Source organism: Lepisosteus platostomus, chromosome 5, assembly GCF_059453375.1.
Source record: "Lepisosteus platostomus isolate fLepPlt1 chromosome 5, fLepPlt1.hap1, whole genome shotgun sequence".
Taxonomy (NCBI): Eukaryota; Metazoa; Chordata; class Actinopteri; order Semionotiformes; family Lepisosteidae; genus Lepisosteus; species Lepisosteus platostomus.
Window position 1 is genome coordinate 11,481,821 of NC_142615.1, and position 142,359 is coordinate 11,624,179.

The following is a 142,359-nucleotide window of genomic DNA, read 5'->3' on the forward strand; positions in this document are numbered from 1 at the left end:
TCTGTAACGCGCAGATGAGAAACTAACCTCTACTTCTTCATTATATACACAGTGAGCTATATATGCGAGCTTACTGCCTCCTACGGGCTCTGTATTTGATTGCGGTACAAGACCGGCCGTGGAGATAAAGTGAGACGGGTGTGTACATTAAAAGGCTCATAGTGTCCCTGGGAGGGCTCAAACCACCACCCTTTTGGTTAACAACCGAACCACAAAGACTCATGTACAGCTTAACACTTCTCGGTCTCAGTGAAAGTGATACACTCCGTAAAATTTCCAGAGATTCATTTATTTTTAAAGGAAAATCACCAACAGCGGCCGAGATCTACTGGAGTTTTTTCATTCTATACTGCGATTTCTGAAGGGTACTCTGTGAAAATACGAGTTTTGACGAGAAGGGATGGACATATAAGGTCAAAAGGCTTGGGGAATTGAACTTTAAGGTGAAGACTGCGGGTTCAGTAGCAGCAGAACCTGATCAGTATCAGTTGACTCCGATATACTTTGAAAATGAACTTGGGGATTTAGAGTCAGACGTGCTACCGTTGCACCATGGGGTACTTAATTAAAAAAAAAATAGAAAAAAAATCAGTGTTCCTGGATCTGTAATTGAGAACAACACCTGCACAAGAGCTGCGCAGGAAGAATTAAATGTGGTCTGGGATGAAGAGACTCTCTTCGGAAGAGCGGCGCTCTTCACAGGAGATTTTTTTTTGTGAAGTTGATTTGTCTCCTTTGGGAAATTCAAAGGTGCTGATAGCCGTGGCGCAAAGGTAGCATATCTGACTCCAGATCAGAAGGCTGCATGTTCAAATCACATTGAGGTCTGCTTTTCGTTTTTCAGGTTCTGCTCGTCCTAAACACGGAATTCACACCATGTAGTTGAGTTCTATCTGTACACCACATAGATAATCTAAACAAAATAGAGCCCTACTGGACATACAGTTAGGATCTCACACAGCGAATACCCTTGAACACAAGAGAGAAGGCACAGTTCACATCTGCGAAACATCACATCCGTCTTAAGAGAGAGCTACATCAGAGAATGGAATCCCGGAAGTTTCAAATAACTTCTTTTAATACAGGTTCAAGCAAACCTGAAAGTTAGGGAGTTTCCGGACACTTTTGTTTTATTAAAAAGTGTCTGAAGCCTGAAAATGTAATTTGAAAAAAAAACCGCTATTGGACATTAGCAGGTACTTTTTGTAACGATTTGCTATTTCATGCTGGAAAACAAAGGAAACAGACCCAATGTTTGCTTTTAGGTGCGGTTCATTACATAATAGACATCTATTACTGAGGAGCTTGAATAAAATTTACACGAGCCAGGTAGAAGTCGAACCTACAATCTTATGATTCAAAATCAGATGCGTTATTTATTAAACTGCTGGTATTTCACATAACCGGGATTCCCCCATAGTGTGCTCAGCGTCGCTACTAGTAATATACCGCCCCGTCTAAAATTTCAAAGTGAGAAACATGTGTTTTCCGATTTTTTATGATTTTTAAAATATTATTTCTTTAAATCAGACAAAGGGTTTATGTTTCGCACTGGAATTCCGATTGATTGAGAATTCAAAGAAAGACTGTTTTCTTCCACAACACCGTATAATTATTACATCCACCAGACTCTCCAACTTCTCCAGACTTTGGTGGGTGAGCATTTACTCCGATAAATTAGGTCACGTATCATGTTAAATCACCTCTTCTCAACACAACATTTCCTGGTGCACGTTTTCTCTATGAAAAAAAAGACATTTTTCCCTTGCACGATTTCTCGTTTTTTTATCAAAGCGTACAGAAATAAAAAAGAAGAAGAAATAGTGTTGCAAAAGAACTCTGTCGCCCTTGGGAGATGTCAAACGCATTGGACATGAAAAATGCCGGATAAAAGCCAGTTCTCTTCGTTTCTCAGTGTCGGGGCTGCTACTGTATGTAAAAGAGGCAATTTGCTCTGAGAGCAGGTACAGCGCTTTCTGAACGCAGATGTCTCAGAGCGGTGTGTCCAAGCGGCTGTAAAAGGTGAAGGTTGTCCTGTCACCGTAGCCTAGTTGGTTAAAGTGCATCTTTATTAAAGAAAAGAACTGCGGTTTGAATCCCAGCCGTGTATTTCTTCCTATCTTGTAGTACAGAACGTATCATTTCGGGCAATCACAAAGGGCTTGATTTCGTTAAAAGCATGTGTTCATTTCCTTTCTGGAAAACTTGTTTTTGATGAAATTCACACAGCTTGTGAAACATGAAATTCAGTTCTTGGTTATCAGTGCAGAAGAAATATTACCGGCTGGCAAAATAAACGGTAAGAGATTTTTTTTTTTGATTCGAGAAGAGACTCCACCAGTCAGTCTCTGTGGCGCAATCAGTTAGCGTGTTTAGCTATTAACCGAAAGGTTGGTGGTTCAAGTCCACCCAGGGATGGGTTTCTTCTGTGATGTAAACATTGTTTTCACATAGGTCGATTGGATTTCTCAGCTAAACCATAGCCATTTTAATATTTGTAGGAAATGTGACTGTTCAACACTTGTCAAAAATGTCCAATAATGCCCAACATCGCAACTCCCCAGAAAACCATATTCACCCAAGAAAAATGATCGTTGAATCGTCATTTATACTCCCGTCACATCCTCTGCTGAAATATTTTAAAAATACAATGCAGATTTGTTTGAGAACTTGACAAGCATTGTTTTGTTAGCACTGTGCAGTTGGATTTTGATATTTGGACATATTTACCTTAATTTTAAACTGTAAATACTGTACAATCTATTTTAATTGTGTTGTAATATTAAAATATGTTAGCTGAGGATGCAAAGGGGTGAAAGGGAAAGGTCAAAGGGTATAGTAACAACAAGGTTAGGATTGGTGGAGGTGGTAGGGGTGTTGATGGTTTTTCTCTGTAGAGGATGATTGAGTTTTTTATCCTTCTCTGAAGTGAGAAACTGGAAGAGTGCAGTTGAGAGATCTGATGAGGTTAGTTATAAAAGGAAGTTGATGTGGAGCTGTTAGCCGTAAGAATTCCTTAATGTCTTTGATGTTGTCATCAAAAATAAACTGCAGTAAGCAAAGATAAAAAGAAAATTATCTGTGCATACTGCCCTGTCTTTCTAACACCTGAAGAAGGCTCCATGGCCAACACGTCGTGTTTCCTTTCTTCTCTTTTCAGCATGGAATAACCCTTTACTTGTTCCTTTGCAGCCTACGCATGCTGACGCAGCTACTCACCTGATATTTAACATTCCTATAATCACAACTATGAATGTCCACTGTGGGTATTTTTTCCATGATTATTTATTCTATCATTGAAGCATATTTTATGTCATACCGAAGTGTCATAATCACCGAATTTTTTTTTCATTTAGAAAGTCAGAAAATGATAAATCACTATGAATTGCATTAAGCCTGTTCTGATCTAGAGTTTCTACATACTTTAACATGCCATGTTCACAATGTCACAACTCAGAAATGCAACAGTGAAGTGTTGTAATTACCAATGTACATAGTGTTGGAACATTGAGATGTTTTGGTAATGAGGAAGGAGGGACATGCCATGTTCACAGGGTCATATTTGAAAAATTTCCTAAAGTTCAGGATTTTGATAGTCTGTTCCATTGTCTCTCACACCTCAGTGTCAGAATTTTTAGATGTTTTTATAACCAGGGGGTAGGTTTATAGCAAGAAGCAGGAAGTGCCATCACCCGTTGCTCATCCTCGGTTAACCATATATTCTCATATGCCATGTTCTAAATGTCCCATTTATATTAAAAAGTTCTTGTAAAATGCAAGATTTTAAGACTTTTTATGATCAGAAGGCAAGGTCGTGGTAAATATGCAGAAAGTGCCTGTGAACTTATGTTTTGCCTTTGTCTTATTTACTTATTGTATTTGTGTTATTGTGAGTTTTGAAAATTGGTTTACAATTTTCTGAAATGTGTTTCACACAAAAATGTTATTTGGATAGTCACTACTTACATATTCCCATTTACTGAGGATAAATACAGTAATCCATCCTGATTAGTACTTTTAAAAATTACTGTAAAGAGCCATCTACAGGCGAAAGGCGGCATAACAACACAGCAGCAGCATTAAAGGCAGAAGAAGAAGCTGGCGAATAAGAAGCCAGCTTCAGCCTCGTTAATGCAATACCATTGGGTGAGGTGGAAAAATATTTCTTGCTCTGAATCCTAACATTTTTATAGGAGGTGTTCTAGTACTTCTTGCCTCAGATAAAATTGCCAATACACTTAATTTCTACTCCATCAATATCAGCAGCGTTATCGGTACTGAGTCCTAAATGTACGTCCTGTCATCATATAAAATGTCAAAAGATTCGACTGCATTCAACTGATCAAATTTCTCTTCGATGACAGTTATAATTTTATCCAAAATACATCCGAAACAAATTTGCACTGTTTTTTTTTAATCCAGAAGAGCATCATCATGACTCAAAACATACCTGTTTTTTCTTCTTTCCAGGAGGAAGGATTGTTCAGATTCAAACATTGGTCCAAAATCAATGTACTCTCCTATCGCTGTTGCTTCTTTAAATCATTCATTTGAACGTCGATATTGAGGGATGATATCGTACAAATTGTGGTTTTCTTTTAAAGCAAATTATATTAAAATATGAGCCTCTGTTATAGTTGTCTTGGAAGTTTCGGAAGGTATAATAGACCCCCTTGTGCCCTCAGCTAAAATATGATAAAATACAACAAAATGTATTTACATAGAACAGCATTTATGGTTACATGTATATTACAATTAAGATAAATATACAAAAGTATTAAAATACAAATGTACAGTCCTAGCATAATCATGCTGTCCAACTGTCTTTTTTGCTTGTCAAGTTCTCCAACAAATCTGTGTCGTAATTTTAAATATTCTAACTAAGGATGCATCGAGAGCATAAATGAATTCTTCTGCTAGCCGTTCGAAGGTCAAAGTCCTTGGCTGAATATGATGTCCTTGAATGTTGGTCATTATTGGCCATTCCCAGTGATATTGACTTACATACTTAATTGTTTAACAAAAACATTCACATTTCTTGCAAATATCAAGTGGGTTAAGGTTTTGCTAAGAAATCCGAATAAGTAGAGATGAGGTTTACATTGCAATAATGAGAAGTGCATTTCTGGGTGGGCTCAAACCACTTACCTTTTAATTAACAGAGACTCACGTGTGTCCTTTTCTCCATTTGCAAGCTTAAAAAAAAGAAAATAATGCTTTTTTCTTACCAGCCTGCGATATACAAGGCAAGATTTGTATTTCATCTTTAACAAGCTGTATGAATTTCATGAAAAGCAAGTTGTTCCAGAAAGAAAATGAAAACTTGCGTTAAACAAAATCAAGCTGTACGTAATCATCCATAGTGATACATTTTGTAAGACAAGACAGGAAGAAAAGCACTGCTGGGATTTAAGCATCTCCTGTTTAAGAGGAAAGCATGTTAACCAAATCAGCCAAAGTGCCCTCAGTGTATCAACACCATGTCTGAGTCAGTGATTGCAGCTGACTGTCACTGGAGGACAGTTCATCGTGAACAAGTCAGCCTGCATAATGAGGGGGAAGAGACTGACTTCTGTGATGCAGTATCGACAGATACTAACCTTCTGTCCAACTGTTCTCTGCTGCATTCTGGAGTAGCAGGTAAATATTGGTTTCCATGCGTGTGTAGGGGTTTTGTGTATTTACTGGGACAATTATTTATTGTAGCAGTAAGTCACAAAATGATTCTTTGATGGCTATTAGAAAACCGACTTTGCGGGTTAACTCATTAACGCTCACACACAGATACTAATACACTTATTAATACATAAAATGTGCATATAAACATAACATATCTTAAGAGTGTGGGTTAGCAGAATACAAAAGGTATATATTAAATCATGAAGAGTTCCAAACCAAGAGGGACATACATTCAGTATACCATTCATTTAGACTGTTTCGTAAATGAACTGGGATTACAACTTCTACACTAGATACTCAAAAGCAAGTACATCACTCAAAGGTATTAGATTGATATCAATTGTGGTTGAGGTAACAATTGAATTCTCGAGCTGTAATGCAGAATGTTGAATACTCATCCGATCTGTGTGGATTCAGATCTCCCGCAGACACAAAGAAGCAGTGGCAGGCTGTTGTTGTGTGCAATCGGCACTCTCTGGCTCGGTGCCAGGCAGTGGCCGGTGCGGCTGGTGAGAAGGAGAGGAGGGAGAGATTCCTGCTGCGATGCGCTGCTGATGCTCTTTGAAGACCGGCTAGTTAGTGTTGGCTGAAACTAGCAGAGCTTGTGCACATGGAAAGTGACTACGGGTCCAAGCCAATCACACTCTTTAGATGGGAAGAAGACTAGTTCGTTCCCGATGTAGCGCTAGTCCTGAATCCTGAGATTCAGCTGTCGACAGTTCCAACCGTAGTTCACTCGTTGATCAGGCGAGCTTTGAAGGTGGAGTACCCGTGGTTCACGGGGCTTGCTGCTGGGCTAACCTCGGGCGGATCCTTTGGTTATGCGTGGGCAACCTCCGTTCTCGACTCTTAAAACAAAGTTAAGTCCTGGCACTCGGACACACTGGCCGTCACGTGATTGTCCGAGCTGAGTCTGAGAACGTCCTGGAGGGGCACCTTCTGGGCATCGTGCTGCCTGTTTTATCTGGAGGAACTACGGTAGTTCAGTGGCTTAAAGTTCCGCGGGCATTCGAGACCCACGTGGGGTTACCCTGCCCTACCAGTTCCTGATTGGCTGATTGAGGTGGAGGATGAGTAACAGTGACCTCTGACCTTAGGGTTGTAAAACTTGGGATGAACCTCTCCCATGGAATCTCCCAGACAGTAAGGCGCCAGAGATGACCACTTATTAGGGTGGCTGGTGAATCTCAGCCTTGGGAGCTGTTCCTTATCAGGAAACTCTATCAGCTAGAAAAACACCTTAAATGTGAACCAGATGGAATGGCCTCTCTGTATCCAGCTGCACTGAGATGAGGGAGAGAGGGACTGGCAAGGGAGCAGCAAACTTAATTCCTGTATTTTAAATATGCCTTGCCGCTACAGAAGTGTCCTTAGAAGAAAAACATCTTCTATGATAGTGGTACAGTCCATCACACCCCTCCTATAGCCTTTCAAAGAGAAAAAAAACTGACAACAAAGTATGTCTATGTGTGGTAATCAACCAGGTCTTACAAACATTCTTAAACCCTTCCACCTCCTTTCATCGCAAATGATTTGTACATGTTAGAAGGTTAATTTTGGCTTCTGATATTATGGTGGATTAAGAGTCCTGAAATCTTTGTAGAAGTACAAAGATGAAAGAAAGGGCAGTGTAATCATGGCCAAGAGAAGGCAAATGTTGGACTATCTGCTTGGATTGAATGGAGCAAAACGTAGGCAACTCCTTGAGCAGAACCTGCTTCATCCTTCAGACTGGGGTTTCTGAAGATCTGTACATTTGAACTTTCAAAGTGACTAAAGTAAAGGAGTTTTCCCTTTTTACCACATAATTCCCACAGATCAACACTAACAGAGAGCCTAATTCCAGACAGGATTCAATCACTGTCTCTCAGGCATCCCAGCAGTGGATTTCATGACTTCAGAAAGCCATCTTCACCAGTGGAGAACTCAATGCTCTGAGGTTTACTGGCAGAGTCTCACACTGGGTAATGTTAGATGTTGATAAATAATGTCCTATGGAATTCTACTATTGATAAATTCTACTATGGAACTGCGATGTGTCTTGAAAAAAATCTTCTATGATAGTGGTACAGTCCAGCACAGCCTTTAAAAGAGAAAAAAAAACAAGGTAAGTCTGTGGTGTAATCAACTAGGTCTTGCAAACATACTTAACCTCTTCCAGCTACCAACATTACAAATGCTGTTTACACATTAGATGGTTATTTTTGGCTTCTGATATTATGGTGGATAAAGAGCCCTGGAATCTTTGTAGAAGGACAAAAGAAGGAAAGAAAGGGCAGTGTAACCATGGCCAAGAGAAGGGAAATGTTGGGGAGAGCCTTTTTCACTTTTTATCATTGTTTTTCCAGCCCAACAAAGATCAACATATATGAGCAGGCGTCCTGTGCCAAATCCAATCTGCCTTCCTTCCAATCATACAGGAATGTGAGTGAATTAAATATTGACATATGAAAATACACAAAAATATGCAATCACACTGTAGTGTGCTTTCTGAAGGCACCAGTTCTGTAGGGTTTGGGCATTTACTGGGACAATTATTAATTGTAGCAGTAAATCACAAAATTGATTCTTTTGATGGCTTTAGAATCCAACCATGCGACATAACTCAAACAACGCACACACACAGGTACTAATACACGAGGATACATTTATTAATACATAGAATATGCATATAAACCTAACAGATCTTATCGAGAGGGTTATCAGAATACAAAAGGTATATATTCAATCAGTTACAAAGTGTTACACATATCAAAAGGACATACGTTCAATATATCATTCATTTAGACCGTTTCGTAAATGAACTTGGTTATAACTTCTACATTAGATACTCAAAACAAGTACATAACTCTTAGGAATTAAATTGATATCAACTGGTTGGGATAACAATTGAATTCTCGAGCAGTAATGCAGTGAAGTTGAATACTCATCCAATCTCTGGGGATTCAGATATCCTGCGGACTCAAAGAAACAGTTGCAGGCTGTTGCTGTCCAATCCGCGCTCTCTGGCTCGGTGCCAGGCTGTGCTGTGCGGCTTGCGACGGTGCGCTGCTGATGCTCACTGACCGGCTAGTTAGTGTTGGCTTTAACTAGCAAAGTTTGCGCACAGGAGAAAAGATGACTGTGGGTCCCAGCAAGTCAGGAAGAAGACCAGTTCGTTCCTGATGAAGCGCTAGTTCTGAATAGTGATTCAGCTGTCCACAGTTCCAACCTGTTCACGAGGCCTGCTACTGGTGCTAACCTTGGGTGGATCCTCTGGTTACTCTCTGGCAACCTCCGCTCTAGACTCTTAGAACAAAGGAAAGTTCTGGCACTCGGACACACTGGCCGTTCCGTGGTTGTCTGGGCTGAGTCTCAGGATGGTCAGGAGGCGCTCTGTGAGAATGTCCTGCCCTTGGGAGCCTTCTGCTCCTGGGCCGTCCTGCCCTGGAATTCTCCTTTGAATTCCCTTTAGAAAAGTCCACAGAATTCTCCTGAATCTTACTACAGGCTCTCTGTGTTTCTTGTTTTTACCTGGAGGAACTTCAGCTCGTTGATTGGTGAAAGTTCCATGGGCATCAGAGTCCCACGTGGGTTACTTGGCCCTACCAGTCCCTGATTGGTTGATCAAGGTGAGATATGAGTCATTTACTCCTGACACCTAGGAATGCAGTCCAGATGTCCATCTGGCACTCCCTAGACAGATAGGCGCCAATGGATGACCATTGATCATGATAGCCAGGCTTAGCTAAGTGCATCCCCCTTTGGGAGCTGTCCCTTATCAAAGGAAACCTTAAATCAGCCTGCATGAATAGTTTCTCTGTGGCTGCACCACAGAGATGAACAGAGATGGGGCCTCATTTGGGAAGGCTCAGAACACTTAATTCTTTCTTATTAATAAGCCTCGCTGCTACAACACATATGCAGTTTGAGCAAACATAAGACAATAACCAAGTACCACAAACTACCAGGCATCTAGTATCATTAGCAGTTCAGGTGGGGAGCTGCATCACCATGTGTAGGCTGCAAAGGAACAAGTAATAGGTCTATTCCATGCTTAAAAGAAAAGAAAGAAAACACAACATTTCAGCCGTGGAGCCCTCACACCTGAAGAAGGCTCCACAGCTGAAACGTTGTGTTTTCTTTCTTCTCTTTTCATCTAGTGTCATTAGCCTTTTAACAGTTCCTGTCAAAATAAAATAGAAATGGATAACATTCTAGAGAGAGTTTGAAATACCAAGGTACAATTTAAAACATATCTCTTCCACTACAACCACAATATTTTGGAGAGATCGTTGAACCTCACTGTTCTGACATGTCCGTTAGCCTCCGTCCTGCTTCAGCAATGAATGTGGCGGGGCACATTCTGAGGGAGATGAGGTCAATCATGTGGCAGGAAAACCACGCTATGCTTTTTTTTGAGATCCTGAAAAGGACAGAAGGGCCATGTATATGTGTGCAGCTGGATATGTAATTACAGGTGGCGTAGCAGATTCTGCTGAAGCCCCACTGCGTGGTGTGGACGGTAGCTGTGTATATTGCAGCAGAATTGTGCATGTGAGATCAAGGGGGCATGTCATGTGTTTCAGCACTTCACTCCCTTCAGTAGCACATGATTCCCTGAGTTCGTTGGATGACCTGTGGACCGATCTTTCACGATGAAGAATTCCTTAAGAAGAATAGATCTCGGCCCACCATCCCAATGCCTCCGTCTCAAAACAGCAACCTCCCACTGCCCTTAGTCTGCAATGCAGTCCTTTCAAATGCGATGACAACGCCTAGACCTTCGTTGCCTTTTGTACGAGCTGAACTTTTGTGCTCATCAATTCAACGCTCTTTCCATCAACTCATCTTGTCTTTTGACGCTTCGTGTTTTGCGCTCCTTTGACTATTGGCATATCGGGTGACTGCAAACACTGAAGTTCTTGCTTACGGAGTGTGGAAAATTGTTTTCAAGTGATCGCTGTTCTGTCATGTTGACGCCGAGTGAATCTTTCTTTGGCAACATGGGCAGGCTGACAGCAGTGCGAGCGAAAGAAATGGCAAATTTCTTGACTTATTTCTGAATGTGAATGTTCTTTAGAAAAGGGATGTGGCGTTGCTTATCGCCCGTGTAAAAGTCACGCATTCCAGACGTGGTTATGAGCGAACAGTTGCCGCAAGTGTTTGAAAAGAGCAAGAGAGGAAGCAGCCCTGCCCCGTGTGAGGATCAAACTCAGGCCCTTCAGATGACGAGACTGACGCACTACCAATTACGCCAACAAACCCAGCTGCAGGACACACACCGGAAAGTTTGCCTCACATGGATTTCAGTCGCCCGTTCCCTAATCTTTAGACGCCCTCTGCTGAATGTTGCATTTGCCTTTTGATCTCACCGATACATTTTGGGTCTGTTTCTGTTGTGAGTCCGTCTTTCAGATCTCACCTAGCACAAGTCTCTCTGGCTGAAGTGGCCTCTCTGCTTCAGCATCGTGCCCTCACTCAGCCATTAAAATTGTCACTCGGACTTCTGACAAGCTGACATGAAATGTCAAGAGAGAGTGGCGGAGACGCTTAAGCCAGAGAGAAGATGAAAAGGGGGCGTGGCTGCGAAACGCTTGACAGCTGCACGATGCTCTCCATGCAAGGCGTGACCACAGGCTAAAGGACACCTTTTGGCACATCAAGCTCTAAGCATACAAACCAACCTCCCTCGCTGGGGCTTATGCCTCGGTGTCACCTAGTGCCGCTTGTTCCCCTCTTACCGGGCACAGTTCACTGCCCTTTGTCTACAAGGCAGTCGTGTATTTGCGGCTTTCTTGACTTATTGATGAAGGTCTGACTGGACGAGCGAATGACGCCTCTCCCCCATCCTCAAGCTCGCTGACAGATTGAAATGGAAAGTGCTGCTGTGGCTCGTTGGTCTAGTGGTATGATTCTCGCTTCGGGTGCGAGAGGTCCCGGGTTCAACTCCCGGACGAGCCCTTGTGTGCTCTTTTCCTCCTCTTCCACAAGACTGGGAACTGATATCCACATCACTTCGCAGCGTCTGCTTATGGCAAACGATGGAATGTGACTAATGACTGAACGAGCCTGGTGAATTCTCATCACGTGGCACAATGAGAGCGTGCAGTCAGCTGTCCGAGGCGGCAACCTCATTGCTCGTTCAAAAGAACACGTACTGAAAACTCATCACCACTATGTCGTAGATGAGCACCGCGATCGCTTGTTGTCATGCGTCCTTACTTGGGAAATGCAGAAGCAAAAACTGCCCTCTCTCAGCCACCGAAACGTGTGCGGCTCGCCTTGCGCTCTCTGCGCCTCGCATATTTGTGGAGCTGTCTGCTCTTCTTTCTGTTGAAGTAATCAAGTTACGGGGCGTCCTGCAGCCTATGATGTTCTCACTGAGAGCTTTCAAGATTTGAAGGAAAACTACGAGCTTGATTGCTCAAGTCGAACGAATGTGATTGTTAAGCAATCGATGATCAAAAGCACGTCTTCTAACAATTCCTGAGAGTATTATCAGCACTGTTTTCACTCGGATATACTTTTCACTTGCTAAGCTGACAAATAGGACGAGAAAATGCCGGAGACGCACTCAGTGCAGACTGAGGTTGGGAAGGAGGTGTGGCCCTTCAACGCTTGACAATTGAAGGACATTCTCTCCGCAACGGAGGAGCACCTGTCAGAAGTCACAGAGGCTAAATGAGAGCACCAGGCTCCTGGAGCTCTAAACTCAGACCTGGAGGATGCGGGCATCAATCCTGCTACCTCTCGCATGCTAAGCGAGCGCTCTACCATTTAAGCTCATCCCCCTCAATTCATGCTTCTTGGCATCATGTCTTACCGCCTCTGCCCCTCTTACCGGGCACCGCCCACTGCCCTTGGTCTGCAAGGCAGTCCTTTCAAGTGCGATGACGACGCTGGGACCTTCGTTGCCTATTGTACGAGCTGAACTTTTGTGCTCATCAATTCAACGCTCTTTCCATCAACTCATCTTGTCTTTTGACGCTTCGTGTTTTGCGCTCCTTTGACTATCGGCATATCGGGTGACTGCAAATACTGAAGTTCTTGCTTATGGAGTGTGGAACATTGTTTTCAAGTGATCGCTGTTCTGTCATGTTGACGCCGAGTGAATCTTTCTTTGGCAACATGGGCAGGCTGACAGAAGTGCGAGCGAAAGTAATGGCAAATTTCTTGACTTATTTCTGAATGTGAATGTTCTTTAGAAAAGGGATGCGGCGTTGCTTCTCGCCCGTGTAAAGGTCACGCATTCCAGACGTGGTTATGAGCGAACAGTTGCCGCAAGTGTTTGAAAAGAGCAAGAGAGGAAGCAGCCCTGCCCCGTGTGAGGATCAAACTCAGGCCCTTCAGATGACGAGACTGACGCACTACCAATTACGCCAACAAACCCAGCTGCAGGACACACACCGGAAAGTTTGCCTCACATGGATTTCAGTCGCCCGTTCCCTAATCTTTAGACGCCCTCTGCTGAATGTTGCATTTGCCTTTTGATCTCACCCATACATTTTTGGTCTGTTTCTGTTGTGAGTCCGTCTTTCAGATCTCACCTAGCACAAGTCTCTCTGGCTGAAGTGGCCTCTCTGCTTCAGCATCGTGCCCTCACTCAGCCATTAAAATTGTCACTCGGACTTCTGACAAGCTGACATGAAATGTCAAGAGAGAGTGGCGGAGACGCTTAAGCCAGAGAGAAGATGAAAAGGGGGCGTGGCTGCGAAACGCTTGACAGCTGCACGATGCTCTCCCTGCAAGGCGTGACCACAGGCTAAAGGACACCTTTTGGCACATCAAGCTCTAAGCACACACCTGGAGGATGCGGGAATTGATCCTGCTACCTCCCACATAAAAAGCAAACGCTGTACCATACAAACCAACCCCCCTCGCTGGGGCTTATGCCTCGGCGTCACCTAGTGCCGCTTGTTCCCCTCTTACCGGGCACAGTTCACTGCCCTTCGTCTACAAGGCAGTCCTGTAATTGCGGCTTTCTTGACTTATTGATGAAGGTCTGACTGGACGAGCGAATGACGCCTCTCCCCCATCCTCAAGCTCGCGACAGATTGAAATGGAAAGTGCTGCTGTGGCTCGTTGGTCTAGTGGTATGATTCTCGCTTCGGGTGCGAGAGGTCCCGGGTTCAACTCCCGGACGAGCCCTTGTGTGCTCTTTTCCTCCTCTTCCACAAGACTGGGAACTGATATCCACATCACTTCGCAGCGTCTGCTTATGGCAAACGATGGAATGTGACTAATGACTGAACGAGCCTGGTGAATTCTCATCACGTGGCACAATGAGAGCGTGCAGTCAGCTGTCCGAGGCGGCAACCTCATTGCTCGTTCAAAAGAACACGTACTGAAAACTCATCACCACTATGTCGTAGATGAGCACCGCGATCGCTTGTTGTCATGCGTCCTTACTTGGGAAATGCAGAAGCAAAAACTGCCCTCTCTCAGCCACCGAAACGTGTGCGGCTCGCCTTGCGCTCTCTGCGCCTCGCATATTTGTGGAGCTGTCTGCTCTTCTTTCTGTTGAAGTAATCAAGTTACGGGGCGTCCTGCAGCCTATGATGTTCTCACTGAGAGCTTTCAAGATTTGAAGGAAAACTACGAGCTTGATTGCTCAAGTCGAACGAATGTGATTCTTAAGCAATCGATGATCAAAAGCACGTCTTCTAACAATTCCTGAGAGTATTATCAGCACTGTTTTCACTCGGATATACTTTTCACTTGCTAAGCTGACAAATTGGACGAGAAAATGCCGGAGACGCACTCAGTGCAGACTGAGGTTGGGAAGGAGGTGTGGCCCTTCAACGCTTGACAATTGAAGGACATTCTCTCCGCAACGGAGGAGCACCTGTCAGAAGTCACAGAGGCTAAATGAGAGCACCAGGCTCCTGGAGCTCTAAACTCAGACCTGGAGGATGCGGGCATCAATTCCGCTACCTCTGGCATGCTAAGCGAGCGCTCTACCATTTGAGCTCATCCTCCTCGCTTCATGCTTTTCGGCATCATGTCTTACCGCCTCTGCCCCTCTTACCGGGCACCGCCCACTGCCCTTGGTCTGCAAGGCAGTCCTTTCAAGTGCGATGACGACGCTGGGACCTTCGTTGCCTATTGTACGAGCTGAACTTCTGTGCTCATCAATTCAACGCTCTTTCCATCAACTCATCTTGTCTTTTGACGCTTCATGTCTTGCGCTCCTTTGACTATCGCCATATCGGGTGACTGCAAACACTGAAGTTCTTGCTTACGGAGTGTGGAACATTGTTTTCAAGTGATCGCTGTTCTGTCATGTTGACGCCGAGTGAATCTTTCTTTGGCAACATGGGCAGGCTGACAGCAGTGCGAGCGAAAGAAATGGCAAATTTCTTGACTTATTTCTGAATGTGAATGTTCTTTAGAAAAGGGATGTGGCGTTGCTTATCGCCCGTGTAAAGGTCACGCATTCCAGACGTGGTTATGAGCGAACAGTTGCCGCAAGTGTTTGAAAAGAGCAAGAGAGGAAGCAGCCCTGCCCCGTGTGAGGATCAAACTCAGGCCCTTCAGATGACGAGACTGACGCACTACCAATTACGCCAACAAACCCAGCTGCAGGACACACACCGGAAAGTTTGCCTCACATGGATTTCAGTCGCCCGTTCCCTAATCTTTAGACGCCCTCTGCTGAATGTTGCATTTGCCTTTTGATCTCACCGATACATTTTGGGTCTGTTTCTGTTGTGAGTCCGTCTTTCAGATCTCACCTAGCACAAGTCTCTCTGGCTGAAGTGGCCTCTCTGCTTCAGCATCGTGCCCTCACTCAGCCATTAAAATTGTCACTTGGACTTCTGACAAGCTGACATGAAATGTCAAGAGAGAGTGGCGGAGACGCTTAAGCCAGAGAGAAGATGAAAAGGGGGCGTGGCTGCGAAACGCTTGACAGCTGCACGATGCTCTCCCTGCAAGGCGTGACCACAGGCTAAAGGACACCTTTTGGCACATCAAGCTCTAAGCACACACCTGGAGGATGCGGGAATTGATCCTGCTACCTCCCACATAAAAAGCAAACGCTGTACCATACAAACCAACCCCCCTCGCTGGGGCTTATGCCTCGGCGTCACCTAGTGCCGCTTGTTCCCCTCTTACCGGGCACAGTTCACTGCCCTTCGTCTACAAGGCAGTCGTGTAATTGCGGCTTTCTTGACTTATTGATGAAGGTCTGACTGGACGAGCGAATGACGCCTCTCCCCCATCCTCAAGCTCGCGACAGATTGAAATGGAAAGTGCTGCTGTGGCTCGTTGGTCTAGTGGTATGATTCTCGCTTCGGGTGCGAGAGGTCCCGGGTTCAACTCCCGGACGAGCCCTTGTGTGCTCTTTTCCTCCTCTTCCACAAGACTGGGAACTGATATCCACATCACTTCGCAGCGTCTGCTTATGGCAAACGATGGAATGTGACTAATGACTGAACGAGCCTGGTGAATTCTCATCACGTGGCACAATGAGAGCGTGCAGTCAGCTGTCCGAGGCGGCAACCTCATTGCTCGTTCAAAAGAACACGTACTGAAAACTCATCACCACTATGTCGTAGATGAGCACCGCGATCGCTTGTTGTCATGCGTCCTTACTTGGGAAATGCAGAAGCAAAAACTGCCCTCTCTCAGCCACCGAAACGTGTGCGGCTCGCCTTGCGCTCTCTGCGCCTCGCATATTTGTGGAGCTGTCTGCTCTTCTTTCTGTTGAAGTAATCAAGTTACGGGGCGTCCTGCAGCCTATGATGTTCTCACTGAGAGCTTTCAAGATTTGAAGGAAAACTACGAGCTTGATTGCTCAAGTCGAACGAATGTGATTGTTAAGCAATCGATGATCAAAAGCACGTCTTCTAACAATTCCTGAGAGTATTATCAGCACTGTTTTCACTCGGATATACTTTTCACTTGCTAAGCTGACAAATAGGACGAGAAAATGCCGGAGACGCACTCAGTGCAGACTGAGGTTGGGAAGGAGGTGTGGCCCTTCAACGCTTGACAATTGAAGGACATTCTCTCCGCAACGGAGGAGCACCTGTCAGAAGTCACAGAGGCTAAATGAGAGCACCAGGCTCCTGGAGCTCTAAACTCAGACCTGGAGGATGCAGGCATCAATCCCGCTACCTCTGGCATGCTAAGCGAGCGCTCTACCATTTGAGCTCATCCTCCTCGCTTCATGCTTCTCGGCATCATGTCTTACCGCCTCTGCCCCTCTTACCGGGCACCGCCCACTGCCCTTGGTCTGCAAGGCAGTCCTTTCAAGTGCGATGACGACGCTGGGACCTTCGTTGCCTATTGTACGAGCTGAACTTTTGTGCTCATCAATTCAACGCTCTTTCCATCAACTCATCTTGTCTTTTGACGCTTCGTGTTTTGCGCTCCTTTGACTATCGGCATATCGGGTGACTGCAAACACTGAAGTTCTTGCTTACGGAGTGTGGAACATTGTTTTCAAGTGATCGCTGTTCTGTCATGTTGACGCCGAGTGAATCTTTCTTTGGTCAACATGGGCAGGCTGACAGCATTGCGAGCGAAAGTAATGGCAAATTTCTTGACTTATTTCTGAATGTAAATGTTCTTTAGAAAAGGGATGCGGCGTTGCTTCTCGCCCGTGTAAAGGTCACGCATTCCAGACGTGGTTATGAGCGAACAGTTGCCGCAAGTGTTTGAAAAGAGCAAGAGAGGAAGCAGCCCTGCCCCGTGTGAGGATCAAACTCAGGCCCTTCAGATGACGAGACTGACGCACTACCAATTACGCCAACAAACCCAGCTGCAGGACACACACCGGAAAGTTTGCCTCACATGGATTTCAGTCGCCCGTTCCCTAATCTTTAGACGCCCTCTGCTGAATGTTGTATTTGCCTTTTGATCTCACCCATACATTTTTGGTCTGTTTCTGTTGTGAGTCCGTCTTTCAGATCTCACCTAGCACAAGTCTCTCTGGCTGAAGTGGCCTCTCTGCTTCAGCATCGTGCCCTCACTCAGCCATTAAAATTGTCACTCGGACTTCTGACAAGCTGACATGAAATGTCAAGAGAGAGTGGCGGAGACGCTTAAGCCAGAGAGAAGATGAAAAGGGGGCGTGGCTGCGAAACGCTTGACAGCTGCACGATGCTCTCCCTGCAAGGCGTGACCACAGGCTAAAGGACACCTTTTGGCACATCAAGCTCTAAGCACACACCTGGAGGATGCGGGAATTGATCCTGCTACCTCCCACATAAAAAGCAAACGCTGTACCATACAAACCAACCCCCCTCGCTGGGGCTTATGCCTCGGCGTCACCTAGTGCCGCTTGTTCCCCTCTTACCGGGCACAGTTCACTGCCCTTCGTCTACAAGGCAGTCGTGTAATTGCGGCTTTCTTGACTTATTGATGAAGGTCTGACTGGACGAGCGAATGACGCCTCTCCCCCATCCTCAAGCTCGCGACAGATTGAAATGGAAAGTGTTGCTGTGGCTCGTTGGTCTAGTGGTATGATTCTCGCTTCGGGTGCGAGAGGTCCCGGGTTCAACTCCCGGACGAGCCCTTGTGTGCTCTTTTCCTCCTCTTCCACAAGACTGGGAACTGATATCCACATCACTTCGCAGCGTCTGCTTATGGCAAACGATGAAATGTGACTAATGACTGAACGAGCCTGGTGAATTCTCATCACGTGGCACAATGAGAGCGTGCAGTCAGCTGTCCGAGGCGGCAACTTCATTGCTCGTTCAAAAGAACACGTACTGAAAACTCATCACCACTATGTCGTAGATGAGCACCGCGATCGCTTGTTGTCATGCGTCCTTACTTGGGAAATGCAGAAGCAAAAACTGCCCTCTCTCAGCCACCGAAACGTGTGCGGCTCGCCTTGCGCTCTCTGCGCCTCGCATATTTGTGGAGCTGTCTGCTCTTCTTTCTGTTGAAGTAATCAAGTTACGGGGCGTCCTGCAGCCTATGATGTTCTCACTGAGAGCTTTCAAGATTTGAAGGAAAACTACGAGCTTGATTGCTCAAGTCGAACGAATGTGATTGTTAAGCAATCGATGATCAAAAGCACGTCTTCTAACAATTCCTGAGAGTATTATCAGCACTGTTTTCACTCGGATATACTTTTCACTTGCTAAGCTGACAAATTGGACGAGAAAATGCCGGAGACGCACTCAGTGCAGACTGAGGTTGGGAAGGAGGTGTGGCCCTTCAACGCTTGACAATTGAAGGACATTCTCTCCGCAACGGAGGAGCACCTGTCAGAAGTCACAGAGGCTAAATGAGAGCACCAGGCTCCTGGAGCTCTAAACTCAGACCTGGAGGATGCGGGCATCAATTCCGCTACCTCTGGCATGCTAAGCGAGCGCTCTACCATTTGAGCTCATCCTCCTCGCTTCATGCTTTTCGGCATCATGTCTTACCGCCTCTGCCCCTCTTACCGGGCACCGCCCACTGCCCTTGGTCTGCAAGGCAGTCCTTTCAAGTGCGATGACGACGCTGGGACCTTCGTTGCCTATTGTACGAGCTGAACTTCTGTGCTCATCAATTCAACGCTCTTTCCATCAACTCATCTTGTCTTTTGACGCTTCATGTCTTGCGCTCCTTTGACTATCGCCATATCGGGTGACTGCAAACACTGAAGTTCTTGCTTACGGAGTGTGGAACATTGTTTTCAAGTGATCGCTGTTCTGTCATGTTGACGCCGAGTGAATCTTTCTTTGGCAACATGGGCAGGCTGACAGCAGTGCGAGCGAAAGAAATGGCAAATTTCTTGACTTATTTCTGAATGTGAATGTTCTTTAGAAAAGGGATGTGGCGTTGCTTATCGCCCGTGTAAAGGTCACGCATTCCAGACGTGGTTATGAGCGAACAGTTGCCGCAAGTGTTTGAAAAGAGCAAGAGAGGAAGCAGCCCTGCCCCGTGTGAGGATCAAACTCAGGCCCTTCAGATGACAAGACTGACGCACTACCAATTACGCCAACAAACCCAGCTGCAGGACACACACCGGAAAGTTTGCCTCACATGGATTTCAGTCGCCCGTTCCCTAATCTTTAGACGCCCTCTGCTGAATGTTGCATTTGCCTTTTGATCTCACCCATACATTTTTGGTCTGTTTCTGTTGTGAGTCCGTCTTTCAGATCTCACCTAGCACAAGTCTCTCTGGCTGAAGTGGCCTCTCTGCTTCAGCATCGTGCCCTCACTCAGCCATTAAAATTGTCACTCGGACTTCTGACAAGCTGACATGAAATGTCAAGAGAGAGTGGCGGAGACGCTTAAGCCAGAGAGAAGATGAAAAGGGGGCGTGGCTGCGAAACGCTTGACAGCTGCACGATGCTCTCCCTGCAAGGCGTGACCACAGGCTAAAGGACACCTTTTGGCACATCAAGCTCTAAGCACACACCTGGAGGATGCGGGAATTGATCCTGCTACCTCCCACATAAAAAGCAAACGCTGTACCATACAAACCAACCCCCCTCGCTGGGGCTTATGCCTCGGCGTCACCTAGTGCCGCTTGTTCCCCTCTTACCGGGCACAGTTCACTGCCCTTCGTCTACAAGGCAGTCGTGTAATTGCGGCTTTCTTGACTTATTGATGAAGGTCTGACTGGACGAGCGAATGACGCCTCTCCCCCATCCTCAAGCTCGCGACAGATTGAAATGGAAAGTGCTGCTGTGGCTCGTTGGTCTAGTGGTATGATTCTCGCTTCGGGTGCGAGAGGTCCCGGGTTCAACTCCCGGACGAGCCCTTGTGTGCTCTTTTCCTCCTCTTCCACAAGACTGGGAACTGATATCCACATCACTTCGCAGCGTCTGCTTATGGCAAACGATGAAATGTGACTAATGACTGAACGAGCCTGGTGAATTCTCATCACGTGGCACAATGAGAGCGTGCAGTCAGCTGTCCGAGGCGGCAACCTCATTGCTCGTTCAAAAGAACACGTACTGAAAACTCATCACCACTATGTCGTAGATGAGCACCGCGATCGCTTGTTGTCATGCGTCCTTACTTGGGAAATGCAGAAGCAAAAACTGCCCTCTCTCAGCCACCGAAACGTGTGTGGCTCGCCTTGCGCTCTCTGCGCCTCGCATATTTGTGGAGCTGTCTGCTCTTCTTTCTCTTGAAGTAATCAAGTTACGGGGCGTCCTGCAGCCTATGATGTTCTCACTGAGAGCTTTCAAGATTTGAAGGAAAACTACGAGCTTGATTGCTCAAGTCGAACGAATGTGATTGTTAAGCAATCGATGATCAAAAGCACGTCTTCTAACAATTCCTGAGAGTATTATCAGCACTGTTTTCACTCGGATATACTTTTCACTTGCTAAGCTGACAAATTGGACGAGAAAATGCCGGAGACGCACTCAGTGCAGACTGAGGTTGGGAAGGAGGTGTGGCCCTTCAACGCTTGACAATTGAAGGACATTCTCTCTGCAACGGAGGAGCACCTGTCAGAAGTCACAGAGGCTAAATGAGAGCACCAGGCTCCTGGAGCTCTAAACTCAGACCTGGAGGATGCGGGCATCAATCCGCTACCTCTCGCATGCTAAGCGAGCGCTCTACCATTTAAGCTCATCCCCCTCAATTCATGCTTCTTGGCATCATGTCTTACCGCCTCTGCCCCTCTTACCGGGCACCGCCCACTGCCCTTGGTCTGCAAGGCAGTCCTTTCAAGTGCGATGACGACGCTGGGACCTTCGTTGCCTATTGTACGAGCTGAACTTTTGTGCTCATCAATTCAACGCTCTTTCCATCAACTCATCTTGTCTTTTGACGCTTCGTGTTTTGCGCTCCTTTGACTATCGGCATATCGGGTGACTGCAAACACTGAAGTTCTTGCTTACGGAGTGTGGAACATTGTTTTCAAGTGATCGCTGTTCTGTCATGTTGACGCCGAGTGAATCTTTCTTTGGCAACATGGGCAGGCTGACAGCAGTGCGAGCGAAAGTAATGGCAAATTTCTTGACTTATTTCTGAATGTGAATGTTCTTTAGAAAAGGGATGCGGTGTTGCTTCTCGCCCGTGTAAAGGTCACGCATTCCAGACGTGGTTATGAGCGAACAGTTACCGCAAGTGTTTGAAAAGAGCAAGAGAGGAAGCAGCCCTGCCCCGTGTGAGGATCAAACTCAAGCCCTTCAGATGACGAGACTGACGCACTACCAATTACGCCAACAAACCCAGCTGCAGGACACACACCGGAAAGTTTGCCTCACATGGATTTCAGTCGCCCGTTCCCTAATCTTTAGACGCCCTCTGCTGAATGTTGCATTTGCCTTTTGATCTCACCCATACATTTTTGGTCTGTTTCTGTTGTGAGTCCGTCTTTCAGATCTCACCTAGCACAAGTCTCTCTGGCTGAAGTGGCCTCTCTGCTTCAGCATCGTGCCCTCACTCAGCCATTAAAATTGTCACTCGGACTTCTGACAAGCTGACATGAAATGTCAAGAGAGAGTGGCGGAGACGCTTAAGCCAGAGAGAAGATGAAAAGGGGGCGTGGCTGCGAAACGCTTGACAGCTGCACGATGCTCTCCATGCAAGGCGTGACCACAGGCTAAAGGACACCTTTTGGCACATCAAGCTCTAACCACACACCTGGAGGATGCGAGAATTGATCCTGCTACCTCCCACATGCAAAGCAAGCGCTGTACCATACAAACCAACCCCCCTCGCTGGGGCTTATGCCTCGGCGTCACCTAGTGCCGCTTGTTCCCCTCTTACCGGGCACAGTTCACTGCCCTTCGTCTACAAGGCAGTCGTGTAATTGCGGCTTTCTTGACTTATTGATGAAGGTCTGACTGGACGAGCGAATGACGCCTCTCCCCCATCCTCAAGCTCGCGACAGATTGAAATGGAAAGTGTTGCTGTGGCTCGTTGGTCTAGTGGTATGATTCTCGCTTCGGGTGCGAGAGGTCCCGGGTTCAACTCCCGGACGAGCCCTTGTGTGCTCTTTTCCTCCTCTTCCACAAGACTGGGAACTGATATCCACATCACTTCGCAGCGTCTGCTTATGGCAAACGATGGAATGTGACTAATGACTGAACGAGCCTGGTGAATTCTCATCACGTGGCACAATGAGAGCGTGCAGTCAGCTGTCCGAGGCGGCAACCTCATTGCTCGTTCAAAAGAACACGTACTGAAAACTCATCACCACTATGTCGTAGATGAGCACCGCGATCGCTTGTTGTCATGCGTCCTTACTTGGGAAATGCAGAAGCAAAAACTGCCCTCTCTCAGCCACCGAAACGTGTGCGGCTCGCCTTGCGCTCTCTGCGCCTCGCATATTTGTGGAGCTGTCTGCTCTTCTTTCTGTTGAAGTAATCAAGTTACTGGGCGTCCTGCAGCCTATGATGTTCTCACTGAGAGCTTTCAAGATTTGAAGGAAAACTACGAGCTTGATTGCTCAAGTCGAACGAATGTGATTGTTAAGCAATCGATGATCAAAAGCACGTCTTCTAACAATTCCTGAGAGTATTATCAGCACTGTTTTCACTCGGATATACTTTTCACTTGCTAAGCTGACAAATAGGACGAGAAAATGCCGGAGACGCACTCAGTGCAGACTGAGGTTGGGAAGGAGGTGTGGCCCTTCAACGCTTGACAATTGAAGGACATTCTCTCCGCAACGGAGGAGCACCTGTCAGAAGTCACAGAGGCTAAATGAGAGCACCAGGCTCCTGGAGCTCTAAACTCAGACCTGGAGGATGCAGGCATCAATCCCGCTACCTCTGGCATGCTAAGCGAGCGCTCTACCATTTGAGCTCATCCTCCTCGCTTCATGCTTCTCGGCATCATGTCTTACCGCCTCTGCCCCTCTTACCGGGCACCGCCCACTGCCCTTGGTCTGCAAGGCAGTCCTTTCAAGTGCGATGACGACGCTGGGACCTTCGTTGCCTATTGTACGAGCTGAACTTTTGTGCTCATCAATTCAACGCTCTTTCCATCAACTCATCTTGTCTTTTGACGCTTCGTGTTTTGCGCTCCTTTGACTATCGGCATATCGGGTGACTGCAAACACTGAAGTTCTTGCTTACGGAGTGTGGAACATTGTTTTCAAGTGATCGCTGTTCTGTCATGTTGACGCCGAGTGAATCTTTCTTTGGTCAACATGGGCAGGCTGACAGCATTGCGAGCGAAAGTAATGGCAAATTTCTTGACTTATTTCTGAATGTAAATGTTCTTTAGAAAAGGGATGCGGCGTTGCTTCTCGCCCGTGTAAAGGTCACGCATTCCAGACGTGGTTATGAGCGAACAGTTGCCGCAAGTGTTTGAAAAGAGCAAGAGAGGAAGCAGCCCTGCCCCGTGTGAGGATCAAACTCAGGCCCTTCAGATGACGAGACTGACGCACTACCAATTACGCCAACAAACCCAGCTGCAGGACACACACCGGAAAGTTTGCCTCACATGGATTTCAGTCGCCCGTTCCCTAATCTTTAGACGCCCTCTGCTGAATGTTGCATTTGCCTTTTGATCTCACCCATACATTTTTGGTCTGTTTCTGTTGTGAGTCCGTCTTTCAGATCTCACCTAGCACAAGTCTCTCTGGCTGAAGTGGCCTCTCTGCTTCAGCATCGTGCCCTCACTCAGCCATTAAAATTGTCACTCGGACTTCTGACAAGCTGACATGAAATGTCAAGAGAGAGTGGCGGAGACGCTTAAGCCAGAGAGAAGATGAAAAGGGGGCGTGGCTGCGAAACGCTTGACAGCTGCACGATGCTCTCCCTGCAAGGCGTGACCACAGGCTAAAGGACACCTTTTGGCACATCAAGCTCTAAGCACACACCTGGAGGATGCGGGAATTGATCCTGCTACCTCCCACATAAAAAGCAAACGCTGTACCATACAAACCAACCCCCCTCGCTGGGGCTTATGCCTCGGCGTCACCTAGTGCCGCTTGTTCCCCTCTTACCGGGCACAGTTCACTGCCCTTCGTCTACAAGGCAGTCGTGTAATTGCGGCTTTCTTGACTTATTGATGAAGGTCTGACTGGACGAGCGAATGACGCCTCTCCCCCATCCTCAAGCTCGCGACAGATTGAAATGGAAAGTGCTGCTGTGGCTCGTTGGTCTAGTGGTATGATTCTCGCTTCGGGTGCGAGAGGTCCCGGGTTCAACTCCCGGACGAGCCCTTGTGTGCTCTTTTCCTCCTCTTCCACAAGACTGGGAACTGATATCCACATCACTTCGCAGCGTCTGCTTATGGCAAACGATGGAATGTGACTAATGACTGAACGAGCCTGGTGAATTCTCATCACGTGGCACAATGAGAGCGTGCAGTCAGCTGTCCGAGGCGGCAACCTCATTGCTCGTTCAAAAGAACACGTACTGAAAACTCATCACCACTATGTCGTAGATGAGCACCGCGATCGCTTGTTGTCATGCGTCCTTACTTGGGAAATGCAGAAGCAAAAACTGCCCTCTCTCAGCCACCGAAACGTGTGCGGCTCGCCTTGCGCTCTCTGCGCCTCGCATATTTGTGGAGCTGTCTGCTCTTCTTTCTGTTGAAGTAATCAAGTTACGGGGCGTCCTGCAGCCTATGATGTTCTCACTGAGAGCTTTCAAGATTTGAAGGAAAACTACGAGCTTGATTGCTCAAGTCGAACGAATGTGATTGTTAAGCAATCGATGATCAAAAGCACGTCTTCTAACAATTCCTGAGAGTATTATCAGCACTGTTTTCACTCGGATATACTTTTCACTTGCTAAGCTGACAAATAGGACGAGAAAATGCCGGAGACGCACTCAGTGCAGACTGAGGTTGGGAAGGAGGTGTGGCCCTTCAACGCTTGACAATTGAAGGACATTCTCTCCGCAACGGAGGAGCACCTGTCAGAAGTCACAGAGGCTAAATGAGAGCACCAGGCTCCTAGAGCTCTAAACTCAGACCTGGAGGATGCGGGCATCAATCCCGCTACCTCTGGCATGCTAAGCGAGCGCTCTACCATTTAAGCTCATCCTCCTCTCTTCATGCTTTTCGGCATCATGTCTTACCGCCTCTGCCCCTCTTACCGGGCACCGCCCACTGCCCTTGGTCTGCAAGGCAGTCCTTTCAAGTGCGATGACGACGCTGGGACCTTCGTTGCCTATTGTACGAGCTGAACTTCTGTGCTCATCAATTCAACGCTCTTTCCATCAACTCATCTTGTCTTTTGACGCTTCATGTCTTGCGCTCCTTTGACTATCGCCATATCGGGTGACTGCAAACACTGAAGTTCTTGCTTACGGAGTGTGGAACATTGTTTTCAAGTGATCGCTGTTCTGTCATGTTGACGCCGAGTGAATCTTTCTTTGGCAACATGGGCAGGCTGACAGCAGTGCGAGCGAAAGAAATGGCAAATTTCTTGACTTATTTCTGAATGTGAATGTTCTTTAGAAAAGGGATGTGGCGTTGCTTATCGCCCGTGTAAAGGTCACGCATTCCAGACGTGGTTATGAGCGAACAGTTGCCGCAAGTGTTTGAAAAGAGCAAGAGAGGAAGCAGCCCTGCCCCGTGTGAGGATCAAACTCAGGCCCTTCAGATGACGAGACTGACGCACTACCAATTACGCCAACAAACCCAGCTGCAGGACACACACCGGAAAGTTTGCCTCACATGGATTTCAGTCGCCCGTTCCCTAATCTTTAGACGCCCTCTGCTGAATGTTGCATTTGCCTTTTGATCTCACCGATACATTTTGGGTCTGTTTCTGTTGTGAGTCCGTCTTTCAGATCTCACCTAGCACAAGTCTCTCTGGCTGAAGTGGCCTCTCTGCTTCAGCATCGTGCCCTCACTCAGCCATTAAAATTGTCACTCGGACTTCTGACAAGCTGACATGAAATGTCGAGAGTGGCGGAGACGCTTAAGCCAGAGAGAAGATGAAAAGGGGGCGTGGCTGCGAAACGCTTGACAGCTGCACGATGCTCTCCCTGCAAGGCGTGACCACAGGCTAAAGGACACCTTTTGGCACATCAAGCTCTAAGCACACACCTGGAGGATGCGGGAATTGATCCTGCTACCTCCCACATAAAAAGCAAACGCTGTACCATACAAACCAACCCCCCTCGCTGGGGCTTATGCCTCGGCGTCACCTAGTGCCGCTTGTTCCCCTCTTACCGGGCACAGTTCACTGCCCTTCGTCTACAAGGCAGTCGTGTAATTGCGGCTTTCTTGACTTATTGATGAAGGTCTGACTGGACGAGCGAATGACGCCTCTCCCCCATCCTCAAGCTCGCGACAGATTGAAATGGAAAGTGCTGCTGTGGCTCGTTGGTCTAGTGGTATGATTCTCGCTTCGGGTGCGAGAGGTCCCGGGTTCAACTCCCGGACGAGCCCTTGTGTGCTCTTTTCCTCCTCTTCCACAAGACTGGGAACTGATATCCACATCACTTCGCAGCGTCTGCTTATGGCAAACGATGGAATGTGACTAATGACTGAACGAGCCTGGTGAATTCTCATCACGTGGCACAATGAGAGCGTGCAGTCAGCTGTCCGAGGCGGCAACCTCATTGCTCGTTCAAAAGAACACGTACTGAAAACTCATCACCACTATGTCGTAGATGAGCACCGCGATCGCTTGTTGTCATGCGTCCTTACTTGGGAAATGCAGAAGCAAAAACTGCCCTCTCTCAGCCACCGAAACGTGTGCGGCTCGCCTTGCGCTCTCTGCGCCTCGCATATTTGTGGAGCTGTCTGCTCTTCTTTCTGTTGAAGTAATCAAGTTACGGGGCGTCCTGCAGCCTATGATGTTCTCACTGAGAGCTTTCAAGATTTGAAGGAAAACTACGAGCTTGATTGCTCAAGTCGAACGAATGTGATTGTTAAGCAATCGATGATCAAAAGCACGTCTTCTAACAATTCCTGAGAGTATTATCAGCACTGTTTTCACTCGGATATACTTTTCACTTGCTAAGCTGACAAATAGGACGAGAAAATGCCGGAGACGCACTCAGTGCAGACTGAGGTTGGGAAGGAGGTGTGGCCCTTCAACGCTTGACAATTGAAGGACATTCTCTCCGCAACGGAGGAGCACCTGTCAGAAGTCACAGAGGCTAAATGAGAGCACCAGGCTCCTAGAGCTCTAAACTCAGACCTGGAGGATGCGGGCATCAATCCCGCTACCTCTGGCATGCTAAGCGAGCGCTCTACCATTTAAGCTCATCCTCCTCGCTTCATGCTTCTCGGCATCATGTCTTACCGCCTCTGCCCCTCTTACCGGGCACCGCCCACTGCCCTTGGTCTGCAAGGCAGTCCTTTCAAGTGCGATGACGACGCTGGGACCTTCGTTGCCTATTGTACGAGCTGAACTTTTGTGCTCATCAATTCAACGCTCTTTCCATCAACTCATCTTGTCTTTTGACGCTTCGTGTTTTGCGCTCCTTTGACTATCGGCATATCGGGTGACTGCAAACACTGAAGTTCTTGCTTACGGAGTGTGGAACATTGTTTTCAAGTGATCGCTGTTCTGTCATGTTGACGCCGAGTGAATCTTTCTTTGGCAACATGGGCAGGCTGACAGCAGTGCGAGCGAAAGTAATGGCAAATTTCTTGACTTATTTCTGAATGTGAATGTTCTTTAGAAAAGGGATGCGGCGTTGCTTCTCGCCCGTGTAAAGGTCACGCATTCCAGACGTGGTTATGAGCGAACAGTTGCCGCAAGTGTTTGAATAGAGCAAGAGAGGAAGCAGCCCTGCCCCGTGTGAGGATCAAACTCAAGCCCTTCAGATGACGAGACTGACGCACTACCAATTACGCCAACAAACCCAGCTGCAGGACACACACCGGAAAGTTTGCCTCACATGGATTTCAGTCGCCCGTTCCCTAATCTTTAGACGCCCTCTGCTGAATGTTGCATTTGCCTTTTGATCTCACCGATACATTTTTGGTCTGTTTCTGTTGTGAGTCCGTCTTTCAGATCTCACCTAGCACAAGTCTCTCTGGCTGAAGTGGCCTCTCTGCTTCAGCATCGTGCCCTCACTCAGCCATTAAAAATGTCACTCGGACTTCTGACAAGCTGACATGAAATGTCAAGAGAGAGTGGCGGAGACGCTTAAGCCAGAGAGAAGATGAAAAGGGGGCGTGGCTGCGAAACGCTTGACAGCTGCACGATGCTCTCCATGCAAGGCGTGACCACAGGCTTAAAGACACCTTTTAGCACATTAAGCTCTAAACACACACCTGGAGGATGCGGGAATTGATCTTGCTACCTCCCACATGCAAAGCAAGCGCTGTACCATACAAACCAACCCCCCTCGCTGGGGCTTATGCCTCGGCGTCACCTAGTGCCGCTTGTTCTCCTCTTACCGGGCACAGTTCACTGCCCTTCGTCTACAAGGCAGTCGTGTAATTGCGGCTTTCTTGACATATTGATGAAGGTCTGACTGGACGAGCGAATGATGCCTCTCCCCCATCCTCAAGCTCGCTGACAGATTGCAATGGAAAGTGCTTCTGTGGCTCGTTGGTTTAGTGGTATGATTCTCGCTTAGGGTGCGAGAGGGTCCGGGTTCAACTCCTTGATGAGCCCTTGTGTGCTCTTTTCCTCCTCTTCCACAAGACTGGGAACTGATATCCACATCACTTCGCAGCATCTGCTTATGGCAAACGATGGAATGTGACTAATGACTGAACGAGCCTGGTGAATTCTCATCACGTGGCATAATGAGAGCGTGCAGTCAGCTGTCCGAGGCGGCAACCTCATTGCTCGTTCAAAAGAACACGTACTGAAAACTCATCACCACTATGTCGTAGATGAGCACCGCGATCGCTTGTTGTCATGCGTCCTTACTTGGGAAATGCAGAAGCAAGAACTGCCCTCTCTCAGCCTCCGAAACGTGTGCGGCTCGCCTTGCGCTCTCTGCGCCTCGCATATTTGTGGAGCTGTCTGCTCTTCTTTCTGTTGAAGTAATCAAGTTACGGGGCGTCCTGCAGCCTATGATGTTCTCACTGAGAGCTTTCAAGATTTGAAGGAAAACTACGAGCTTGATTGCTCAAGTCGAACGAATGTGATTGTTAAGCAATCGATGATCAAAAGCACGTCTTCTAACAATTCCTGAGAGTATTATCAGCACTGTTTTCACTCGGATATACTTTTCACTTGCTAAGCTGACAAATTGGACGAGAAAATGCCGGAGACGCACTCAGTGCAGACTGAGGTTGGGAAGGAGGTGTGGCCCTTCAACGCTTGACAATTGAAGGACATTCTCTCCGCAATGGAGGAGCACCTGTCAGAAGTCACAGAGGCTAAATGAGAGCACCAGGCTCCTGGAGCTCTAAACTCAGACCTGGAGGATGCGGGCATCAATCCCGCTACCTCTGGCATGCTAAGCGAGCGCTCTACCATTTGAGCTCATCCCCCTTGGTTCATGCTTCTCGGCATCACGTCTTACCGCCTCTGCCCCTCTTACCGGGCACTGCCCACTGCCCTTGGTCTGCAAGGCAGTCCTTTCAAGTGCGATGATGACGCTGGGACCTTCGTTGCCTATTGTACGAGCTGAACTTTTGTGCTCTTTCCATCAACTCATCTTGTCATCTTACAGTCTGGGTAATTGGAGACTGCACTGTTCTGCTTCCTAAGGTAATATACGGGTTTTTCGCATGAAGCCGTATTGAACAGTATTTCTCGCATTGTGAACATGTGCACACAGCGGTCCCCCGGGTTCCAGTTAGTGCATAATTATGCATCAATGAAAAACTAAATTAGCTCACTGAAAGTTTGATGTAGAGAATGTGGAAATTTCCAGAAGTTGTGGTCTTTTAAATGCATTTGGTTTGAAGACGTTCTGTGCTTCCATTGTGAAGATATGGACAAAACAATATTTGAGCGTGGTAAAAAAAAGTCATAAAAATGACAAAGTGAAGGCTGAGAAAGCATTCACAATGCATTTTATACACAAAGCAAGTGTTTTTGTAACTCTAAGAGATTTCCCGAAAGCACTACAGGCGTGCCAAAATCGTTTTCGAACTTCAAGCTAACTTTACCCCCGTCTTAGAGAAAGGACTGCCTTTCACTTCTCTGTGTTTTCTTTCACAGCACTGTGCACCTTTTCATTGCTCTCGCTTTCAGAGCCTCTGCACAGCACACGACTCGACATCAGGAGGCACATTGAAGTGAAAGCAGAAAGCGCTGCGACATGCACTGTGCAGATCCCGCCACACTAAGAGGTGAGTGGGTCTGTTCGATCACAGCGCATAGGCGAATCCCCAAACAGTGTGCGTGGCAACAAAAAAAGCTGCTCTGTTTTGAACTGGGGACATTGCATGTGTGAGGCTAACGTGATAACCACTACACTATGGAAACGGTGGGAAATTGTGCCCAGTGGCCCACTGCTGAGCTTCACCAATGCTAGTCAGGGACCAATGCTATTCGATGTGAATTAAATGCTATTCATCTGTCCAATTCTATTCAGGGGTGGAAAAGGGTGGAGCCGTTTGTGTCTTTTGTTCAAAGACACCCCCATCTCAGAGCCGGAAGTACAAGCCTTCCTCCCGCAGGTCCACAAAGATGTTATTGTTTAAGAAGATCCTGCGAAAGTCGGCCATCTGCCTTTCAGCCCTGCAGTAGTCCAGGCTGAAAGAGAAGCAGCCCTTCACCCTGGCAATGTACAGCCTGACAAGGTCTGGCTTCAGGCCATTGTACATCATGAGGTTCCTCCTCTCCCAGACAGCTGTCCTCGTTAGGCTGAGGAGGAGGTTCACTAAAATGGCATTAACCCCCCCCCCCCTCAGACCCGCGGTACCCAAAGAGGAACAGCTCTTTCTAGGGCACCCCGTCAAGAACAGCTCCTCGAACAGAGCGAAACAGACAATCCAGCAGAACCATCAAGTACGCCCTGGCTCGAGCTGGGGGAAGATCTTACCCCAGAACACCTCTGAGACCGGCACTCTGAAGCGTTTCGCCATCATCAGCCTGTAGAACATGCTGGTGGTGCACCCCAGGAGGTCCACCCCACGGTCCCCCCACTTCACCCTCAGCTCCGGCCAGCCCGGGCCTGCTGCCCCGTCTTGTAGATGGAGCTTCTCCAGCCAACTGTCCGGGAGACCGAGTTTGAGCTGCTCGTAATCCTGACGGATCTTACTGACAGGCAGCTCGTCGTCGACCTCTCGCACAGCGTCGACAATAGCCTGGGTGGGCAGAAATCCGTCCTTTACTTCATAAAGAAGATCCTTGACCTTGGATATGCCAGCCCCGTAGAGCTGCCTGTTCCATCGAGACACCAGCAGGGGGTTGAGGAACAGAGGCTGTTCCAGAAGCTGGGCCCGGGTCTCCGGCGTGTAGGAGACATGCTGGGACATGAACTACCCCCTCGCCAGCAGGACCTCCCTGTAAAAGGAGGGCAGATGTTTTATCAACCCCGGAGTGAGCCTCACCAGGAGGGTCTCCTGCCCCAAGCCCCCGCAAGTCTCGAGGTAGCTTGCCATACCAATCTTCCAAATGCTGACATTATCCAGGTCAAGGAACTTCTTCACTACTTTCAGCCTAAAGCTTTTCAGCTTCAGGCCTACATCACACAGCTTCAGCCCACCCCTGGAGATTTCCCCAATAAGGATGTCATGAGTGACCCGCGGAGGCTTCCCCTCCCACACGAATCCAACCACCAGTTGCCTAATCTCATTCTCTACCCGTTCAGGAAGAGGCATCACAGACAATGGGTACCACAAGAGGGACAGGCACAGTGTGTTAACGAGCAGGACCCTTCCCTTTAGGGTCAGGGACCTGTGTCTCCACCGATTTAATTGGCCCTCATCTTAATGAGCTTCTCCTTCCACAGGAGAAGCCCAGTGGCCTGCTCATCAGCGTTAATGTAGACGCCAAGGACCTTCAGGTGACCCGTCTCAACCCTGAAAGGGTAGCCGAAGAGCGGGGCAAGGTCTGCCCTCCCCACCGGCATGACCTCAGACTTCTCCAAGTTTACCTTGGCGCCCGAGGCAGCGCAGTAGGCCTGCACCACCTCTAAAATGGCCGAGATCTCCGCCAACGTCAGTCTGGTGTCGTCAGCATATTGGTAGATCAACGAGGTGGCGGTGCCCCCAGGCAAGGTCACTGGAAAGAAGCTTGTGAGGGAACCATTCACCTAGACACAGCTCACGATCCCCTTGTCCCCTTGACCCTCACACCTGAAGAGTGCTGGCTGTGATGAATTAAACCAGTTTTACAGGTTTCAATCACAGACCATGTGACATGGGACTCAGTAAACTAACAGCGCCATCGGATTTGATAATACCTAACCAAAATCCGCAATATGGAAACAGAACCTGTGTGATTGTTGATAGATGATGTACTCGTAACATTTTTTCAAGACGAACTACAACATTTAAAAAATGACTTGTATGTACTTGATATCTCTAATCAATCCACGGGTTCCAGCACAAAACGAAAGTAAAACGCATACCGTTTCGCGCTTCTTATTAGTTGCTCAAAAGTAATTTGACCGTATGAAATGCATAATATAAACCTAGAAACATAAACGTGAGCAGTACTTAAGCACTGTAGTATCGGTGTTAAGACATACCTCTCAAAAACTGTAAATCAAGTTAAAAATATCTCAAGACCGATTCTGGTCGTAATGAAACCATGCAAGGGAGTTTTTATGTCCGTTGCAGTTCTTTTGCAACATGAATATAATTATATCGTTATTAATTTCTTGAGATACGCGATTCCATATTATATTCCCTTTTAATCAAATTCTAAAAGTATGCTTGTTGACTCCGGTATCACGTTAGTTAAAGACTTCGAAGCTTACAATGTTTAGGGAGAAATGGAATACTGGTGTGTATTTTTTTCTTTTCATGATAGGTGTCGCATTTTAAATCATTTTCGTAGTTAGAAATTATGAAACGCCCTGTTAAAAGCAAGGAAGTTTTTATGCCCGTTGAAGTAAAACAAAATGCCTGACAAAGTATGGCTTGGACAGATTCCAAGTGCTTGTACAAATGTGCTAAAGAAATTATACTTTGAGTATACAGCTTGTCCAAGGTCATCCATTATTAATACTATTAGTAATATCTTCAGTAAAGGCTTTGATGCATATATATTTCTGATAAAGGTAGGTTGTGTACTTTTGTCCAACTGAGCAATCTTGCTTTCATAAAATATACCAACATTTTAATGACTGATGATTAACATGCTGTAATACACAGTTCAAAATTAAAGGCTCAAATGCTGTACATGAGAGGTTAAGCTCCCCCTGGCGGTTTTACAAGGCGACGCCGGATAGTTAGTCACGTGACACACGTGAACTGCGTGATACCGCGTGATACCGCGACACGCCCACCGGGGTATGCCGCGAAATACCTCACCCATTTTGAATGGCTGCATCTGTACATGCTCGGGAAAGCGAATCCGAACAAACCTCATGCCATCAGCAATGGTGGTCCCAGGGTAGTGGCGCATCCTGATGTCCGAAATCACTCTCACCCCCCAGCTACTCAGCTTCTCCTTGATAGTCTCGTTTGAGATATATGCCGGGAAATGGAGGAAGGACACCACTACCTCCTTCCGCTCCAGCCAGCGGCAGTAGCAGGGTGTGCCCTGCACATCCAGCCCCACAGCCACCGCGTCTGCATGTTCCTTTGAGTCCAGAGTCAGTTCAAACTCTTTTGGCGTCCGGGGGTGGCAGGCAAAAAGAGAGCCCTCCCCACAGACGCCGTGCACAGCTGCAATAATAGCACCCGCAGACGGTTTCTCCACGCCGCTCACATCCACCACAACAGTATGCGCCCTTGCAAAAAGCCGCCGGGGGGGTCGGTCCGAATTCCTCATCCTTCTCTTTCCTACACCACTCTCCTCCTCCACTACAATAACATTCTCTGCCTCCATGTTTTTTCCTTCCATTAAAACACAAACAGGACTCAGAAAGCAACAAAAAAGCAACAAAAAAAAAAACAAAAGTCTCTCCCCTCCCCAAACAGAGCTAGGCTGAAGGGGAGGGCTTCAAAAATCAACAAAAAACACCAAAAAAAACACAAAAATTCACAAAAAACAAAGTCTTACTAAAGACAAACAAATCCTCTTCTTCTTCTCCTTCTTATAGAGAGGACAGCTCCGTCACCTCTTTTACGACGCTGGTTTTTTTCCCTTGCGTTTTTCTCTTCTTCCCACGTTCTCTCTCTTCACTGCCTTCGTCCCCGCTCTATTTCACTTCAGCCTTTCACTCTTGCTTCCTTCCAATGAGGACGGAGCTGAAAGGGCGCTATAGAGGATCGCTGTGGAGAGCTGCTGCTGTGCTTTGACATCTGAGCTCTGTGGAAAACGATCTCAATACAATTCTGAAAAACGCGACTCCCCGAACGCCAGCCGAACAAGTCTCCACAGCCGAAGCGCTGTGTCTCTTTTCAGCTGGCGATAAACCTTTCCTCGATCCTTTGCGGACTTGTAAAACTGTTCATGATCAGAATAAAAAACGCTCACGCTAATACACAAGCACCCGTGTCTCGCCAAAGCTGACAAATAAACAGACGGACAAGCCGCACTGCACGTGTGAACAGGGGAATGAGCGAGCGAGCGGGGATAGGGCGCCTCCTGCGCTTAAAAGCTTACAGCACCTGGTATTCCCATGCGGTCTCCCATCCAAGTACTAACCAGGCCCATCCCTGTTTAGCTTCAGAGATCAGACGAGATCGGGCACATTCAGGGTGGTGTGGCCACAAGCGAAAGCTATGGTGCCTGACTCGCTACTTGAAGCTGTGTGTGGCTGGGGCTCCGTGCCCCCCGAGCGGGACTGAAGGATCGTTCGTGTGCAACTCTTTGGAAAGGAGCTGCTTTCCAAATCACATTGCGTACCTGGATGTTGGCGAATGTGCTCCCTTGTGTTGGCTTGTCCCGCACTGGAGGAGAACAAACAAACTGCTTGGAGGAGCACAAGGCAAGTCTTCACAAGACAAAAACCTCCAGTGCACAGCACTCAAAACATTTCTGGGCTGTCGCGTGTTTATTTCAGCACATAAAGCACACCAGTCCAACATGTCGGCCGGGCGCTCTGCACCTCCGCCCTCTTGTGGCCTTGCGGCGTCAGAGCAAGAGGCTCCTTCTCGCTGCCTTTCCGCTGTGTTGCAGAGCCCCGAGAGGGAACCTGGAGCGCACACTTTGTGGGGGGCAGGGGACCGCGTTCGCGCTCTCTTGCGCGAGTACTAAATCTCACGGCGCCAGCCAGCGGCCAGGGGACAAATACAATATCGCGGGACAGGGGGGCCTCGTCATTGATTGTTACATAAGAGACGGGGATTAGGAGGAGACCCCGACTGATTGGTAAAGGGGAACACTAACACCAGAGTGACACCCCCGGCGGCTCTTTTTGAGAGACGCCCTGGGATTTCTTAATGGCCAAGGAGGGTCGCCATCAGGATGCTGGGGCATAAGAAAGCCACACAAACCGCAGGGTGAGCGCTCCCTACTGGTCCCAGTCACACCTCTTGCAGGAGCAGCAGCAACCTGAGCTTTTCCGGGGGGAATCTCCCATCCGGGTGCCGGCTAGGCTCACACCTGCTGGGCTGCCGTGGGTGAGCCCAGTCGAGAGTCGCAGGGTGAGATCTAGTCACAGGGGAGAAACGATACAAGCGAAGGATTACTCGGCTCCCAGCACTTGAAAAGACCGACAAATGACTCGTTCCCGCCGGAGCTGAATGTACCTGCATGTGTCGTGTCGTCTTCTTCCCCCGCCACGCTGTGTTTGCTTTATTGTCTTTGAAGCCGGCCCCCAGGACGAGACGGGCTGTTCCTGTGCCCCAATTAACACTTTACAGGTGCCATTCCCCGACATTGTGGCCATTGTCGGTGGTCACACGCGATAAGATAAGGTGGAGGAGAGTGGGGCATGCCCAGCACCAGACATTCGAAGAGGGGGCTGTGCGAGGTGAGGTGTGACACGCCGGAGCCCTGACGCCGCTAATGCGGAGCACTTGTTGAACTGGCATTGAAAGGACGTGTGCACACGGAGCGAGCCTTCCCTGCGGCGGAGCGTGTTGTGTGCGCTGCAGTGGTGCCGAGAGAACAGCACAGAAGGCAGCAGGCTCTGGAAAGCGGGTAAGAGACGGAGCCTTGTGGGCAGGCGAGCAGGCCCATTTTTTGGAAATTGCTGAAAAGGCTCCAGTGTTTGTTCGGTGCGTGGCAGGCGCACGACGCGAGCCTGCGTAGCGATTTGTGGGTCTGGTGTTATGCAAATGAGGCCGAATTGCATCCCGGGACATGCAGCGAATGCGCATTGGCGACTGCAGATGTGTAGGAAACGGCGTGCTCGTTTTCTCGTTTTGCCCACCCTTTTGAGTGTTAGTGTGGCGTGTGAGTGTGCGAAAGAGTGGGCCCAGCAGGAGGCAGTGGCGTGCGGGGCGAGGAGCTGGGCTAGGCTGCGCACTTTGTGCTGTGGGTCCGGGCCGCTTGCAGGGCCTTATATAACTTATACTTACCTGGCAGTGGAGATACCTTGATCATCCTGTAGGTGGAGTAGTTGGATTGTTTGCTTGTTTTGTGGAAGCAGTGTTTGTTTTGCAGTTTACGAAATGGCAACTTTTGGATCCCGCAAGAATGCTGTGCGTTTTGAGGTTTTGGATGACCTCTTCATGGATCGCATGCAGTTCAGTAGAAAAGTGTTGCAGAAGGAACTTGGCTTTGAACCTCGGCACTTGGATTTCATCTTCGCTCTCCCAGGTCAGAAAGCATTTGAGGTTGTTTTTGCTACCTATTCTCTGTTTGAACGATGTGTGGATGTGTTTGAGGCAAAAAGAGGGAAAGTTCCTGCCCTTGAGAAGATCAACTTGCAGCCTCTGACACAGAGAGAGAGGAAAACAGTGCATGTTGTTATGTTCTCGAATCTGGCAAAGACGGAGGACATTCAAACCTGGCTTAACCAGTACTGCACCGTCCACCATGGAACTGAGGTTAGAGATGTTGACAGTATAAAAACAGGAGGCAAGGAAATTCGAGGTTCGTTTGCTACCGGACAATGTAAATGGAGGCTTAAGGCACCTGCCCTCTACAATCCGGCTGGGCACCTGCAATGGCTATGTTTTTTATGTGGGACAACCAAAGGTGTGTCAGCGCTGTGGTGCTGTGGGACACCTGGCATTGTCCTGCACTGTGAAATGCTGCAAGACCTGTGGCAAACAGGGACATTTATCCTCTGACTGTTCAATGCTGCCAAATTGCAATTTATGTGGCTCGGAAGGACACGTTTTTAAGAACTGCCCTCACGCCTACGCCAATAAACTCAAAATGAGAAAGGATGAGGCAGTGCTTGTTTCAGCCAAACCGGCCTGAAAATCCAAAGCAAATAACAAGTCAAACAAAGAACCCTTGTTGGACAAAGACTCTCAGCCTCCAGCCAGGATCAGTCCTGCTGTGGCTCCGGGGCCGGTGGAAGAGAAATCCACTACGCCCCCACAACTGCAGACTGCACCAGACAAGCACGAGGGTTTGAAAACCCCCGAGAACAGCGAGGACCCCTCCCCCACTCCTGCTCCTCAGAACGAGGGCCAGTGTGGGGCCCCCCGGTGAAGCGGGTCCAGCGAGGATACCCAGGATTCAGCAGAGCTGCTTTTCTCAGACTCTGCAAGTCCTACAGATGCCCTCCTCTCCTCCATCCAGTCCATCACGGAGGATCTGCAGCAGCTGGTGGGTGAGGGGGAAGAGGAGACTGGTGCATCGGCTGCACCCCTTTCCCCTCAGTGCTCCCAGGAGCTGGACTTGAGGAAAAGGAAAAATGACTCTGTTTTCTCCCCGAGCGAGGAGGAAGGAGAGCATGGTGATGGGGACAGCTGGAACCCCTGCACCCCTCCCTCTACCCCCTTCCCTGAAATGGACTCCGTGAACGCTATTACTGCTGCCACCCTGATGAAGGCTCATTCAGAGGATGGCTGGCAGGAAATTGGTAAGAAGAAAAAGAAAAAGAAGTAAATCAAGAGAGGTATAAAAGCTTTGAAGATAGGTGGGATAAAGGGCCTTCTGATTGGTCAGGGGACAATAACAACAGAACCTCTGGCGTGGCCATTCTTTTCAAAGGATGGGCTTTCAAATTGAAAAGTATTCAGAGGGTCATAGATGGCAGGTTGCTGTGTGTGGATGTGGAATGGGGGACCGTTAACCTGCGGCTAATCAATGTGTATTGTCCTACTGACGTTGGAGGAAGGGTGGAGCTACTCAAAGCACTCTCTCCCCTATTGTTATGTAGCACAGACGTGATAGTGGGAGGGGATTTTAATTGTATCTTAGAGCACACAGATAGGCAGTCTAGCTCTCCGATAAAATTGGATTCCAGCTCACTGGCCCTGCAAAACTTAGTTCAAGACTTTAAACTCTCAGACACATATAGATGTATATATCCCACAATAGCAGGATATACATGGTCAGGGAGGAATAGCAGCTCCAGAATTGACTATTGCTTTGTCTCAGAGAGAGTGAAAGTTGTTGGGGTCACTCTTCACCCTGTCTTCTTCTCAGATCATCAGGCTTTAGGGTGTAGAGTGGAACTCCATGGTGGGACTGTCTTTGGCCCAGGCCTCTGGAAACTCAACACAAAGCTGCTAGAGAATGAGGGGGTAGTATCCCGCTACAAGGAGAAACTATCACAGTGGCTGTCCTTGCAGTGTCTGTACGAGTCAGTAGGAGAGTGGTGGGAGGAGGTGAAGGTGAGGACAAAGGCCTTTTTCATGGATGAGGGAAGGAAGGCTGCTGCCAGACGGAGAAGAGTGCTAGCCAGGAAACAGAGGCAGCTGCAGCGTCTCTACACGAGACAGTGGCTTCGATGTGCTCGAGGATATCACCCTTTTAAAAAAGGATGTCCGGAGCATAGCGGAAGAAAGTAGTCGAGGAGTGCTGTTAAGAAGCAGAGTGCAGTTCTTGGAAGAAAATGAGAAGTGTACTTGCTTCTTTTTCAGGAAAGTGGTAGGCTCCAAGTCTGTCATGGAAAGTGTAGTTGATGAGGAGGGAAGAGAGAGAACAGAGCCGAGTGCTATCCTCTCCTGCATCGAGGCCTTCTTGTCACGGACGTCCAAGGGGACTAACCGTGGGGAGCAGGAGGGCGGAAAAAGACCCATATGCTTAGCGGCGATACGGGAAAAAGGCCCGGGCTCATTAGTGCAAAGAGTTCAGGAATGCCGTATAGAAACCTGTGCCCTCAGGGAGCGGACGTGGGGCGCCCTGGTGCTAGGCGGGTCTCAGGACATCCGAACGTCAGTGCTGAGCGAGGACAGAGTGCAAGACCCTGAAATTTTTAGCCAAGGGAAAGAGAGGGACAGGAAGGACAGCAGACCAGAAACTAGGGACAGGACAGAGAAGGACCGCCCTCTGGCTGCAGAGGGCGTGACACTTCTACTCAAGACTGTACAGCTCTACAGAGGTAAAGGATGAAGAAATTCATTTTTTTACCTCAAAGCTAGAAAACGTTTTGAGTGAAGAAGATAGGGAAGTACTTGAGGGGGATTTGACAGTAGAAGAGCTGAGAGGCTATGGAGAGCTTACAGAAGGGGAAAACGCCGGGTGCTGACAGGCTCCCTAAAGGGGTGTCTGCTTTTACTACTTGCACGAATGAAGGCAAAAAAAAAGCCAATCGATGTGAACGAACGGCGCTTTACAGAGGAGTACTGCCTGACTGGATCGTTGATGAACGACAGAGGCCACTCCGACCTCTTCTCGGTTTTCTTCAATGACTTACTAAGGATCTTCTTCACATTCGCCCATGCAGGGGAAGCCAGTTACACCAAAGCAAACGCAGGAAAGTGCATTTCAAGCAGAGACCAGGAGGGACTTGTTTACACCGACAGTGGGCGGAGAATGGAACAATGCGCCCAGCCCTGTTGCTGGAGCCGATTCTTGATGAGCTCTTGGGCTCACTAAGAGGCCCCCGCTGGATGCTAATCTTTCTGTTGTTCTTGCAGGTCCTGCGCTGCTTTTGAGCCGACAGAGCTCGTCCTGGTTTGCCGGCACAGCCCAATTGCAAATGATCGGCTACGCGTACAGAAGGAACGTGCGTTTGGTACAAGAGTGCACGAAGGCACCGGAAATACATTGGGAACAAATGACCGGTTGCTCAAGACCTCTGTGAAGTACAGGAGCGTGCAACACGAGGCTGTTTCCGCCCGGTCTCGAACCGGGGACCTCTCGCGTGTTAGGCGAACGTGATAGCCGCTACACTACGGAAACCTGCAGGGACTGCTGCTGGTGTCTCGCTTGCGTTTCGGGCTGAGAAAGGGACGCGTCACTTTAGGAAGGGGGTGCTGGAGAGAGGAACAAAGGGCGCGATGAAACAAAATGCCGAAACCCGGGATCGAACCAGGGACCTTTAGATCTTCAGTCTAACGCTCTCCCAACTGAGCTATTTCGGCGGTGCGCTAAGCCCACAGCCACCTGCTCCAGCCTTCCTGTGTTGTGGCATGAGCGCACCAAGAGTAGCGGGAGAGTGTTGCAGGAATGTCACTCAGAAGGAAAGCCACCCAGCTGCGCCCTCTGAGCTCTGTCCAGCGCATCTTCCTCGCATGGACTCCTGCCTGCGACGGGCAGGAAACAATTAGCAAGAACAGAACGACACCCCATGGGTGTCTCATGACCGCACCTTAGGTTGTGACACGTGCAGGTGTGAGGGGTTGCCGGGCTACTTTGGAGCAGAGCTTGGGCGGAGGGGGGGCAGGAAAGCAGACAAAGAGGTGACACCTCAAGGTCTGCACGATCACAGCTCTCCGCCGCCCCAGGCTTCCGCTCGATAAGCTACTGGACACACCCGCCCCTCCTCACACAGACCGTGGAAAAGCCCCCGAGTGGGAGGGCTCTCTCTTCCTCCCAGGAGCTCTTGGACACGACGCACAGACAGGGCGCGGGGAGCCGCTGCCTGCAAACACGGCTCCAGGAAGGACTCCACTCCGCAGGAGCCGCAGAGCAGAGGAGATGAGGGCAGCTTAGCTCCTGTGCAGAGACCTGAGCTGTTGTTGCTGTGGATGCTGTCTTTTCTGCACTCGGGGTAGGAGTGAATGTTGAGTTGCCCTTAGAAATGAAGCAGAGCACTTCAACGGCACGGGTGTGTGTGTGTGTGCGCCCTGGTGATTCTGGGAGACAGATCGAACCTGGGCTAAAAGAGAGGGGGCTTAGCCCTCTTCCATTTGCTAGTTCAAAGTTGTACAACCCATTTGTATCTGCTAGGCGGCGCAGTCGTCGTGCACAAAGAACGCTTTGAAAAGCGTCAAAGGCAAGTCATTCCGAGTTGGTCGTTTGTGTTTTCCGTTCAGACGCGAAATGCTGAAATGATCTCTCGGCTCCTCGGTTGTCATTTCTGCTCCGTAAAGGGATCACAGCACGCGTCGGCTTCCAGCATGCTGGATCGGGACACGATGCCGGGGGTTGGAGAGAGCGATGTCTTCCTCGTTAGTATAGTGGCAAGTATCCCCGCCTGTCACGTGGGAGACCGGGGTTCGATTCCCCGACGGGGAGTAGCTTTTCTTTCACCTCCTTAGAGAAATGACTGCCTTTCACTTCTCTGTTTTCTTTCACAGCGTCGTGCACCTTTTCATTGCTCTCGCTTTCAGAGCCTCCGCACGGCACACGACTCGACATCAGGAAGCACATTGAAGTGAAAGCAGGAAGCGCTGCGACATGCACTGTGCAGATCCCGCCACACTAAGAGGTGAGTGGGTCTGTTCGATGCACAAAGAACGCTTTGAGAAGCGTCAGAGGCAAGTCATTCCGAGTTGGTCATTTGTGTTTTCCGTTCAGACGCGAAATGCTGAAATGATCTCTCGGCTCCTCGGTTGTCATTTCTGCTCCGTAAAGGAATCACAGCACGCGTCGGCTTCCAGCACGGTGGGTCGGGACACGATGCCGGGGGTCGGAGAGAGCGATGTCTTCCTCGTTAGGACCTGTCACCTGTCCCCACCTGTCACGCGGGAGACTGGGGTACATCAGGACGCGCATTGAAGTGAAAGCAGGATGCGCTGTGACATGCACTGTGCAGATTCCGCCACACTAAGAGGTGAGTGGGTCTGTTCGATCACAGCGCTCGACGAATCCCCAATCCCCTTTTGTGCCTGGCGACAAAAGATGTCTGTTTCCACCCGGTTTCGAACCGGGGACCTTTCGCATGTGAGGCAAACGTGATAACCACTACACTATGGAAACGATGGTAAGACGTGCCCAGCGGCCCAGTGCTGAGCTTCGCCAATGCGATTCAGCTGCTTCCAGTGCCTTTATTGGAGTGCACTGATGGACGGTGCTCTCTCTCCAGAGACCAGCACGCCTGTCATGGACGGAGCAGGAAAGGCGGCGCCACATTCTACAGCCCTCTCCACGCAATCGACGAAATCGGGCTACTGAAGTGGAGAAAAACGCCTCTCCAGAAAGTGCAAATATCATCTTGGAGACTATAAATCCTATTGCCGAAGGTCAGCCCTGTCTACCAGAGTAACCCTCCCACAGCGATGATCAGCTCGTCTCACACGCGAGAAGTTTCGGTTGGAAACAAGCGCCCCCTCTTCTCGCACGTTTTGCACGTTCGAGTAGTTTTAATGCTGCTCTTTCGTACACGGTGCTGATCTTTTGGAAAGCAGGAGGCAAAACCGAGTCGAACCGCCTGGGTGAAAACCAGGAACCCTAACCGCCTTACTATATGGCAGCGAACAACCATGCTGTTCCCGGCATCATGCAAGGAAACTACATAAATATGAGAAAACACGCAAGAGAGTTGTCACTCAGAGTGTCGAAGGGTCGATGTATACTGGGGCTCAGTTGAAATGCAACGTCAGGACTTTTCCGAATTATGTCACACGAAGAGAGCACAGCCCTTTCCGCCCTGCCGCGTGTGTCTCGGTAACTCGCTGTGATCGTATAGTGGTCAGTACTTTGCGTTATGGCCGCAACAACCCCGGTTTGAATCCGGGTCACGGCAGAATAGGGGCGTCCGCTTTTACTACTTGCACGAATGAAGGCAAGAAAAAGCCAATCGATGTGAACGAACGGCGCTTTACAGAGGAGTACTGCCTGACTGGATCGTTGATGAACGACAGAGGCCACTTCGACCTCTTCTCGGTTTTCTTCAATGACTTACTAAGGATCTTCTTCACATTCGCCCATGCAGGGGAAGCCACTTACACCAAAGCAAACGCAGGAAAGTGCAATTCAAGCAGAGACCAGGAGGGACTTGTTTACACCGAGAGTGGTCGGAAAATGGAACAATGCGCCCAGCCCTGTTGCTGGAGCCGATTCTTGATGAGATCTTGGGCTCACTAAGAGGCCCCCGCTGGATGCTAATCTTTCTGTTGTACTTGCAGGTCCTGCGCTGCTTTTGAGCCGACAGAGCTCGTCCTGGTCTGTCGGCACAGCCGAATTGCAAATGATCGGCTCCGGTTACAGAAGAAACGTGCGTTTGGTACTGTTGTAACAGAAGGAATAAGGTTCTTGATCCCAAGATGAAGTAAAACAGATGAGTTTATTGCATGCAAGGAACAATAAAGCCGAAGTCTTGTTTCCCGCAAGAAACAACAAAACCGAAGTATTGTTCGATGTGCCGGTACAAACTTTTAGGTTATATAGTCCTTGCTTGCTGCTTCAGACGTCATTCAATGTTATGGTAAGGGGTGGGGTCATGGTATTTGGCCAGTTAAGAGGCCCTGGCCAAATGGTCAGTCTAAGATTATGCCCCCAGGGGGTTCCTTGTTCGCATCTGGAATCCTTATCAGTTAACCCCCTTTCCTGCCATAAACCCCTGTTGCTTAGAAGTCTAATTTTCAGGCAGAACTGACTTAAGTTAACCCTTTTTACATCTTATCTCTTACTTCATTCCCCCCTTATAAAATATGGCATACGTCAGGACTGCCTATTTTTACACATACAATGTCAGGGCAGATCTTTCCTTTTTAGATGTACAGGCATGCATTACCATGACATTGTGTGTTCCACAGTTACAACAATATGTTATTGATGTTTTTGTACAAGTGATAGTTACAATTATACATATAAAACAACCCTAATCCTACAAATACATAAAGTCCTACTCCAGGACCCAAACGCAGACCTCAGCCATGTGGAGATCTATCGTCAGGATCTTGGAACAGCAATACTGACCCAACTCCGATTATAATTTTTTGGCTTATAGATATGCCAACACCCGGAATGTATTGATACCATATCCCCAGAAATGCTCCTCAGGCCTAACAAGCACACTGTTGGTCTTAGGAAACATCAGACACAGAAACGGTAACAACATCCTTCTTTCTGTTCACTCAGTCTCTGGTGCCGTGGGTCGGTGAAAGTGCGATACGCGGATCCAGCGATCTCATCCTGTCACTCAGATGGCACAGTCAGTAGTTGGTGGCACTTGATATGGTCCCTCCCAGCAGGATTGCAACGTCTGGCAGGGTATCTCTTCTTCACCTACACCCACTCGCCAGGTATCCGGTCGTGTCTCACCTCTACTGGAGGTCCCCAAGCGTCCGGCACCTGTTCACGAGCCCTGTGCACTGCTTCAGTTAACAAACCTACAATACTTTAATAGAGAGTTAGTTAATTCATCAGTGCGTTAGCCAAACTTGGCCTCCAGGGAGTTTCTTTGGCTGCCCGTGATGATCTCAAATGGGCTCAGTCTCACAGTTCTGTTTGCTCCAGCCCGCAAACCGCACAGGACTGCAGGTAGAGCATCTACCCATGGTGTTCCTTCAGTTGATATTTCCTTAGTTGGTCTTTCAGACTGTGGGTGATGGGGGCAATGTGACTTCTAACTTACCCCTAGTGAGGCAATTACAGCCTGGCACACCTTCCCAGTGTAGTATGCCCCTAGATCAGTATCCAAGGGGAAGGGCAGTCCGTACCACGGGATCATCTTTGTCATACACTTGGGTATGTGCCAGTCCACATCCCATCATTATACAACCCCACATTTTTACACATTTGTTCTAACCACTATTAAACATCTATTAAAGCCCTCAACCTGAATTCTCCCCTTTCCCCAATAGAGGTTTCACAGGGGTCTCAGACTCCCGCTCTCCCAGTGCCGCTCGTCTGGCATCTGCATCTGCATGGTTGTTACCTTGAGTTACTGGAATTCTTTATTTATTGTGTTATTTACACCTTACTCAAGCTGCTTCTGTCGGCAGCTGTAAAACTACAAATCAGTTCAGAGACAAGCCCAGTATTCTTAACTGGAGTCCCTGCCGTTGTGAGAGAATCCTATTTCTCCATAGCCATCCAGAATTGTGGCCTACATGCAACAAATACATACATTATATACATATACAGTAACCCTTTGTCCACACTTACATATAAAGGAATGGTTGATCCATCTGAGGAAACCCCAGTCTCAGCACCTGTAAGAGAGCTTGTTTCAAATTATTACAGGCGGCTTTTGCTGCTGGAACCAAGGCAATCTTGTCCTTGTACTGCACTCCCCCCTTAAGCAGATCTGTTAAAAGTTGTGCTCACCCCGTAAAAACATTGCACCCTGGCCCTGTTAAAATTCCACAATGCTCGACACAAAAGGGCCTTATTATAACTGCTTAATATTAGACACTCTAAAGCTGAAGCAACTCAGACTTGTGGGTTTCCTCGTCAGGGGAAGAACTCAGAATACCATCAACATACTGAGTGATCACAGTCAGTTGAAGCCACGTGATACCCTGTTCTGGATAGTCATTCTTTGTAATGCATAATATTCCAACCCAATAGATCTGGGATAAAACCACCCATTAAAATCTGGTACTCGGCAAGTAAAACCTGCTGCCCCAATACTCCTGTGGCTTCCTGCCGTCTCCCCATATACATTACTCTATAGCACACTGTTGAACAGAGGAGTGAAACAAGCATGACAGTAGTGCTCCAGTATCCCCTAACAGAGAAACCAACACTCCATTAACAATACATTTTTATCCACTGGACTGGGACAGACTTAGGGAGGCTACAAGGGATTTACAGGATCTAATCGTTAGGTAAACAGATCTTCTCACAAGACGTTATTCTCCCCAGTCTCGATTCTAAACCTACAGCGTTTCAGCATGTCTGGTTTTGAGACATTCGAAAAAATCCAAATTGTTTCCACTATTGCAACTAATTGTATAAAAATACAAAAACTGTTTATCTAACTACTTTTACGTCCACCTGTACTGTACTTATACGTTTCAGACGCTCTTATATTTTCCAATCTCCTTACAGATGCAGCCATTCAAAGTGCGCGGTACAGACACGTACCGGAGGTAATTGGCTACGGCGTCGTGCATCGTGACGCGTGATGACGCAAAATACCGCGGTGCGTGATTGGTTGACCGACAGGGGCACTCGTGGTCCGTTGGTCTGTCGTAGAAAGACTTACTGTAAACGTCTTTACTGTGCCCGTTGTAGATATTGAATTTTACCACTGAAGGGAAATCTTAGTAGCTGAGCATAAAAAGAATAGGAGTTTACTGTAACGCGTGTGAAGGCCATAAACGATATTAATTTTGGAACATAAACATACAGTATATAGCTGGTCTTGGTACTTTAAAGAAAAAAATACACACCAGTATTCCATTTCTCCCTAAACATTGTAAACTTCGAAGTCTTTGACTAACGTGATACCGGAGTCAACAAGCATACTTTTAGAATTTGATTAAAAGGGAATATAATATGGAATCGCGTATCTCAAGAATTTAATAACGGTATGATTATATCCATGTACTGCGACAGGGCTCTGTAGGGCTGTTTCGCCTACGTGTTCATGCGAGCTGTCTTGTAGCCCACTGGTCTAGGTGCGTGACTACCAACTGGCAGGTTGTGTGTTCAAATCCAGCTGGTGCTGGACTTTTCATTTTTATTTATTTATTTTTTAATCGCGTAACATAAACATATTACCGTATGCAAACTGTACTGTATACAGTATGAATATGTATATTTAATGTCTTAACTGTGCCCATTTAAGTATTGAATATTCATATCTAATTTACCACTGAAGAGAAATATTATTACATGGGGATTCAGTTGTCTGAAAAAACGCGTTTATTTCGGGCTGAAAAACACGTTTTGAAAAGTGTGCTGTTACTGCCCCATAACTTACATGGGGTTGACCAAACTTGCAGAAACATGTTTATTTCTGCTGAGAAACACGTTTTGACCCTTTCTGCACACTGGGGTTAAGAGCTGAGTGTGTGGGCTCTTCTGAGCATAAAAAGAATAGGAGCATACTGTAACGCGTGTGAAGGCCATAAACGATATTAATTTTGGAACATAAACAGACAGTATATGGCTGGTCTCCGTACTTTAAAGAAAAAAATACACACCAGTATTCCATTTCTTCCTAAACATTGTAAGCTTCGAAGTCTTTAACTAACGCGATACCGGAGTCAACAAGCATACTTTTAGAATTTGATTAAAAGGAAATATAATATGGAATTGCGTATCTCAAGAAATTAATAACGATATAATTATATTCATGTTGCAAAAGAACTGCAACGGACATAAAAACTCCCTTGCTTTTAACAGAGCGTTCCATAATTTCTAACTTCGAAAATGCCAGGTGAAAGGATTTGTAAACATATTTTGTTAAAGCAAGTCAGTTTTTTCCGCAACATATAAAATACATTTTTCCAAGAAAGTTTAGCCTTTGTCACTAATGAAACCACTAAATAAAGACATAAATATAGAAATCTTAAGATTTGTTTTATTTAATGTTGGTAGCAGGATGAACTGTCAGAGTGTATATTTTGTTGCAGAGTTGCTGCAAGATGTTAACAGTGAAAAAGGTATTTAGAAATGAGTTATTTCAAGATGAAAAAGAAAACATACACGAAACATGGTTTCATTATGACCAGAATCGGTCTTGAGATATTTTTAACTTGATTTACAGTATTTGAAAGGTATGTCTTAACACCGATACTACAGTGCTTAAGTACTGCTCACGTATATGTTTCTAGGTTTATATTATGCATTTCATACGGTCAAATTACTTTTTGAGCAACTAATAAGAAGCGCGAAACGGTATGTGTTTTAGTTTCGTTTTGTGCTGGGACCTGTGGATTGATTAGAGATATCAAGTACATACAAGTCATTTTTTAAATGTTGTAGTTCATCTTGAAAAAATGTTACGAGTACATCATCTATCAACAATTACACAGGTTCTGTTTCCATATTGCGGATTTTGGTTACGTAATATTATTTTCTAGATTTCACGTTGTGAATATATGATTTGGGCAAACAGAGCCGCAAAGAAGTACATTATTGGTTGTTGTTTTTTTTTTTTTGCAGTTTTATCTAGAACAAGTGATGCTTAAACCTTTGTCTGATTCTTGTGAAACTATCCACACGACAGTTACAGTACCTAGGAGTTGACTTCAGTGATGTCACTGATGGGATGTTTCTAAAAATCCATCCTCTGTAAAACGTCTTCTCTAGTTGTCCTGCATATGTATTCGCTAATGAAGCTGTGTGTTCTGAGCCTGGATCTCTACATTTCTGTATGAACTAGCTTAGAGGGCTAAAGACAGCTTGTGTTTAAATTGAGTGTAAGGCAATTTATGCTTCTAAAGTCATGGTCAGCATTTATTTTTGTACTGTGCTGTAAACTTGTTCTGTTAAAGTCACATTATTTTATAGCGTTTTTATAGCGTTATCAAATCCAGTGGCGCTGTGTGTTAGTTTCCTGACTCCCATGTCACATGGTCTGTGATTGAAACCTGTAAAACCGGTTTAATTCGTCACAGCCAGCACTCTTCAGGTGTGAAGGTCTTCTGCTCAGAATGAAACGCTAAAATGTTTGTGTATTTTCTAATGGTAGTGGGGGCAGGGTGTGTGGGAACAGGTTTGGTTGAAATTGCATTGGAGATCTATGTTCTTCACACCTGAAACATTTTCTCTGAAAGCATTTTCTTTGCAGTTTAACCGATCTTGTTAAAGCATTTTACAGTTTACTATTATTAACCATATTAATTTTAAGTGCTTAATGTAAAATCTTGTAAAAATATATTTTCATTGTTCAAATATACATTAAGTCTGACTATCATATAATAAGTTAAATACAAAACTAAAGAAAAAATAGGGTTAAATATAATTCAAAATATTTTGCTAACAATGTTAACTGTTGATGAATAATAAAATGTATTAACTAAGGAGTAGGATGGCACAGTTGTTAGTATGTTTTTTGTTTTGTTTCTTTTTCATAAATACAACAGTAGTACCTGATGTCTCAGTGGCTTTCAAAATTAAATTATGCATGCAAACCTGTGAACTAGAAAGATAACTAAGATATCCATCCATTATATTCCATAATATCCATGAAATATATGGCGCTGAAATATGTGTGACGCAGTGGTGGCCTGACACGGTGAGGTGCCCTGGCAGCTGTATGATGCAGTGGTGGCCTGGCACGGTGAGGTGCGCTTGCAGCTGTGTGGCACGGTGAGGTGCGCTGGCAGCTGTGTGATGCAGTGGTGGTCGGGTATGTAGAGGTGTCGTGCGAGGCATGCTTTTTGCACGCATGAAGTAAATCCCACGATCGCTTTTGAACTTGGACAAAGTACTTCCAAAGGAGCGCTATGCGCAAAGATTTAACAAGCTCAACCCCCGCCGACGATTTGTTGTGAAGAAGCAGAACATTCAAGTTTCACAGACAGAAGCAGCACGCCAGCACAGCCAACATTAAAACGGAGGGCACACTACGATTTGCATTGACACAAAAGTGATCTGGGCAGACGTCGTTCCCTGCATAACGCAAAAAGTGGCAAAGCGCTTTTGGGTTGAGAGGACGCAAGAAGGTTTTTGTTTTGTGCCTTGATGTCAAGCTGAGAAAGTATCTTTAAACACTTTGCTTAGTTTCTCGAGAGACTGCCAAAAAGCAGTTTTCTCCCTTCCGTCTGAAGCCAGCTGAAAGGGGGTCTCGACAGAAGCACCTGGAAGCGGTGGGATTTGAACCCACGCCCCTGAAGAGACTGGAGCCTTAATCCAGTGCCTTAGACCGCTCAGCCACATGACCCGCTGCGTGCTGTCTCTTTGTCTCATTACTTGCCTGGAGGAAGCCGGGTGGGTTTTGCTCTTGTCGCCCGACTTAGTGGCGTTATGACCGTGGAACTGACTGCACCTGCTTTTTCTGAGATGCTTCCCCTCTCATGGCGAGATCTCGACTTCTTTAACACCTCTGGATAAAGATCTTCTGTGGAGCAGGTTTCAGACCTCTGCGTACAGCACCCTTGATGTCATTTTATTTTTACAGCAGCCGCATCTGGAAAGTTGTGTCTTTTACGTTTTATTTGAACAACAAAACTACATACAATACAAACAAGAGCACATATAACGTATCAAGAAAACCATCAAGGGCACATGCTATAATACAATTACACTTTATGAAAAACGATTACACAAAGGTATTCGGGTTTGCTTGAACCTTTAAAAAAAAGTGATCTGAAACTACCCAGCTTACAATCTCTGAGGTAGTTGTCACTAAACTCGGACGTGATGTGCCACACATGTGCCGTGTGCCTTTACTTTTGTAAAAAAACTGGTATCGGGAAAATTAAAGTCGAAAACCAAAACAGTAACATATTTAAGAGTAAATGCCTCCTAATAGCTAGCAAGCGCTCCTAGTTAGTAAAGTTGTTTGTGTCCCTGCCTGTCACGCGGGAAACCGGGGTTTGATTACCGACGGGGAGACAGCTAGTTTTTTTAATGTCCAGATTCCAGTCTTTAATGCTGTGTGTGAGAGTTTACGTAACTTTCCTTTTCTCACATTTTCTGACGACTATTCCGAAGGAGCGCCCTGTCAACTCCTAATACTTTTCAAAAATCTGCCTGCATGTTTGATTAGTTTTGTTTTACTTAGAAAAAATTCAATATCGATCATAACTAAAGAAAATTATGATCAGAAACAAAAACAAAATGTTGAAGATGCAACTCGATCTTGAATCAGAGCTGGGTGACATGGGCAAACTTGTCCTGCACTGATCAGACTAATTGAAATGGTCTGATTCAGAGCCTGTGCAGCTTGTGCTAATACAACAACACCAGTATTGAACCCTCAGCACCATACTGACTACTGAGCACAAGTTCAGCTGCTCTCCAGCTTTGTTACGCATGTTTTTTTATTGCAAATGGAGCTGATCTCCAGACAGTACAGTGTTAGTCAGCAGCCTCTACTAGTAATACATCGCCCCTGTCCAAAATCTCTAGGTAAAAAAAACACATTTTATACATTTGTCTGTTTAAAGATATAATCTCTTTAAAAAAGACAAAGGGTTTGTGTGTCAATTGTTTCGAATTAATTTCGAACGCAAAGAAAAGTAGTTTTCTTCCTAGAAATCACACATTTGTCGCATCCTCCATACTATACTTCTCTCTTGTAGTAGTAAAGCATTTTGATTTAAACTGAACAATATATTAAATGTTTAATCTATACACTTACGATTAACATAGGCAGCCTTGAACGGATTGCGGAAATCAAATATACAGATGGATTCAGAGTGTGCTTTCCAACTTTTGTGTAACATTTTCCTTTGATAGGGCGGAGTTGTTTTTAAAATCTGGATTAAATAAAAAGGAGTGACGTCAGTGTAAAACAGCTTTCCTTCATGGGGAACAACAGTTGTGTTCCATATTTCTAATTATTTTGGTTTCAAGATAGCAATTTAGTATGAAACATAAAAGCCAGCTGGATAAATCTGTTACACGTCATTTACAATGGTCTTTCAACTAATAGCCCGTGCAGGGATCAAACCCCAACTGTTGTTGCGAGTTGCATAAGGCTCTGCAACATGCAGATGAGAAACTAACCTCCGCTTCTTCATTATATACACAGTGAGCTATATTTGCGAGCCTACTGCCCCCTGCGGGCTCTGTATTTGATTGCGGTACAAGACCGGCCGTGGAGGTAAAGTGAGACGGGTGTGTACATTAAAAGGCTCATAGCGTCCCTGGGAAGGCTCAAACCACCACCCTTTTTGTTAACAACCGAGCCACAAAGACTCATGTACAGCTTAACACTCCTCGGTCTCAGTGAAAGTGATACACTCCGTAAAATTTCTGGAGAATCATTTGTCAGTTTCCCTACGGGATTAATAAAGTATTATCTATCTCTCTTAAAGGAAAATCGCCAACAGTGGCCGATATCTATTAGAGTTTTTTTTCATTCTATACTGCAATTTCTGAAGGGTACAGGCTTGGGGAATTGGACCTTATGGTGAAGGCTGCGGGCTCAGCAGCAGCAGAACCTGATCAGTATTGGTTGACTCTGATATACTTTGACAACTTAACTTCTGGATTTAGAGACATTTACCTTAGTGTCGGTATACTAAGATGTTTTGGTAACGAGGAAGGAGGGACAAAGCAAATTGGCAGAATGTGTGCTATTTTGTTGACTACAAGTCCTCACATGCCAGAGGGTCAATATTAAAAAAAACGTAACAGTATAATCTCTTGTACTTCACAATTTAATAGTGTCTGTTACATTGTGTCTCACACCTCAGTGTCAGAATTGTGAGACGAGTTTGTAATCAGGAGGGAGGGCAATAGCAATTCAGCAGAAATTGCATTCACCTTTTCCCAATGCATTCTCACATGCCATTTTCTCACATGCCATGCTCAGAGGGTCATATTTTTAAAATGGTATCATAAAATGTCCTGAAGTTCAGGATTTTGACAGTCTGTTATATTGTGTCTCACACCTTGATGTCAGAAATATGAGATGATTTTAAAATCAGGAGGGAGGGCCCTAGAAATATAGCAAACATTGCATTTACCATTTGACAATGTATTCTCTCGTGCCATGTTCAGAGGGTCGTATTTAAAAAAAACGGTACAGTACAATGTCCTGAAGTTCAGGATTTTGATAGTCTTTTCCATTGTCTCTCACACATCTGTGTCAGAATTTTTAGACATTTTTATAACCAGGAGGTAGGTTCGATCACCCTCTGCTCATCCTCAGTTAACCATATAGTCTCATATACCATGTTCTAAATGTCCCATTTAAAACTGCTATATTAAAATTTCTTGTAAAATGCAAGAGTTTGAGACTTTTTATGATCAGAAGGCAAGGTCGTGGAAAATATGCAGGAAGTGCCAGTGAATTTACGTTTTGCCTTTGTCTTATTTACTCGTGGTATAACATGCCAGTTTGTTTTATTGTGAGTTGTGTTTCTGAAATGTGTTTCATACAAAAATGCAATTTGGACAGTCTCTACTTACATATTCCCCTTTACTGAGGAAATGTACAATAATACATCCGGATAAGTATTTTTAAAAATGACTGTAGAGAGCCATCTACAGGCGAAAGACGACATAACATCACAGCAGTAGCATTTAAGATGGAACGAAAAACACAAAGCAGCAGCTGGCGAATAAGAAGCCAACTTCAGCCTCGTTAATGCAATAGCATTAGGTGAGGTGGAAAAATATTTCTTGCTCTGAATCTTAACATTTTTATAGGAGGTGTTCTAGGACCTCTTGCCTCAGAAAAAAAACTGCCAGTACATCACTTATTTCTACTCCATCAATAGCAGCAGTGTTATCAGTACTGAGCCCTAAATGTAGGTCCTATCATCATATAAAAAGTCGAAAGTATCGACTACATTCAACTGATAAAATGTATCTTCTATGAGAGTTATATCTTTATCCAAAATACATCGGAAACAAATTTGCACGTTTTTTGGGGGGGATCCTGAAGACTGAGACTCAAAACTTTTTTTTCCTTCTTTCCAGGAGGAAGGATTATTCAGATGCAAACATTGTCCCAAAATCGATGTACTCTTCAATGATATTCAAATCCTCAAATTCTTCATCTGAATGTCGATATTGAAATATGATATCGTACAAATTGTGGTTTTCTTTTTAAAGCAAATTTTATCCTTTAAATTAAATAAATTGTATTTATTATGAATGTGCCGGAATTTTTTCAGTACTTTAGAGGGTTCTGCCATTTTAGATGTTATGCTGTTCCTGTCTGATTTATCAAATGTGTCATTTAAATCTCCCGTCATTTCTATATCAGCCTGAAGGCCTTGAAGTAAAGATTGCAATTCATCCAAAAATGCAATTCATCCAAAAAAAGTTTCTCACTGGTGATACATACAAGGAAATGAATGTACATTTTCCCCCCAAATCAACAAATTTAAAATCAAATACCTCCCTCATCTGCAGGTGGAGAGAATAATGTCAGAATAAATACAGGTTTAAAAGTCAGGAGCATTGATAGTCCTATTTTAAAATGACACTAAAATGCTCACAATATATTAAAAAGCTCTGTAAAATAATAAAAAAAATAAAAAAGGTAAAAAGAAATAATACACAGTTATAAAGCTCAGGAATTATCAATGGGAACTTACAATGGGTTGATATGATTTAAAAAATAAAATATTTGAAAAAATCCACTTACAATATGCTAAAAATGGCAAGAATACTTAAAACAGGTTTTAAAATTTAAAAAAAAATAAAACAAGTTAAAAATAAATACTAAATGGGTTTGAAATTCAGGAATGTGATTGGTCAGATGCTTACAATGAGTGTTGCTGGTGTTTCGTGTGATTTACTGAAATGAAAAAATATTCAATTTAAAAACGGCAAGAGCTCGTATGAAAAAAAAGTTCTTAAGTATCTTTGTTGTAAGAGCTGCACCAGAACTAGTGTATTCATATACATCAGAAAAGTAGCTGAACGTGACTGGTTTATATTCAGTTATATGCATTGGGGACGAAAAGGAGACTTACATGGATTTTATTAGGTTTTAGGAATCAGAACATTTATTTTTACACATTTATGCCTACGAGCAGAAATAACTTCCTGCTTTCAGCGCTTTTATTGTTTCTGCTTGTAACCTCGAACAGAGAAACCTAGTACTGACTCACAGAAACGCCCCGGAGTTTCTGTGTTTCTGGGATTTAAGAGGGATGTACTGTATGAAGACAGTAAAGGGAGTTTTTTTTTCCCGCTATAGAGTATGAAGGCGGTTTGATGAGTCTGGAGGGAGGAGACGAGCATTCCGCACGGGGAGCGCAGAACAACGAGTTTCACCTGCAGCTCGCCGAGTCCTGTCCTATATAACCGCTGAGCCTGGGACAGACTGAGTCTCTAACCAGTGTTTGAGATGTAAAGGGTTAAACCCAGAAGTCGAGAGTGGAGTTTTTGTATAAGTGTAAGATTAAGGGAATAGGGTTTTGGTGGGTTTGGTGCACAGCAGAGGTTTCGGTTTAGGTTAAGTTTGCTTTTGACACATTTGTAACGGCCATGGCGGCCTGTAGAGTCGGCATGCACCGTTACTTTTGCTCACTTTTGGTGTATAAGGGTGGTGAGGGTTCGGCTCACTCGGGTGATATTTCACGGTTGGACTTTTCAAGGAAGGTGTTACAGAAAGGATTAAGGCATTAGATGTCAAATGCTTAATCACTTTGCTGAAGGGAATTGGTTTTGACATTAGTTTCAATCGGCGAAGTTACTGGAACAATTTTGGATGAAAATAGAGGAGAAAAAAAGATGTGGGCCTGATTAAAATGTTTGAATGGCAGAAGCTGATGGATCTTTCTAATGTGGTGTGAGCCTGGTCAGTACCTGGATGGGAGACCTCCTGGGAAAAACCAAGGTTGCTGCTGGAAGAGGTGTTAGTGGGGCCAGCAGGGGGCACTCACCCTGTGGTCTTTGTGGGTCCTAATGCCCCAGTATAGTGACGGGGACACTATACTGTAAACAGGCGCCGTCCTTCGGATGAGATGTAAAACCGAGGTCCTGACTCTCTGTGGTCATTAAAAATCCCAGGGCGTTTCTCGAAAAGAGTAGGGGTGTAACCCCGGTGTCCTGGCCAAATTTCCAATTGGCCCTCACCAATCATGGCCTCCTAATAATCCCCCCCCTATGAATTGGCTACATTACTCTGCTTTCCTCCCCACCGAGAGCTGATGTGTGGTGAGCATTCTGGCGCACTATGGCTGCCGTTGCATCATCCAGGTGGATGCTGCACATTGGTGGTGGTGGAGGGGAGTCCCCATTACCTGTAAAGCTATTTGAGAGGAGTGTCCAGAAAAGCGCTGTATAAGTGTAAGCAATTATTATTAATTAATAGGACTGTGATTGTTCGCATGTTTAATGAGATGGTGATGAAGGAAGATGTTTTGACATGGTTGTCTAAGTATTGTTTAGTGAAAGGTGAGCTTCAGAAAGTCTTGGATGATGATGGCATCTGGAACTGTGCATGGAGAGTACCTGTTTCATTGCATGAAGACAAAAAATGGTTATGGTGGATTTAAACACATTCCTTCTTTGATTGGATTAGGTGAAAATAGAGGCCTTGTGTTCTACCAAGGGCAGCCAAAACCGTGCAGGAGATGTGGGGAGCTGGGTCACTTTGTGGATGCCTGTACAAAGGTGGTGTGTGTTAAGTGCAAGGAAATTGGACATGCATATACTGAATGTACAAGCGTGAGGAAATGTAATCTCTGTGAGTGTGAAGGTCATGTGTTTAAAGACTGTCCAAATTCCTTTGCAAATAGAACAAAACTGGGAAGACCATTGCTCTTCCAATAGCCTGCCACCTGTGGAGACTGAAAGTGCTCAAATGAAATGTACAGAACAGAGGGTGCAGTCTAAAAGAGACATTGGATTTAGAAAATGATTGAACTCCGAGTAGAAGAGTGAGGGAAGATCATTTTCCGAGTCCTCGGGTAGGTTCTCCCATGGGTTTAGATGTCTCTAATATATGTGATCTTACTGACCAAGCTTTAGAACCAAAGACTCAAGGAGGGCAGGTGGTGAAATATCCTATGGATTGTGGGGGTGGTGGAGGAGGAGACAATTAAAGCAAAAGGGGGGGGAGGCCTGTTGGGTAGGTGTCACCTACTGAATGATTGTAGCCAGAGCTTTTAGTCTCCCCTGGTCCTACTTTAAGTATGGCTCTTAATATTGTGTCAATAAATGTGAGAAGCATTCGCTCCAAGTTAAGGGCAAGGAATATCCTATCATTTGTGAGGAAGGTAAATGGAAGAACTAGGGACATTGGGCCCATCAATCTGGAGTGGGTCCAAAGAAAATAAATCTGATGGTATAGCTGTTCTAATTAAAAATAAGATGGTAGAGGTACGTCAGCACCTTGTAGTGAAACCAGGGAGAGCACTGGTGGTGTATCTGGGTTTCATGAATGTCTAATTTAAACTCTTAAATATATATTGTCTGAGTTGCTCACATGACAGATATGTCCTAATTCAGGAACTGAGTATATTTATTGGGATGGGAACCAGTGGTTTTAGCTGGGGATTTTAATTCTCTTTTAGAAAGAGAAGGCAGAATGAGGGGCGAGAGGCGGGTCCAATTTGATAAATCATCAATATTATTGCAAACATTATGTAAAGATTTTAAACTGAAAGATGGCTTCAAACTTCATAGTCAGGGGAGGGCAGGTTTCACAAGGCACTAGTCTAATGGGACCCAAGCCTCACGCCTTTTGTTTGATACGTGATTTTACTTGCAAGACCACAGGCCTAACCCCTGTTTTTTTTTCTCTGACCATTGTCTGCTGTCATGTACAATTTCTATTCCAACAGCTGTTACTGTGGGGAAGGGTGTGTGGAAGCTCGATATTTTGCTTCTGGAAGGTGAGGAAGTGACGCACAGGTTCAGGGAAAGATATAAGGAATGGCAGTCTTTGTATGACCTGTTTGGCACAAGAGCACAGTGGCCAACCCGCTCTGACCCCCAGCTTCTCTCCCTGTCTGTGTGACTCATGGAGTTAGAAAGACTACAAGCTGTGCAAACTTCCAAATCTGTAACATCATTTCAAGGGTGTATGATAGATCATTCACAAGATCAAATGGCTGTTTATTATTGTAAGAACTGTAGTTCACTACTGTTCTTTTGACTCTTGAGCTTGCATTATACAGCCGTTGAGTGCATTTTGAACCTAAGAGATATCCAACTGATTAACCTGTCTGATGAATGTTAAATGGGTTGTGACTTTTGGCAAAGTTTTTTGCAACATTATTTGTTTCATGAATACCATTTATCTCTATAACAACTTTCCTGTACCCTGTAGAAGAACGCTTCTTTGCTTCCTACACTGGCTATGTCCCTGACCTCTACAAGTGATATATTGATGACTGCGTCAGTGCCGCCACATACTCCAACGATCAGCTTAAGTGCTTCCTGCACCATTTCACCAACTTCCACCTGTACCTCAAATATTAGTTAACATATCTTCCACTACTCTTCAGTTTCTGGACATCAACTTCTCCATCAACTACCCCAGACTCTCCACTTCTGTCTATTACAAACCCACAGATTCACACAGCTATCTCTTGTATAGCTCATTTCACCCCAAACATACTAAAAATCTCTCCCTTTTTCACAGTTCCTTCGGCTACAACAAATATGCAGCGACGACATCGAATTCCAGAACCAAACCCTCAAAATGAACTCCTTTTTCATCAACAGAGGATACCCCAGCAGTGTTATTGACAGGGCCCTTGCCCGAGCCAAAAACACCCTTTGGACCATCAACCCAATCAGGAACTCCCACCGTAACAACCGCATTCCTTTGGTGCTTCCCTAACACACTTCCTATCCCCAGGACTGTTAACGACAACTTTTCCATCCTACAGGATGATCCCTCTGTTGGGGCCCTCTTTTCTGACCGCCCCATCATCTCATATCACCAGTCACCTAATCTGCACAACCTTCTTGTTCACAGCTCCCTTGACCGCCCTCAGCAACCATCCACACCAGGTACTTTCCCTTGCAACAGAGCTCGCTGTATCGCCTGCAAGTACACATCCAACACCACACTCATTCAAGGCCCCTCAGGACAATTCTGGATCACCCAGATGGCATCTTGTACCTCCAGCAACCTTATTTACTGTATCTCTTGCGTAAATGCCCAGTTTCTCTCTATATTGGAGAAACAGGAAGGAGACTTGGAGACCGCTTCAGAGAACATGTCAGGGCTATGAAGATTAAAGATCTCTCCAAAAACCACTGTTTCTCATTTCACCTCTGATGGCCATGACCACTTTAATCTCTCCATCTGTGTTCTCAAAGATGGTTTTCTGAACTCATACATTAGAAAGAAAACCAAAACCAAACGTATCCTGCAGCTAGGATCACACCTTACCCCTTCTCTAAACGAAAGACTACTATTCTACTAAATTTTCTCCATTCATTGGAAGTTTCATTTCACACCTCTCAACACCTATTCTGACTTCACACCTCTTGATTGGCCTCTCTTTCTGTCCCCTGCTCCCGCCTCTCACCCCTCTTCCCTCCCAGCCTTTGTTCTCCCACTACATTACCTTTGCCTACTGCCTTCTCTCTCTCACACCTGAGTGAGGCTCCACAGCCGAAACATTGTTTTCACTCTTCTTTTTTTTCAGCATGGAATAAACCTATTACTTGTTCCTTAACAACCGGAAACAATATCTTCGGTCTTTCCAGAGCTGTAAGTAGTCATTCCAAGTTTATTAACTTGTCTCTGTGCTTGTATGTACTCTTCAATAGCCACTGATGTTCTGTACAACAGCTATTTTTACAAATAAATTTGCATTTTTTTGGACTTCTTTTAAAGAATTGGCACATTTGGCAGAGCGGCGGCTCTGTGGCTAAGGATCTGCACCTGTGGCTGAAAGGTTGCTTGTTAACATCCCACGGTCGGCAGAGGAATCCTACTCCATTGGGCTCCTGAACAAGGCCCTTAACCCCAACTGCTGCAGGGGTGCCGTATAAATGGCTGACCCTGCGCTCTGACCCCCAGCTTCTCTCCCTGTATGTGTGTCTCAAGGAGAGCAAGCTGGGATATGCAAAATAGGAATTTCTAATGCAAGAAATTGTATATGGTCAATACAGTGATCTTATCGTATTGGCACATGGTAATCTCCAAGGAACAAGTAATAGGTTTATTCCATGCTGAAAAGAGAAGAAGAAAACTGTCAGAAATCCTCAGTGAAAAGGTATGCAGATCCTGTGCAGATGCAGGAGCAAGTAGTTATTGAGACAGGCGAACAATCCAGAACGAGATTGTTAGGTGAAAGGTAGATCGAAATACTGGAAATACAGAGAGAAGCAAACAATTCAAAACAGAAGGTAAGGTCCAAGGTCGAGAGGCAAAAGGGAGTTCAGTAACCAGTAAGCGAGATTCAGAGTAAACGCGAGGTAGTGCTCTCAAAGAGAAGACTCAATACCGAGTAGCGGGAAGCGGGTTTGAATGGTTAAAACAGTGCTTTGCCGCACAGCAGAGCATGTGCTGGTGGATTAACACATGTTATTATTAACCCGCTGCTGGTACTGGTTAGTTATTTTGTGAGTTGATCTCCCCTGACTGGTGGTCGTGACAGTGACAGAATGCTGTTTTGTGATTGATGCTATATCAAAATATAGGGTCCCTCAAAAATTAAACACAGAAATAAGAACATTTAATGGCTTGTACATCTGTTGCACTCCTACACTATTAACATCCATTGGGAGTTGAATTTCAATTATGTTTCCACTTCATTCAGATGTGTTCCCTATTTTTCAGATTGTTGGCAATGCCACATGTTAAAGGAGGACAGAGGAGTAGGAGGCCAGACCTGTGGTCAAGGGCTGGTGAAGTAGGGAATGAGATCAAAGAATTTCTGAAGTTTTCTAAGCTAGAAAAAAAATTAGGTGGCATGACAATATGTGGTCAACACTGTCAAACAGAGTCCTTGGAGAGGATTGCTCCAGCAACAGGAAATGGTTATCAGTGATTTGGCATGAAGATAGAAAAAAAGTAAGAATCCAAGTGCTTAGGGCGCAGAAGGAGGTGAGTATTGGTAAGGATTCCAAACCAGATGACAGTACACAATCTATAGTCCATATTTCAAGTCAAAGTGAGGGACATAGTTTGGAAGGCAACACAGAGCTCAGAAGTTCATCAGAAGATACAGAAGATGCATGGGCTGCACACGGCAGCACAGACAGTGGTGACATGTTTGAAGGAGAAAAAATCTGTGTAGAATCAGAAAAAAAGCCTGAAGAGCACAGTGAATATTCCCAGGGGGCAAGCGTGCCTGGGACGTCACCTCAGGATAAAAGGGGATTAAGAAAGATTATGTCTGTGCCTAACACTTTCCAAGTATGTCTGAAGGCTGAACGATGGAGAAAAATACCACCTCTAAAAGGTAAATCTAAACTAAGATGACCATGGACCCATATGTTATATAGCGAGTTCAGGAAGATAAATCATTGCTGCCCAATAGCCTTCAAATACCAATACATCAGGAAACAGCAGAAAAAAAAAACTTTCTGATGATTACAACAGTCTGTACTTTCAGTTCCTACCCTTCAGTACCTTCAGTTCCTGTAATGTAAAATACATAATGATAACAAGACACAAACCAATGGGCAATGATGACATCACAATTGATGTTGTACGAGTAGGGAAAATACAACACAGTGAAAGGGAAACAAAATTTCGACAGGCACGTCAGCCTTATCGTTGAAAGATTGCCCGTGCCCTCACAAAAGGAATCCGCAATGTGTACTACAGGCAGCTGAGCAGAACTCCGCTTGCTGAAATTGCAGCAGGCAATTTATCTAAGGCTCACAAGCAAGTATTAAACACTTCAGCATTTACTATTCGAATACCACACTTTGTCAAAACACTGCCGCTTCTTAAGCTTATAAGTAACGGTTTTTGAGCACGCATTGTGTTGTTAATGCTTATATTAAAAAAAAGCATAAATTCACATAATGGAATTTGGACTGAACAAAGTAGTCCAGCCCCTTTACAACATTACATACCCACTGATTAAAGCTTAAAACTACAGCAGCAGGAGAAACAATAATGGCAACAACATGTTTGGAGTTCGGCATTTCATTTATTCTGCGGAAACATCGTATGGGAATGAACTGCCTGAGATAAAAGAGTAATTGCGGCTTCAGATCGTTTTACAGAGCATTGCGTTGTTCTGTTCATGCTGACTACACGCTTTAAATTTGTCATTTACTGCAAGCGTTGCTTTTCCAGGTTTTTCTGAAATTCCTCGCATTTGAGCCAGCACTAAAATATTTCATTCCCGTCGCTGAATACATCGTGGAAACGGTATTTGCAACGGAATGCTGTCACACATGAAACCTCTTTGTTATTCGGTTCTGAAGTTTGAAAATTAAAATAAAACGGGGGTCACCTCATAGGCTTGAAAGAAGTCCAAGCAGCATAAAAACCCGAGAATTCTCACAAATTGCATTGTGCTGCACCTTTCTTCTGCTGCTGTTATAAATCAGCCTTAAACATTTGAATGCATACCTTACTGCTGCTAATCACATTCACGTGTTTACGAAGCTTTTTTCTGTCCGTTAAGTTTTTGCTAAGCAGTTTCTCCGTTTTCCTCGTATTGTGATTGTCAGCGAGCACAACAAGACTGAAACAGTGTAAAGGCAGGTAAAAAAGACAGGGTAAAACGCCTGATTGTCGGGAGTGGGATTTGAACCCATGCCTCTATTTGGAGAGCGAAACACAAAGCTTAAAAGACACAAATCGGTGAATTTGCTGTTTTAAACCGCTCGACTATCCTGAAGAAATGGGTGCTGAGTGAACCAGTTGCATCCGATTTTCCGTAACTTTAGGACGATTGATACAACTGGACGAACAATTTGTGGCGTTTAGCATGACATGGAAAACGGTACCGGAGCATTCGGGTCCGGACTACCAGACTCAGAAACAGTTTTTATCCCCGCACTATCAAACTATTAAACTCCCAGCCTCTCTCACTCTCTCCTCACCTCTCACCTATGACCTGAACCTCACAGTGCCTTCTTTCTTACCAAAAACCCAAACACACATTGAAAATCTACCTCTACCTTACATGTCAAAAAGCTCACTCCCCATCATTTCTATCCCTTTATTCCATTCTTTTGATGCATGTTTTTGCACATAACCTGTTACCTTTTTGTTGTTTTGCACACTGCCCATTGTTTTTTTTTTTGCACATCGGCTGTTGTCTCTGTCTTTCTTTTGTTATACATGTATTGTTGTTGTGTTTTTTTCTTGTACTACTTATGTCCGAGAGCTAGCTAAATAGGATTTCGTTATACCATATACCTGTGTATGAGTATAATGACAATAAACTTGGACTTGAACTTGAACTTGACATAGTCTTGCAGGCAGTATATTATTTTATCGTTTACTCGTTTAAAAAAACATGGTCTTCTTGTTCCTAAGTCAGATTTTTAGTGCTTTCGAACGTTACTTCCAACCTGGACTGACAGCTCACCCGATCTGTTTGTGATCAGACCATGGAGTCGGGGGCTGTACCAAGCGCACGTTCCTTCCCAATGCTGAGGCGATCATTCGGAAGATAGGTGTGAAGAGAGACAAGCTTTGTCGACTAAAAAACAAGGCAGGATATGCAAGAATATTAATCACTGGCGACAGTTATGTTCTCTTACTATTGAGACTCCTACATTGCAAGTTTTTTTGAAGACTTTGAAACAGGCATGGGTGGGGTTTGAAACCACAATCTTCAGTTTACAAGACCGACACCTTATCACTTGGCCACTGGACCTTCGAGAAAGCATGGGAATAATGTTGTTCAAATTATTTTTTTTGAATCTGGTTTACATCGCCTGGAGGCAGCAACAACAGTAAAAGGGATACTTAACAAGGAGATACGCTGTAGCAGTGCGACTCCAACAGATGCTCCTGAAGAGACTGGAGGTTTAAGCCAGCTCCTTAGAGCGCTCGGCCACGTTACTCTCAACAGCGGCTCTTCAGCTCTTGTTGTTTGACCTAGTGTTTTTATAACGCGTGGAATTGACCGCAACTTCGTTTTCTGAGATGCTTTCTCTCACGTGGTGAAATCTCGACCTCTTTGGCATCTCTGGCTATAGTTCTTCTGTAGAGCAGGCTTTCACACCTCTGCTTATAGTGAAGTCATTTTATTTTTACAGGAAGACCCATTCCATAACGATCTCTCCTGTTTTAGAAATGCTTCATAAGGCGTGTTTGATTCAACGGACAAACAGTATACTAATTGTACAATGTAGATTTATCCGGCATTCATACTGGATTTGAGTGGGATTCTGAAATACTTCTTGCAAAGGTATTCAGACTTTCTTGAACCTATAATAAAAAAACAGACCTGAAACTTCCTAGCTTCCAATCTCTGATGTTGCTGTCCTTAAACTCGGACGTGATGTTCTGCAGACGTGTGCATAATGTCCTGTTTTCTTACAGTGTAGACATTTTGCTGTTCACGCTCCGCATTCATCTGCTTTGTGCATTGTTAGTCCGCACCTTTAACATGTGATGTCAGCCGTCCCCTGTTCTTCTATATCTCTAGCATGACTGCGTCCGGCTGCTCGGCTTTTGTTTGTAAAGTTTGAGCGAGCGCCCCGTTCAGTGTCACTTTGTCACTGTGGTCAGAAAGCATTCTTGATTCTGCTTGAGCTGCTTCATGAATTCTAGCGACTGTAAGAGCTCTTTCTAAAGTCAGCCCTTCCTCCTGCAGCAATTTATAGTCTCTTATGTGCACATTTTTCCACAAGTTGATCTCTTAACATGTCAGTTTCCAATACTCCAAAGTCACACGATTTAGCCAGTTCTCTTAGTGCAGCCACAAAAGCAACAACAGATTCGTCCTGAGACTAAGTTCTCTGCCTAAATTTATGCCGTTCCAAAACCACATTTCTCCGCGGTGTAAAGTAAGCGTCTAAGGCAGCTACAGTCTGTTCATATGTACCTTTTGCTCAAGAGAGGTTGGCGAAAATCCGCTGCACGGGAGCCCCGATACAGTGCAGTAGTGTAGCCCGTCTCACGGCATCCTGAGCTTCTGTAGATCTACTGGCTATTTAAAAAAATCTGTACGACTCCATCCATATCTTGTATTCCGTATACAAATACGGAGCTCCGAGGTTCAGTAGAAATGGTGGAAAAAGCTGAGCATAAGCAAAGCTTCTCGGCGCGGCTGCCATATCTTCCATGGCGCAAGCTAAACGAAAAGTCCGAAAATTCAGAAGTTCGTGTTCTGCTCGCTTTGAGTCCGTTAACCACTCATCTCTCGTCGCCATAAATGTTGTGTATCTTAATAAAGAGACGTTTTCATATTAGTTTAACTATTTTATTAACTACACAGATCACGCCCTTACACCATATATTCCCGCCTTCTACTCTCTCAATCTGTTGTCTCGCGATGTCTACTCACTATACTACATTAAGCATGACTTCTTGTTGCAGTTGAGCTCAAAGCTGGAGATGAACTCCATATTCTACCGCCGTAACTAGTCCGAAACGTAGTACACAGTACACACTTTTTAAGTGAACTCAGGTTGTTAAAAAATTAAACCAGCGCCCTGTCACAGAAACGTACCCCAGTCTCCCGCGCAACAAGCGGGGGTACTCAGCACTATACTAACGAGGAGCGCTTGTCAGCAGCTGAGCGTCAGCTCTGTTTACTGTCAGCAGTCATTTCCTCATTTCTAAAGACTTTTTCACTTGCTCTCAGCTTTTAAAGACGGTCATAAACGCTCAAGAAGTAATTCATGTCAGTTGGAAGTCTGTTTCTGTTGTCTCAGCTCTTGATAAAGAAAAGCCGTGCGTGGGAGACTCCCTCTCTGAAGAAGTTTGCCGTCACCCTGCGAGGGAGAAGAGCCATCAATCACCGAGGCAACCACTGAGACAGTTAACATTAAACACGTGAAATGCGAGATGTTGTGACTTTTTTCCCGCTTAAGGCTTCTATCGTTTCTACTCTAACGAGAAAGACCTCTTTATTAGAAGTGAGATTTTAACAAACGTCTCCAGGGTTAACTGCGACCTGAACGCAACGCCTTAGACCACCAGCCATCTTGCCTGTGGTACTTAGAGCAGCGCTCAAAAAAAATGATCAGAACCCGAAAGCGCTTCTTATGCGGATCAGTATATTCCGATACCACTGGTTCTGCAGAAGAAATAAGAAAAGCCGAACTCAAAGCAGTGTGTTGCCATTACGGGTACTCTGCGGCTGCTTTAAGATCTACTCACACCGTGTTGCCATTAAGGCTACCTAGTTAAAAAAAAAAACGTATCGTCATCTTTTTGAACGTGATTATTAGACACCCGTTAAATCTCCACCGAGGTTTCTTGAGAGATCGTTCAGCGAGCGAGTATTAAAAAACTACGTTGCTTCTAACCTCTGCTCTCACTGTAAACTCGGACGTGATGTTCTGCAGATGTGCAGTGTGCCTTTCCTCTTGTCGTATTCAAGAGTACTCACTGTGTGAGCTCCTCACTGCGTGTTCTGTACTCTACTGTGATTTAATTTAGATGATTACGTGGAGTAGAGTGACAAGATCTACTTGAACATTTTCGGTTTGTGAAATGAAACACTAAATACAGTACTGTAAATACAAGTAATGGACATTTAAAATAACCACAGTACAGCTAGAAGAGTGAAAGATAAGAGACTATTTAGAATGACATTCACAATAGACTTAAGAACAGCACAACCGCCCGAAGAGGGACTTGAACCCTGGGCCCTCAGATTAAAAGTCTGATGCTCTACTGACTGAGCTATCCGGGCTCTGAAAGAAAGTTGACACTGTCGGGATCCTCGCAAGTCACCTGTCTCTTGTGCCGAAGAGCAGTCATACCGGACCCGTCTGGAATGACCACTGACAGACTTTATCCAGAAGCGACGGCACCACTTCCAGTAGAATGAGTGAGAAATACAGCATGACATGGGTAGTTAAGGGGCTCCCACAATCCATCTTTCCTCACATTACTAATTTTTTTCAATAGCATTTTGACCTTTTTTCACATTCAGATTTTTTTCACATTTAATAAAATCTTTTAATCAACAACATTAAAAAGAAAACAAATGGAACATTTTTGGGAACAATAATTTAAAAAAAAACTTTCAATGCCTTGGTTGTTTACGTGTGCACACCCTTTATAAAGGGAGTTGCAACAGTGCTGAAATGTAAAGAGCATTTCTGTAGAGAAAACAGCATTTTTTCTGCCTTGATGTTAAGCTTAGGGAGCCTGTCTTTTAGAAATTCTATTTTATAACACCTTGCACAGCCTCCCGGCAGACTAACAAATATTTTTTTGGAGAAATTGGCTCACACACCGGAAGACACTATCGTTTATTTACGTTAGAGTATGTGAATAACAGTTTAACCGAAAAAGTTTGTAATTGTGATTTTGTTAAAATTCAATAAATCGTCTATCATCAGTAAGTAATTATTAAGAAAGTGTTTTCTTTCATAAACTATAAGACAATTTAGAGAGTTTATAGGTCATAAACGTCGGTTATGTTCTTTTAACTCTAGCATTCAGGATCCAAACCCAGGTGCGGACGGTTGTGTTTCTTGAATCTCTTGTAATCATCAAAAGTCGATATGTAGTCCTTCAGTACTTTCTCGAGTTGTGGCATGGATATTTTATACGATCAATACTTGTCATGCTCTTTTGCATTTTCATTAACAAACGGCAAAAGTTCAAAGTGTGTTTATGGCTGTGCTTCACATCTACACGAGAGCACTTGTAACAGTACAGGACACGCAGTGAGGAGTTCGTGAAGCTTTCAGTTTAGTGCGGAGATCAGAAGGAGGATTCGCTCGCTGAATGATCTCTCAAGAAATCCCGGGTGAGATTCAAGAGGTGTTTTCTGCAACAGCCACGGCAAGTGTGAAGCAATCTCTGGATTTCCTGAATTTGAACTAAATTATTAGGGTTAGGGTTAGTTCAAATAATTTAGGATTTAACAGAACTAAATGAGGTACATTTAAAACAGCAGCGCAACTCTGCAGCACGTCGAGTGTGCCTGCATTTAGTTGTGTAAACCTGGCTCTCTCTGAACACAAGGAAAGAGTTCTCACTCAACAAAAGATTGCAATGTGAGTACTGTAATATAAAGCACCTGGAGATGCCAGGGATTGAACCAGGGACCTCATACATGCGAAGCATGCGCTCTACCACTGAGCTACATCCCCGATGGCGAAGTAATGGAACAGACTTGTCCAGATGCTCACTGATCACAATCCACCACTCACGAAGAATGCCTGCAGTTTCCCACTTTCGCGTTTCCTCTACTACAGAGTAAATGCATGGGAATGAAGAAATAAGGAAGGAAAAATAATCGCATTGAAGCTTCAAGAGACTGGGCACAAATTAATCTATTATTTTTGTATCCAGTCATACCTGCGACGGTGGTTAATTCCCAGACGGGGGAGTGCTTTTTTTCTACCTTCTTACTCGACTGTCTTTCAATTCTGTTTTATTTGAAAGCTTTTTGCATCTTTTAAGTGCTCTTGATTAAACTATGCATAGAAAAACAGCACTACTGATGATTTTCATGGACCGATGTAAACTTGTTCTGTACAACTCGAGTGATAAAGCCCTGTCTGCAAATATTGTAGAAGAAAATAAAAGGGTGAAACAACGCCCCACCACAGGAATGGTAACAGGAAGGATCGTGTTCTTATTTGATAAGTCCTTTTGAGATGTCTTGTCAATGCACACAGGCGTTAGAGCTGAATAATTTACTTTTAGTGGTGTTTTTAAACAAAGATGGAACATGTTATTTCTATACCAGGAAGAAAGGAGCAGATTTTAACTTTAAGAGGCAAAAACGACACCTTATCAAAGCTAAAATTAATTAAAATGACTTCACAGCAAAAGAGTGGAGCCTTGAGTGAATAAGATTAGTTTTCATTGGACGTCTGTGTCTCCATAACTTTGTAGGTGAGAGAGAGGATTGTGACAATTTGCAGGTGCTTCTCGGAAGTGCGTTGGTGGTACAGGCGCCTTCCAAATAATTGAGTCGGGTTTGAATCCCAGCCAGTACAAACCCAAATCTTTTCAAGATAATTTGTTGTCCGCTAACACATCTTTTGAAACACTACAACAGGTAACACCCCGTGTGAAACATCATGAACATCTGTTAAAGCCTGAGTTTTACATACTCTAACGTAAATAAACGTTAGTGTCTTCCGGTGTGTGAGCCAATTTCTCCAAAAAAATATTTGTTAGTCTGCCGGGAGGCTGTGCAAGGTGTTATAAAATAGAATTTCTAAAAGACAGGCTCCCTAAGCTTAACATCAAGGCAGAAAAAATGCTGTTTTCTCTACAGAAATGCTCTTTACATTTCAGCACTGTTGCAACTCCCTTTATAAAGGGTGTGCACACGTAAACAACCAAGGCATTGAAAGTTTTTTTTTAAATTATTGTTCCCAAAAATGTTCCATTTGTTTTCTTTTTAATGTTGTTGATTAAAAGATTTTATTAAATGTGAAAAAAATCTGAATGTGAAAAAAGGTCAAAATGCTATTGAAAAAAATTAGTAATGTGAGGAAAGATGGATTGTGGGAGCCCCTTAACTACCCATGTCATGCTGTATTTCTCACTCATTCTACTGGAAGTGGTACCGTCGCTTCTGGATAAAGTCTGTCAGTGGTCATTCCAGACGGGTCCGGTATGACTGCTCTTCGGCACAAGAGACAGGTGACTTGCGAGGATCCCGACAGTGTCGACTTCCTTTCAGAGCCCGGATAGCTCAGTCGGTAGAGCATCAGACTTTTAATCTGAGGGCCCAGGGTTCAAGTCCCTCTTCGGGCGGTTGTGCTGTTCTTAAGTCTATTGTGAATGTCATTCTAAATAGTCTCTTATCTTTCACTCTTCTAGCTGTACTGTGGTTATTTTAAATGTCCATTACTTGTATTTACAGTACTGTATTTAGTGTTTCATTTCACAAACCGAAAATGTTCAAGTAGATCTTGTCACTCTACTCCACGTAATCATCTAAATTAAATCACAGTAGAGTACAGAACACGCAGTGAGGAGCGCACACAGTGAGTACTCTTGAATACGACAAGAGGAAAGGCACACTGCACATCTGCAGAACATCACGTCCGAGTTTACAGTGAGAGCAGAGGTTGGAAGCGACGTAGTTTTTTAATACTCGCTCGCTGAACGATCTCTCAAGAAACCTCGGTGGAGATTTAACGGGTGTCTAATAATCACGTTCAAAAAGATGACGATAAGTTTTTTTTTAACTAGGTAGCCTTAATGGCAACACGGTGTGAGTAGATCTTAAAGCAGCCGCAGAGTACCCGTAATGGCAACACACTGCTTTGAGTTCGGCTTTTCTTATTTCTTCTGCAGAACCAGTGGTATCGGAATATACTGATCCGCATAAGAAGCGCTTTCGGGTTCTGATCATTTTTTTTGAGCGCTGCTCTAAGTACCACAGGCAAGATGGCTGGTGGTCTAAGGCGTTGCGTTCAGGTCGCAGTTAACCCTGGAGACGTTTGTTAAAATCTCACTTCTAATAAAGAGGTCTTTCTCGTTAGAGTAGAAACGATAGAAGCCTTAAGCGGGAAAAAAGTCACAACATCTCGCATTTCACGTGTTTAATGTTAACTGTCTCAGTGGTTGCCTCGGTGATTGATGGCTCTTCTCCCTCGCAGGGTGACGGCAAACTTCTTCAGAGAGGGAGTCTCCCACGCACGGCTTTTCTTTATCAAGAGCTGAGACAACAGAAACAGACTTCCAACTGACATGAATTACTTCTTGAGCGTTTATGACCGTCTTTAAAAGCTGAGAGCAAGTGAAAAAGTCTTTAGAAATGAGGAAATGACTGCTGACAGTAAACAGAGCTGACGCTCAGCTGCTGACAAGCGCTCCTCGTTAGTATAGTGCTGAGTACCCCCGCTTGTTGCGCGGGAGACTGGGGTACGTTTCTGTGACAGGGCGCTGGTTTAATTTTTTAACAACCTGAGTTCACTTAAAAAGTGTGTACTGTGTACTACGTTTCGGACTAGTTACGGCGGTAGAATATGGAGTTCATCTCCAGCTTTGAGCTCAACTGCAACAAGAAGTCATGCTTAATGTAGTATAGTGAGTAGACATCGCGAGACAACAGAACGAGAGTAGAAGGCGGGAATATATGGTGTAAGGGCGTGATCTGTGTAGTTAACAAAATAGTTAAAATAATATAAAAACTTCTCTAAATTTAGATACACAACATTTATGGTGACCAGAGATGAGTGCTTGACGGACTCAAAGCGAGCAGAACACTGCAGATTTTAATTCTCTTGCTGGTAGAAACGAACTTTTGAATTTTCGGACTTTTCGTTTAGCTTGCGCCATGGAAGATATGGCAGCCGCGCCGAGAAGCTTTGCTTATGCCCAGCTTTTTCCACCGCTTCTACTGAACCTCGGAGCTCCGGATTTGTATACGGAATACAAGATATGGATGGAGTCGTACAGATTTTTTTTTAAATAGCCGGTGGATCTACAGAAGCTCAGGATGCCGTGAGACGTGCTACATTACTGCACTGTATCGGGGCTTCCGTGCAGCGGATTTTTGCCAACCTCCCTGGAGAAAAAGACTGTAGCTGCCTTAGACGCTTCCTTTACACCGCGGCGAAATGTGGTTTTGGAACGGCATAAATTTAGGCAGAGAACTTAGTCTCAGGACGAATCTGTTGATGCTTTTGTGACTGCACTAAGAGAACTGGCTAAATCTTGTGACTTTGGAGTATTGGAAACTGACATGTTAAGAGATCAACTTGTGGAAAAATGTGCACATAAGAGACTATAAATTGCTGCAGGATGAAGGCTGACTTTAAAAAGAGCTCTTACAGTCGCTAGAATTCATGAAGCAGCTCAAGCAGAATCAAGAATGCTTTCTGACCACAGTGACAAAGTGACACTGAACGGGGCGCTCGCTCAAACTTTACAAACAAAAGCCGAGCAGCCGGACGCAGTCATGCTAGAGATATAGAAGAACAGGGGACGGCTGACATTACATGTTACAGGTGCGGACTAATAACGCACAAAGCAGATGAATGCGGAGCGTGAACAGCAAAATGTCTACACTGCAAGAAAACAGGACATTGTGCACATGTCTGCAGAACATCACGTCCGAGTTTAAGGACAAGTATCCTTTTTATTGTTGTTGCTGCCTCCGGTTTACATTTGGCGATGTAAACCGGATTCAGAAAAAAATAATTTGAACAACCTTATTCCCATGGTTATGTGAAGGCGCGGTGGCCAAGTGGTAAGGGGTCGGTCTCGTAAACCGAAGAGCGTGGGTTCAAACCCCACCCGTGCCTGTTTCGTTTGTCACCGCTTTCCTTTAGTTTCAAAGTCTTAAAAAAACTCGCAATGTAGGGATCTCAATAGTAAGAGAGCATAACTGTCGCCAGTGATTAGTATTCTTGCATATCCTGCCTTGTTTTTTAGTCGACAAAGTTTATCTCTCTTCACACCCATCTTCCGAATGATCGCCTCAGCACTGGGAAGGAACGTGCGCTTGGTACAGCCCCCGACTCCATGGTCTGATCACAAACAGATCGGGTGAGCTGTCAGTCCAGGTTGGAAGTAACGTTCGAAAGCACTAAAAATCTGACTTAGGAACGAGAAGACCATGCTTTTTTTATACGAGTAAACGATAAAATAATATACTGCCTGCAAGACTCTGTCAAGTTCAAGTACAAGTTTATTGTCATTATACTCATACACAGGTATATGGTATAACGAAATGCTATTTAGCTAGCTCTCGGATATAAGTAGTACAAAGAAAAAAACACAACAACAATACAATTGTATAACAAAAGAAAGACAACAGCCGATGTGCAAAAAACAACAACAGGCAGTGTGCAAAACAACAAAAAGGTAACAGGTTATGTGCAAAAACATGCATCAAAAGAATGAAATAAAGGGATAGAAATGATGGGGAGTGAGCTTTTGACATGTATGGTAGAGATAGATTTTCAATGTGTGTTTGGGTTTTTGGTAAGAAAGAAGGCACTGTGAGGTTCAGATCATAGGTGAGAGGTGAGGAGAGAGTGAGAGAGGCTGGGAGTTTAATAGTTTGATAGTGCGGGGGTAAAATTATTTTCGAGTCTGGTAGTCCGGACCCGAATGCTCCGGTACCGTTTTCCATGTCATGCTAAACGCCACAAATTGTGTTCGTCCAGTCGTATCTATCGTCCTAAAGTTACGGAAAATCGCATGCGACTGGTGCAATCAGCACACATTTTTTCAGGATAGTCGAGCACTTTAAAACAGCAAATTCACAGCTTCTTATAAGCTTTGTGTTTCGCTCTCCAAATAGAGGCACGGGTTCAAATCCCACTCCTGACAGTCAGGTGTTTTACCCTGTCTTTTTTACCTGCCTTTACACTGTTTCAGTCTTGTTGTGCTCGCTGACAATCACAGTACGAGGAAAACGGAGAAACTGCTTAGCAAAAACAGAACGGACAGAAAAAAGCTTTGTAAACACGTGAATGTGATTAGCAGCAGTAAGGTATGCATTCAAATGTTTAAGGCAGAAGAAAGGTGCAGCACAATGCAATTTGTGAGAATTCGCGGGTTTTTATGCTGCTTGGACTTCTTTCAAGCCTATGAAGTGACCCCCGTTTTATTTTCATTTTCAAACTTCAGAACCGAATAACAAAGAGGTTTCATGTGTGACAGCATTCCGTTGCAAATACCGTTTCCACGATGTATTCAGCGACGGGAATGAAATATTTTAGTGCTGGCTCAAATGCGAGGAATTTCAGAAAAACCTGGAAAAGCAACGCTTGCAGTAAACGACAAATTTAAAGCGTGTAGTCAGCATGAACAGAACAACGCAATGCTCTGTAAAAACAATTACTCTTTTATCTCAGGCAGTTCATTCCCATACGATGTTTCCGCAGAATAAATGAAATGCCGAACTCCAAACATGTTGTTGCCATTATTGTTACTCCTGCTGCTGTAGTTTTAAGCTTTAATCAGTGGGTATGTAATGTTGTAAAGGGGCTGGACTACTTTGTTCAGTCCAAATTCCATTATGTGAATTTATGCTTTTTTAATATAAGTATTAACAACACAATGCGTGCTCAAAAACCGTTACTCATTAGCTTAAGAAGCGGCAGTGTTTAGACAAAGTGTGGTATTCGAATAGTAAATGCTGAAGTGTTTAATACTTGCTTGTGAGCCTTAGATAAATTGCCTGCTGCAATTTCAGCAAGCGGAGTTCTGCTCAGCTGCCTGTAGTACACATTGCTGATTCCTTTTGTGAGGGCACGGGCAATCTTTCAACGATAAGGCTGACGTGCCTGTCGAAATTTTGTTTCCCTTTCACTGTGTTGTATTTTTCCTACTCGAACAACATCAATTGTGATGTCATCATTGCCCATTGGTTTGTGTCTTGTTATCATTATGTATTTTACATTACAGGAACTGAAGGTACTGAAGGTAGGAACTGAAAGTACAGACTGCTTTAATCATCAGAAAGTTTTTTTTTTCTGCTGTTCTCTTTCCTGATGTATTGGTATTTGAAGGCTATTGGGCAGCAATGATTTATCTTCCTGACCTCGCTATATAACATATGGGTCCATGGTCATCTTAGTTTAGATGTACCTTTTAGAGGTGGTATTTTTCTCCATCGTTCAGCCTTCAGACATACTTGGAAAGTGTTAGGCACAGACAATCTTTCTTAATCCCCTTTTATCCTGAGGTGACGTCCCAGGCACGCTTGCCCCCTGGGAATATTCACTGTGCTCTTCAGGCTTTTTTTCTGATTCTACACAGATTTTTTCTCCTTCAAACATGTCACCACTGTCTGTGCTGCCGTGTGCAGCCCATGCCTCTTCTGTATCTTCTGATGAACTTCTGAGCTCTGTGTTGCCTTCCAAACTATGTCCCTCACTTTGACTTGAAATATTGACTATAGATTGTGTACTGTCATCTGGTTTGGAATCCTTACCAATAATCACCTCCTTCTGCGCCCTAAGCACTTGGATTCTTACTTTTTTTCTATCTTCATGCCAAATCACTGATAACCATTTCCTGTTGCTGGAGCAATCCTCTCCAAGGACTCTGTTTGACAGTGTTGACCACATATTGTCATGCCACCTAATTTTTTTTCTAGCTTAGAAAACTTCAGAAATTCTTTGATCTCATTCCCTACTTCACCAGCCCTTGACCACAGGTCTGGCCTCCTACTCCTCTGTCCTCCTTTAACATGTGGCATTGCCAAAAATCTGAAAAATAGGGAACACATCTGAATGAAGTGGAAACATAATTGAAATTCAACTCCCAATGGATGTTAATAGTGTAGGAGTGCAACAGATGTACAAGCCATTAAATGTTCTTATTTCTGTGTTTAATTTTTGAGGGACCCTATATTTTGATATAGCATCAATCACAAAACAGCATTCTGTCACTGTCACGACCAGCAGCCAGGGGAGATCAACTCACAAAAGAACTAACCAGTACCAGCAGCGGGTTAATAATAACATTTGTTAATCCACCAGCAAAACACTGTTTTAACCATTCAAACCCGCTTCCCGCTACTCGGTATTGAGTCTTCTCTTTGAGAGCTCTACCTCGCGTTTACTCTGAATCTCGCTTACTGGTTACTGAACTCCCTTTTGCCTCTCGACCTTGGACCTTACCTTCTGTTTTGAATTGTTTGCTTCTCTCTGTACTTCCAGTATTTCGATCTACCTTTCACCTAACAATCTCGTTCTGGATTGTTCGCCTGTCTCAATAACTACTTGCTCCTGCATCTGCACAGGATCTGCATACCTTTTCACTGAGGATTTCTGACAGTCACAGCCACATAAAAAACTAGAAAAGAAGTATGTGTTTCTTAAAAAAAATACCCCAAATTGTTTTTGTTTTTTAAAAGTCAACATATCTGGGTTGTGTTTGCAAGATTTTTTAAAATTGGAAAGTTTGTGTGGGTATGATTGTAAAAAATCAAATCATAACTGAAGAAGGCTCCATGCTCAAAACATTGTGTTTTCTTCTTCTCTTTTCAGCATGGAATAAACCTATTACTTTTTCCTTGGAGATTACCATGTGCCAATACGATAAGATCACTGTATTGACCATATACAATTTCTTGCATTAGAAATTCCTATTTTGCATATCCCAGCTTGCTCTCCTTGAGACACACATACAGGGAGAGAAGCTGGGGGTCAGAGCGCAGGGTCAGCCATTTATACGGCACCCCTGCAGCAGTTGGGGTTAAGGGCCTTGTTCAGGAGCCCAATGGAGTAGGATTCCAATTCCAAATGTGCCAATTCTTTAAAAGCAGTCCAAAAAAATGCAAATTTATTTTTAAAAATAGCTGTTGTACAGAACATCAGTGGCTATTGAAGAGAACATACAAGCACAGAGACAAGTTAATAAACTTGGAATGACTACTTACAGCTCTGGAAAGACCGAAGATATTGTTTCCGGTTGTTAAGGAACAAGTAATAGGTTTATTCCATGCTGAAAAAAAAGAAGAGAGAAAACAATGTTTCGGCCATGGAGCCTCATTCAGGTGTGTGAGAGAGAAGGCAGTAGGCAAAGGTAATGTAGTGGGAGAACAAAGGCTGGGAGGGAGGAGGGGTGAGAGGCGGGAGCAGGGGACAGAAAGAGAGGCCAATCAAGAGGTGTGAAGTCAGAATAGGTGTTGAGAGGTGTGAAATGAAACTTCCAATGAATGGAGAAAATTTAGTAGAATAGTAGTCTTTCGTTTAGAGAAGGGGTAAGGTGTGATCCTAGCTGCAGGATATGTTTGGTTTTGGTATTCTTTCTAATGTATGAGTTCAGAAAACCATCTTTGAGAACACAGATGGAGAGATTAGAGTGGTCATGGCCATCAGAGGTGAAATGAGAAACAGTGGTTTTTGGAGAGATCTTTAATCTTCATAGCCCTGACATGTTCTCTGAAGCGGTCTCCAAGTCTCCTTCCTGTTTCTCCAATATAGAGAGAAACTGGGCATTTACGCAAGAGATACAGTAAATAAGGTTGCTGGAGGTACAAGATGCCATCTGGGTGATCCAGAATTGTCCTGAGGGGCCTTGAATGAGTGTGGTGTTGGATGTGTACTTGCAGGCGATACAGCGAGCTCTGTTGCAAGGGAAAGTACCTGGTGTGGATGGTTGCTGAGGGCGGTCAAGGGAGCTGTGAACAAGAAGGTTGTGCAGATTAGGTGACTGGTGATATGAGATGATGGGGCGGTCAGAAAAGAGGGCCCCAACAGAGGGATCATCCTGTAGGATGGAAAAGTTGTCGTTAACAGTCCTGGGGATAGGAAGTGTGTTAGGGAAGCACCAAAGGAATGCGGTTGTTACGGTGGGAGTTCCTGATTGGGTTGATGGTCCGAGGGGTGTTTTTGGCTCGGGCAAGGGCCCTGTCAATAACACTGCTGGGGTATCCTCTGTTGATGAAAAAGGAGTTCATTTTGAGGGTTTGGTTCTGGAATTCGATGTCGTCGCTGCATATTTGTTGTAGCCGAAGGAACTGTGAAAAAGGGAGAGATTTTGAGTATGTTTGGGGTGAAATGAGCTATACAAGATATATGTGTGAATCCGTGGGTTTGTAATAAACAGAAGTGGAGAGTCTGTGGTAGTTGATGGAGAAGTTGATGTCCAGAAACTGAAGAGTAGTTGAAGATATGTTAACTATATATTTGAGGTACAGGTGGAAGTTGGTGAAATGGTGCAGGAAGCACTTAAGCTGATCGTTGGAGCATGTGGCGGCACTGACGCAGTCATCAATACATCGCTTGTAGAGGTCAGGGACATAGCCAGTGTAGGAAGCGAAGAAGCGTTCTTCTACCCAGCCAACAAAGATATTGGCATAGCTGGGTCCCATTCTGGTGCCCATGGCAACTCCACTCACCTGTTGGTAAAAAAGATTATTGAAGGAGAATGCGTTCAGTCTGAGAACCAGTGTTTCTGGTTGTTGTCCTTTAATTGATCTGGCACCAAAACATTAATCCTAAACAGTCAAACAAGTCCATGTGATGAAAACCCTTATGCTCTTTAATGTTTTTTTACGCACTAATTTCCCCCCCTCCCACTCATCAGCTTTTGGATGAGAGATTCTGACCACTATATAAGATCAGAAGCAGTAGAAGAAACGGGCTTCTTTTCTGCTTATTTAACACACTCCTAATGCAAACAACACATTACGAGTACAATGGAAAGTTTGCACCAAATGGGATCAAGCAATTTAAAACATATGTTCAGGGTACAGGAAAGTTGTTATAGAGATGAATGGTATTCATGAAACAAATAATGTTGCAAAAAACTTTGCCAAAAGTCACAACCCATTTAACATTCATCAGACAGGTTAATCAGTTGGATATCTCTTAGGTTCTAAATGCACTTAACGGCTGTATAATGCAAGCAAAAGAGTAAAAAGAACAGTAGTGAACTACATTTCTTACAATAATAAACAGCCATTTGATCTTGTGAATGATCTATCATACACCCTTGAAATGATGTTAAAGATTTGGAAGTTTGCACAGCTTGTAGTCTTTCTAACTCCATGAGACACACAGACAGGGAGAGAAGCTGGGGGTCAGAGCGCAGGCCGCTGTGCTCTTGTGCCAAACAGGTCATACAAAGACTGCCATTCCTTATAACTTTCCCTGAACCTGTGTGTCACTTCCTCACCTTCCAGAAGCAAAATATCGAGCTTCCACACACCCTTCCCCACAGTAACAGCTGTTGGAATAGAAATTGTACATGACAGCAGACAATGGTCAGAGAAAAAAAAACAGGGGTTAGGCCTGCGGTCGTGCAAGTAAAATCATGTATCAAAACAAAATGCGTGAGCCTTGGGTCCCATTAGACTAGTCCCATGTGAAACCTGCCCTCCCCTGACTATGAAGTTTGAAGCCATCTTTCAGTTTAAAATCTTTACATAATGTTTGCAATAATATTGATGATTTATCAAATTGGACCCGTCTCTCGCCCCTCATTCTGCCTTCTCTTTCTAAAAGAGAATTAAAATCCCCAGCTAAAACCACTGGTTCCCATCCCAATCAATATACTCAGTTCCTGAATTAGGACATATCTGTCATGTGAGCAACTCAGACAATATATATTTAAGAGTTTAAATTAGACATTCATGAAACCCAGATACACCACCAGTGCTCTCCCTGGTTTCACTACAAGGTGCTGACGTACCTCTACCATCTTATTTTTAATTAGAACAGCTATACCATCAGATTTATTTTCTTTGGACCCACTCCAGATTGATGGGCCCAATGTCCCCAGTTCTTCCATATCCTTATGGCAGTTTTTAAAGGGTAACCCACACTCCTGTAACAACACAATATCAGCATTTACCTTCCTCACAAAAGATAGTATATTCCTTGCCCTTAACTTGGAGCGAATGCTTCTCACATTTATGGACACAATATTAAGAGCCATACTTAAGTAGGACCAGGGGAGACTTAAAGCTCTGGCTACAATCATTCAGTAGGTGACACCTACTATACAGGCCTCCCCCCCCTTTTGTTTTAATTGTCTCCTCCTCCACCACCCCCACAATCCATAGGATATATCTCCACCTGCCTTCCTTGAGTCTCTGGTTCTAAAGCTTGGTAAGTAAGATCACATATATTGGAGACATCTAAACCCATGGGAGAACCTACCTGAGGACTCGGAAAATGATCTTCCCTCACTCTTCTGCTCAGAGTTAAACCATTTTCTAAATCTAATGTCTCTTTTAGACTGCACCCTCTGTTCTGTACATTTCATTTGAAAAACAGAACACAAGGCCTCTATTTTCACCTAATCCAATCAAAGAAGGAATGTGTTTAAATCCACCATAACCATTTTTTGTCTTCATGCAATGAAACAGGTACTCTCCATGCACAGTTCCAGATGCCATCATCATCCAAGACTTTCTGAAGCTCACCTTTCACTAAACAATACTTAGACAACCATGTCACAACATCTTCCTTCATCACCATCTCATTAAACATGCGAACAATCACAGTCCTATTAATTAATAATAATTGCTTACACTTATACAGTGCTTTTCTGGACACTCCACTCAAAGCGCTTTACAGGTAATGGGGACTCCCCTCCACCACCACCAATGTGCAGCATCCACCTGGATGATGCGACGGCAGCCATAGTGCGCCAGAACGCTCACCACACATCAGCTCTCAGTGGGGAGGAAAGCAGAGTAATGTAGCCAATTCATAGGGGGGGATTATTAGGAGGCCATGATTGGTGAGGGCCAATTGGAAATTTGGCCAGGACACCGGGGTTACACCCCTACTCTTTTCGAGAAACGCCCTGGGATTTTTAATGACCACAGAGAGTCAGGACCTCGGTTTTACATCTCATCCGAAGGACGGCGCCTGTTTACAGTATAGTGTCCCCGTCACTATACTGGGGCATTAGGACCCACACAGACCACAGGGTGAGTGCCCCCTGCTGGCCCCACTAACACCTCTTCCAGCAGCAACCTTGGTTTTTCCCAGGAGGTTTCCCCTCCAGGTACTGACCAGGCTCACACCACATTAGAAACATCCATCAGCTTCTGCCATTCAAACATTCTAATCAGGCCCACATCTTTTTTTCTACTCTATTTTTATCCAAAATTGTTCCAGTAACTTCGCCGATTGAAACTAATGTCAAAACCAATTCCCTTCAGCAAAGTGATTAAGAATTTGACATCTAATGCCTTAATCCTTTCTGTAACACCTTCCTTGAAAAGTCCAACCGTGAAATATCACCCGAGTGAGCCAAACCCTCACCACCCTTATACACCAAAAGTGAGCAAAAGTAACGGTGCATGCCGACCCTACAGGCCGCCATGGCCGTTACAAATGTGTCAAAAGCAAACTAAACCTAAACCGAAACCTCTGCTGTGCACCAAACCCACCAAAACCCTATTCCCTTAATCTTACACTTATACAAAAACTCCACTCTCGACTTCTGGGTTTAACCCTTTACATCTCGAACACTGGTTAGAGACTCAGTGTGTCCCAGGCTCAGCGGTTATATAGGACAGGACTCGGCGAGCTGCAGGTGAAACTCGTTGTTCTGCGCTCCCCGTGCGGAATGCTCGTCTCCTCCCTCCAGACTCATCAAACCGCCTTCATACTCTATAGCGGGAAAAAAAAACTCCCTTTACTGTCTTCATACAGTACATCCCTCTTAAATCCCAGAAACACAGAAACTCCGGGGCGTTTCTGTGAGTCAGTACTAGGTTTCTCTGTTCGAGGTTACAAGCAGAAACAATAAAAGCGCTGAAAGCAGGAAGTTATTTCTGCTCGTAGGCATAAATGTGTAAAAATAAATGTTCTGATTCCTAAAACCTAATAAAATCCATGTAAGTCTCCTTTTCGTCCCCAATGCATATAACTGAATATAAACCAGTCACGTTCAGCTACTTTTCTGATGTATATGAATACACTAGTTCTGGTGCAGCTCTTACAACAAAGATACTTAAGAACTTTTTTTTCATACGAGCTCTTGCCGTTTTTAAATTGAATATTTTTTCATTTCAGTAAATCACACGAAACACCAGCAACACTCATTGTAAGCATCTGACCAATCACATTCCTGAATTTCAAACCCATTTAGTATTTATTTTTAACTTGTTTTATTTTTTTTTAAATTTTAAAACCTGTTTTAAGTATTCTTGCCATTTTTAGCATATTGTAAGTGGATTTTTTCAAATATTTTATTTTTTAAATCATATCAACCCATTGTAAGTTCCCATTGATAATTCCTGAGCTTTATAACTGTGTATTATTTCTTTTTACCTTTTTTATTTTTTTTATTATTTTACAGAGCTTTTTAATATATTGTGAGCATTTTAGTGTCATTTTAAAATAGGACTATCAATGCTCCTGACTTTTAAACCTGTATTTATTCTGACATTATTCTCTCCACCTGCAGATGAGGGAGGTATTTGATTTTAAATTTGTTGATTTGGGGGGAAAATGTACATTCATTTCCTTGTATGTATCACCAGTGAGAAACTTTTTTTGGATGAATTGCATTTTTGGATGAATTGCAATCTTTACTTCAAGGCCTTCAGGCTGATATAGAAATGACGGGAGATTTAAATGACACATTTGATAAATCAGACAGGAACAGCATAACATCTAAAATGGCAGAACCCTCTAAAGTACTGAAAAAATTCCGGCACATTCATAATAAATACAATTTATTTAATTTAAAGGATAAAATTTGCTTTAAAAAGAAAACCACAATTTGTACGATATCATATTTCAATATCGACATTCAGATGAAGAATTTGAGGATTTGAATATCATTGAAGAGTACATCGATTTTGGGACAATGTTTGCATCTGAATAATCCTTCCTCCTGGAAAGAAGGAAAAAAAAGTTTTGAGTCTCAGTCTTCAGGATCCCCCCCAAAAAACGTGCAAATTTGTTTCCGATGTATTTTGGATAAAGATATAACTCTCATAGAAGATACATTTTATCAGTTGAATGTAGTCGATACTTTCGACTTTTTATATGATGATAGGACCTACATTTAGGGCTCAGTACTGATAACACTGCTGCTATTGATGGAGTAGAAATAAGTGATGTACTGGCAGTTTTTTTTCTGAGGCAAGAGGTCCTAGAACACCTCCTATAAAAATGTTAAGATTCAGAGCAAGAAATATTTTTCCACCTCACCTAATGCTATTGCATTAACGAGGCTGAAGTTGGCTTCTTATTCGCCAGCTGCTGCTTTGTGTTTTTCGTTCCATCTTAAATGCTACTGCTGTGATGTTATGTCGTCTTTCGCCTGTAGATGGCTCTCTACAGTCATTTTTAAAAATACTTATCCGGATGTATTATTGTACATTTCCTCAGTAAAGGGGAATATGTAAGTAGAGACTGTCCAAATTGCATTTTGTATGAAACACATTTCAGAAACACAACTCACAATAAAACAAACTGGCATGTTATACCACGAGTAAATAAGACAAAGGCAAAACGTAAATTCACTTCCTGCATATTTTCCACGACCTTGCCTTCTGATCATAAAAAGTCTCAAACTCTTGCATTTTACAAGAAATTTTAATATAGCCGTTTTAAATGGGACATTTAGAACATGGCATATGAGACTATATGGTTAACTGAGGATGAGCAGAGGGTGATCGAACCTACCTCCTGGTTATAAAAATGTCTAAAAATTCTGACGAAGATGTGTGATAGACAATGGAAAAGACTATCAAAATCCTGAACTTCAGGACATTGTACTGTACTGTTTTTTTTAAATACGACCCTCTGAACATGGCACGAGAGAATACATTGTCAAATGGTAAATGCAATGTTTGCTATATTTCTAGGGCCCTCCCTCCTGATTTTAAAATCATCTCATATTTCTGACATCAAGGTGTGAGACACAATATAACAGACTGTCAAAATCCTGAACTTCAGGACATTTTATGATACCATTTTAAAAATATGACCCTCTGAGCATGGCATGTGAGAAAATGGCATGTGAGAATGCATTGGGAAAAGGTGAATTCAATTTCTGCTGAATTGCTATTGCCCTCCCTCCTGATTACAAACTCGTCTCACAATTCTGACACTGAGGTGTGAGACACAATGTAACAGACACTATTAAATTGTGAAGTACAAGAGATTATACTGTTACGTTTTTTTTTAATATTGACCCTCTGGCATGTGAGGACTTGTAGTCAACAAAATAGCACACATTCTGCCAATTTGCTTTGTCCGTCCTTCCTCGTTACCAAAACATCTTAGTATACCGACACTAAGGTAAATGTCTCTAAATCCAGAAGTTAGGTTGTCAAAGTATATCGGAGTCAACCGATACTGATCAGGTTCTGCTGCTGCTGAGCCCGCAGCCTTCACCATAAGGTCCAATTCCCCAAGCCTGTACCCTTCAGAAATTGCAGTATAGAATGAAAAAAACTCCAATAGATATCGGCCACTGTTGGCGATTTTCCTTTAAGAGAGATAGATAATACTTTATTAATCCCGTAGGGAAATTGACAAATGATTCTCCAGAAATTTTACGGAGTGTATCACTTTCACTGAGACCGAGGAGTGTTAAGCTGTACATGAGTCTTTGTGGCTCGGTTGTTAACAAAAAGGGTGGTGGTTTGAGCCTTCCCAGGGACGCTATGAGCCTTTTAATGTACACACCCGTCTCACTTTACCTCCACGGCCGGTCTTGTACCGCAATCAAATACAGAGCCCGCAGGGGGCAGTAGGCTCGCAAATATAGCTCACTGTGTATATAATGAAGAAGCGGAGGTTAGTTTCTCATCTGCATGTTGCAGAGCCTTATGCAACTCGCAACAACAGTTGGGGTTTGATCCCTGCACGGGCTATTAGTTGAAAGACCATTGTAAATGACGTGTAACAGATTTATCCAGCTGGCTTTTATGTTTCATACTAAATTGCTATCTTGAAACCAAAATAATTAGAAATATGGAACACAACTGTTGTTCCCCATGAAGGAAAGCTGTTTTACACTGACGTCACTCCTTTTTATTTAATCCAGATTTTAAAAACAACTCCGCCCTATCAAAGGAAAATGTTACACAAAAGTTGGAAAGCACACTCTGAATCCATCTGTATATTTGATTTCCGCAATCCGTTCAAGGCTGCCTATGTTAATCGTAAGTGTATAGATGAAACATTTAATATATTGTTCAGTTTAAATCAAAATGCTTTACTACTACAAGAGAGAAGTATAGTATGGAGGATGCGACAAATGTGTGATTTCTTGGAAGAAAACTACTTTTCTTTGCGTTCGAAATTAATTCGAAACAATTGACACACAAACCCTTTGTCTTTTTTAAAGAGATTATATCTTTAAACAGACAAATGTATAAAATGTGTTTTTTTTACCTAGAGATTTTGGACAGGGGCGATGTATTACTAGTAGAGGCTGCTGACTAACACTGTACTGTCTGGAGATCAGCTCCATTTGCAATAAAAAAACATGCGTAACAAAGCTGGAGAGCAGCTGAACTTGTGCTCAGTAGTCAGAATGGTGCTGAGGGTTCAATACTGGCTTTGTTGTATTAGTACAAGCTGCACAGGCTCTGAATCAGACCATTTCAATTAGTCTGATCAGTGCAGGACAAGTTAATGTAGAATTATTGCTTTGTCTGTCTCTTGTTTGTATATAAATGGATGTCTCTGATAACTTAATGTTAGTTTTTATTTTAGTTTTAGTTTTACGATGTAGGTCATGCGTTGATATATGACATGTCTCATTCCTGATTCAGCTCATGCTCCATAGGAGAGAAGAGATTCCTCCTGTTTCTTGTACATCCATATCAGAACAGAAGCCCATGTCACCCAGCTGTGATTCAAGATCGAGTTGCATCTTCAACATTTTCAACTGAGTCGGGCAACAAGAGCAAAACCCACCAGGCTTCCTCCGGGCAAGTATTGAGACAAAGAGACAGTGCACAGCGGGTAGCGTGGCCGAGTGGTCTAAGGCACTGGATTAAGGCTCCAGTCTCTTCGGGGGCGTGGGTTTGAATCCCACCGCTGCCAGGTGCTTCTGTCGAGACCCTCTTTCAGCTGGTTTCAGACAAAAGGGAGGGAACTGCTTTTTGGCAGTCTCTCGAGAAACTAAGCAGAGTGTTTAAAGATACTTTCTCAGCTTGACATCAAGGCACAAAACAAAAACCTTCTTGCGTCCTCTCAACCCAAAAGCGCTTTGCCACTTTTTGCGTTATGCAGGGAACGACGTCTGCCCAGATCCCTTTTGTGTCAATGCAAATCGTAGTGTGCCCTCCGTTTTAATGTTGGCTGTGCTGGCGTGCTGCTTCTGTCTGTGAAACTTGAATGTTCTGCTTCTTCGCACCGAATCGTCGGCGGGGGTTGAGCTTGTTAAATCTTTGCGCATAGCGCTCCTTTGGAAGTACTTTGTCCAAGTTCAAAAGCGATCGTGGGATTTACTTCATGCGTGCAAAAAGCATGCCTCGCACGACAGATTTAAATGGGGAATGGAGCCTGCTTCTTGCTGTTTTTCCTGTGGTTGCAGTTACAAAGTTGATCGTGCTTTCACATTCTGTTAACAGTATTCACTGGCTGAGCTTTATCAGTTGGTTTTTAAAGGAATCTCTGCTTCGGTTCCAGAAAAGTCATCTGTAGTGTGTTTTTTTCCGTGCCCATGGCAGTCTTTTAAAGCTGGTAGTAATGGCGGCGAAGTTAATTTTTTATCCTCTTTAAAAGAATAAGGACGGGCTGGGGTGAGCTCCATTTACCACTCTTTCAGCTAACCGCCAAACTCGTGAACTGATTACACTGCAGAGCCACAGGCGCCTCGCTTTTCTCCATTCTCTGGGTTAGGGTGAAAAAAAACTTTGCTGGTATTAGCTGGCCTGCTGGGAGTACCTCTTCTTCACTGATAAGCAAGATTTGTGTTTCATCTTTCGCAAGCTGTATAGATTTCTTTCAAAACAAGTTGTTCCAGAAAGGAAACGAACACTTGCATTCACCTGAATTAAAAGGCATGGGATTTGCCCGTAAGGATAAATTCTGTACAGTAAGACAGGAAGAAAGTCACCGCTGGGAATCAGACCCAGGAACTCCTGTTTACTAGACAGGCGCTTTAACCAACTAAGCCAATGCGCCGGCAAAGTGCTGTCCTTTGACAGCCACTTGGACACGTCTCAACTGCTCTGAGACATCTGTGTTCGGTGTGCACCGAGCCTGCTCGCCTTGCAAGTTGCCTGATTTACATGCCATAGCTCCACCACTAAGAGAAAGGATGAGAAATGGCTTTTATCTGTCACTTTTCATGTCAGAGGATCTCAATCTGCTTTCCCTGTACAAGAGGATGTCCAACTCATGTAGCTATAGATGTAGACGACAGTGGTCCACTGAAATCTTGATCTCACAACCCTCGGCATGACTCCGCTTTGTTCTGCTTTAGACAAAGGGGGGAAAAGACTTCTTTCATCACACGTTTTACACTGTTTACGGTGTTTGCAGTGCTCTTTCTTAAATGAAAACCAGGAATCGGCACCATATGAGGTGAGACTAGATAATATGGGATCAAGTAGCCTCGCCATTCCATGCGTGATATGAGCAAAGTGTAATTCCTGTCTTTATAGTGTGCTTGTTAGAGACTAAGCTGGCACCCAGAGCGCTTTAAATCCGGGAGTCAGCAGCCCAAGACAAGAGAGCTTCCATCGTCTATGTTTTTTGTGTGAAGGGGGAAACCATGCGTGTGCTGCAAACGATCTTAGTATCGAAGTGCCGTCCCACATAACCGATCCGAACAATCTGCTTTACAGAGGAGCACTGCCGGAGCTTATCGTTGGCAAACTGAAGACCAGGCTGACCTCTTCTGTGACTCTTGAACACTGAGTCTCAAGGTTGTGAATTCAATCTCCACGCTGGCGGGAAATTCCATAGGTAATGATCACATTTTCTTGCATGCTAATCAAAAGAAATATTAAGAAACTTTTCCCGATACCAGTTTTTTACAAAAGTAAAGGCACATGGCACATGTGTGCCACATCACGTCCGAGTTTAGTGACAACTACCTCAGAGATTGTAAGATGGGTAGTTTCAGATCAGATCACTTTTTTTTAATCAAAGGTTCAAGCAAACCCGAATACTTTTGCAAGAGACATTTCAGAATCCCAGTCAAATCCAGTACGATTGCTGGATCCTTCGAATTCGACTGAACTATAGCACAGATCTGCAGTCCACCATTAGAATACTGTGGGTGTGTTGTATAAGCCATACCGCCCAAAATAGTTCTAAAACAGGAGATGCATCCTCGTTTAGGAATGTGGTATAAAGTGAAATGGTCTGGGAAGAGTCCTACGTTGAACAGTTCAAAATAGATGTAAAGGGGTATTTACGGACTCTTTCGAAATGTAAGAACAAGCTGTGAGGACCTTCATTTTATTTACCTTGTGTAATAGTTTTTCATAAAGTGTAATTGTATTATAGCATGTGCCCCTGACGATTTTCTTGATACGTAATATTTGCTCTTGTTTGTATTGTATGTAGTTTTGTTGTTTAAATAAAATGTAAAAGACACAACTTTCTGGATGCGGCTGCTGTAAAAATAAAATGACATCAAGGGTGCTGTACGCAGAGGTCTGAAACCTGCTCCACAGAAGATCTTTATCCAGAGGTGTTAAAGAAGTCGAGATCTCGCCATGAGAGGGGAAGCATCTCAGAAAAAGCAGGTGCAGTCGGTTCCACGGTCATAACGCCACTAAGTCGGGCGACAAGAGCAAAACCCGCCCGGCTTCCTCTGGGCAAGTAATGAGACAAAGAAACAGCACACAGCGGGTAGCGTGGCCGAGCGGTCTAAGGCGCTGGATTAAGGCTCCAGTCTCTTCGGGGGCGTGGGTTCGAATCCCACCGCTGCCAGGTGCTTCTGTCGAGACCCTCTTTCAGCTGGTTTCAGACAAAAGGGAGGGAACTGCTTTTTGGCAGTCTCTCGAGAAACTAAGCAGAGTGTTTAAAGATACTTTCTCAGCTTGACATCAAGGCACAAAACAAAAACCTTCTTGCGTCCTCTCAACCCAAAAGCGCTTTACCACTTTTTGCGTTATGCAGGGAACGACGTCTGCCCAGATCCCTTTTGTGTCAATGCAAATCGTAGTGTGCCCTCCGTTTTAATGTTGGCTGTGCTGGCGTGCTGCTTCTGTCTGTGAAACTTGAATGTTCTGCTTCTTCGCACCGAATCGCCGGCGGGGGTTGAGCTTGTTAAATCTTTGCGCATAGCGCTCCTTTGGAAGTACTTTGTCCAAGTTCAAAAGCGATCGTGGGATTTACTTCATGCGTGCAAAAAGCATGCCTCGCACGACAGATTTAAATGGGGAATGGAGCCTGCTTCTTGCTGTTTTTCCTGTGGTTGCAGTTATAAAGTTGATCGTGCTTTCACATTCTGTTAACAGTATTCACTGGCTGAGCTTTATCAGTTGGTTTGTAAAGGAATCTCTGCTTCGGTTCCAGAAAAGTCATCTGTAGTGTGTTTTTTTCCGTGCCCATGGCAGTCTTTTAAAGCTGGTAGTAATGGCGGCGAAGTTAATTTTTTATCCTCTTTAAAAGAATAAGGACGGGCTGGGGCGAGCTCCATTTACCACTCTTTCAGCTAACCGCCAAACTCGCGAACTGATTACACTGCAGAGCCACAGGCGCCTCGCTTTTCTCCATTCTCTGGGTTAGGGTGAAAAAAAAACTTTGCTGGTATTAGCTGGCCTGCTGGGAGTACCTCTTCTTCACTGATAAGCAAGATTTGTGTTTCATCTTTCGCAAGCTGTATAGATTTCTTTCAAAACAAGTTGTTCCAGAAAGGAAACGAACACTTGCATTCACCTGAATTAAAAGGCATGGGATTTGCCAATAAGGATAAATTCTGTACAGTAAGACAGGAAGAAAGTCACCGCTGGGAATCAGACCCAGGATCTCCTGTTTACTAGACAGGCGCTTTAGCCAACTAAGCCATGGCGCCGGCAAAGTGCTGTCCTTTGACAGCCACTTGGACACGTCTCAACTGCTCTGAGACATCTGCGTTCGGTGTGCACCGAGCCTGCTCGCCTTGCATGTTGCCTCATTTACATGCGATAGCTCCACCAATAAGAGAAAGGATGAGAAATGGCTTTTATCTGGCACTTTTCATGTCAGAGGATCTCACTCTGCTTTCCGTGTACAAGAGGATGTCCAACTCATGTAGCTAAAGACGTAGACGACAGTGCTCCACTGAAATCTTGATCTCACAACCCTCGGCATGACTCCGCTGTGTTCTGCTTTAGACAGACAAACTCCACGCTGGTGGGAAATTCCATAGGTAATGATCACATTTTCTTGCACGCTTCTGTAGGGTTTGGGCATTTACTTGGACAATAATTAATTGTAGCAGTAAATCACAAAATTGATTCTTTTGATGGCTTTAGAATCCAACCATGCAATATAACTCAAACAACGCACACACACAGGTACTAATACACGAGGATACATTTATTAATACATAGAATATGCATATAAACAGATCTTATCGAGAGGGTTATCAGAATACAATAGGTATATATTCAGTCAGTTACAAAGAGTTACATATATCAAGAGGACATACATTCAGTATATCATTCATTTAGACCGTTTCGTAATTGAACTTGGTTATAACTTCTACATTAGATACTCAAAACAAGTACATAACTCTTGTTGGGATAACAATTGAATTCTCGAGCAGTAATGCAGTGAAGTTGAATACTCATCCAATCTCTGGGGATTCAGATCTCCTGCGGGCACAAAGAAACAGTTGCAGGCTGTTGCTGTCCAATCCGCGCTCTCTGGCTCGGTGCCAGGCTGTGCTGTGCGGCTTGCGACGGTGCGCTGCTGATGCTCACTGACCGGCTAGTTAGTGTTGGCTTTAACTAGCAAAGTTTGCACACAGGAGAAAAGATGACTGTGAGTCCCAGCAAGTTAGGAAGAGGACCGGTTTGTTCCTGATGAAGAGCTAGTTGTATTATTATTATTGAGAGACAGGTTCACCGTCTGTTCCTCAAGGTTGGGACAGGAGATCACACACTGTATTATTATTACTGAGAGACAGGCTCACTGTCTGTTCTTCAGGCTGGGGCAGGAGATCACATTGTATTATTATTTTTGAGAGACAAGCTCACTGTTCCTCAGGCTGGAACAGGAGATGACACACTGTATTATTATTATTGAGATACTGCCTCAGTGCTCCCCAGGCTGGGTCAGGAGATCACAAACTGATCTATTATTATTGAGAGACAAGCACACTTTTTGTTCCTCAGACTGGGACAGGACATCCCACACTGGATTATTATTATTGAGAGACAGGATCACTGTCTTTTCCTCAGGCTAAGAAAGGAGCTCACACACTGGATCATTATTATTGAGAGATAGGTTTACTCTCTGTTCCCCAGGCTGGGAAAGGAGATCACACACTGTATTATTAATATTGAGAGGCAGGCTCACTGTCTCTTCCTCAGGCTGGGACAGGAGGTAGCACACTGTATTATTATTATTACTGAGATACAGGCTCACTGTCTGTTCCTCAGACTGGGACACGAGATCACACACTGTATTTTTATTATTGAGAGACAAGCTCACTTTTCCTCAGGCTGGGACTGGAGATCACACACTGTTCTATTATTATTGAGAGACATGCTCACTGTTTGTTCCCCAGACTGGGACAGAACATTCCACACTGGATTATTATTATTGAGAGATAGGTTTACTGTCTGTTCCCCAGGCTGGGACAGGAGATCACACTCTGTATTGTTATTATTGAGAGACAAGCTCACTGTTCCTCAGGCTGGGACAGGAGATCACATTGTATTATTATTATTGACAGATAAACTCACTGTTCCTCACTGTTATTATTATTGAGAGTCTGGCTCCCTGTTCCCCAAGCTGGGACAGGAGGTCACACACTGTATTATTATTATTATTGAGAGACAGGCTCGCTGTCTGTTCCTCAGGCTGGGACAGGAGATCACACACTGTACTATTATTATTGAGAGACAGGCTCAGTGTTCCCCAGGCTGGGACAGGAGATCACACACTTTATTATTATTATTGAGAGACAGGCTCACTGTTTGTTCCTCAGGCTGGGACTGGAGATCACACACTGTTCTATTATTATTGAGAAACAGGCTCGCTGTCTGCTCCTCAGGCTGGGACAGGAGATCACACACTGTATTATTATTATTGAGAGACAGGGTCACTGTCTGTTCTTCAGGTTGGGATAGGAGATCACACACTGTATTATTATAATTGAGAGACAGGCTCGGTGTCTGTTCCTCATGCTGGGAGAGGAGATCACACACTGTATTATTATTATTGAGAGACAGGTTCGGTGTCTGCTCCTCAGGCTGGGACAGGAGATCACACACTGTTGTAGTGTGCTCTCACGAGGCACCAGTTCTGTAGGGGTTTGGGCATTTACTGGGACAATTATTAATTGTGGCAGTTAATCACAAAATTGATTCTTTTAATGGTCTCAGAATCCAACCATGCGAGATAACTCAAACAACGCACACACAGGTACTAATACACGAGGATACATTCATTAATATATATAATATGCATGTAAACCAAACAGATCTTATCGTAAGGGTTATCAGAATACAAAAGATATATATTCATTCAGTTACAAAGAGTTACACATATCAAGAGGACATACGTTCGGTATATCATTCATTTAGACCGTTTCGTAATTTAACTTGGTTACAACTTCTGCATTAGATACTCAAAACAAGTACATAACTCTTAGGAATTAAATTGATATCAACTGGTTGGGATAACAATAGAATTCTGGAGCAGTAATGCAGTGAAGTTGAATACTCATCCAATCTCTGGGGATTCAGATCTCCTGCGGGCACAAGCAAATGCAGGCTTGTTGCTGTCCAATCCGCGCTCTCTGGCTCCGTGCCAGGCTGTGCTGTGCGGCTTGTGACGGTGCGCTGCTGATGCTCTCTGAATACTGGCTAGTTAGTTTTGGCTGAAACTAGCGAAGTTTGTGCACAGGAGAAAAGATGACTGTGAGTCCCAGCAGGTCAGGAAGAAGACCAGTTTGTTCCTGATGAAGCGCTAGTTCTGAATAGTGATTCAGCTGTCCACAGTTCTGACCTTTTCACGAGGCCTGCTGCTGGTGCTAACCTCGGGTGGATCCTCTGGTTACTCTCTGGCAACCTCCGCTCTCGACTCTTAGAACAAAGGAAAGTTCTGGCACTTGGACACACTGGCCGTTCCGTGGTGGTCCAGGCTGAGTCTCAGGATGGTCAGGAGGCGCGCTGCAAGAATGTCCTGCCCTTGGGAGCCTTCTGCTCCTGGGCCGTCCTGCCCTGGAATTGTCTCACACTCCTGGAATTCTCCTTTGAATTCCCTTTAGAATAGTCTTGGAGTTCTTTGTTGCCTGTTTTTACCTGGAGGAACTTCAGCTCGTTCATTGGATGAAAGTTTCATGGGCATCAGAGACCCACGTGGGTTACTCGGCCCTACCAGTCCCTGATTGGTTGATCAAGGTGAGATATGAGTCACTTACTCCTGACACTTAGGAATGCAGTCCAGATGTCCATCTGGCACTCCCTAGACAGATAGGCGCCAATGGATGCCCATTGATCATGATAGCCAGGCTTAGCTAAATGAATCCCCATTTGGGAGCTGTCCCTTATCAAAAGAAAACATCTTTAAATCAGCCTGCATGAATAGCTTCTCTGTGGCTGCACCACAGAGGTGAAGAGAGAGATGGGGCCTCATTTGGGAAAGCACAGCAACACTTAATTCTGTCTTATTAACAAGCATTGCCGCTACAATTAGTAGGAAGAAAGATACAATGTTTTGAAAATGTAATATGTTTTAAAGGATTAAAGGGAAAAGAAATACTTTATATACGCAAACTAATTCAACTGAGCTCCTCTAAACTATATAGCCTGAAAAATTGCCAAAGCACAATGTATCAATTTGGGTGACACTGGGGGGAAAGGATCACAACATTGAAAACCACAAGGCTTATTTTCAACAGCAAAATTTGTGCTTGAAAATATTTGACAAAAAAAGGAATATTACACGCACGGAAACCAATATTTACCACTAGGATAGAATGCAGCATAGAACAGTTGGATAGAAGGTTAGTGTAACTCTATAGTGCATCACAGAGGTCAGTCTCTTCCCCCTCATTATGCAGGCTGACTTCACTGTCCTCCAGCGATAGTCAGCTGTAATCACTGATGCAGACATTATGTTAATACTCTGACAGCATCTTGGCTGATTTGGTTAAAGTGTTTTCCTATTAAACAGGAGATTCTGCGCTCAAATCCCAGCAGTGTCTTTCTTCCTGTCTTGTCTTACAAAATGTTTCACTATGGATGATTACATGCAGCTTGATTTTGTTTAATGCAAGTTTTCATTCCCTTTCTGATGGCTCTCTACAGTAATTTTTAAAAATACTAATCGGGATGATTACTGTACATATCCTCAGTAAAGGGGAATATATAAGTAGTGACTATCCAAATTGCATTTTTGTGTGAAACACATTTCAGAAAATCGAAAACCAATTTTCAAAACTCACAATAACAAGACAAAGTTCACTTTCACTTTATGCATATTTACCACAACCTTGCTTTCTGATCATAAAAAGTCTTAATTTTAATATAGCAGTTTTAAATGGGACATTCAGAACATGGCATATGAGAATATATGGTTAACCGAGGATGAGCAAAGGATGATCGCACTTTCTGCTTATTGCTATGAACCTACCCCTGGTTATAAAAATGTCTCAAAATTCTGACACTGAGGTGTGAGACACAATGTAACAGGCTCTCATAATCCCGAAATACAAGAAATTTTACTGTAGCATTTTATAAATTTGACCCTGTGAACATTGCATGTCCCTCCTTCCTCATTACCAAAACATCTCAATGTCCCGACGCTATGTACATTTGTAATTACAACACTTCACTGTTTCATTTATGAGTTGTGACATTGTGAACATGGCATGTTAAAGTATATAGAAAATCTAGATCAGAACAGGCTAAATGCAATTCCTAGTGATTTATCATTTTCTTACTTTCGAAATGAAAAACATTTTTTTTCAGTGATTATGACACTTCAGTATGACATAAAATATGCTTCAATGACAGAATAAATAATAATAATAATAAATAAGCATGGAAAAAATACCCAAAGTGGACATTCATAGTTGTGATTATAGAATGTTAGATATCGGGTGGGTAGCTGCGTCAGCATGCGTAGGCTGCAAAGGAACAAGTAAAGGACTATTCCAGCTGAAAAGAGAAGAAAAGAATCACAATGTTTCGGCTATGGAGCCTTCTTGATGTGTGAGAAAGACAGGGCAGTAAGCAAAGATAATTTTCTTTTTATCTTTGCTGAGTGCAGTTTATCACTGATGACAACATCAAAGACATTAAGGAATTTTTACGGCTTACAGCTCCATATCAACTTCCTTTCATAACTAACCTCATCAGATCCCTCAACTCCCAACTCTTCCAGTTTCTCACTTCAGAGAAGGAAAAAAAACTCAAAATCCTCTACAGAGAAAAACCATCAACACCCTTATCACCTCCACCAATCCTAACCTTGGTGTTACTACACCCTCTGACCTTTCCCTTTCACCCCTTTGCATCCTCAGCTAACATATTTTAATAGTACAACAAAATTACAATAGATTGTACAGTATTTATGTTTAAAATTAAGGTAAATATGTCAAAATATCGAAGTCCAAATGCACGGTGCTAATGTAACAATGCTTGCATGTTCTTAAACAAATCTGCATTGTATTTTTAAAATATTTCAGCAGAGGATGCAACGGGGGTATAAATGACGACTCGACTTTTTCTTGGGTGAATATGGTTTTCTGGGGAGTTGCGATGTTGGGCATACAGTAATTGGACATTCCCCGGTGATTCTGACACCTGTTAAGCACTCGCATTTCCTGCAAATATTAAAATGGTTAAGGTTTCGCTGAGAAATCCAATCGACCTTTGCGAAGACAATGTTTACATCACATAAGAAACACGTCTCTGGGTGGACTCGAACCACCAACCTTTCAGTGAACAACCGAACGCGCCACACAGATGGAATGGTGGGTTCGTGTCTCACATCACAACTTTCAGGTTAAAAAAAAATATTTTTTTGCCAGCTGGCAATATTTCTTCTGCACTGATAATCAAGAATTGAATTTAATTTCTCGCAAGCTGTGTGAATTTCTTGAAATACAAGTTTTCCAGAAAGGAAATGAATACATGCATTTAACGAAATCAAGCCCTTTGTGATAGTCCGAAATGGTACGTTATGTACCACAAGATAGGAAAAAAAACATGATTGGGATTTTAAGCTACTGTACGTGACCTATGGTACCAGACCGGGGTAAAGTTAGCTTGAAGTTCGAAAACGATTTTGGCACGCCTGTAGCGTTTACACGAAACCTCTTAGAATCGCGAGAATACTTGCTTTGTGCATAAAATACATTGTGAATGCTTTCTCAGCCTTTACTTTTTCGTTTATATTACATTTTTTTGGACCAAGCACGAATATTCTTTTGTCCATATCTTCGCAACGGAAGCACAGAACGCCTTCAAACCAAATGCATTTTAAAGACCACGACGTGGATATTTCCACAGCCTCTACATCAAAGTATCAGTGAGCTAATTATCTTTTTTTAAACCTCCGGTTTTTCATCGATGAGTAATTACGCACTAACTGGAACCCGGGGGACCGCTGTATACACAAGTTCACAACGCGAGAAATACTGTTCAATACGGCTTCATGCGAAAAACCCGTATATGACCATAGGAAGCATAACTGTGCAGTCTCCAATTACCCAGACTGTAAGCACGGGAATAAAGCTTTGTCTGAATTCTGAAACCCTTCCTTTACGTCCTGTTTTCATTCAGGTAAGAGTCAACTATATGCAAAATACTACTGACAGCAAGAAGATTAAAATATTCTTTACTCAGCAGCTTATTAAACACAGCTCCCATGATGTTCAAACCGATTTTTTACACAGAACACTGACACAGCTTTGCGTTCTGAATCTCTTTTTCTCGTGTGTTTATTTAATGTGGCACAATGTACTGGGATAGGGGTATTCTGTTCACAAACCAATAGCATTTAAACCACAGCACCCACAATGCTGCAAGTAAGTGTTTTGCACACTAAGCAGAGAGCGATGTCTTCCTCGTTAGTATAGTGGCAAGTATCCCCACCTGTCACCCGGGAGACCAGGGTTCATCAGGACATGCATTGAAGTGAAAGCAGGATGCGCTGCGACATCCACTGTGCAGACCCGCCACACTAAGAGGTGAGTGGGTCTGTTCGATCACAGCGCTAGGCGAATCCCTAAACAGTGTGCGTGGCAACAAACGAAACGGGCCTGTTTCCGCCCGGTTTCGATCCGGGGAAATCGGGCCCAGTAGTGGCGGGATCTGTACAGTGCATGTCGCAGCGCTTCAATGTGCTTCCTGATGTCCTACCCCGAGTGCAGAAAAGACAGCATCCACAGCAACAACAGCTCAGGTCTCTGCACAGGAGCTAAGCTGCCCTCATCTCCTCTGCTCTGCGGCTCCTGCGGAGCGGAGTCCCGCCTGGAGCCGTGTTTGCAGGCGGCGGCTCCCCGCGCCCTGTCTGTGCGTCGCGTCCAAGAGCTCCTGGGAGGAAGAGAGAGCCCTCCCACTCGAGGGCTTTTCCACGGTCTGTGTGAGGAGGGGCGGGTGTGTCCAGTAGCTTATCGAGCGGAAGCCTGGGGCGGCGGAGAGCTGTGATCGTGCAGACCTTGAGGTGTCACCTCTTTGTCTGCTTTCCCGCCCCCCCTCCGCCCAAGCTCTGCTCCAAAGTAGCCCGGCAACCCCTCACACCTGCACGTGTCACAACCTAAGGTGCGGTCATGAGACACCCATGGGGTGTCGTTCTGTTCTTGCTAATTGTTTCCTGCCCGTCGCAGGCAGGAGTCCATGCGAGGAAGATGCGCTGGACAGAGCTCAGAGGGCGCAGCTGGGTGGCTTTCCTTCTGAGTGACGTTCCTGCAACACTCTCCCGCTACTCTTGGTGCGCTCATGCCACAACACAGGAAGGCTGGAGCAGGTGACTGTGGGCTTGGCGCACTGCCGAAATAGCTCAGTTGGGAGAGCGTTAGACTGAAGATCTAAAGGTCCCTGGTTCGATCCCGGGTTTCGGCATTTTGTTTCATCGCGCCCTTTGTTCCTCTCTCCAGCGCCCCCTTCCTAAAGTGACGCGTCCCTTTCTCAGCCCGAAACGCAAGCGAGACACCAGCAGCGGTCCCTGCAGGTTTCCGTAGTGTAGCGGCTATCACGTTCGCCTGACACGCGAAAGGTCCCCGGTTCGAGACCGGGCGGAAACAGCCTCGTTTTGCACGCTCCTGTACTTCACAGAGGTCTTGAGCGACCGGTCATTTGTTCCCAATGTATTTCCGGTGCCTTCGTGCACTCTTGTACCAAACGCACGTTCCTTCTGTACGCGGAGCCGATCATTTGCAATTGGGCTGTGCCGACAGACCAGGTCGAGCTCTGTCGGCTCAAAAGCAGCGCAGGACCTGCAAGAACAACAGAAAGATTAGCATCCAGCGGGGGCCTCTTAGTGAGCCCAAGAGCTCATCAAGAATCGGCTCCAGCAACAGGGCTGGGCGCATTGTTCCATTCTCCGCCCACTCTCGGTGTAAACAAGTCCCTCCTGGTCTCTGCTTGAAATGCACTTTCCTGCGTTTGCTTTGGTGTAACTGGCTTCCCCTGCATGGGCGAATGTGAAGAAGATCCTTAGTAAGTCATTGAAGAAAACCGAGAAGAGGTCGGAGTGGCCTCTGTCGTTCATCAACGATCCAGTCAGGCAGTACTCCTCTGTAAAGCGCCGTTCGTTCACGTCGATTGGCTTTTTTTTGCCTTCATTCGTGCGAGTAGTAAAAGCAGACGCCCCTATTCTGCCGTGACCCGGATTCGAACCGGGGTTGTTGCGGCCACAACGCAAAGTACTGACCACTATACGATCACAGCGAGTTACCAAGACACACGCGGCAGGGCGGAAAGGGCTGTGCTCTCTTCGTGTGACATAATTCGGAAAAGTCCTGACGTTGCATTTCAACTGAGCCCCAGTATACATCGACCCTTCGACACTCTGAGTGACAACTCTCTTGCGTGTTTTCTCATATTTATGTAGTTTGCTTGCTTGATGCCGTGAACAGCATGGTTGTTCGCTGCCATATAGTCTAGCGGTTAGGGTTCCTGGTTTTCACCCAGGCGGTTCGACTCGGTTTTGCCTCCTGCTTTCCAAAAGATCAGCACCGTGTACGAAAGAGCCGCATTAAAACTACTCGAACGTGCAAAACGTGCGAGAAGAGGGGGCGCTTGTTTCCAACCGAAACTTCTCGCGTGTGAGACGAGCTGATCATCGCTGTGGGAGGGTTACTCTGGTAGACAGGGCTGACCTTCGGCAATAGGATTTATAGTCTCCAAGATGATATTTGCACTTTCTGGAGAGGCGATTTTCTCCACTTCAGTAGCCCGATTTCGTCGATTGGGTGGAGAGGGCTGTAGAATGTGGCGCCGCCTTTCCTGCTCCGTCCATGACAGGCGTGCTGGTCTCTGGAGAGAGAGCACGGTCCATCAGCGCACTCCAATAAAGGCACTGGAAGCAGCTAAATCGCATTGGCGAAGCTCAGCGCTGGGCCGCTGGGCACGTCTTGCCACCGTTTCCGTAGTGTAGTGGTTATCACGTTCGCCTCACACGCGAAAGGTCCCCGGTTCGAAACCGGGCGGAAACAGACATCTTTTGTCGCCAGGCACAAAAGGGGATTGGGGATTCGCCTAGCGCTGTGATCGAACAGACCCACTGGACCCACCTCTTAGTGTGGCGGGATCTGCACAGTGCATGTCACAGCGCATCCTGCTTTCACTTCAAGGCGCGTCCTGATGCACCCCAGTCTCCCGCGTTACAGGTGGGGACAGGTGACAGGTCCTATACTAACGAGGAAGACATCGCTCTCTCCGACCCCTGGCATCGTGTCCCGACCCACCGTGCTGGAAGCCGACGCGTGCTGTGATTCCTTTACGGAGCAGAAATGACAACCGAGGAGCCGAGAGATCATTTCAGCATTTCGCGTCTGAACGGAAAACACAAACGACCAACTCGGAATGACTTGCCTTTGACGCTTCTCAAAGCGTTCTTTGTGCATCGAACAGACCCACTCACCTCTTAGTGTGGCGGGATCTGCACAGTGCATGTCGCAGCGCTTCCTGCTTTCACTTCAATGTGCTTCCTGATGTCGAGTCGACTGCCGTGCGGAGGCTCTGAAAGCGAGAGCAATGAAAAGGTGCACGACGCTGTGAAAGAAAACAGAGCAGTGAAAGGCAGTCATTTCTCTAAGGAGGTGAAAGAAAAGCTACTCCCCGTCGGGGAATCGAACCCCGGTCTCCCGCGTGACAGGCGGGGATACTTGCCACTATACTAACGAGGAAGACATCGCTCTCTCCAACCCCCGGCATCGTGTCCCGACCCACCGTGCTGGAAGCCGACGCGTGCTGTGATTCCTTTACGGAGCAGAAAAGACAACCGAGGAGCCGAGAGATCATTTCAGCATTTCGCGTCTGAACGGAAAACACAAACGACCAACTCGGAATGACTTGCCTTTGACGCTTTTCAAAGCGTTCTTTGTGCACGACGACTGCGCCGCCTAGCAGATACAAAGGGGTTGTACAACTTTGAACTAGCAAATGGAAGAGGGTTAAGCCCCCTCTCTTTTAGCCCAGGTTCGATCTGTCTCCCAGAATCACCAGGGCGCACACACACACACACCCGTGCCGTTGAAGTGCTCTGCTTCATTTCTAAGTGCAACTCAACATTCACTCCTACCCCGAGTGCAGAAAAGACAGCATCCACAGCAACAACAGCTCAGGTCTCTGCACAGGAGCTAAGCTGCCCTCATCTCCTCTGCTCTGCGGCTCCTGCGGAGTGGAGTCCTGCCTGGAGCCGTGTTTGCAGGCGGCGGCTCCCCGCGCCCTGTCTGGGCGTCGTGTCCAAGAGCTCCTGGGAGGAAGAGCGAGCCCTCCCACTCGGGGGCTTTTCCACGGTCTGTGTGAGGAGGGGCGGGTGTGTCCAGTAGCTTATCGAGCGGAAGCCTGGGGCGGCGGAGAGCTGTGATCGTGCAGACCTTGAGGTGTCACCTCTTTGTCTGCTTTCCCGCCCCCCCTCCGCCCAAGCTCTGCTCCAAAGTAGCCCGGCAACCCCTCACACCTGCACGTGTCACAACCTAAGGTGCGGTCATGAGACACCCATGGGGTGTCGTTCTGTTCTTGCTAATTGTTTCCTGCCCGTCGCAGGCAGGAGTCCATGCGAGGAAGATGCGCTGGACAGAGCTCAGAGGGCGCAGCTGGGTGGCTTTCCTTCTGAGTGACGTTCCTGCAACACTCTCCCGCTACTCTTGGTGCGCTCATGCCACAACACAGGAAGGCTGGAGCAGGTGGCTGTGGGCTTTGCGCACTGCCGAAATAGCTCAGTTGGGAGAGCGTTAGACTGAAGATCTAAAGGTCCCTGGTTCAATCCCGGGTTTCGGCATTTTGTTTCATCGCGCCCTTTGTTCCTCTCTCCAGCGCCCCCTGCCTAAAGTGACGCGTCCCTTTCTCAGCCCGAAACGCAAGCGAGACACCAGCAGCAGTCCCTACAGGTTTCCGTAGTGTAGCGGCTATCACGTTTGCCTAACACGCGAAAGGTCCCCGGTTCGAGACCGGGCGGAAACAGCCTCGTTTTGCACGCTCCTGTACTTCACAGAGGTCTTGAGCGACCGGTCATTTGTTCCCAATGTATTTCCGGTGCCTTCGTGCACTCTTGTACCAAACGCACGTTCCTTCTGTACGCGGAGCCGATCATTTGCAATTGGGCTGTGCCGACAGACCAGGTCGAGCTCTGTCGGCTCAAAAGCAGCGCAGGACCTGCAAGAACAACAGAAAGATTAGCATCCAGCGGGGGCCTCTTAGTGAGCCCAAGAGCTCATCAAGAATCGGCTCCAGCAACAGGGCTGGGCGCATTGTTCCATTCTCCGCCCACTCTCGGTGTAAACAAGTCCCTCCTGGTCTCTGCTTGAAATGCACTTTCCTGCGTTTGCTTTGGTGTAACTGGCTTCCCCTGCATGGGCGAATGTGAAGAAGATCCTTAGTAAGTCATTGAAGAAAACCGAGAAGAGGTCGGAGTGGCCTCTGTCGTTCATCAACGATCCAGTCAGGCAGTACTCCTCTGTAAAGCGCCGTTCGTTCACGTCGATTGGCTTTTTTTTGCCTTCATTCGCGCGAGTAGTAAAAGCAGACGCCCCTATTCTGCCGTGACCCGGATTCGAACCGGGGTTGTTGCGGCCACAACGCAAAGTACTGACTACTATACGATCACAGCGAGTTACCGAGACACACGCGGCAGGGCGGAAAGGGCTGTGCTCTCTTCGTGTGACATAATTCGGAAAAGTCCTGACGTTGCATTTCAACTGAGCCCCAGTATACATCGACCCTTCGACACTCTGAGTGACAACTCTCTTGCGTGTTTTCTCATATTTATGTAGTTTGCTTGCATGATGCCGGGAACAGCATGGTTGTTCGCTGCCATATAGTCTAGCGGTTAGGGTTCCTGGTTTTCACCCAGGCGGTTCGACTCGGTTTTGCCTCCTGCTTTCCAAAAGATCAGCACCGTGTACGAAAGAGCCGCATTAAAACTACTCGAACGTGCAAAACGTGCGAGAAGAGGGGGCGCTTGTTTCCAACCGAAACTTCTCGCGTGTGAGACGAGCTGATCATCGCTGTGGGAGGGTTACTCTGGTAGACAGGGCTGACCTTCGGCAATAGGATTTATAGTCTCCAAGATGATATTTGCACTTTCTGGAGAGGCGATTTTCTCCACTTCAGTAGCCCGATTTCGTCGATTGCGTGGAGAGGGCTGTAGAATGTGGCGCCGCCTTTCCTGCTCCGTCCATGACAGGCGTGCTGGTCTCTGGAGAGAGAGCACGGTCCATCAGCGCACTCCAATAAAGGCACTGGAAGCAGCTAAATCGCATTGGCGAAGCTCAGCGCTGGGCCGCTGGGCACGTCTTACCACCGTTTCCGTAGTGTAGTGGTTATCACGTTCGCCTCACACGCGAAAGGTCCCCGGTTCGAAACCGGGCGGAAACAGACATCTTTTGTCGCCAGGCACAAAAGGGGATTGGGGATTCGCCTAGCGCTGTGATCGAACAGACCCACTGGACCCACCTCTTAGTGTGGCGGGATCTGCACAGTGCATGTCACAGCGCATCCTGCTTTCACTTCAAGGCGCGTCCTGATGCACCCCAGTCTCCCGCGTGACAGGTGGGGACAGGTGACAGGTCCTATACTAACGAGGAAGACATCGCTCTCTCCGACCCCCGGCATCGTGTCCCGACCCACCGTGCTGGAAGCCGACGCGTGCTGTGATTCCTTTACGGAGCAGAAATGACAACCGAGGAGCCGAGAGATCATTTCAGCATTTCGCGTCTGAACGGAAAACATAAACGACCAACTCGGAATGACTTGCCTTTGACGCTTCGCAAAGCGTTCTTTGTGCATCGAACAGACCCACTCACCTCTTAGTGTGGCGGGATCTGCACAGTGCATGTCGCAGCGCTTCCTGCTTTCACTTCAATGTGCTTCCTGATGTCGAGTCGACTGCCGTGCGGAGGCTCTGAAAGCGAGAGCAATGAAAAGGTGCACGACGCTGTGAAAGAAAACAGAGAAGTGAAAGGCAGTCCTTTCTCTAAGGAGGTGAAAGAAAAGCTACTCCCCGTCGGGGAATCGAACCCCGGTCTCCCGCGTGACAGGCGGGGATACTTGCCACTATACTAACGAGGAAGACATCGCTCTCTCCAACCCCCGGCATCGTGTCCCGACCCAGCATGCTGGAAGCCGACGCGTGCTGTGATCCCTTTACGGAGCAGAAATGACAACCGAGGAGCCGAGAGATCATGTCAGCATTTCGCGTCTGAACGGAAAACACAAACGACCAACTCGGAATGACTTGCCTTTGACGCTTTTCAAAGTGTTCTTTGTGCACGACGACTGCGCCGCCTAGCAGATACAAAGGGGTTGTACAACTTTGAACTAGCAAATGGAAGAGGGCTAAGCCCCCTCTCTTTTAGCCCAGGTTCGATCTGTCTCCCAGAATCACCAGGGCGCACACACACACACACCCGTGCCGTTGAAGTGCTCTGCTTCATTTCTAAGTGCAACTCAACATTCACTCCTACCCCGAGTGCAGAAAAGACAGCATCCACAGCAACAACAGCTCAGGTCTCTGCACAGGAGCTAAGCTGCCCTCATCTCCTCTGCTCTGCGGCTCCTGCGGAGTGGAGTCCTGCCTGGAGCCGTGTTTGCAGGCGGCGGCTTCCCGCGCCCTGTCTGGGCGTCGTGTCCAAGAGCTCCTGGGAGGAAGAGCGAGCCCTCCCACTCGGGGGCTTTTCCACGGTCTGTGTGAGGAGGGGCGGGTGTGTCCAGTAGCTTATCGAGCGGAAGCCTGGGGCGGCGGAGAGCTGTGATCGTGCAGACCTTGAGGTGTCACCTCTTTGTCTGCTTTCCCGCCCCCCCTCCGCCCAAGCTCTGCTCCAAAGTAGCCCGGCAACCCCTCACACCTGCACGTGTCACAACCTAAGGTGCGGTCATGAGACACCCATGGGGTGTCGTTCTGTTCTTGCTAATTGTTTCCTGCCCGTCGCAGGCAGGAGTCCATGCGAGGAAGATGCGCTGGACAGAGCTCAGAGGGCGCAGCTGGGTGGCTTTCCTTCTGAGTGACGTTCCTGCAACACTCTCCCGCTACTCTTGGTGCGCTCATGCCACAACACAGGAAGGCTGGAGCAGGTGGCTGTGGGCTTTGCGCACTGCCGAAATAGCTCAGTTGGGAGAGCGTTAGACTGAAGATCTAAAGGTCCCTGGTTCGATCCCGGGTTTCGGCATTTTGTTTCATCGCGCCCTTTGTTCCTCTCTCCAGCGCCACCTGCCTAAAGTGACGCGTCCCTTTCTCAGCCCGAAACGCAAGCGAGACACCAGCAGCAGTCCCTACAGGTTTCCGTAGTGTAGCGGCTATCACGTTCGCCTAACACGCGAAAGGTCCCCGGTTCGAGACCGGGCGGAAACAGCCTCGTTTTGCACGCTCCTGTACTTCACAGAGGTCTTGAGCGACCGGTCATTTGTTCCCAATGTATTTCCGGTGCCTTCGTGCACTCTTGTACCAAACGCACGTTCCTTCTGTACGCGGAGCCGATCATTTGCAATTGGGCTGTGCCGACAGACCAGGTCGAGCTCTGTCGGCTCAAAAGCAGCGCAAGACCTGCAAGAACAACAGAAAGATTAGCATCCAGCGGGGGCCTCTTAGTGAGCCCAAGAGCTCATCAAGAATCGGCTCCAGCAAGAGGGCTGGGCGCATTGTTCCATTCTCCGCCCACTCTCGGTGTAAACAAGTCCCTCCTGGTCTCTGCTTGAAATGCACTTTCCTGCGTTTGCTTTGGTGTAACTGGCTTCCCCTGCATGGGCGAATGTGAAGAAGATCCTTAGTAAGTCATTGAAGAAAACCGAGAAGAGGTCGGAGTGGCCTCTGTCGTTCATCAACGATCCAGTCAGGCAGTACTCCTCTGTAAAGCGCCGTTCGTTCACGTCGATTGGCTTTTTTTTGCCTTCATTCGTGCGAGTAGTAAAAGCAGACGCCCCTATTCTGCCGTGACCCGGATTCGAACCGGGGTTGTTGCGGCCACAACGCAAAGTACTGACCACTATACGATCACAGCGAGTTACCGAGACACACGCGGCAGGGCGGAAAGGGCTGTGCTCTCTTCGTGTGACATAATTCGGAAAAGTCCTGACGTTGCATTTCAACTGAGCCCCAGTATACATCGACCCTTCGACACTCTGAGTGACAACTCTCTTGCGTGTTTTCTCATATTTATGTAGTTTGCTTGCATGATGCCGGGAACAGCATGGTTGTTCGCTGCCATATAGTCTAGCGGTTAGGGTTCCTGGTTTTCACCCAGGCGGTTCGACTCGGTTTTGCCTCCTGCTTTCCAAAAGATCAGCACCGTGTACGAAAGAGCCGCATTAAAACTACTCGAACGTGCAAAACGTGCGAGAAGAGGGGGCGCTTGTTTCCAACCGAAACTTCTCGCGTGTGAGACGAGCTGATCATCGCTGTGGGAGGGTTACTCTGGTAGACAGGGCTGACCTTCGGCAATAGGATTTATAGTCTCCAAGATGATATTTGCACTTTCTGGAGAGGCGATTTTCTCCACTTCAGTAGCCCGATTTCGTCGATTGCGTGGAGAGGGCTGTAGAATGTGGCGCCGCCTTTCCTGCTCCGTCCATGACAGGCGTGCTGGTCTCTGGAGAGAGAGCACGGTCCATCAGCGCACTCCAATAAAGGCACTGGAAGCAGCTAAATCGCATTGGCGAAGCTCAGCGCTGGGCCGCTGGGCACGTCTTACCACCGTTTCCGTTGTGTAGTGGTTATCACGTTCGCCTCACACGCGAAAGGTCCCCGGTTCGAAACCGGGCGGAAACAGACATCTTTTGTCGCCAGGCACAAAAGGGGATTGGGGATTCGCCTAGCGCTGTGATCGAACAGACCCACTGGACCCACCTCTTAGTGTGGCGGGATCTGCACAGTGCATGTCACAGCGCATCCTGCTTTCACTTCAAGGCGCGTCCTGATGCACCCCAGTCTCCCGCGTGACAGGTGGGGACAGGTGACAGGTCCTATACTAACGAGGAAGACATCGCTCTCTCCGACCCCCGGCATCGTGTCCCGACCCACCGTGCTGGAAGCCGACGCGTGCTGTGATTCCTTTACGGAGCAGAAATGACAACCGAGGAGCCGAGAGATCATTTCAGCATTTCGCGTCTGAACGGAAAACATAAACGACCAACTCGGAATGACTTGCCTTTGACGCTTCGCAAAGCGTTCTTTGTGCATCGAACAGACCCACTCACCTCTTAGTGTGTTGGGATCTGCACAGTGCATGTCGCAGCGCTTCCTGCTTTCACTTCAATGTGCTTCCTGATGTCGAGTCGACTGCCGTGCGGAGGCTCTGAAAGCGAGAGCAATGAAAAGGTGCACGACGCTGTGAAAGAAAACAGAGAAGTGAAAGGCAGTCCTTTCTCTAAGGAGGTGAAAGAAAAGCTACTCCCCGTCGGGGAATCGAACCCCGGTCTCCCGCGTGACAGGCGGGGATACTTGCCACTATACTAACGAGGAAGACATCGCTCTCTCCAACCCCCGGCATCGTGTCCCGACCCAGCATGCTGGAAGCCGACGCGTGCTGTGATCCCTTTACGGAGCAGAAATGACAACCGAGGAGCCGAGAGATCATGTCAGCATTTCGCGTCTGAACGGAAAACACAAACGACCAACTCGGAATGACTTGCCTTTGACGCTTTTCAAAGTGTTCTTTGTGCACGACGACTGCGCCGCCTAGCAGATACAAAGGGGTTGTACAACTTTGAACTAGCAAATGGAAGAGGGCTAAGCCCCCTCTCTTTTAGCCCAGGTTCGATCTGTCTCCCAGAATCACCAGGGCGCACACACACACACACCCGTGCCGTTGAAGTGCTCTGCTTCATTTCTAAGTGCAACTCAACATTCACTCCTACCCCGAGTGCAGAAAAGACAGCATCCACAGCAACAACAGCTCAGGTCTCTGCACAGGAGCTAAGCTGCCCTCATCTCCTCTGCTCTGCGGCTCCTGCGGAGTGGAGTCCTGCCTGGAGCCGTGTTTGCAGGCGGCGGCTCCCCGCGCCCTGTCTGGGCGTCGTGTCCAAGAGCTCCTGGGAGGAAGAGCGAGCCCTCCCACTCGGGGGCTTTTCCACGGTCTGTGTGAGGAGGGGCGGGTGTGTCCAGTAGCTTATCGAGCGGAAGCCTGGGGCGGCGGAGAGCTGTGATCGTGCAGACCTTGAGGTGTCACCTCTTTGTCTGCTTTCCCGCCCCCCCTCCGCCCAAGCTCTGCTCCAAAGTAGCCCGGCAACCCCTCACACCTGCACGTGTCACAACCTAAGGTGCGGTCATGAGACACCCATGGGGTGTCGTTCTGTTCTTGCTAATTGTTTCCTGCCCGTCGCAGGCAGGAGTCCATGCGAGGAAGATGCGCTGGACAGAGCTCAGAGGGCGCAGCTGGGTGGCTTTCCTTCTGAGTGACGTTCCTGCAACACTCTCCCGCTACTCTTGGTGCGCTCATGCCACAACACAGGAAGGCTGGAGCAGGTGGCTGTGGGCTTTGCGCACTGCCGAAATAGCTCAGTTGGGAGAGCGTTAGACTGAAGATCTAAAGGTCCCTGGTTCGATCCTGGATTTTGGCATTTTGTTTCATCGCGCCCTTTGTTCCTCTCTCCAGCGCCCCCTGCCTAAAGTGACGCGTCCCTTTCTCAGCCCGAAACGCAAGCGAGACACCAGCAGCAGCCCCTGCAGGTTTCCGTAGTGTAGCGGCTATCACGTTTGCCTAACACGCGAAAGGTCCCCGGTTCGAGACCGGGTGGAAACAGGTTAGTTTAGAAGACAATGTACCAAAACAATATATGCTGTCTGGGTCATTAGAATTAGCTGAAAGTAACTGATAAGCTTTGAATAACAAATCTAGTTTTTCTTCTCTCGCTCTATGATGTAATCTGTTTTCTCTTAGAGAAAGGGGAAGTTTTAGAAGGGACCAAGTGCTGAACTTTTTTACAGCGCAACGTCTTATAAAAACCCTGTACTGCTTGTAACAAATTGAGTCTCTGATGCACTTGGCGAAGTGGCAGCAGGGCTCCCAATATTGCAATATTGAAATAAAGACCTTACTCAGGTGAGAACTCTCTCTTGTGGCTTCCTTGACAGTTATATTTCCATGACAGTTTGGGGGCTCGTCCGGGATCACAAACCTGAACGCGAACGGCTGCTGAAACTCCATCCGGACCCGGACAATTTTAGCAAATTGGACGAACCTCGGAGGATAAACTGTTTATCCTTCCAGAGACGCGTCTGGAGAATTGGCAGCTGTCTGACGTCAGTAAGTGATCCTTTAAAATTAATAGTTTGAGAAGCGAGCCACAGGGGTGTTCTCACGCGGGTTTGATGAGTCTGGGACTCATATAAAGAACTTATCTTAACACAGACGTGTGGTTTTTGCTCTGCGGAGTAGTTAATGTGATAAGGTTCTAAGTAAGGCACCGATCGGTAAAAATGGGAAATTAAAATTCAAAGACGAAAATGGGACCGAGCAGTCCAGTAAAAGTACATGTACGACAAATTCGGAGAAACAATTATAGCCTGGGTTAGGGAAAAAAATTATGTTCATGAACTGTAAAGCTAGGGTAATAGGTGTAAGGGAACTTGCACATAATTTATATATGATAATTAGGGGCCCATAACTATGAAGGATCTTTGTAAGTGAATCAGAATGGACAGAGGAAAGTTGAATTAGGAAAAAGAAGTTTCCTGAAGAAGGGGAAACTTAGAAGAGAAGGAGAAGAAATGAAAGAAAATGAATTGGAAAACTTATTTAATGGAAAGAGGAATCACAGAAATAATGGGAAGCTTAAAAAAAAAGACTAGTCTTGAAACTAAAGAACAGCAAGCTGCAGCTAAAGTCATGGCCATGCGTACTAAAAAGAAAAAGTCTCCACCGAAATTAGAAAGCGGTCCGGAGCCACTTGTTTGTGAAATACCAATGTGCATTTTTCCAGGTCCAGAAGGAACTCCAGCATATGTACAGTACATTGACATTGGTCTCCTAGTGAATTATTTGCATTAGTTAAGTCTTTTCCTTAATTGCCTGATGATCGTAAAGAATTTAGAAGAAAGGCAAGCGCCTTGTTCTTGATTGTCTTAAGCCTAACTACAGTGACATAACCTTGTTGCTAGATCATATTGTTCCTAAAGGCTTACAACGTCCTCTAAAAAGGAGGAGGCAGATTGGCGGATACGTGACCCAAATGATGAAGAAGTATCCATCTAAATTAAACCACACGGACATGGAGAGGAAAAGTTAGGCGGCCGCTTCTAAAAAGAGGTAAGGACTCCTCTTTTCTAAAAAGTCCCTTGTCCTCTCCATGTTGCTGTGGTGGGTTCAGGGTTTTCCTGAAGCTGAAGCGAGTACAACAGAAAAATGAGTTAATGGTGTATGTGTCTTAGATGCCTGTTTTTTGAAGGTGGGGTAGAAAAGGAGGGATTGCTGAAGGAATAGCATCTCGCCCTGCCCGTGCGAAAAAATCCAGGTGTTGCATCCTGGTACACGACTGCAGTACGGCTGAAGGTAGTAACTAGAACTGTACTTGCAGAAGAGCCGAAAATGGTAACTCGATTCAACTGTGTGTTTAAAGCCAGGATTTGGAACCTGGTCCGTGTTCCCGTATTGTGATAGTTTGTCAGTTTGTCTTGACTGGGGGATTCCGCGGGGCGCGTGGGAGACGTGAAAATGGTTAGGTGTGAAGGGAAAAAAAAAGTTTGATTAATCCAAAGTGAAATTTAAAAGAAATATTGACTGTCAGACGGAATTTAGGCTGAACAGGAATGTAGAAAAGTGTATGAACCTTTGGATAAAAATATTTAGAGGAATATTTGAGAATTCAACAGAATATCATAGATGAGACGGAAAAATCCCTGATGGAAAAGCTAAAAGCAATGGCTGAACGAAACGAAGTTGTATATGTAGAAAAAGAAAAAGCAAAAGAAGAAATAGAACGCCTTGAGAGAGAATCTGGGAGAAGGGTGGGAATTAGTGTGGAGATTTTTGAAAGAGCATTACCCACCGAAAACTGATTAGAGAAAAGTAACAGCATGTCAGCAGAAGGAAGTGAGGATGTTTTCAGATTTTACAGAAAGGTTTATAGCTTTATGGATAGTATACTCGGGGTTAGCCGATGAAAAGGAAGTGAATGAAGATACTTCCACAGTAATAAAACAAATTTACTTGAGTGGGTTAAAACCTGATGTTGCCAAGAATGTGCAACTATGCTTTCCTGATATTACGAACAGAGACAGATGTGATTTAATAACTCGCGAAGCATGCATGCAGAAGTGGGAGCGCTGCAAATGGGTGGTAAAAAGACTCCCAAGGAGGAGAAAAGGGAGCCGCCAGTTTGTCGAAATTATTGTGCGACTTGAATGTTATACCGAGATATAAAACCTCAAAGACAAAACTACTAATAAGCTGGTGTGCAGTTACTAAAAAAATGTGTTTTTTGGAGAAATTGTAAGAAAGACGCTTGATTTCACAATTAAAGAACTTGTCAGAAGCTGAAACGAGAGAACTAACAGTTTTAATCGAGTAAACCCCTCTGTAGCCTTCCTAAATTTATCTCAGGATTTAAATAAAAGTGAAATAATCTTACAGTGTGCAGTAACTGTGGGGCACAGGAGCACAGCTGTCCTGTTTTTAGACTAAAACAGCATAAAGATGTGATATAACGTTTTCTAACGGATAACAGGAGGCTACAGGAGAAGGAGTGCAAGGGTTGTGTTTAAAGCAAATATAAGCTGTCACAGTCTGCTTGGGTAAAGATGTACAGTTTCAACTACTGATGTGGGTGGGGGACACCCCAGACCTATTTTAGGCCCAGACTGCAGCATTTTATAAGGAATTACTGCATGAAATAGCATTTATGTAAACTAACTCAATAGAGTTATGTGATATTGTGATTGTTTTACCTAATGAGGGAATCCATAAGGCCGGGCTACTCCAAGTATTGGATCTTGAGAGGAAAAAAAGGAGTATAAAACCAACTACATGATAAAGCCAGGGTGAATGCCTTCTCAGAACGAGCTTGTCTAGTGACGTATTGGTTTAAGGGGGGTAGTGCAGTCTAAAGACAAAATTGCCTTGACCCCTGCAGCAGAAACCATTTTTGATGTTTTGAAACAAGCTTTCTTGCAGGCACTGGCCCTGGACAGGATTCCCTCAGACGGATCATCTGTATGTAATCTGTGTGTAAGTGAAAGAAATGGATCGTGAGCTGTTGTGCTGGTGCAGGAGGCATGGAGATAGGCATCGTCTGGTGGGTTATTATTATTCAGGACCCCTTGATGTGGTGGCCAAGGGCCCGTGTTTATGTGTTGTGCAGGCTACCTGCCTGGCTGTATAAACTGTGAATAATCTGGTGTAGAACTAGCAGACCTGGGTTTGTCTCTGAACTGTTAGAAGCTTTGCAGCTGCTGACTGAAGTAGCTGTGGTAAAGTGTAAATCACATAATAAAGAAATGTTTCCAGTAACTCGAGGGAACAACTTTGCAGATGTAGCTGTCAGGTGAGCAGTACTTGTAGAACAGGAGTCTGAGACCCCTGTGAGACCTCTGTTGGGGAAAAGGGGACAGCTACAGGATATTCAGGCTGAGGCCTCTAAAGCAGAGAAAAGGACATGGTTAGAAAAGAGTGTGGTGCTGCCAGCACACTGGACACTCTGCAGGCCCTCACAGCCTAATGCCCTTTGTAGCTCGACAAATGCACTCTGTCGGACACCTGGGTGTGAGTCAAATGGTGTGCTGGTTACCCAAACCTGGGTGGGGACCGTGTTTGAAGCAGTAGCCACTTATGTGGTATCTCAATGTGATGCTTATCAAAGGAACTCAACTACAGTTCAGGTGCAGGTGCTACAGCTCAAAAGGCCTGCTCCTGAGAAACCTTTCAGGCAGTAGCAAATGTTTACAATTTACAATTGTAAAGGGAAACCTTGGCTCTTATAATCTGTTTTCCCAATGGGTTGCTGTCACTGCCTCTGTGTCTACCAAACACTTGATGATGGAGATAAGCCCTCGGTGGGCACTGCCCTACCGCTTATATTATGATCAAGGGACAGGCTGTGGCTGCATTATTCGGGGTGAGATGGACTGAGATCACCCTCAGTCTGCTGGAACAGTGGAATGAAGGAACAGAACTCTAAAAGATCGACGAGACATCAGACTGAAGGAACGCCATGGGATGCGGGCTGGATCAAACAGAACTGTGTAATAGAGCCTGTTTGATATCATCACAGGCCAATCAACGAAACTTCCTGGAGGGATGAATTTGGCTAATGGATTGTTGAATTTGCTAATTCTCTATTGTAGTATTGTAGGTTGTTAATTGAAGTGGTGCACGGGGCTGGTGAACAGGTGCTGGACGCTCCTGGAGACCTCCAGTAGAGGGAAGACACGACCTGATACCTGGCGAGTGGGGTGTGGGTGTGGAAGATATATCCTGCCAGATGTTGCAACCCTGCTGGGAAGGACCATATCAAGTGCAACTGACTACCGACTCTGCCATCTGAGTGACAGGATGAGATCACTGGATCTACGCATTGCGCCGACACCGAACCACTGCACCAGTGTTGTAACAGAAGAAATAAGGTTCCTGATCCCGAGATGAAGTAAAACAGATGAGTTTATTGCATGCAAGGAACAATAAAGCCGAAGTCTTGTTTCCCGCAAGAAACAACAAAACCGAAGTATTGTTCGCCGTACTGTTACAAACTTTTGGGTTATATAGTGTTTTCTTCTCCGTTTCTGACGACACTCGGTCTGATGGTAAAGAGGGGGGTTCATGGTATTTGACCAGTTTACGATGTTCTGGACAAATGGTCAGTTTAAGATTACACCCAGGGGGGTTCCTAGCTTGCATCTGCAATCCTTATCAGTTAACCCCCTTTCCTGCCATAAACCCCAGCTTGTGACTTGGAAGTCTAAACCCCCTACAGAAAGGATTAAATTCAAACCCCCGTCTTCACATCTTTCTTCACCAGAGACTGAGTGAACATTTATTATTATATTGTCACTGTTTCTGTGTTTGTTGAGCTTCCTGAGGGGGGGCGACAGTGTACCTGTTAAGTGTAAGGAGCTTTACTTTAATAAAATGGGGATATGGAATCAATACTTTATCAGTCAGCCACAAATAATAATCAGAGCTCATGTTGGGATTGTATTGCTATAAAAGATGGTCATGGGAGTAATCCCCTTTGATAGAGGTGATTATTTAGGTTTACTGGCATGGGAAAATAGCCCTGCTTTTAGTCTGTGTGTAACTCAGATGTATTAGAATGGAAATAAGTGTATGCTCCTCGCTATAATCACAGTTTTAGGCCATTCTCTATTAGGGTGATAGACAGCTGTTTAGGTGAGCAAAGACTAAACAGTACTTGTATTCTAGACAATTATTAGCAAATTAATGACTTAGCAAAGCACATCTATGATGAAGAAAAATATATACCATAATTAGAATCCAGATGATTGGGGCATTGGTGCATGGCTACAGTCTGTGCTAGGAACCTGGCGAGGGTCTCTGGTTCAATACAGATTTGTGTGTCTGGTATTATTCGTTACGATCATACTGTTAATATCCTGCTTGAAAAACATGTGGACTAAAGCTGCTGCTTCTGTGCTAATTGTATGCCCTGAAGGGATCATAAAGGTCAAAAAATGATTTCATGGGAAAGGTTCTCTTATCTAGTGGCAGAACCTGATGGGTAGAACAATATAGTTTTAAGGGGGGTTACCCTTGGGAGTGATTCCCATAGATGCACATTATTATTATGGTTTGTTTGTTCATAATAAGATGTTTTGCAGGAACGGACCAAAGAGAAATTTTACAACTTCAGCTAGAATTGTTCTGCAAAACGGCACAGCTGAGTCAGTGGAACAATGTGTAGATTTTTCTAAGAGTTATTACCCAGCTGTTGACCAATCTTGTAAAAAATAAAACCCTAAGAAAAATGCTGGGCTCCAGCCCACAGGGATTTACCTGTGCTGTAAGAACTAATGCATGAATAAGGAGACTGGATTCTGGTGAAAGACTTCAGGAAAAAGAAATGGTGTTCACTCAAGTGGAGGGGGCCATGCCAGGTGCCCTGTATTCATGCTTCCCACTGTAAAAAGGTCACAAATGAACTGAGCAAAGCGCAGGAGTGATGTCTCCACAGGGATAGATGGAGATCACATCCTTGGGACTGATGTGCACAGCCTTTTTCCATTTTATGTGGAAGCCTGTCATCACCCAGAAAGAGGAAGAATCTAAACGCGAAGCCTATTTGTATACAAACTGGCTGAATGAAACTGATAATGAGGGGGATATGAGTAATTTGTGGTATAAACTTATAAATCATACTGTAAAGTTAAAGAAATGTAATGCATCTTGTTATGTATGTGCTTTAATGCCTCATTCTACAGCCTCACCCATTTCTCTCCTGGTTAGAATCACTGTTTGGGACAGGGGGAATGTTTTTCTTTAAGTTACTAACACCGATTATAGTAGCTGTGATACTTGTCTTCCTGGTTTTGTGTTGCTGTACGAAATATATTATTCCAATGCTTTGAAATATGGTAATGAATATGTTTGCGCATCAGTATGTTCTGATAAGAACGCAAGAATCCGAAGTACGGGAGCCTCCTGGGAGTCCATATGAAGAATCTAACTTTTAATCATTTTCAAGAATAAAAAGGAGGGAATTGAAGTGGAAATCTAATAAGTAAATTGATTCTTAAAAATGTAGAGAGCTTTGAAAAAAATATATTGGTGCTTTTAGATAATATATTTCAAGGATGTAACTGCTGTGCTACAGTACGTGCAGAATTTTAGAAAACAGTTCGTCAACAAAGTACACTGTTTAGGTTAGTTTAGAAGACTAGTTTAGATGTACCAAAACAATATATGCTGTCTGGGTCATTAGAATTAGCTGAAAGTAACTGATAAGCTTTGAATAACAAATCTAGTTTTTCTTCTCTCGCTCTATGATGTAATCTGTTTTCTCTTAGAGAAAGGGGAAGTTTTAGAAGGGACCAAGTGCTGAACTTTTTTACAGCGCAACGTCTTATAAAAACCCTGTACTGCTTGTAACAAATTGAGTCTCTGGTTGCACTTTGCAGGGCTCCCAATATTGCAATATTGAAATAAAGACCTTACTCAGGTGAGAACTCTCTCTTGTGGCTTCCTTGATAGTTATATTTCCATGACAATTCTCTATAAGAAGGGTGCCAGCGAGCCTTGCTCTCGCTTACGGCCACACCCCCTTGAGCACGCCTGATCTCTTCTGATCTCGGAAGCTAAACAGGGGTGGGCCTGGTTAGTACTTGAATGGGAGACCGCGTTGGAATACCAGGTGCTGTAAGCTTTTAAGCGCAGGAGGCGCCCTATCCCCGCTCGCTCATTCCCCTGTTCACACGTGCAGTGCGGCTTGTCCGTCTGTTTATTTGTCAGCTTTGGCGAGACACGGGTGCTTGTGTATTAGCGTGAGCGTTTTTTTTTCTGATCAGGAACAGTTTTACAAGTCCGCAAAGGATCGAGGAAAGGTTTATCGTCAGCTGAAAAGAGACACAGCAGTTCGGCTTTGGAGACTTGTTCGGCTGGCGTTCGGGGAGTTGCGTTTTTCAGAATTGTATTGAGATAGTTTTCCACAGAGCTCAGATGTCAAAGCACAGCAGCAGCTCTCCACAGCGATCCTCTATAGCGCCCTTTCTCCCGCAGCTCCGTCCTCATTGGAAGGAAGCAAGAGTGAAAGGCTGAAGTGAAATACAGATGCAGCTATTCAAAATGAGCGTTAAAAACCCGTAGTTCTTTAACCAACCCGCAGGGCACCGTAGGGCACCGCGGTAAGTGATTTGCTGGCCAAAATGACCGACAGGGGCACTCGTGGTGCATTGGTTGGTAGTGCAAAGATTTAATCATTTAATGTCTTTACTGTGCACGTTTCAATCCGCTTAGTTTTGAATATTTATATGGAATTTTACCACTAAAGGGAAATTTTAGTAGCTGAGCATAAAAAGAAGAGGAGCATAACGCATCTGAAGGTCATAAACGATATTAATTTAGGAACATAAACATTACTGTATGTACATAAACTGTACTGTGTATGGCTGGTCTTGATTTGTTTAAAGAAAAAATACACACCAGTCTTCCATTTCTCCCTAAACATTTTAAGCATGAAAGTTTTATGAAATGGTACCCAAATATGTGATTGCTGTATAGAATGAATTTTAATTTTTAAAAATTATTTAACACGAAAATTAAGCTGTTTACATCTTCCGCCTGAGAACAGTCACCCGTTGCTACCCAACGCAGAAACACAGCCACTAACTAGCAAAGAGAGGACATTAGCTAGCCAATATGATAAAGAAATAAATGATTATTTTGTTTATTTCTTTTGCACATTTATTTGAACATTTCTATCAATTGTACAAGCACTTGGAAACTGTCCAATCCCTAGTTCATCAAGCATTTACCGGTCTGGCGCCGGTCTGTGTCTTCTAGGATATAATGCCAGTGAACTCTTGTTTTTATGTCCACTATAACTACGCTGGGCAAACGTTCCAAGGTCAAATTATTCCAGCACAGGGGTACCTTTAAAGCGGAGACGACGGCACTGAAATTTTTTGGCGCGCCTTCTCTTTGAAGCCCTGGTCAAATATGAAGACAGTACGTACAGTTATAATTCAAACGGAATTAAAAACTACACATCCCAGTTACCATGGTGGTGCTTGTGATCATTGCGTTTAACCAACGAAACAGGGCGAAAAATCAGTCACATGACTTTGGGGCAGAGTTTCGAAAGCTTAACCTATCAGCAACAAAGCGAAATTTACACGATAGGCTACCTCAAACTGTCAGTTACACGACTGTGTATGTCGCTTAAGCCACTCCTATTTGGCATTTTAGTTATGGAGGCGAGAAGACGCCCCCCCCCCTCTGGGTGTCTGATTTGCCGCCATCTTTAACTGTTCGGTGTCTGAATCGGAGTAGCTATGCGTACGAAATAAAGTTAATCCCAACTACAAAACATATATTTTTGTGGTAAGAGGGCGCAACACATCAGTATTTACTGCTATTAATTACTGTACGATTTATAGTTGAAATCTGAGCCTAGATATAAAGTTAGATATAAAGTTAAAATCTCGACAAAGCAATGTAGGAAATACAGAGAAAATAAATCCTTTCTGACATCTAAAATCAGTTTCGATCCAGGTCTCTAAAACGAACAAGAAAAAGAGGATTTTCAGAGGGCAATTACGCTGTGTTTATATAGAATAAGTGATTTATGAGCAATCTAATTTCTTGTTCGTTTAAAACAGTGAAATGTCAGCTGCAAAAGATCGCACCAGAAACAGCACTCTCTCTGCCTGTCATAGACGTTCAGGAAAGGCTGAATGAAGTCATGTCAAGTACAATAATTCGGTGATCAATAATAACAGTTGTAGGACAGTATATAAGGAGGATACGGATTTTGAAGTTGACTCGAAATCTGATAGGTAACCAGTGCAAGGACTTGAAAACAGGTGTAATGCATCCCTGATAGGATTCTTGCTGTCATATTCTGAACATATTGAAGATTGCTCAGTGTGGATTTAATTTCCCCAGTGAACAGGATGTGCATTTATTAATTCTAGAAAAAAAGCCTTTCTTGATTTCTCTAGTTCTTAGTTTCTCTATTTCCCTTTAAAATAAACTATTATTCCACAATGCAGAGTATTACATGGCCAGTATTTACACATGATATTTGTGATTTAAAGAAATTAACACAAGCAGCTTTTGGAGATTTAAGTGTTGGCTGAGTTATTGCAGGATAAAAGACTAGAGATGTTGACAAGAAGAAGATAATTTGGGGAAACCTGAGGAATACACTTATAACAAGAACACTTTCTAATGGGGTTAGGCATACTTTTGATGAAGATGATGAAGTTAACAGACTATATGTTTACATAGATACTGAAATAAGGATTGTATTTTAGATTATGTGTAGTTGCTGGCATTGAACTGTGTGTTGGATGCACATGAATTGAAGGAATGGGCAAACATAGCTGATGCGGATCCACAGAGCCAGCATATTAAGATGTTTATAATTAGAGGCAATTTGTTTAAATAACTAGGTATGGATACTGATGTGCAAGAGAGGTGGAAAGGCTGTTTCCTTAAGCCAGCACTATAAGATATTTTATTCTCAGTGAGATGCTGCCATTTCATAGTGGGTTTCTAACACTGTGTATAGTTCCATCCACACAGTGCCTTTACTTCCATCCATTTCTAATCTCTTTATCCAGTACAGAGGATTTGGAGCCTATCCCAGTAAGCAACGGACACAAGGCAGAATACACCCTGGACGAAGCGCCAGTCCATCACAGGACAGACAGACACAAACACACACACACCAGGGCCAGTTTTCCCATACATCAATTAACTTACCAGTATGTTTTGGAGTGCGAGAGGGAGTCATATCACACATATGGAGAAAAACCATGTAACCCAGAGAGAACATGTAAACCCCACACACACAGGATGGCAGGAATTGAACATAGGACCCCAGTGCTGCAAGACAGCAATGCTAACCACTTTGCCACCATTATAAATGGATGGATATCTTAGTTATCTTTCTAGTTCACAGGTTTGCATGCATAATTTAATTTTGAAAGCCACTGAGACATCAGGTACTACTATTGTATTTATGAAAAAGAAACAAAACAAAAAACATACTAACAACTGTGCCATCCTACTCCTTAGTTAATACATTTTATTTTAACATTGTTAACAAAATATTTTGAATTATATTTAACCCTATTTTTTCTTTAGTTTTGTATTTAACTTATTATATGATAGTCAGACTTAATGTATATTTGAACAATGAAAATATATTTTTACAAGATGCGGGGGAAAGTGCAACAGCTTATTACAGTGCTAAATTTAATATTATTGATTGCTAATAGTTTATGCTAACACCTAACTTTCTTAATTAGATGTATTTAAAACAGTGAACTAAGTGTAACATACTATTCAGAAATACAATCGAAAATAGTTTTGTGGTGTTTGTATGGATGAAACGTTTCTAAAATGTATAACGTAACAAAATTAAAGACGATTAAAATCTGTAATCTTTCCACTTGTAATGTCATTAGACACGTTTCTGGTTTGTATTAATTAGCTAGTATTAGTTAGTAGTTAGTAGTTTTAATTTAATTAGTATTGCAATTCGCACTGATTCCCTTGCGAAGATATGGACTTAAGAATATTCGTGCCTGGTCAAAAAATGGCATTAAGCACTTAAAATGAATATGGTTAATAATAGTAAACTGTAACATGCTGTAACAAGATCGGTTAAACTGCGAAGAAAATGCTTTCTGAGAAAATGTTTCAGGTGTGAAGAACATAGAACTCCAATGCAATTTCAACCAAACCTGTTCCCACACACCTGCCCCCACTACCATTAGAATATACACAAAGCACTCGAGCTAATGATCAGGTTACCCGAGAGAGAGCGAGAGAAACACCAAGGGGTGCGGAACCAGGGAACTATTTACATGGAAAACGGGCGATCTCCCCAGACTGTCCGCCCGTTTCACTGTTACCTGGATACCTCTTTATTTAGAACTCACTAACACTGATTTTTAGTTTAGAAGGATTCAAGTAGGGTTTTAGATGAAAGGCAGCGACCTTAATCAAGCCCAAATCATAATTGAACCCATTCAGAGCCTACATTACATTTTAGTGTTTCATTCTGAGCAGAAGACCCTCACACCTGAAGAAGGCTTACGTTTTCTCTCTTCTCTTTTAAGCATGTGTACAATGTGTAATACAATTACAATGTGTAATTACAATGCTGTAATACAATTTGAATCGTATGAGGGTGGGGGGGGAGGGGGAGGTGTCTTTCACTGGAAATCTCGCCTGCTTCTACTTTACAAGTACAACCCCTCTCTGCCGGAGTGCTGGCTGTGACGAATTAAACCGGTTTCACAGGTTTCAATCACAGACCATGTGACATGGGAGTCAGGAAACTAACACACAGCGCCACCGGATTTGATAACGCTATAAAAACGCTATAAAATAATGTGACTAGGCACAGAACAAGTTTACAGCACAGTACAATAATAAATGCTGACCATGACTTTAGAAGCATAAATTGCCTTACACTCAATTTAAACATAAGCTGTCTTTAGCCCTCTAAGCTGGTTCATACAGAAATGTAGAGATCCAGGCTCAGAACACACAGCTTCATTAGCGAATACATATGCAGGACAACTAGAGAAGACGTTTTACAGAGGATGGATTTTTAGAAACATCCCATCAGTGACATCACTGAAGTCAACTCCTAGGTACTGTAACTGTCGTGTGGATAGTTTCACAAGAACCAGACAAAGGTTTAAGCATCGCTTGTTCTAGATAAAACTGAAAAAAAAAAAAACAACAACCCATAAAGTACTTCTTTGCGGCTCTGTTTGCCCAAATCATATATTCACAACATGAAATTTAGAAAATAATATTATGTAACCAAAATCCGCAATATGGAAACAGAACCTGTGTAATTATTGATAGATGATGTACTCGTAACATTTTTACAAGACGAACTACAACATTTAAAAAATGACTTGTATGTACTTGATATCTCTAATCAATCCACGGCGACATTGTTAAAGCAGAGTCCCAGTAAAACGAAACTAAAATGCCCTGGGCATACCGTTTCGCGCTTCTTATTAGTTGCTCAAAAGAAATTTGACCGTATGAAATGCATAATATAAACCTAGAAACATATACGTGAGCAGTATTTACGTACTGTAGTATCGGTGTTAAGACATACCTCTCAAATACTGTAAATCAAGTTAAAAATATCTCAAGACCGATTCTGGTCATAATGAAACCATGTTTCGTGTATGTTTTCTTTAAAGTACCGAGACCAGCCATATACTGTATGTTTATGTTCCAAAATTAATATCGTTTATGGCCTTCACACGCGTTGCAGTATTCTCCTATTCTTTTTATGCTCAGCTACTAAGATTTCCCTTCAGTGGTAAAATTAGATATGAATATTCAATACTTAAACGGGCACAGTTAAGACATTAAATATACATATACATACTGTATACAGTACAGTTTTCATACAGTAATATGTTTACGTTCCTAAATCAATCTCTTTTATGAGCATGTGAAAGGCATGGTGAATCGATTCTCAAAAATTACTGTACTTTGCATGATTGGAAACAAATGCGTGATTGCGAAATGCTGTGGTGTTACTTTTACAAAGACGGTCAATGAAAAAAAGAATGTTGACCAGGGCAATACTTTGAGTTTACACTTACAGCTTGTCCAAGGTCATTCATTATTAATACTATTAGTAATATCTTCGTTAAAGACTTTGATGGCCACAGCTCAAACATGAGAGGTTGAGCTTTATTAGCTCCACCTTGCCGAAATTCCGGATACTATTATTTTGCTTGTCATATTATAGGAGAATGTACGGTAACTAGCGGTATTTACCGGTAACTCGCGGTATTTACCGGTAACTTGCGGTAGACTGCGTACAGCGTACCGGTATCGCCCACGCATTTTGAATGGCTGCATCTGTATGTCCCCCAGCTCTGAGCCCATTGGGCCTACTGGTGTGACCAGAGCTGCAGCGTCGCCATGCTGGTGGGGGTCAGTTCGCCTTTTCTGTTGGAATGAACAGGGGGGTTACATGATGGTGCTGTCTGTGGTCTGGCTGTCCTGCTGGTCTGGATAAGGGGTGCGTAGTGTGGTGCAGGTTCTTGTCCCATCCTGCTCTTGGTCCAGGTTGGAGGGTTGCACCGATTCTGAGTCTTGTTAGCTGGTATGGATGGGTTTGGGGGTGTTGATACCAGAGTGGTCCGGGGGGGGTGCAGGTGTCTCGGGGGCATTCTTGTTTTTCTGTGAGTTCAGGTTGGTTTTGCCACGAATCTCCCTCACGCAGGCAAGCGCTCCCGCATTCCTACGAGCTCTCCCCGTACCAAACGTGCACGTGTCAATCAGTCCTCTGCTTAAACCCTCATCTGCCCCCCGGTCATTGCTCACGATTGAGATTCTCTCCAGGAGCTTACGTACTAACTACACCTTTGCCTTACTATGACTTCTCCCCTGGACCTCGACCCCGCTTTTCCGACTACCGCTTTAGCCACTCGATTTTGTACCTTCGCCTGTTTTACGCTTTCTCGGATCCTGACCCCAGCCTGTCTCTTCGTTTACGCCTCTGCCTTCTGAATCCACACCGACGCAACTTCTACGCCTTCCCGGACTCCGACCCCTGCCAGTCCCTCGACTACACTTTCGCCTGTTGATTCTGTGCCTACGCCTGTGCTACGTGTGGAAGACCGAGTCAAAAGGTCAGGACAGTGACTATGTGTGGGAAAGGTTATCTGTTCGCACCTAAGACCACTGTCTTAGGTGCAAACTAAAGCCTGTGATTCCTCACACCCATTCAATCAGACAAAATTGAAACAGATTGTAGGATGCCAAATGGCACCCCCCTGTCCTGTTTGTTTGACTTCTGACACTGCCCCTTTCCCTGTATGTTCCTTTGATATGTTAAAGTATTTCAGGTGGGTAGCTGAGTCAGCATGCGTAGGCTGCAAAGGAACAAGTAATAGGTTTATTCCATGCTGAAAAAAAGAAGAAAGAGAACACAACGTTTCGGCCGTGGAGCCTTCTTCAGGTGTGAGAGAGACAGGGCAGTAGGCAAAGGTAAAGTAGCGGGAGAACAAAGGTTGGGAGGGAGGAGGAGTGAGAGGCGGGAGCAGGGGACAGAAAGAGAGGCCAATCAAGAGGTGTGAAGTCAGAATGGGTGCAGAGAGGTGTGAAATGAAACTTCCAATGAATGGAGAAAATTTAAAAGAACAGTAATCTGTCGTTAAGGGAAGGGAGAATGTGTGATCCTAACTGCAGAATAATTTTAGTTTCGGTGGTCTTTCTGATGTATGAGTTCGGAAAACCGTCTTTGAGAACACAGACGGAGAGATTAGTGTGGTCGTGGCCGTCAGAGGTGAAATGAGAAACAATGGGCTTGGAGAGATCTTTAATCTTCACAGCCCTGACGTGTTCTCTGAAGCGGTCTCCGAGTCTCCTTCCTGTTTCTCCAATGTAGATGGCTGGGCATTTACTGCAAGAGATACAGTAAATAAGGTTGCTGGAGGTACAAGATGCTGTCTGGGTGATCCGGAATTGTCCTGAGGGGCCTTGAATGAGTGTGGTGGTGGCTGTGTACTTGCAGGTGATACAGCGAGCTCTGTTGCAAGGGAAAGTGCCTGGTGTGGATGGTTGTTGAGGGCGGTCAAGGGAGCTGTGAACAAGGAGGTTACGCAGATTAGGTGGTCGGCGATATGAGATGATAGGGCGATCAGAAAAGAGGGCCCCAATGGAGGGATCATCCTGTAGGATGGAAAAATTCTGGTTAATGGTCCTGGGGATAGGAAGTGTGTTAGGGTGGTAAGGAAGCACCAAGGGAATGCGGTTGTTACGGCGGGAGTTCCTGATCGGGTTGATGGTCCGGGGGGTGTTTTTGGCTCGGGCAAGGGCCCTGTCAATCACACTGCTGGGATATCCTCTGTTGATAAAAAATGAGTACATTTCGAGGGCTTGGTTCTCGAAGTCGATGTCGTCGCTGCATAGTCTTCGTAACCTAAGGAACTGTGAAAAAGGAAGAGAGTTTTTAGTGTGGTTGGGGTGAAATGAGCTGTACAGGAGGTAGCTGTGTGAATCCGTGGGTTTGTAATAAACTGAAGTGGAAAGTCGGGGGTAGTTGATAGACAAGTGGATGTCTAGAAACGGAAGAGTGGTGGAAGATATGTGAACTGTATATTTGAGGGACGGGTGGAAGTTGGTGAAATGGTGCAGGAAGAACTCGAGCTGATCGTTGGAGCATGTGGCGGCACCGACGCAATCATCAATATATCGTTCAATATATCGTCTCTACAAACGATATATTGATGATTGCGTCGGTGCCGCCCTCAACAACCATCCACACCAGGCACTTTCCCTTGCAACAGAGCTCGCTGTATCACCTGCAAGTACACAGCCACCACCACACTCATTCAAGGCCCCTCAGGACAATTCCGGATCACCCAGACAGCATCTTGTACCTCCAGCAACCTTATTTACTGTATCTCTTGCAGTAAATGCCCAGCCATCTACATTGGAGAAACAGGAAGGAGACTCGGAGACCGCTTCAGAGAACACGTCAGGGCTGTGAAGATTAAAGATCTCTCCAAGCCCATTGTTTCTCATTTCACCTCTGACGGCCACGACCACACTAATCTCTCCATCTGTGTTCTCAAAGACGGTTTTCCGAACTCATACATCAGAAAGACCACCGAAACTAAAATTATTCTGCAGTTAGGATCACACATTCTCCCTTCCCTTAACGACAGATTACTGTTCTTTTAAATTTTCTCCATTCATTGGAAGTTTCATTTCACACCTCTCTGCACCCATTCTGACTTCACACCTCTTGATTGGCCTCTCTTTCTGTCCCCTGCTCCCGCCTCTCACTCCTCCTCCCTCCCAACCTTTGTTCTCCCGCTACTTTACCTTTGCCTACTGCCCTGTCTCTCTCACACCTGAAGAAGGCTCCACGGCCGAAACGTTGTGTTCTCTTTCTTCTTTTTTTCAGCATGGAATAAACCTATTACATGTTAAAGTATTGCCTACTTTTACTGTATAAAAAAGGAAAGTATAACTTCAGTCCAATGAACATGTCTTGAGTGCTAGGGGAAACCCTTTCTCTGTGATATGCTCCCCTTCAGCTGATTGTATTAAAGATCTCTGTTGACAATCTCCCAGCCTGAGTGAAGAGTTTTCTTCGACATACTCCTTCCCGGACTCGGACCCCTGCCTGTTTACTCCGACTACGTCTGCGTCTCGCGCCAACCCTACCAAGGGCACCGCATTGGATCCCTATCCTCAGCAGTCAGCCAATGCGTGACAGGTTCTGTGTGTCTTGTTTACATCCGTTTGTGTGTATAGATGAAAAAGCTATTGAAGAGCACCCCAACACCCTCCACCCATCTCGGTGGAAGTTGCCATGTTCAAAAAATCCTAAAAAGATAATTAAAGTTTCACACAACAAAGCATGACTTTGAAAGGTCAGGAGGCCTGCCTAATGGTGGTGCTGGCCCCACTAGCACCTCTTCCAGCAGCAACCTTAGTTTTTCCCAGGAGGTCTCCCATCCAGGTACTGACCAGGCTCACACCTGCTTCAGTACTGAAGGCTGCTGATTATGGCCAGCAGCCATATCACCCTGCAACTCACAACTGGCAACCCACTGAAGCTAAGCAGGTGTGAGCCTGGTCAGTACCTGGATAGTAGACCTCCTGGGAAAAACTAAGGTTCCTGGGGGAAGAGGTGCTAGTGGGGCCAGCAGGGGGCGCTCACCCTGCGGTCCATGTGGGTCCTAATGCCCCAGTATAGTGACGGGGACACTATACTGTAAACAGGCGCCTTCCTTCGAATGAGATGTAAAACTGAGGTCCTGACTCTCTGTGGTCATTACAAATCCCGTGGCGTTTCTTGAAAAGAGGAGATGTGTAACCCCAGCGTCCTGGCCAAATTTCCCCATTGGCCCTTATCAATCATGGCCTCCTAATAATCCCCCTCTTTGAATTGGCTACATTTCTCTTCTCTACTCCTCACTGATAGTGGTGAGTGTTCTGGCGCACTATGGCTGCGGTCGCATCATCCAGGTGGATGCTGCACATTGGTGGTGGTGGAGGGGAGTCCCCATTACCTGTAAAGCGCTTTGAGTGGAGTGTCCAGAAAAGCGCTATATAAGTGTAAGCAATTATTATTATTATTAATGAGCACAACACTTGATTACAGTAAAAAAATCATTAAAAATAAAGAAATGTTCCACAACTCAAAGCAAGGTTGTATAAGGTTAGGGGAGCTGTCTGATGTGTAAAACACCTGGTTGCAGCACTGTGGCTGTTGTGCTTGAAGAGCTATTGACTCGTGAATACCACCCCCCTATCCCCATGTACCGGCTGTCTAATGGTGCCATATTGAAAAAATCATTACAAAATAAATAAAGGGGCCGCATCCACAGCAAGGTTGTATAAGGTTAGGAGGCCTGTCTGGTGTGTAAAACATATGGCTTTAGCAGTGTGGCTGTTGTATTTGAATTGCTATTGAGCCATGAAGAAGACCCACCTATCCCAATGTATTACCTGTAGTGTTACCTTCAGAAAATCATAAAAAAATAAAGAAAGGGGTCACAGCCACAGCAAGGTTGTATGAGGTTAGGGGGCCTGTCTGGTGTGTAAAACATATGGTTTCAGCAGTGTGGCTGTTGTATTTGAATTGCTATTGTAGCGGCAATGCTTGTTAATAAGACAGAATTAAACGTTGGTATGCTGTCCTAAAGGAGGCCCCATCTCACCCTCCATCTCTGTGGTGCAGCCACAGAGAAAGTATTCATGCAGGCTGATTTAAGATGTTTTCTTTTGATAAGGAACAAGCTCCCAGACGGGGATGCACTTAGCTAAGCATGGCTATCATGATCAATGGTCATCCATTGGTGCCTATCAGTCTAGAGAGTGCCGAATGGACATCTGGACTGCATTCCTAAGTGTCAAGAGTAAGTGACTTATATCTCATCTTGACCAACCAATCAGGGACTGGCAGGGCGTGGTAATACCATTTGGGTCTCCAATGTCCGCCAAACTCTCAACCAGTCAGCACACATCTGGGTCTTGGTCAAAAAGGGAGCGCAAGCTCAGATCGGGGCTCTCCTTGGCCATTTTCGCGCATCCTCAGAGACAATCACGTGACAACTGCTGTTGTCTGCAAAAGGACTTGGACTTTGTTCTAAGCGCGAGGCCGAAGATCCCGTACGTACTCAGAATTCTACCAACGTGAATGCTCCGCTTGATCAACGGCAGCCTACAGTTGGACCCTCGTCGACAACCTGAATAGCTTATTCAGAAGCAGCGCCGGACCGGGAACGAACCAGCTTCTTCCCAGGCAAAAGAGTGACTTGTGAGGACTCGCGGTCACACTCTGTGCATAGAGACTTTCTACTAGCCAGCCGGACTCCTGGTAGATCCCCTCGGAGCAACGACTGCCCTGCGCGCCGCAGTCAGATTCCTCCGCCCGTCCTACTCCGAGCTGCACGTTGACTGGTTGGCCGGTAGCCAGAGAACGCCGACACAATGCCCATTGGACAACCGCTGCAACAGAGGCTGCAACAGAGCCTGTCAGCTGGTTTGGTGTTCGTGCCGGGAGAGTCCCGAGAATTCAATTGTACCTCAACACAAGTTGTTATCAATTTAATTCATGAGTAATGTATTTACTTCCGAGTTTAGAGTAACAGTGGGTAATAACACTGATTAACAATTTGATAACCGAACGATATATATTGACATATATTCTCTGTTGTGTATCTCTTTGTGTTTGCATCTCTTCGAGATTATATACCTTGTATATTGATAACCCTCACAGTAAGGTCTGCCGCTCGTATCCAGGCAGACTAGTATATCTTTGGTGCACAATTTATATTAATAAATGTATCTCGTGTATTGAACCCGTGTGTGTGCGTTGTTAGTTGTTCTGACAATTGATTTTCTAAAAGCTACAACGAACAACCTCGTGATTACTGTTACAATTAATAATTGTCTCAGTAAACCCATCAAACCACTACATTTAATGGCGTCCCTGTGCGGGCGAGTTTAGAATGAAATGAGAATCAATCGCACAGAATAACTGATGTTGCTGTGAGTTCAAGTTCAGCACAGCACCACGGCTTCTATACGTGAATACCGGGTGTGCTGATAACTGCCTAAAGAAATCCCCCTGTTTTCTAGCATTTAGTGTAACGTGTGCTGATTGGAAATCCATCTGCTCGGGTGTTTAGATTCCGTACTGTATTTTGGTAAAAAGGAAAAAAAGTAATACTCTTAAAGTTTTTCTGACGTAATGACAATGGCTGCTAAAATGTCTGAAGTGGAGTCGCTTATAAATACTATTTCTAGCGACGACAATCCTATTTGCTGGAGCGGTATCGAAAATTTGAACTTTGATGATATTGAGAAGCTGCAAGTAAATCTAGTAACTAAGGTAGCGAACCAGCTTAACACAGGAGGGTCTGTGAATGCAGTTCAGGTCCTATCGAGTTTCGCCTTAAATCTAGCTAAACAGCTGGAACTGTCTTTGTCCGAGCTGACAAAGTTTCAAAAGCTTCAGGGAAAGCTAGAAAGATATAAGGCGGAGCGAGTTGAGTTGTTGGATATAATCAGAGAAAAGAGAGTGAAAAATGAGGAAAGTGAAGACAGACAGTGAAGACAGAAGTTTTAGGTAAATTAGATGACCTGTCTGCAAGAGAAACTGCGGCTGAGGTAGCTAGGAGAGACCTGGAAGCGACCTTGAAAGAAAAAGAAATTGAGAGTTTAAATGAGCTCAGCCAGGAAAGGCAAAAGGAGTTAGATGCTGCCGTACTGGAAGCAAAACAGGCTAGATCCCACTTGCATGCCAGCCCACCTAGCAGCCCGGAGCGCTCACCCAGCGCGCCGGGAGGAGGTTTCTCCCGGCCAGGGTCTGTGGTCGGATCAGCATGGGGGAGATCGCCAAGTCCTGCGCGTGACGCAAGGGCGATTCAATTCAGGCATAGACCCCCTGCTCCTGATCACGGCCGTCCTCCTGCCCGCGGAGAAACCGTAAAAATTAACCTCCACTCCCTGAGGCAGTTAGCCAAAGATGTAGAAAGGTTCGACCTGTCAGTGTCAGGGAATAATGTGGAAACCTACATCGATGAGCTGAGATATACTTTGCAGTTTATGCCCGAAGCGTCCGAACAGGAAAAGGCTATGTTAGTAAGGAAAACTACCAGCCGAGCGGTCCACGAGTGGATGTCTAGACAAGGACCGGAGGTCTGTAATAGCTTTGAGGAGCTGTGTCAGGCAATGATCGGAGAATTTTCGGCTTTTATCGATCCCATATCTGCCGTGGCCGCTGCGCACCATATTAAGCACGAAAAAGCTGAAGCCCCTCGCGACTACTATGAGAGGCTTAGGCGCACTTATTTTGCAGGGCGGAATGAAGAGGGTTGCGAAGAGAACGTGAATTTCAAAGGTTTATTCATTGCTAATCTGCATCCCTCAGTCAGGAAAATGATTGTGATGCACACACTCAAAAAGCCTGGGGAGCTGAAGTCTCTGCTTCCTCAGAGCGAAAACCTGCTAAAACGGCCGTGTTCACCACTAAAGCCAGCAGGGTTGACGACTCGCCTCAGCTTGAGGGAGCTGAGGTTCCTGAGCCCGCTAAGCCCCGGCGCAAAATAGGCAGGCAGGACTGCACTAAGCGTCAGAGCCGCTGTGAGCGCTACGGGGAAGGCAAGGGCTCAGGCAGAGCCTATCATAAGGCTGGACGAAGGGAGTCGACTGCAGCCCGCCTGGCCCGGCTTGAACAAGCCCTGTGTCATGATATTAGTCCCCCCTCCTTAAGGGTGCTCCAGCCCTTTCACTTAAGACTTTATTCTCTGCACCTGTTTCCCATTCCCAGCCCACCTTAAAAGCCAGGCGCTGACGCTCATCCGGTCTCTGCATCTGATTTCCATATCGTGCGAGTCCGGGACCTGGAAGCGCCTGGTCCCGTTAAGGTTTTAACCTCCGTTCCCGTTCCCGTTCCTGTTCCTGTTCCCCGTCCGCCGGTTCCGACCCGGCCTTCGTGGCTTTTAATTCCTTCTTCTGATGGATCTTCTGGTTTTGGACTTACCCTTGTGTTTTGGATATTCCCAAAGGACTACTCTCTCGGATTGTTCGCCTCGGCCACACCTTCCCCGTGCACCAGCGCACCTTGGACACGCCCCCCTGTCTTCAGCCCCGTATTCCTGCATGACGTTTCCCTAGTGTTTCCCCACTCCGTCGGACTGTGTCGTCCGCATAGGGTCCGGAAAGAACTGTTCGTTACACCCTGCTTGAGAGATCAGGACAGGGTAAACCTTCCGCACCGAATGCTGGAAGCGTGAATAAGCTGAGGGGGACCACGCCCCTTCTCACTGGAGGAGGCGGGGATCCGTCCCAAACCCCTCCCTCAGTCTATCTGATTGGGTGGGAGGGTTCCTGCCTGGAAGAAGGCTGTGACTCTGAGTTGGGCGCTGACCCCGCCCCTGAAGTCAAAGAAAAGACAGGCTTCCAACAATTCTTAGGGAATCTCAGCCAGAAAGGCAAAGCAAGGCGTATTTATATCAAGGTTTCTCTTGAAAACGTCTTAGATAGAGAAGCACTGATTGACACTGGGGCTGAAATTAGTTTGATGTCAGCCGATCTACTCAGCGAGCTCAAACGAGTAGCAAAAGGAAAAGGCATCAGACTTAAGGTAGAACCATGTAAGACAGATATTTCCAGCTATACCCAGGATCATGCCAGGATCACACACCGAGTGTGGGTGGCACTTAGGTTCGGGCCAATGAACGTGGTGCATCCTGTTTATAACTCTAGGTTTAAAACAGAGCCACTACTCATTGGCCAAGACCTGCTTGACAGGCTGGAGCCTCTGGTGGACTGCCAGCGTGGAAAATTGTGGGCTCAGGTCAAAAACCCTAAGCCTGTCGCACAGCAAAAAGGGGGGTTCAGTGGTTATGCTGTGATCACACAGTGCCCACTGAACACTATAGCTGAGTTGGAGGTTCCTCCTGGTTCCTCTGGACGAGAAATAAATGTCTCTTCTTGCTTTCCAAAACTACAGGGAAGTCGTGCCCTGGCCAAGGTCCCAACAGCCTCCATGCCACAGGAGCGGTGCTCCGAGCAGCCGCCTGATCCACCAGGTAAAGCAAACCCCATTCACATCCCTAAAGAGGAGCGGATCTCCCCACTTGGTGATGAAAAGGAGCTTTCCCTGTGCACCCTGGCACCCAAGAGGGGTCAGGACCACCACCCCGCAGGGGTGGAAGGGATCCAGATGGCAAGAGAGCAGGTTGGTGATGTAGCCCTCACCCTTAGCCCTGAGAGGTCCTCTATTAGTGAGGATCTGCTTGAGCAGCTGTCACAGGGCCACCGCCAGGTGCCCCTGGTGCAACATTCACAGGTTAGACAGGAGGTCCAGCTGGACACTGGGACTACTGCGCTGTAGCTTACCGCTGTGGATGCCGATTCCCTCTGCTGTGATCCAGGGAACCTGCAGTCAGGTAACATTATTTCTCACAACTACCAGGTAGTGAGAGAGACCGACCTGATTGTTCCTGCCTCAACGGCAGGGTTTCCAACACATCCAGTCCCCAAGAAGGGACAGGGAATGAAAGCCGAGCCGGTTTTCTTACAGCCACCAGCTCAGTCTGTCAGTCTGAGTCTCACCAACAGTGGTTCAGCCATACTGGAGCTGGATGCTCAAGCCACCCGCCTGCCAGCGCAGGACATCGCAAAGAGGGGTGTCAGAATCCCCGCCTGCACTGACATGGGCCTGGTGGGTGATAGCGAGTTCAAAGACAGTGAACTAGCTATCCCAGTGCTGGGGCAGCTCCCTGAACCCCTAGCGAGGGAAGGGGGGAGTGAGCAGGTGTCCTACACCCACGCCCAGCGAACGATTGTAAACATGCCGATAGAGGGATTCCTCAATCAGGAGGGGTGCAGGGTGGACCTGAACAGTGAGAATGGGGTAACAATCCCAGATCACTCAGGTGCTCCAGATGACCACTCAGCCGAGGGTCAGGCATGCTCCACCGCTGCACCGCCCCCTGCAACGTTCCTAGAGCACAGGCATGAACAAATCAAAAAAGCAGATGCCCTGGAAATGGAGGAGCAGCATCAGCAGCTGCGTCAGATCTCCCCAGATTTCCAGGATGTTGGTGCCCAGGATGCCACATGGCATACTGAGAAAGACACCATGTACACGCTGCGCCAGCTTAGAAAGGCGACAGTCACTCAGAAGGAGATGACTGGGATCAGCCACCCTTAAAAACTTTTGGGAGGACTGATTGCTGCCGCCACTGTTGTGCATTTGCTCTTTTTGATAGGTTTGTTTGTTACCGGCACTCTCACCCTGACTGCCCCAAGAAGGCAGGTGTCAGAAATGCCAGAGGGTAGTGAAAGACTGTATCAACAGAAGCAGCGGCTGGAAAGCCTAGGGAAAACCTTACAGGGCACAATATTAGCAGTAAACCTTCATGCAGCAGTGTTAAATAACACCCTCCACACCGTGGGCAGGATTGTCGACGTGTTACAGTGGGATTATGCTTACGTGCAACAGGTCAGAATGCTGATGCAGGATTTGCTTAGGGAGCTTAGTGCCATGGTAACTAGCCTAGCCATGGGACAGATTCCAACCTACTTGGTTCCACTGTCCTTGGTAGAAGAAGTACTGAGGATCACCACTTCTGAGATGGTGCAGCCAGTGCAAGTACATCTTGCATACAGTCTAGGCAGTGCCATTCCCATACATGTCAACCCCGAAGCCAAGGAAATAGGTTTCCTGTTGAACCTTCCCATCGTGAGTAGCAAGGATATCTATAGACTCAAGTCTATATCGAACGTTGGCTTCTGGAGGGGGGACATGCATGTGAAGTTGACCACCCCATCGCTCGTAGCTTACCAGGAGGATGATCCAAATTTGTACCTTGTTCCAAACCTGGAACTGTGTATGTCAACCAAGGATATCCACTGGGTATGCCCAAGTAAGCCATTCCTTAGGGACACAACTCAGAGGTTGTGTGGTATCAGAAAGGGGGCTGCCACTGAAAAGTGTAAAGCCACAGTGACGAGCAAAAGTGAGGTTAATGAACCCCAGGTTGAGCAGGTGGGAAAGATATGGCTGGTCAGCACACCACAGTTAACTGTTACAAGAACCTATGACAGACATGACATAGCTACCGAAGTGCAGCTACCCAACCAAACAGTTTTTCTACAAGTTTCTGAAGGAGCTATAGTGCATCTCAACGATTTAGCACTATATCACCTGGAGTCAGAACTGTATGAAATGGAACTCGAGATTGAGGACGCTTTCAGAGGACACAGCGTTGACTTGGATGAGAGAATCCAAGAGACAGTAAGCCTTGAGGGTGTACAGTTACTTGAATTTGTTCTCAACGACACAAACTTAAAAACTACGCTGGTAGGTCCCAAGCACGGTCGTTGTGGATCCTCTGGGGCGCTGGGAACAGTAAACGTGGTCATCTTGACACTGCTGCTGGGTAGCTGGATCATGGCTGGGGTAATGTGTTGGATGCTGTTCTCTTGTATCAATGCCTTGCGGGGTAGTTTGAATGAGACAAAGGGAGCAATGGTGTATCACCGAAATCAGGTAACCACTCCCAAACGTCTGCCTGCTGCAGAGCTATCCGATACTGATAGTGAACTGCCGGAAGTTTAAGGTCTAGGGCTATTGATGATGCCCGATGCCTCATTTCTATGTACCTTATAACTGAGAGCAGGTATACGCAATGTTCTTTCCAACACTATTTCCTGTACAAATTCTCGAGAGGTAATGTGAATATTGGGTGGTAGAATCCACCGTGGTACAACAGACATCACTTAACTCTGTTTTTGTTTTGAAGGCAACAACGCCTCAGGACCTCGTGACCTTCAAAAAGGGGGGATATGTAGTGGCAATGCTTGTTAATAAGACAGAATTAGGCGTTGGTATGCTGTCCTAAAGGAGGCCCCATCTCACCCTCCATCTCTGTGGTGCAGCCACAGAGAAAGTATTCATGCAGGCTGATTTAAGATGTTTTCTTTTGATAAGGAACAAGCTCCCAGACGGGGATGCACTTAGCTAAGCCTGGCTATCATGATCAATGGTCATCCATTGGTGCCTATCAGTCTAGAGAGTGCCGAATGGACATCTGGACTGCATTCCTAAGTGTCAAGAGTAAGTGACTTATATCTCATCTTGACCAACCAATCAGGGACTGGCAGGGCGTGGTAATACCACGTGGGTCTCCAATGCCCGCCAAACTCTCAACCAATCAGCACACATCTGGGTCTTGGTCAAAAAGGGAGCGCAAGCTCAGATCGGGGCTCTCCTTGGCCATTTTCGCGCATCCTCAGAGACAATCACGTGACAACTGCTGTTGTCTGCAAAAGGACTTGGACTTTGTTCTAAGCGCGAGGCCGAGGATCCCGTACGTACTCAGAATTCTACCAACGTGAATGCTCCACTTGATCAACGGCAGCCTACAGTTGGACCCCTCGTCGACAACCTGAATAGCTTATTCAGAAGCAGCGCTGGACCGGGAACGAACCAGCTTCTTCCCAGGCAAAAGAGTGACTTGTGAGGACTCACGGTCACACTCTTTGCATAGAGACTTTCTACTAGCCAGCCGGACTCCTGGTAGATCCCCTCGGAGCAACGACTGCCCTGTGCGCCGCAGTCAGATTTCTCCGCCCGTCCTACTCTGAGCTGCACCTTGACTGGTTGGCCGGTAGCTAGAGGACGCCGACACAATGCCCATTGGCCAACCGCTGCAACAGAGGCTGCAACAGAGCCTGTCAGCTGGTTTGGTGTTCGTGCCAGGAGATTCCAAATCCATACACAGTGGATAAGTAAACCCCATATTCTACGTTGCGTCTCGAGAATTCAATTGTACCTCAACACAAGTTGTTATCAATTTAATTCATGAGTAATGTATTTACTTCCGAGTTTAGAGTAACAGTGGGTAATAACACTGGTTAGCGATTTGGTAACCGAACGATATATATTGACATATATTCTCTGTTGTGTATCTCTTTGTGTTTGCATCTCTTCGAGATTATATACCTTGTATATTGATAACCCTCACAGCAAGGTCTGCCACTCGTATCCAGGCAGACTAGTATATCTTTGGTGCACAATTTATATTAATAAATGTATCTCGTGTATTGAACCCGTGTGTGTGCGTTGTTAGTTGTTCTGACGATTTATTTTCTAAAAGCTACAACGAACAACCTCGTGATTACTGTTACAATTAATAATTGTCTCAGTAAACCCATCAAACCACTACACTATTGAGCCATGAAGAAGACCCACCTGTCCCAGTGTATTACCTGTAGTGTTACTTTCAGAAAATCATAAAAAAATAAAGAAAGAGGCCACAGCCACAGCAAGGTTGTATGAGGTTAGGGGCCCTGTCTGGTGTGTAAAACATATGGTTTCAGCAGTGTGGCTGTTGTATTTGAATTACTATTGAGCCATGAAAAAGACCCACCTAACTCCAGTGTATACCTGTAGTGTTATCTTCAGAAAATCATAAAAAATAAAGGTTCCACAACCCAAAACAAAGCTGGAAAAAGTCAGAAGACCTGCTTAGTGTGCAAAACACTTACTTGCAGCATTGTGGGTGCTGTGATTTAAATGCTATTGGTTTGTGAACAGAATATCCCTATCCCAGTGCATTGTGCCATATTAAATAAAAGCACGAGAAAAAGAGATTCAGAACGCAAAGCTGTGTCAGTGTTCTGTGTAAAATATCGGTTTGAACATCATGGGAGCTGTTTTTAATGAGCTGCTGAGTAAAGAATATTTTAATCTTCCTGCTGTCAGTAGTATTGTCAATATAGTTGACCCTTACCTGAATGAAAACAGGGCGTAAAGGAAGGGTTTCAGAAATCAAACAAAGCTTTATTCCTGTGCTTACAGTCTGGGTAATTGGAGACTGCACTGTTCTGCTTCCTATGGTCATATACGGCTTATTCGCACGAAGCCGTATTGAACAGTATTTCTTGCGTTGTGAACGTCTGTACACAGCGGTCCTCCAGGTTCCAGTAAGTGCGTAATTATGCATCGATGAAAAACCGGAGGTTTAAAAAAAGATAATTAGCCCACTGATAGTTTGATGTAGATGCTGTGGAAATATCCACAAGTCTTGGTCTTTAAAATGCATTTGGTTTGACGGCATTCTGTGCTTCCTTTGGGAAGATATGGACAAAAGAATATTCGTGCTCGGTCAAAAAAATGTCATAAAAACGAAAAAGTAAAGGCTGAGAAAGCATTCACAATGTATTTTATACACAAAGGAAGTATTCTCGCAACTCTAAGAGGTTTCGTGGTTTAATTTTTTTTAATTGTTGAATCATATTTAAATGTTAAACAACTGAAGAGCATATTGCTGTAGACCAGGATGGCCGAGTGGTTAAGGCGTTGGACTTAAGATCCAATGGACAAATGTCCACGTGGGTTCAATCCCCACTCCTGGTAGTGTTGTAATAAGTTTTAAGTGACAGAACACTTTGATGATTTACACTCTATTTAAATATGAATTTAATAAATTTCAGTTCAGTTCTCTTCACTCCCACTCCCTGGCATAACTGAGCTCTCACTATCGCATACTGAAGGCTTTACATGCATTAGCTGTGATTCAGTTCCCAATAAAGACGGAATCAAACAGTTTGTTCTGTCTCTCATGGTGATCCTCTTCTCGATCCAAATGAAATGTTTAATATGATGCCTCGAGAAAAAAAAAGGAGTGGATTTCCACCTATAATGATGGATGCCCCATCAAACATTTTGTAACATCCCCGGAAGATTATACAGTAGAATCCTGGTTTGTGGCTTAAATTCAAGGTAAACAAGACTAAGGAAACGAGTTGGAAACTTGATGTCGAACTGGAATTTAAGTACCCGGAATATTTCACTACATTGGGCAATATGTGCCAGAGAAGAGCACTTTAAATCCCTTCGATAGCTCAGTTGGTAGCGTGGCTGATTGTATTAGAAACAGTTTGGAATCCTTAAGTCGCTGTTTCGACTCCAGCTTGAAGAAAGGTGCTTTTGTGAACTTTAATCAAATAGTTAAAATAGCAAATCTTTTTCACTCAGACGTTGATCAAAAGCTCAATAAACAATGAAGCAGAGGCTCTTGTTCCGAATTCAGCTAACATCTGGTTGTCTTGTTTTGGCAAATATCTTATCTTTGAATTAAGGGACTACGCTGTCTGATTTGTAATTCAAAAGTAGATACAAATGTCACTGTTTTCAAAGGATAGGTACTTAATTGGCTTTATGATTTAGTATTGATTTTGTATCATTATATTATTACATTTGTGCTTTTTGTGTTTTTTATCATATTGTGAACTTATTTTTTTAACAAATGCTTACAAAGGCAAACACAGCACACATCTGTTTATACCAGTGGTGAATTGTACATTTTTATTAAGTACAATCTACTGTATTTTTAGAAAAAAATGGCATACTGTGCAGGATATGTTGCAGAAACACAACCTGATATTTTCATAATTATTATTTTAATCATTTGACAAGTATGAGGTCCCGGATCCAAATCTTCAGTTCTGATTTTTTTTAAAGTGATATCTTCTCTTCCTCTCGTGGAAATCACAAGATGTGAGCAAATGTTTTTTGTTCTTTTTTTTTCACGTTGCGATCCAAAGAGCCTCAGACACACAGTCTGACAGTAACCAAACCAGAATGGATTCTGCTGGGAGCCGGACTGAGCTCATTCTCACTCCCTGTGCTGAAAACAGAATTATCTCTTCCCCGAACATCATCTACAGCTGCTAGATATTGCTCTGCGTCCTACTGCTCCAGCAATTCCTTTGACCAAAGACAGATCACTTGTGCACTTTTAACCTTTTTGCTGTTACAGGCTCTTTGATGGCTCATGCTGATCGTCCTGTGGATTTGAAAGAAAATGTTAAAGCTGATATATTTTCAATTGTAATTTGCATCTAGCTACAACGTCCCTGGAAAAGATAATTTATTAGTTGCGTGCAATCGGAATCTTTTACTTTACGGATGGTAGTGGAAATAGTTTTAAAAATGTTTTCTAAAGAAGATTGTATTGCCAGGACCTGCCTTTAGCGCTCAGTAGCGATTACGCTGTTGATATAGATGGAGAAGAAATGTAAGATGAATTGATGATCTAAGCTAAAATATCCCTAACACGCCTCCTGTAACAGTGTTTGTATTCATAGCAAGTAATATTCTTTTTCAAACCCGAACGTTGCTTTTTCATTAAGTGTTATGGAACCATTAGCGGTTTCGGTAACTTCTAAAGAGCGTACTTTTCCAAACTGAAGCCTATAAGAATTTTGTTTCATCAAAGAGTACAGAAAGAAGAAAGAAAGGAAAAGTGTCGTAAATGAACTCTGTTGCCCTTGGGAGATGTCAAGCGCATTGGACATGAAAAGTGCCCAATAAAAGCCATTTCTCTTCGTTTCTTTTACGGTCAGGGCTCCTGTTCCGTGTAAAGGAGACAGCTTGCTCAGCCGTCAGACTCAGGGCTTAGTGAATGCAAATGGCTCAGAGCGGTGTGTCCAAGCGGCTGTAAAAGAGGAGAATTCTGCCGGCACTGTAGCTGAATCGGTTTAAGTATCTGTCTCGTTAACTGGGGATCCTGGCTCCACATCCCAGCTGTGCCTTTCTTCCTGTCTTTCTGTGCAGAAACAACCATCTTGGACAACCGCATAGGGCTTGATTTAGTTTAATGCATGAATGCATTTCCTTTCTGCAACAACTTGTTTTTCAAGAAATTCATACAGCTTGTGAAAAATGAAATTTAATTTTTGCCTATCAGAGCAATGTTTAATTTTTGACCAGAAAGGTGCGAATGGAGAAAAGCCTCTCTCATCAGTCTCTGTGGCGCAATCGGTGAGCACGTTTGGTTGTTAACTGAAAGGTTGGTGGTTCAAACCCACCCAGGGACAATCTTCTTATTATTGTCAATGTAAACACTGTCTCCGCTAAAGCTGAAACCTTAACCCTCTTTATATTTGCAGAAAATGCGAGTCTTTTGCCCGTGTCCAACAACAACACTTGAGACCGGGGAAGTCCAATAGTGATCAACACCGCAACTCCCCAGAAATCCATATTTACCCATGGAAAAGTATCTTTGAATGGCTGGCGGGAGATATCATTTATACTCCTATTGCGTCCTCTGCTAAAAGAGATTCGAAATACAACGCAGATTTGTTTGAGAATTTGACAAGCATTGTTACGAGTAGTATAAAGCGACACCTTTCGTCAAACTTTTGACAGGTACCACGCCCCCCTTTTCCAGCCAATGGGCGTCAGCGGTGTTTGGCTGTCCCGCCCCCTTGCCAGCCAATGGCGTGTTGTTATTTGTGCATGTCCCGCCCCCTCAGGAGCCAATGGTGTGTCGTTAAGGGTCGGAACTCCCGCCTCCCCCTGGCCGGTCGGTCCGGAGCCTTAGGGTCCCAAAGCCCCAAGGCGGCGCATCCCTCGCTTGTGTGTGAAAGTGTGTATTGGTTTGGAAGGGGACCATGTCTGCCGCGGGGTTGAGTGCGCTCTATTATAACCCTAGGAAATCGGGTAGTTTTCGTGTCTGGGAGTCTGGTGAGGGCCGCGAGATCCCCGGGTGTGAGCAGCGCCAGCCGCGGCCGGGTGGCCGAGTGGTTGTCTGGCCAGGCTGCTTATACGCTGCATAAGCTGTGTCTCAAAAGCATCAGGGGTGTAAACACACACACACACACACACACACACACACACACACACACACTGCGTAAAGTCTCACGGAAAGAACGCACAGGACAAACACCATGTGAAATGTGAACTGCTTTATTTCAACGGGGGGTTTTCAAACACAGAAACAGCGCAGCAGCACTTTTCACACAAGTTACAGACTCCAGTTTGCAAGTATGTGAAATGTGAACCGCTTTATTTCAACAGTGCGTGCTTCAAACACTGAAACAACGTAGCACACACGCGTTACCGGCCCCTGTTTGCATTCAACAATTAAGTGTTGGTGCGGAAAATTAGTTCGGTACACGTAACCACCACCCCAACATTGCTGAGAAACTTTGAGGCATCTGAAAAAGCATTCATAACCCCCTTCCGCTCCCCATGTCTAAAGCCATGCTAACCACACTGGGCGATCCAATCTAGCAGAGCAAAAAAGTTTGCCTGCGTAGACAGCGGGATGGTGTTACCACAGGTTCTGTGCAAAACACGCTGTATTTTGGAATACACACTGTAGAACACCCCAGGCTTCCATTTCTGATCTGAAAACATCAGATCTGCAATAATTTCACTCAAGTTCTTGACATACACATCTATCTCTTCAACAAATTTAAGGACATTAGCATTCGACTCTTTGTTTTGCATATCAAGCTTTGTAGAGAGAAGTGTGTAAAGCACTCTTAGTAAGAATTCAGACGTATACATTAGAAATACTTCATTCTTCGGACGATGGCACACCCGGGTCTGTAAAACAGAGTGAAATCTGTATTCACATTTTACATAGATCTTTTTTTTTGCGTCTGTAAAAATAAGAATAGTGTTTCTTTTGCAACGCATCAAAAGTCACGTCTACTAATTTTTCATCCAGCTGTTTAAGTATGGTGTGTACATGCTCGAATGGGGAGCGGTCCTCAATTATATTTTTCAGCAACTGTTTTATGCCCCGCTCAGTGTCATTTGTAATGGTGTACGAACCCAGACACCTGGCAGTGTACAGAACAGCCGATAAATTTCAGGCTAAACTGAGAGACTTATAAATTTCTAAAGCAGCAAACGTCACATCTTCAAACCCATCTGTGTAGCCGACAGACAGGCATGTGTGACCTTGCTGCCCGGGATGGTCAATCAAACAGGCCGAGCAGTCATCAACCAGGACCCCCTTTAAACAGTGTTTGAAGATGCAATAAACTACTGCTTTCACAATCTGGGGCATAACATCGGGCTCATTAGGGACATGGGCATCAGCTTTATTAACATTTGGCCAAACACATAGACACGAAACATTCAGTTGTGCCAGTAGGCTGAAGATTGACCCGTCCACATCCTCTTTATTCTATTAAAGGAAAAAGAAAAGGAAGGCTTAACAAAATAGACATGCTTTGTACCTAAAATATCGAGCATTTAACGCACTTTTGAGCTAAGGTTTTTCATTAATATTTACCATTTGTAGCGTGGTATCATCGCTAGCACCCAGCACTTCTTCTGGTACCCCAGCTGAACTCACATCCCCGCCGTTGTCACAGGGTGCAGAGGGTGGGGTCTGGTTTTGCTAAAAAGAAGACCAAGTATTAAAATGACATACGCTAAGCACCGATACAACAATTCCACGATCAGAAAAAATATTTTAGCCACCTACCTCTTCACTTTGTAGAGTAGCGGACCCCGATGTTTCTCCACACAAAGAAGCCATCTTCGCAGTTCCCAACAAGGGGTGGTGTCTGACAGCTCCAGGGACGCGCTGCGACCCTGTCAGGCCGGCGCGTTTGAGAATATGCGCTAATGGTGTTACCAAGCCTACATAACACAAGACATTTTTCAATTGGTTGTGATGCTTTAAAAAGACCCCCCCCCCCCCATTGTTTTATCGAGAGCGAAAAGTATTCACATATCAGTTTATAAGTTTTAAACTTTAAAAGTATTAACACACAACGCAAACAAATGATGTGTTTGCCCAGAAAAGAAATTTTAAACACGCGGGGTTGGTCTTAAAGTTTTTAAAATAATGTAATAAGATTTTTAATAAAACATTCGCAACAGCTTTTTCGAAAGTTTGAGATAAATTTCCACACATCGCAAGCATAAAAATCTTTAAGGTATTAACAGGCAACAAATGATGGGGTGTTGTTCTTTATACTTAAACGGATTGGTCTTAAAGTTTTAAAATCACGCATTAGAGATAATTTGAGTTGTTTTGGAGACGAGCGGTGTGGCGTTTAGTTAAAGGCTTTGGAATGCAGAGTGGGGGAGGGGGGCTAAAATTGACCCCAGGGAAAGTTTACATTTTATATTCATGTTTTTCTAATTTACAAGCACCACATGTATTTCACGGAAAAATGTTCTTAACATCGCATCGCGAAAAAATAAAACCTCAAAAGGTTAAGCTTGGTTTGTGAACACGTCGCTATAAAGAACAGATACATTTTCTTATAGCGTTAATAAAAAACATTTTGCTTGATAATATTCTTAGCGGTCTGAATCAAACACAGACACCGCAGCACATTTTCACCAAGAACAGTGTGAGTAACCTCGCAAGTCACAAATGTAAAGAGAAACTGTGCTCGCGTTGTAACAACGTGATCGACACCCCTGACACAC

General features: G+C 45.2%; 31 non-coding genes and 1 pseudogene across 31 annotated transcripts; 22 read left to right on the top strand and 10 right to left on the bottom strand.

The window, feature by feature from the left end:
* Positions 1-11,550: 11,550 nt before the first annotated feature.
* trnap-cgg (transfer RNA proline (anticodon CGG)) lies at positions 11,551-11,622 on the top strand. The gene has a single exon. It is a non-coding gene; the product is annotated as a tRNA-Pro (tRNA).
* A 2,115-nt stretch (positions 11,623-13,737) lies between these two features.
* trnap-cgg (transfer RNA proline (anticodon CGG)) lies at positions 13,738-13,809 on the top strand. The gene has a single exon. It is a non-coding gene; the product is annotated as a tRNA-Pro (tRNA).
* A 2,115-nt stretch (positions 13,810-15,924) lies between these two features.
* Positions 15,925-15,996, top strand: trnap-cgg (transfer RNA proline (anticodon CGG)). The gene has a single exon. It is a non-coding gene; the product is annotated as a tRNA-Pro (tRNA).
* Positions 15,997-18,112: 2,116 nt separating this feature from the next.
* Positions 18,113-18,184, top strand: trnap-cgg (transfer RNA proline (anticodon CGG)). Its single transcript has one exon. It is a non-coding gene; the product is annotated as a tRNA-Pro (tRNA).
* Positions 18,185-20,299: 2,115 nt separating this feature from the next.
* Positions 20,300-20,371, top strand: trnap-cgg (transfer RNA proline (anticodon CGG)). The gene has a single exon. It is a non-coding gene; the product is annotated as a tRNA-Pro (tRNA).
* Positions 20,372-22,485: 2,114 nt separating this feature from the next.
* Positions 22,486-22,557, top strand: trnap-cgg (transfer RNA proline (anticodon CGG)). The gene has a single exon. It is a non-coding gene; the product is annotated as a tRNA-Pro (tRNA).
* Positions 22,558-24,673: 2,116 nt separating this feature from the next.
* On the top strand, positions 24,674-24,745 carry trnap-cgg (transfer RNA proline (anticodon CGG)). Its single transcript has one exon. It is a non-coding gene; the product is annotated as a tRNA-Pro (tRNA).
* A 2,111-nt stretch (positions 24,746-26,856) lies between these two features.
* Positions 26,857-26,928, top strand: trnap-cgg (transfer RNA proline (anticodon CGG)). The gene has a single exon. It is a non-coding gene; the product is annotated as a tRNA-Pro (tRNA).
* An 8,193-nt stretch (positions 26,929-35,121) lies between these two features.
* Positions 35,122-35,240, bottom strand: LOC148663505 (5S ribosomal RNA). The gene has a single exon (XR_015938123.1). It is a non-coding gene; the product is annotated as a 5S ribosomal RNA (ribosomal RNA).
* Positions 35,241-40,647: 5,407 nt separating this feature from the next.
* On the bottom strand, positions 40,648-40,720 carry trnav-aac (transfer RNA valine (anticodon AAC)). Its single transcript has one exon. It is a non-coding gene; the product is annotated as a tRNA-Val (tRNA).
* A 109-nt stretch (positions 40,721-40,829) lies between these two features.
* trnaf-gaa (transfer RNA phenylalanine (anticodon GAA)) lies at positions 40,830-40,902 on the bottom strand. The gene has a single exon. It is a non-coding gene; the product is annotated as a tRNA-Phe (tRNA).
* Positions 40,903-42,609: 1,707 nt separating this feature from the next.
* On the bottom strand, positions 42,610-42,682 carry trnav-cac (transfer RNA valine (anticodon CAC)). Its single transcript has one exon. It is a non-coding gene; the product is annotated as a tRNA-Val (tRNA).
* Positions 42,683-68,332: 25,650 nt separating this feature from the next.
* Positions 68,333-68,404, bottom strand: trnaa-cgc (transfer RNA alanine (anticodon CGC)). Its single transcript has one exon. It is a non-coding gene; the product is annotated as a tRNA-Ala (tRNA).
* A 1,551-nt stretch (positions 68,405-69,955) lies between these two features.
* On the top strand, positions 69,956-70,028 carry trnak-uuu (transfer RNA lysine (anticodon UUU)). Its single transcript has one exon. It is a non-coding gene; the product is annotated as a tRNA-Lys (tRNA).
* Positions 70,029-72,457: 2,429 nt separating this feature from the next.
* Positions 72,458-72,529, top strand: trnat-cgu (transfer RNA threonine (anticodon CGU)). The gene has a single exon. It is a non-coding gene; the product is annotated as a tRNA-Thr (tRNA).
* Positions 72,530-85,641: 13,112 nt separating this feature from the next.
* trnal-aag (transfer RNA leucine (anticodon AAG)) lies at positions 85,642-85,723 on the top strand. The gene has a single exon. It is a non-coding gene; the product is annotated as a tRNA-Leu (tRNA).
* Positions 85,724-88,488: 2,765 nt separating this feature from the next.
* On the top strand, positions 88,489-88,570 carry trnal-aag (transfer RNA leucine (anticodon AAG)). Its single transcript has one exon. It is a non-coding gene; the product is annotated as a tRNA-Leu (tRNA).
* A 9,226-nt stretch (positions 88,571-97,796) lies between these two features.
* trnaf-gaa (transfer RNA phenylalanine (anticodon GAA)) lies at positions 97,797-97,869 on the top strand. Its single transcript has one exon. It is a non-coding gene; the product is annotated as a tRNA-Phe (tRNA).
* Positions 97,870-97,978: 109 nt separating this feature from the next.
* trnav-gac (transfer RNA valine (anticodon GAC)) lies at positions 97,979-98,051 on the top strand. The gene has a single exon. It is a non-coding gene; the product is annotated as a tRNA-Val (tRNA).
* Positions 98,052-98,625: 574 nt separating this feature from the next.
* trnah-gug (transfer RNA histidin (anticodon GUG)) lies at positions 98,626-98,697 on the bottom strand. Its single transcript has one exon. It is a non-coding gene; the product is annotated as a tRNA-His (tRNA).
* A 694-nt stretch (positions 98,698-99,391) lies between these two features.
* trnav-cac (transfer RNA valine (anticodon CAC)) lies at positions 99,392-99,464 on the top strand. Its single transcript has one exon. It is a non-coding gene; the product is annotated as a tRNA-Val (tRNA).
* A 621-nt stretch (positions 99,465-100,085) lies between these two features.
* trnad-guc (transfer RNA aspartic acid (anticodon GUC)) lies at positions 100,086-100,157 on the bottom strand. Its single transcript has one exon. It is a non-coding gene; the product is annotated as a tRNA-Asp (tRNA).
* Positions 100,158-101,181: 1,024 nt separating this feature from the next.
* trnaf-gaa (transfer RNA phenylalanine (anticodon GAA)) lies at positions 101,182-101,254 on the top strand. The gene has a single exon. It is a non-coding gene; the product is annotated as a tRNA-Phe (tRNA).
* A 1,522-nt stretch (positions 101,255-102,776) lies between these two features.
* On the top strand, positions 102,777-102,849 carry trnav-cac (transfer RNA valine (anticodon CAC)). The gene has a single exon. It is a non-coding gene; the product is annotated as a tRNA-Val (tRNA).
* Positions 102,850-103,470: 621 nt separating this feature from the next.
* trnad-guc (transfer RNA aspartic acid (anticodon GUC)) lies at positions 103,471-103,542 on the bottom strand. The gene has a single exon. It is a non-coding gene; the product is annotated as a tRNA-Asp (tRNA).
* A 1,024-nt stretch (positions 103,543-104,566) lies between these two features.
* On the top strand, positions 104,567-104,639 carry trnaf-gaa (transfer RNA phenylalanine (anticodon GAA)). The gene has a single exon. It is a non-coding gene; the product is annotated as a tRNA-Phe (tRNA).
* Positions 104,640-104,748: 109 nt separating this feature from the next.
* trnav-aac (transfer RNA valine (anticodon AAC)) lies at positions 104,749-104,821 on the top strand. The gene has a single exon. It is a non-coding gene; the product is annotated as a tRNA-Val (tRNA).
* A 574-nt stretch (positions 104,822-105,395) lies between these two features.
* trnah-gug (transfer RNA histidin (anticodon GUG)) lies at positions 105,396-105,467 on the bottom strand. The gene has a single exon. It is a non-coding gene; the product is annotated as a tRNA-His (tRNA).
* A 694-nt stretch (positions 105,468-106,161) lies between these two features.
* Positions 106,162-106,234, top strand: trnav-cac (transfer RNA valine (anticodon CAC)). The gene has a single exon. It is a non-coding gene; the product is annotated as a tRNA-Val (tRNA).
* A 621-nt stretch (positions 106,235-106,855) lies between these two features.
* On the bottom strand, positions 106,856-106,927 carry trnad-guc (transfer RNA aspartic acid (anticodon GUC)). Its single transcript has one exon. It is a non-coding gene; the product is annotated as a tRNA-Asp (tRNA).
* An 8,730-nt stretch (positions 106,928-115,657) lies between these two features.
* LOC148663527 (5S ribosomal RNA) lies at positions 115,658-115,776 on the top strand (annotated as a pseudogene).
* A 20,668-nt stretch (positions 115,777-136,444) lies between these two features.
* trnal-uaa (transfer RNA leucine (anticodon UAA)) lies at positions 136,445-136,527 on the top strand. Its single transcript has one exon. It is a non-coding gene; the product is annotated as a tRNA-Leu (tRNA).
* Positions 136,528-142,359: the final 5,832 nt, after the last annotated feature.